This window comes from Micropterus salmoides, unplaced genomic scaffold, assembly GCF_014851395.1.
Source record: "Micropterus salmoides isolate LMB-PRFRI ecotype aquatic unplaced genomic scaffold, ASM1485139v1 Ms_hic_scaffold_22, whole genome shotgun sequence".
Taxonomy (NCBI): domain Eukaryota; kingdom Metazoa; phylum Chordata; class Actinopteri; order Centrarchiformes; family Centrarchidae; genus Micropterus; species Micropterus salmoides.
Window position 1 is genome coordinate 21,102,786 of NW_024041373.1, and position 144,179 is coordinate 21,246,964.

A 144,179-nucleotide genomic window follows, 5' to 3' on the forward strand; every position below is an offset into this window, starting at 1 on the left:
AGTGTTTCGGTTGTTTTATTAAAATTGTTTTAAATTCGCAAAACTATTATACACTTGTACTGTGCATGTCGCAGTATTGGCTTTGTGATAACTCCTAGTCTATTTTCCACCGCCACAGTTTTTTATTTTTCATTTTAGTTTTTAAATTTCGTTTTCAAACAAAAATGTAGTAGTGTGGATCTGGCCTGAGATGGCCTTATGGTTGGTTTAAAGTCAGGAATATAATTCTGGTGGAGAAAGGCTTAATTCCTTTTTATGTTTTCACCTTAAAGCTGTAAATTGAGTCTAAAGTAATGTGTAATTTGGGTGAAGTAGTACTGAGAACATTGCCTTGCTACCTGCCCAGGATGTTGCAGGGGTCCAGAATTACTTGCTCCGCCCCTGAATCAAGCTACAGACAGAACAGTGTCAAAGGAACACCTTTTTAATGGTAGTATACTTAGAATACGATATATGCTTTCGGTATTATTAAAAACGTGAAAAGTCGCGTTGCTTTGCGTCTGTGAAATAAAGAAAAATAGTTTGCATATCGCCGTGTACTTGACCCATCTGCTGCAGCCTTCAGCACTGCGTGAGGAGAAAAAAAGCTCCTTTGACGTCAGCCACGTTAGATTTCAGCAGTCCAAGATGGCGGAGGTGAGCGGGTTGAGGAGCAGAAATCACTTCGAGCCCAACTGCAAAAGCCGAGCTGTCGACGAAGGTAAACCGTTACGTGTTTTGTCGAGTAGATTTATGACAGGGACTCGAGTACGACGCTTAGAGGTCGGGGGTTAAAATTTAAAGTGTTTTTCGTCTCTGTCGTCTTCTTTTTCTGTGAGTGGCAAACTCGCTTTTCCGTTAGCGAGACGCTTCTGTTTTCAGTTGGCAGACCCGCGGTGTCCTGCCAAATGTGGCACCCCCTGCCAGAATATGTCCCCCCTAGTTCGCAAACAGGGTGTCAACACAGTCCAAACAGCGTGAAAGTTAGCTAGAGAGAGATACATTTTTATCAATATGTGTTTTCTCTTTGTTAAAACGTGTTTTCGCTCTGGAAACCTGCTGAAAAGCTGTGTTGTTCGAAAGTGACTGTGACCCGGATACAAAACCGTCCGTCGCCCCGCGCCGGTCCTCTGCGGGCCGTCACTTTCACCGGCGGCTTGTCCGTATTGTCTAGTCTGCCGGTAGTCGCACAGCCGCACTGTATTGGCTTCAGCCGCACCGTTTCTGAACTTTGAAACCGTCCACTTTAACCTACACCAGTTTTCTGTAACGGGGGATTCAGCCCAACTCACTAACTACACACAATAATACGTTAATCTCATCCCACTAATGACTCAGATATTTTTAAACAGCCTATTATTAAGTCTGTTCAGTTTGCCAGCAGACTTATCCACGTAATTGCAAGGCTAATTTTGTGCAGTGAATACAACTGGATACATAAGTGTATAAACATTTTACAGACAGAAAAGTAATTCTTCATAAGTAAACCATAGCCATTAACAGTGTTTACTGATTTTAAAAAGAACACATCACATACTGATTTGTCTTGCATTGAGGTTTATGCCGGTTCCTCACTTTGCCTTCAGTGTGGTGTCAGTGTTGCAGCTGTTATTTTTAATACCAGGATCAAGGTTTTCATTTGGAAGCCACCAAATACACAATATGTTACAAGCATGGATCCAAATCCGCATCTGTGTGGACTGTGCTGTTGTTTTAAAACACTATGTTGTGTCAACAGCTTTGGCAAGTGGGAGAAAGGCTATATAGAGCTGAAACAATTGATTAGTTCATCGACATTGGCAATGTCTTTGACAATTGATTAATCATTACTGTAGTTTTATCATCATAGTTGCTCAAATGTGAATATTTACTGCTTTTTGTTTGCTTTGGGTTGTGGACTGTTGGTCGGATGAAACAAGACATTTTGGGCTTTCAGAACTTTTGACAGGTCTGTTTTATCAAAACAGGCAGATAATGTTTAACTTATCTTAAAACAGAAAACTATATATTTTTTCTTTTGGTAATATGACAATAAATGGACAGATTTACTCCAGAGTGCACTCAGGTTTTGTCTGTTAATGGTACATTTCTACAAACATGTAGGAAGGCTCGTATGTGAGATATGGTCCGGACTACCTTACCATGATAACCCTTATGCCTACTTTGAAACAAGCCAGCTGACTCTGTGGCAACAACATTTACCAACTTCAGCTCCTCTTAATCTGCACTTTGTTCTCACAGACTCCCTATTAGTCTGCTTGCTGCAATTGAACATTTGCCCTCGTTGACTCTTGTCCAGGGAGGCCGTGTCAGGTTGTCTTTTTGGCACCAGTGTGCAGGGAAGTCGGTGTACCTGCATCTTAATGGGCTACAGCAGATTCCTTGTTTACTTTCATAAAATCTCCTTTTCCCTCTCTCTCTTGTTTTGACATATAAAGAACACATTTAGCCTGGTCGCTGAAACCATTTATAATGCATCAAATGCATGGCCTTGATGTCACAAGGTTGGAAGAGGGTGCTGAGGCTTAATAATCTGTTTTGCAACAGTAGAGAGAAGATGATTTCATGAGTTTTACCTGCTTTCTAAGCACTTAAATGCCAGTGCTCTCTCTCAAGATCAGAATGAAAATGTGAAATAGAAGAAGATATCGGCAAAAATTTTACACAATCTTACTTGAAGAATATTTGTGAGTGACTAACCTGCAGTAGTACCTGTATTTTCTTTGAATGACTCAACTTCACTCCCAAAGACACTAAATCTCTTGGAGGGAAAGAGCCAGGGAAATCTGCTCTTTTAAAGTATGAAACTTCCCATATTTAGACAGCTGGTTAAGTTAAGTGGACCGCTGTCTTATCAAAGTCTGCTTCAGATATAGTGCAGGAGTCCAGGGAAGGCAGAGCTGATTTGGGACATAGCACAGAGATGTAGGCTAGCCTGCATAGACGCGCACTATTCCTGCCATGCATAGTTAAAGATAGACCCATCAGAACTGAAGGGATGCAAAACACATGTGTGTGTGTGAGATGTACAAACTTGTCCCATCCCTGGGTAACTTTGTGTGTATGAGCAGGAAAACATGTAGGCCAGTTAACATCTGCTCAGTGCCGCCATCAGATAAGAAGTAATACAGCTAATTTTAGTTCTGCCCTCGTTTTCTGCAAGCTGAGGAGTAGGATAGTGCATTAGCCACTTTATCATGAAGTGTGAGTGTAGCAGTGAACGCACGTATCAGCGCAGCTAATGGTTTTCCACTTGCTGTTATGCTTCCTTGCATGCTTATTGTGTTTTGTCTCTCGCACACACATTCTGCCGCAATACAGACTCCTCACAGTACCAACAGAATAGTGTCTTTGTGCTGGTCCCCTCTATGGCCGCAGTCTGTGCCACTTCATCCTGCTGAGTGCAGCTCTGGACTTGAGGGGAACCTGCACGGCACCACAGACTGAGGAAATGTGCAGGGCTAATTTGTGTTCTGAGCAGATTACTGTAACTGCTCCGCGCTTACAGCAGCTCCTCAAACACTAGCACAGCATTGCTTTTGCCCTTTGGGAATTTGCCAGACCTGATCTTTGAATGTCCCATTTACAGATGTCCTCTTGAGCAAGAATGTCACTCAGTGTCCTCAAAACTAGTGGTCGACCAATATGGGTTTTTTCAATTGCCAATATTTACAGAGCAATATGTAATGGCAATATCAAAAAAAAAAGAAAAGTCATGTATAATTCCATTACTACATGCAGAATAAATTCTAATATAATTGTCTTAGCCAGTAACATGTTTTAAAAGGATTTTGTATTAATTAATGAAATAGAAAAAAAATTGGGTTCGGCCGTATATTTCAGAACGCGACTGGTGTTTAAGGGAGAGTGGGGGTATTTTGTCAGAAGTGACAGCTGCATTATTCTCTACAGTATAACAATATATATTTAACGCTAGCCAGTAATGCTATTAGATTAGATTAACCCATTAATCAGGCTGATATTTGACTAATATATCACCACTCAAAACTGCCCTCCCATCAGCTTGAAAGGGTCTCGAGTCCAATTCACGGCGTTCGTTTTATAGATGCTGAAGTCGATAGCAATTTTTTAAATCTGATTTGTTGTTTTGTTCTCCCCATGTCACTGGTTCCTTGGCTTCCTCAGCTTAGTGTTGATAGAGAACCTGTTATTGTTGATGAAAGTGCTCACTTGAAATTCATGTACTTGTGGGAAAAGGTGCGATCTCTGGCTGTCTTGTTTTCTAACTTATGTGAAATCTCATTTGGGTGCTCACTACCAATGGATATATGTGGTGTATCCAAGGTGTGTCTATGAAGCCGTGTTGGTTTGCAAAAAAATAATTTGTCTGGTGACAGACACTGTGGTGCCATAACTCAGTACGGTTGAATGGCTAATCAGTTGAAACATTTGGATGAGCAATGCTTGATACTTGTCCTACCTGTTCAGTGGACTGTATCGGGTATATACCCGAGGAATTTCCTCTTCCAGTACTTCAGGCAGTGTCATCTGAATCCTGCACCAGTGATTTCTATACCTGAAGGCAAAGGAAGGTACCTAGGGTTAACCGTGATAATGCTTCAGAGGTCAGTTTAGAAATCTGATTAAGATATAAAAGGTTCATGGCACTTTTTGGTTTTTATTACCAGCGAACTGTTTGGAGTTTTTTTTTGTTTGATGAAGAATAGGCCTAAATGCTAAATTCTTCCAGCTTCTGAAATGTAAATATTTTCTGGTTGATGATGATAAACCAAATATCTTTGTGTGTTGGACTGTTTGTGAGACAAAACAATACATTCCAAAGATGTCACATTGGCTTTAGGAAATTGTGACTGATAGTTTTACCAGTTTGTTACGTTTTCTAATAATATATAAAAAAAAATAATCTGCAGATGGATCAGTAATGGCAATAATCACTAGTTGCAGCCCTAGAACATAATGCTACCAAGACAAGCCACTCATCTGCATACCACAGTTCATGGTTCAACACATTTGCTCATACTGCAGGTGAACGCACTGTAGCAGGAAGGAAAGTGTCTTGCAGTTTTAGAGGAAATATACTTTATATTGAGGATAGACTTTCACAGAAACCTCAAAATGGCAGAGTAGAACAATGTAAAAATGCTGTCCTCCTAACTTCCTTTTCTTGTGTCCTTTTTGCTACCCCTTTGTGATTTCCAGTGCAAGGCTATTTTTGAGCTTGACCTAGATGTGTAGACTAGAGTGGATAACGGCATTTAGCTCAACACAAAATGCTAGAAACAATACTCATGTACATATTTAATTTTCTCTTTACCTCATCAGAACAATAGTCAGCCTGTCACGCAAACAAACACATGACAATGAAACCTATTCCTAGAACAGTGGTTTGGGGTCGGCCTACTTAACCCTGCCTTCACATTCTTCTCACTTTACGTCCATTGTGTGTACACAAACAAGCTGTTATCTCACCAGTGTAATTGTATCTGCATCTCTCTACTTACTCTAAAGGCTTGAGTGGCGTGGAGGATGTCCCCATTTATCGGCATAAGCAGAGGCCTCCTTTGGCCAGGCCTGAAGACCTGGAGGATGAATTTCTTCCCGTGAACATGGCCTCAAAGTCAGGCAAAAATGCCAGCCTCACCACCTCACCAGATGAAGAGACTCAGGAAGAAGAGGTATAAAGTTTATTTTCTGCCACATTCCTGTCTATTGACAAGCATGTTTAGCATTTCTAACTAAGCCATTGATTCTTTATCTTTTTTTCACCAGAATAATTATTTAATTTGTGACTATATACTATCCTTTAGGGACGACCGACTCCTCGGTGCAGACATGCTAGGCATTTGTGTTTTTGGAGGGGAAAAAAAGTTTTCTGCCATTTTGTGTAACTCGCTTGTGAATTCTAGCTGTGTCTTTGCTTCACGTCAGGCTCCTAAATGTGTTCGTGTCAAGTTATTTTCTGGCCTGTGCTTTCTTGGCTGATCTCAGCTTTGTAATTTTCAGTTCCCTCTCTCTCTTCCTCCATGAAACCTGCCTCATCACCACTGTAATTACTTAAATCCCTCTCAGTGCCAGGGAAAGCCCATATTGATTGCAAACTCTTGTCTTCAGGCTGTGATGGAGGAAGAAAAGGCCCGGCCCATCCAGATCGTACTGGCCAACGAGGAGGAGCACAGCTTTGAGCTGGACACTGCAGCGCTGGAGAAGATCCTGCTGCAGGATCATGTGAAGGACCTGAACGTGGTGGTCGTTTCTGTGGCCGGGGCCTTCCGCAAGGGCAAGTCCTTCCTGCTGGACTTCATGCTGCGCTACATGCACAGTCAGGTGAGATAAATAGTGTGTAGTTTTCACACTGTGTCTGGACATACAAGGGTTCATGTCCCAGTGGAGATGCGTTTAAAAGACTAGTTCAGGTACTTAACACGGGATGTTAAGTGTTCATTATGTGACGCTGCACATTGATTGGAACGTTTACGAGGACAATGTAATATTCAACCAAACTTTAATACCATGGGTGAACTGGGAACTTTTAAAGGTTTTTTTTTTTCTTAGAGTGTCAACTCTGTGTACAGTAAGGCTGCAACTAACAATTGTTTTCATGATTAATCCGCTGATTACTATAAAAGGTCACAAAATAGTGAAAAATGTCCACCACAGTTTCCCAAACCCAAAGGTGACATCTTCAAATATCTTATCACCTGTCCACAATCCAAAGATTTAAAACCTCGATTCAATTTACAGTCTCAGGAGACTAAGGAAACCAGAACATATTCAGATTAAGAGAAGCTGGAACCAGTGATTTTTACATTTCTTTCTTTAAAAAAGTCTATTCAGGGGCACCGGTGGGCTCATGTGTTAGTGCACGTGCACCATGTACAAGGCTAAAGTCCTTACGGCAGCGCCCGGGTCATGCCATCCCCTCTCTCTCCCACATTTCCTATCTCACTCTTCAGCTTCAAATGAAGACAGAAAGCCAAAAAACAAACTAATTGTTATTAGCACATTTGTTATTGACCAAGCAATAGATCAGCTAATGATTGTAGCTCTAGTGTATAGTTGCCGATTGCTTATTGCAGATGCAGACATCTTTTAAAAAACTGTTCACACCCGATTTATTACTAAATCCAACTGTTTCTAGATAAATACGCTACTTGATAAGAAGATAAGTTAATGTACATGTAAAATAAACTTTGGCTTTTGGCAACTTTTTCAAAACACTTGAAGTTATTTTATAGCTTGTGAATCCTTGAAAGTGTCCGTGTAAGATGTTCACCTCCTCAGTTTTGTTTTTATTAATGTCCACATGGAACAATCACCAATATTTTCACAAATGCATCGATAATTAGATTAGCTTGTCGTGATTATAAAAAGCACTCTGATGTAGTTGTTCTTATATGAATCATCCATTAGTCAAATCTGTGTGATAAATTTCGCATAACTTTTATTTCAGTCCAGATATGATAACACATTAATTTCCCAATGCTGATAAGTTGACCTGACCTCATACAGGTCTAATATGAAGTTCTTGTGCGCAGTGTCAGTGAGATCAGTAAAATAAATTGTTCACATTTTTACTAGGGCTGAAACAATTCATGATTAAATCAATTAATAAAATGCATTGACACAAATTCTTTGCATCAATGCTTTGTTTAATCCATGTAACTTTACAGCACACTGTTTCGCAGGGACATTCATTACTGTTGCACATCGCGCTTACGCTGTGAACACGACGTGATTATAATGGAGCTGTTTGCAAAGAGGAGGAAGAGAGAGAAAATAGTGGGGGACAAAGAAGCAAGTGTCCAAAGATTATTTCAAGCTAAAGAAAACAACAACTCTGTAATGTTACCGTCCATCCACCGTAAAAACGAAACTTATGTGGCCTCGGCACCTGAACAAAAGGCAGCTGGTGTTCTGCCAGTGGACCACAGACAAGGTAACAGTAACAGCAACTTTAGCATTTAACTGAAATCATGACTGATTGTTGAGTTGAAGCCAAAGTAAGCCGCAGACCTCAGCTGAAAATGTGCACACGTGTGTTTATTGTTCTCCTTTTTGGGCCGTGAGTTGTAACCTCACAGTCAAGAGTTAACTGGGTGCCGCGGAGCTGCACTTTTTAACTCACCTGCAGCTCTCTCTGTAGCTCAGACAATCCCTGCTACCTGCATGTGTTAATCTATGCTTTCACCCAGATTCTTTGTCTTTATAATTGTTACCTTTATAATAACAAACAGCTGTTTCGTGTGCAGGATCGCTCAATTCCCGTTTCATGTGTGTTTTCTTGACAAACGTGGTTTGGAGACCTGCGTCGGGTGACACAGCCACTGTCAGCTCCTGTAGTGTGTGTGTGTGTGTGTGTGTGTGTGTGTGTGTGTGTGTGCCCCTGCTGAAAGTGTGCTTACATGTGCTTAGTAAACGTATAACAGCTCATCCTTCCTCTGGGCCTTTAATATTGTGTAACATTTGCTGTCAGTAGAGAGTTTTAAACTAGATGAACAAGTACAGCAGATGAGATTACAACCAGCATCGACATGTCTACCAGTATGTGACGAACAAGTGCTTCCTGTTTGATCCCATACAGATCATGGGATATTAGCCAGATGAGCAAGACACGCACCAAAGTGCATGAATAAGACAGAGCGGTTTAACTGGTCTCCTGGGTAGGTGTATGTTAAAGAGTTGGGAAGCTCAAGTGTTAAATTTGGGTTTAATATACCTGATTTTTTTGTGTGATTACTGGCCTCTGAAATAATGTCTGAAAATGCGAATAACAAAGTGGTACATCACATACACGCACATCAACACAAACACACGCACACACATTTATGTCCACCCAACAACTGTGTGACTTGCACTGACACAAGTATCAATAACTAGTCCTTCAGACCTTTTGGGAGCAGCTGGTCACACAGAAGCATCCAGGATCCCCTTACATTCACTTACACATGCTCTCTCTTAACACACGCACGCGCGCTTTAACACACACACAGCAGGAAAGACGGAGGAATGTCAGCACCCTTTCTCACAGCTGTTTGGCAACATTAACATGGGCATTCATGCAAGTCTGATCAGATCTGCACATGTTCACATTTTTCCCTGAACACTGATACTGGTTCAGGCTGTGGTTCATTATATTCATTTAATTAATGTAAATGTAATTAATTAAAGATATATTATTGACTGGTTTGTTATACAGTTGTGTTTTCATTTATCCATATCAGATTGGACTGCAGGCATTTATAATGATCAAATTACATCATCTTGCTCTATCATTAGATCATGGTTAGGCACTCGGCACCAGTGTTGGGCAAGTTACTCAGAAATTGTAATATTACTAGTTACTTATTACTCCTTAAAGTAATATTATTACTTATTACTGGGTGATAAAAGTAACTAGTTACGTTACTAGTTACTTTCCAGTGTGTCCCACAGAATGAGGGGGGGTTGGTTCTGACTTTGGACAGTTTTGTGCAGCGGTGTTTAGGAGAGAGAGAAAGAGGGAGCGAGCGAGGAGGTGCCGCATGAATATATGCTCCTCGGTACAGCTCCTCAATCAAATAGGATTTTAAATATACCTAGTAAAAAAATTAGAAAATCAATATGTGGTGGTCAGCGTTGATGATGATGATGATGATGATCCAATTTATAGGCTAATTATGGTAAATACTGCTTTCACTACCACCCCGCCCTTCACCCCCAAACAAAGCAGTCTCTCCCGACTTTATTAACTAATATCATATTCAACAGCAGCAAGGAGTGTGTTTTTTACAAAGCATATAGCCTAGGCCTAACGTTTCTGAATGCCACTGGCTGAAATAAAAAAATTAGGAAAGTAAATCCCGACTGTTCTGCACATGTAGCCTATTTATAAAAGTCTATATAAGAGTATTCTGTATGTTTAATAAATGTTACGTTAACGCCACTCTCTCCTGACGAGTCCAAACATCAGTACCGGAGTTTCTTTCTGTAAGTTTCACGTTGCTGTGCTGCTTCAGCAGATTCTTCAATAAATCAGATGTAGAAATGTTCACGGTTGAAAGTTTATTGCTGGTTTACACTAGACGTCAATGTTCTTTGCTTCTTAGACTGTGACACAATAATGGCAGTAGCTACTTACAGCTGTGGAAAGAACGCCTCTCCCCCTCGTTCTCCTTTCTTCCTTTGGTTTTGGCTAACAGCGGACATGAACAACAGACTGTCCAGTGCCGCTGAGCTGCCGCACAGTCGTCAATTCACGTCAAGGATGGTGCGTTCAGTAACGCAGCGTTACTTGCCTTAGTAACTAGTAATAATATTACTGTTTCAGAAAGTTACACTACTAGTTAGTGGGAAAAGCAATATTATTACAGTAACGTGTTACTGCCCAACACTGCTCAGCACAGCTGTCATGTAGTAGTAGAATCAGTGTTCGTGCATACTTTGCCTTGCAAATGAGGTTTTAGCTTTTGAGGCTTCTTTATTTGTTTTATATTTGTGGTCAGTGGATCTCCTCACTTGTCTGCCTGAAGTACAAAGAAGGTCACAAGTTGTTGCTTTTACTTTGACATTTTTCTGTTCTTTTCTTTGTGCTTGGCTTTCAGTCTCATATTGAAGCCTTCTTTTCATGTTACTGTGAAAGCCACATTTCATGCAGTGTGTTCACACCAGTTACTGTGAAAACTATACAGTGTAAAAATGTGTTGAGAGTGAATGCTGCTGTGGATTAAACAACATATTGGCAAACAAGAAAGAACTCAGGAGTACAGACCTTCTTTACCAAGTTCTAATAATCATCCCAGTTACTCTCTCAGTCAACGGTGTACTGGTTAGTTACACAAGGCTAGTCAAAGTGAGGCCTGCTAGTAGTGTTAGATTGAAGACTTATTGGTCACCAATAAATGCAGATCCCATTTCACACCAGTTGGACACAGGGTTTGGAAATATTGTGGTTACAAACAGATTAATAACTTTTTTCTCTGGATTAAAATCCAGTAGAACACTACAGTACATTGTTTCTCCACAAATAAAGACAGCTCCACTTGTACAATGTTTCCTCCTGGTGGTGATATGAGCCAAATACTGCTGGACTTCAGGCCATTGACCTGTACCCCTTTTCACTCCGCCCTCTTTCTCTCGTACCATTATCTCCTCTGCCCCTCATCTGTCTTCTCAATCCATGTGGATATTTTTTTTTTCAACCAATGTACATCTCCTTTTCTGTTTCTCTTTCCTCTCATCTTACCCCCTCTCTGTGTCCTCCCTCTTTCCCTCTGCTGCAGAGTGAGTCGTGGATGGGAGGTGACGATGAGCCTCTGACAGGGTTCACCTGGAGAGGAGGCTGCGAGAGGGAGACCACAGGAATTCAGATCTGGAGCGAAGTCTTTGTGGTGGACAAGCCTGATGGCAGAAAGGTAGACGGTTATAAAACAAACCATACCCTTCAGTTCTTAGGAGCTTCATGAGAAAATGTTGTCACATGTGGTTGAAATGTCTTTTGGGAGAACCTTTTAAAATTTAAACGAAACACAAACACCAGATGTGTGTCTTGTCCCAACAGGTTGCTGTGCTCCTCGTTGACACTCAGGGAGCTTTTGACAGCCAGTCCACTATAAAGGACTGTGCTACTGTGTTCGCCCTCAGCACAATGACCAGCTCCGTACAGGTCAGACTTTAAGCATGTCTTGTTTGGTGGAAAATATGCTTTTTCTTTTCTCTCTGAAATGTCAAAATTCATGTTTCATTTTCAGGTGTACAATCTCTCCCAGAACATCCAGGAGGACGACCTGCAGCATCTGCAGGTTTGCGTAATTTCTTCTCCTCCCAGGAAAAAAGTACCACCAAAATCTGTAACAGTAATTTCTGTTTTCTGATCCTAATGTGCCTTTTCTCTCATATGCAGCTCTTCACAGAATATGGCCGGCTGGCAATGGAGGAGATCTACCTGAAACCTTTCCAGGTACTGTTCCTGTTGACTGTGTGTACTATTGAACTTGTCCATAAAATCCACCTATTCAGTTTAAAATTGGCTGCACAGCAAGTGATGTGTTTGCAATGAATCATTTTATGGGATTCACCCTTAACTGAAAACAGGATGGAAAAGTAAAACTTAATTTTGTTCCTTTATCATCAAAATCTAGCCCTTGTTATATCAGCTGTAAGTTTTCTTCCTAACAATAATGTGTCTGTAATGTTGGCGGTGTGTTTCAGTCCCTGATGTTCCTGATTCGGGACTGGTGTTATCCTTATGAAAACAACTATGGCCTGGAAGGAGGCAACAGCTTCCTGGAGAGAAGACTACAGGTGAGACTCATTTTTAAAAGTTGAAAATGCACATTTGTTTTGAGGATACAGGTTGCTGAGCAAAGGAACTGTTTTCCCTCACTATTTCTGTTGCACAACCACTGTTCCTGCCAGACACACCACACCTCTCTTTGAAAAGCACAGACACACTTAATGTCATTATCTGTTCAGGTCTAATTTGCTTAGTATGTCGAGTATGTGTATACACATTCAATCAAAGCACACTTTCACTGTGAGAGTACATTCTTGTCTGCTGACCCAGGTGAAACAGAACCAACATGAAGAGTTGCAGAACGTAAGGAAGCACATCCACTCCTGCTTCTCCAACATCGGCTGCTTCCTGCTGCCACATCCTGGCCTCAAGGTGGCCACCAACCCCTACTTTGACGGCAGACTGAAAGGTGAGGAAACCGGAACATGCACACGCATGCTGGACTGACATGACACGCTCTAGAGGACATTCACCTTGTGTGTTTCTGTGTTTCAGACATCGATGGGGAATTTAAGAGGGCGCTGGCCAAGCTGGTCCCTCTCCTCCTGGCCCCGGACCGACTGGTAGAGAAGGAGATCGGAGGCAACAAAGTGACCTGCAGAGATCTCCTGGAGTACTTCAAGGTCCTGCAGGATTTTAGTCCAGTGATTTTCACACTGAGAGACCACAGGTCGATAAACATAAAGCCTCAAATGATTCACTCTGCTGCCAAAAAAATAACAAACTTTAGAGTGAATAAAACAACACAAAATTGCTTTCTGTTTTTTGCCAGAGTAGACACAGATTTAGATGGATTAATCATGCACAGTGGCATCCCATAGGGAAAAAGACAAACGAAGTGAAGACATAAAGTAAAGCCAATGAGTTCAGTTTTTTTGCCACTCAATTTTGGTTTGCAAAGCTAGATTTAAATAGCTTGTTTCAGTGTTTGGTGGTATTGAATCCTGTTGCATGCTTCCAATATGTCCCCCAAAATGAGTGTTAAAAAAATTAGATGCTGGGCTGTTAATTTCTTGTTTTGCTGGCAGAATATTAACATTGTAGAGGAAACAGTGGTGTGATCATCTGTTTATTTTATGTTCCTGCAGGCTTACATAAAGATCTACCAAGGTGAGGAACTGCCTCACCCAAAGTCCATGCTGCAGGTTAGTTTCAAAACTGAGGGATCTTCTCAAGAAACAGGTCATGCTTTTTAGGTTTTAATTCACATCTTCTGTGGTAATAAAGGCTATCTCGAATGTCATTGTCTTTTCCTGTTTGTCAGGCGACCGCAGAAGCCAACAACTTGACCGCTGTGGCAGGAGCCAAAGACATGTACAGCAAGAACATGGAGCTGGTAAGGACATGTTTTTCATTCACACTCGGCATGAATCGTTATTGGTTCCGAAGGTTGTCAGGCCTCAGAGGGACCGCAGGGTGTAGTCATGGTCTAAATTCAATGTTTAAGGAAGCTAGCAGCACACTAACAGAATAGTTTGAATTACATTTCAATATGTAATAAAAATCCTGCACGTTGAATAGTGATTATCCAGTTGCATGCTACTGCAAAGTTTGAGCCCATCTTTGTCTTCCCTACAGTCCTTCTTCCTCTGTCACTTCATGTCTTTCCTTGTCAGGTCTGCGGTGGGGACAAGCCATACATCGCCCCGGCTGACCTGGAGCGCTTCCACGAGGAGTTTCGCGAGCATGCGGTTCATTCATTCCGCTCTGTGAAGAAAATGGGGGGCGATGAGTTCTGCCAGCGCTACCAGAACCAGCTGGAGTCAGAGCTGGATGAGGCCTACACCAACTTCTCCAAGCACAATGACGGAAAAAACATCTTCTACACCGCACGCACTCCCGCCACACTTTTTGCAGTCATGTTTGTCACCTACGTGGTGTCCGGGGTGACGGGCTTCATCGGCCTGAGCACCTTAGCAGCCCTGGCTAACCTGGTGATGGGTGTGGCGCTGCTGTCGCTCTGCGCCTGGGCATATGTGAAGTATTCTGGAGAGTTTCGGGAGATCGGAACGATGATAGATCTGGTGGCCGATACACTCTGGGAACAGGTGGGTTAACGATGTGAGAGGAGGGCGGAGTGTGTGTGAATGTGTGTGTGTTTGTCCACGTTAATCTACATGAGAGAGATTGCAGCAGGAAATAAACTGGTGATTGTCTGGTTGAAGACAGATTAACACTTTAAACAGTTAAATGGCTACATTTTTAATGGTGGTTGTTATGATTTAGGTATTAAGCTTGAGTTATATCTTTAAAATTACTGTTATTTAACAGTAGCATCTTTGGTGGTGGCTTTGAGAGCGATATAGTGACTGTTTCTGGTTAAACAAAAAGGTAACAGCAATCTGACCCTGTCAGTGGCAAAAATAAGCATTTCAGTGGACATACTTTGACGGGGCGCAATTGCCTACAAAGATTAAGTTGCAGCCCTTCGCTGCTGCCGACTGCAGCATGCTCGCTCAATACTGGACCAATTAAAAATAAAATGTCCCAATTAGTTGCACAGACACACAAATCTGGGAAAAGAGGTTGAAAAATTAAAAGATAGTTCAGTATCGGGCTTATGTGTTGGCCAGTAAGTAACAAACAAGAAATTGCAATACAGAAAAGCCATTGACATGTTTGAGGTAATATAGAAACAGTTTCTTTAAATTAGCGCTGAAACTAATGATAATTATCATTTTCAATTAGTATGTTGATTATTTCTGAAAATACCGAAGGTGTTGACTTCATCACTTCATCATCCAAAGCACAAACATTGTTTTCATTTCAGAAGCTGAAACCAGCCAGTCCTTCATGCTGGTCATATAATTAGAATATCATCAAAAAGTTGATTTATTACAGTAATTCCATTCAAAAAGTGAAACTTGGATATTATATTCATTCATTACACACAGACTGATATATTTCAAATGTTTATTTCATTTAATTGTGATGATTAAAACTGACAACTAATGAAAATCCCAAATTCAGTCTCTCCGAAAATTAGAATATTACTTAAGACCAATACAAAAAAAGGATTTTTAGAAATGTTGGCCAACTGAAAAGTATGAACAAGAAAAGTATGAGCATGTAAAGCACTCAATACTTAGTTGGGGCTCCTTTTGCCTGAATTACTGCAGCAATGCGGCGTGGCATGGAGTCGACCAGTCTGTGGCACTGCTCAGGTGTTATGAGAGCCCAGGTGCTCTGATAGTGGCCTTCAGCTCTTCTGCATTGTTGGGTCTGGCGTATCGCATCTTCCTCTTCACAATACCTCATAGATTTTCTATAGCAGGAAGCATGAAGTGCTCTAAAACTTTTTGTCTTTAGCCCAGGCGAGACGCTTCAGTCAATTAGCTGATTAGAGTGTGGCACCAGGTGTCTACAATATTGAACCTTTTTCACAATATTCAAATTTTCTGAGATACTGATTTGGGTGTTTTCATTAGTTGTCAGTTATCATCAAAATTAAAAGGAATGAACATTTGAAATATATCAGTCTGTGTGGAATGAATGTATAGATTATACAAGTTTAACTTTTTGAATGGAATTACTGAAATAAATCAACTTTTTGATGATATTCCAATTATATGACCAGCACCTGTAAGTTAAACACTTAATCAGGGAATTGCTTTCTGTCAGTGGAATGTTTCAGCCCTACATTACATAGCTTGTCCACCAGAGTGCACTGACGGTTTATTTTTCAACTTTAAATGTACCACTCAATACATATACAGTACTTCCTGGCTAATGGCAAAATTTAAGGGATACCAATCAAGAATGTTTGTTTTAAAACCAAATATCAGGCAATATGATGATCTTGGATTTTTATTTAATTTTTTGTAACTCCAGTAGAATAAAAAGTTACTGTCAATTTACTGAACCATATTTGTTATGCATACTGTGTAATGTTGGGGTAGTGATTTAACCAATAATGTGTGCTGGAAGTGTGTCTCTACATATTGTTTGTTTATTATTATATTTTTATGTTACTTTGGGGTTTTATACTGTTTTGAAAAAAGTATTTGTGTTACAGGACTGCAGAGGTAAACTTGAACTGACCTGAGGAATAGTTATATTTGTGAAAACTGGGGATTAGTATTGGTTAAGTTGGGGTTTAGGTTAAAGCCTTCTTAGTTTAAAGTGAGTGACCTTTTTTTTTTTTTTTTTTTTTTTTTTTAAATTACATTGTTGCCGTTGTTGCCTTTTTATTTCCAGGTGTTAAAAACCAAAAAACCAGAGAAAGAAGAATCCTCCCAACAGTTTTTATTTCCTTCTGTCCACTGCACGTTTATGATCGTTGTCTCGCCTTCACATCCCATCATTGATCTCACAAAGAACCGTTGTTTCAGTTCACCTTTCAGCGCTCCTTCCACACTGAAACTCTGTCAGCACCTTTTTATTTGCTCTCACTGTCTCTTCATTCCTCCCATCCATTGTTGGCCTGTAGACTACTCAGGAGAGCAAACAGGAAGTCAGATTGTGTGTTTCTTATTTTGAGTTTTCATGGATGTTTGATATTCACCGCAAGCGCAGCCGTCATGTCTCCTCTGACTTCTCCCTCCTTCCTCTGCTTTTGTCTCTCTTCCTCCCTCACCCACTTTACAGAAGACGGTCAGAAAGGTGAGAGGTGTTGCTTCCCATTCCTCTGAACTTGTGCCTGCCCCTCTCAACATCATGCTTTTCCTTTCATTTTACTTTCTCTTCCTGATACCAGTCTCCCTGTATTCTTTTCATTTGTATGGTTCAACATCTATCATGCTTTCTCAGTCTTTCATCTCTCCTTATTTCCTTTTTTAAACTTTTTGTTTTTCTCCAATATTTCTTCTGGATCATCTTCTTTTCCCCTCCGTCTGCTCCGGTGTCTACCTCGCCTGTCGGTCTTGTTCCTTGTTTAACTGTACTGTTCCTCCCTGCTGTCCTCTCAGGTGTTTTCCAAACTTTTGGAGCCTGTCAGGAGCCGCCTGGCTTGGCCCATCTCTCTCCTGCCTTCATTGCCATCAGGAGCAACACTGGGACTCGAAGCCCTGTCTCCTCTCAACAACAACATCTACAAGAAGACAAACTAGCTGCTTGACGACTGGCAGACTTACAGACTGTTAAATTTCCTTCTCTTTTTGAAACTTCTGCAGTTTGCTGGCTTCTTTATTGTTAATTTGTCAGTCTAATGGTGCTGGATTCTCATACTTAAACCACCGGATTCCTCTGACCTTCACTGAATGTATCTGAACACCTGCAGGCTGGGCCCATCTCAGGATCTCAAGGACTTGAAGCCTGCCCAAACGGTTTTTAATAATCTTGAATGGTTCATATATTTCTTTCAGTTAAAGACGTTGTGTTGTGAGTCTTGTTTTGTTTGTGGTCAGCATGTTGGAGACTACGTCCTGTTTTTCGTTCCTTTATTTTCCCTTAAACGTTTTTTTCTCCTAACCTACTTTCTTTCAGTTTCTTTGTCCCCTTTTATAGACGATTTTTCAGACGAGTCAAGTTGATTTGTTCTCACACAAAATCCTCTTCTTCTGTTTCTCCTCTCCTGCAGGTTTTGAAGCCATTAAGCGAACATTATATGGAAGACAACGTCAGACAGACGGTGGTTAACTCTATCAAAGCCAGCTTGACAGAACAGGGCTCGCAGAACACCAAGTTAAAGACTCACTGACGCTCTTCCTCCTCACCTCCCCCATCTTGTTCATCACCCTCCCGCCCATTCGCTCGATGTGCTCAATCCTAGAACTGTGGAACTAGTTCAACACCAAAGCTGTTTGCCCCCTAAAAACTGACCATCACATTGCTGCCCCGTCTTTATTCGCTGTCGTGGACCTGTAGGCCCGCTGTCTGCCCTGCTCTTCATCGCCTCCCAGTGCCTGAGAGCAGAAACTGCACATTCATGAGAGGACCGAGCGGAGAAGCCGGCGGCGTCCTCACTTGCCAAAACAGGACCTGAAGGACTGTCCTCTTCTCCAGTGTGCCATGCTGTGATAGGTGCACGTGGTGTAGTGCATACTGTAGGCCGACACACACTTGACACCTTTGCTGATAGCGGACTGCACTCGCTTCAGATTAGAGCTGTAATTCAGGGAAAACTGACAATGCTGTGGGCAGCGGTTGTCAACAGTGGACGCAAACTAAAGCCCTTTTCTGTGCATTTAATCATTTTGTCTTACAGGCCAGACAGTTCAGAGCTCAGTTTGCTTTCTCTTCAGCCTGTTGATTTAATGTTTCCTACAAGCACAAGTGACTAATCGACTCAGAAAACTAATCATGAGGTGATTGTCGTTTTTTTTCTCGTCATTTCAGCAAAGTCAGGAAACATATTTTATTGATGCTACCGAAGTGAAAGTAAATTGAAAACCCCTGTCATAGACGAGCTGGAGAGACTATTTTAACTGTCAAATTTCCAACCTGTCCCCTTCTACAAATCTGAACTGAACAGACGAGTGCAGAAAATCAAGCAGAAACTGTCTCTTCTTCTGACATGTAGTACTTCACCTGCCTGCCTCTGTTCATTCAGCTCTCCACACCAACTTTGGAAGGTGTGTGTGTGTTCACCAGGTTACATAATCAAACTCTGGGCTCAGGTTGCTTCTAGACACCACCTCTGCATGTCTCTCTGTGTCTCCCTTTAATATGTTGTGATTGTAATCCTGAAGAGTACTGTAGGAAGCCCCGAGCCTCTCAGCTGATGTTTGATCTGTTTTTAATTTAGAACTGACGTGTTTTATCTGGCCTAGCGTCTCGTAGCAGACCTGCCAGCATTTGGCCCTCTGCATGGTGTTAAGAGGTACTGTGTTGTAGCACTAAGGTAGCTTTCAGAGCCCAGGCCTCTGTAGTTGGGTAGCCAGGAAGGACTATCATTTTGAACCTTTTTCTCTTCCCCTGCCTTTCATTAAAGCCCTGTTTTCCCTTTGCATTTTTAGGAGCTACAGGCTGTAAGTTTTATTCATTTAAACATCATCTTTAACTCAAATGCCTATTACCCCTCTAAAGGAATATGACATTGTCATTCATAATTTTGCTTATTTGCTTTCTTGCTGAGAGTTAGAATGACATCCTTATATATGTCAGCTAAATATGAAGCTACTTAGCCGGTTAGCTTAGCATAGAGACTGGAGGCAAGGTGAAATGGTTCTGGTTTGTCCAAACTTTTAACATCTTCTACCAGCTCCTCCAAAGCTCACTAATTAACACGTATCTTGTCAAGTGTAAAAATAGTAAATAAAAACAAATTTTACACTTTATTTTTTGTACAAATTAAACAAATGTGTTTAATTAGTGAGCTTTAGCAGTGCAAGTAAGCAGTATTTTGGGGGTTTTTTTACGTTTTGTACAGAACCAGTCTAGCTCTTCGCCCCCGTTTCCAAGCTTTATGCTAAGCTAACCAGCTGTTGGCTGTTGCTTCATATTTAACTGACAGATCTGGGGGTGGATCTGTCTTATCTGTCCCCCTTCTCACTTGACTCTTATCCCTCTCTTCAGCGAAAGATGCTACAATCAGTCAAATGGTGAGTACCATTTACAATTTAAAAAGTGGTTACTTCACAATAAGAACCTGAACTAAATGGACTGAAGAAACTTTTTTCCTTTTGGTTTTTCTATCATTTACTTTTTTCAACAGCTGCACCACATCTGTCTGAGCTCTTTTGATTCCATCCACATTATTTCTCACCTCAAGCGCCATCTTGTACTGTAGTCTCTCTTTGTGTTCACATATTACAAACCCGGGCATGTATGTTGGATTAAATATTTAAATAAACTTTGTATACATTTTATAGTGAATCATTTGACAATTGCTGTTTTTTTTCCTTTTGATCAACTTAACAGTTTGTGGTTTGTTTAAGAATGATAAGTTGCTGCTTTAGGGTTTACACTAGCTTTCTCCTTTTTGTGAGGACGGACGTTAATAGAAACATGTCGTGTGAATACTTGGAATCTGATAGGACAATGTTTTGATTGTGATGAGTGGGTTGGAGACAGTCTGCCTTTTAAAGGCATCTCTGGTAATTTATTTTTGAATAAAATGTGTACCTTAAGAATAAAGCGTCAATTCAGTTCTTTTGGCTCCTTTTTGTATCTGTTCATTTTGGAAATTATTTGGTACAGATCTTATGTAGTCTGAACCAAATGGCCAAGAAGCAATCTCAGGTTTGGCTTCTCTGTTGCTTACATGCTGTTTTTTTCCTTCTTACACATAAGCACAGTTCTCAACACACACTCCAATTTTGTCATGTCTTTACAACACTCAACACTTTTCATGCATTGCGCACTCACTGCAAAAATCAAAAGCACAAAACAATGCAGCACATTTCTAGTAGTAGTTTCAGTTATGTGTTTTCTGCAGGATAATACTAAAGAACCTGCTCTGCGTAAGAAAACTGCATGTTTTACATCAGATTTTGTCTCATTTGTAGAATCAATTTAGCTTCTAATATATAATTGTTGTATTTGCATCTTTAGAAAAAGTCAGTTTTTCTTTTAATGTCTTTGATGTTTAATTCTAGCATCTTTTTAGGAGAATATAACTATAAGGATATGACCAGAAAAAAAGAAATGTTGTCATCCAGTAATTCAGCCCTGAGTAGTGTCTGCAGGGATTTACTTCAGGTTGCTTACAGCCGCAACCTCTAAATAAGGAGAGGGTAGCCTGAGAGGCACAACCAAGGGCAAAAAAAGAGTTAAAATGTGCCAGGTGGCTACAACTCCAATAAAAAATGACGTTACTCTGTAACCGCTGGATGTGTAAATAAGAAACTGTTCACTAACAACTTAGTCATAACTTAAAAGGCAATGTTGTGTGTCCACAAGTAGGAGTAAAAAGTCAGTTACTAAAAGGTTTACCTGACCTTGAGTGTATCAACCAAAAAGATCCCACACACTTGTCCTGACCGTTGTTTTAAACAGTCTCAGCTCTTCACCTGCAAAGGCAACGCCCACACATGACCCCACAGGGTGTCACAATTAGATCTTTACAATAAAGACTTTATAATACAGAAATGTTGACCAGAGAAGAGCTCTAATCAGCTAATTAACTGAAAACACCCGCAGCAGTTTCCTGTGCCTTTAGTCTCTCAGTCTGGTTCTGGTGTTAACAAAGAATGAAATCTTTTGACATGCACCTGTATGTGTTTTTTGAATCTCGCGTTTACTATGTTGATACCAGTGCTTCATTTTAGTGGGGAAATGTGAGGTTAGGTGAACAGGTATAGTCTGGGGAAAGTGTGTTAATGCAGTTGGTATATGGGGTTTATTTTAAGAAATGTATGTAAGGAATGGAGAATCTCAAAATGTGTTATAGTAGTTTGGTCTATTCTAAATAGTAGAGCTTTTTTGTGAGTGGAGTTAAGAGTTCAGTGGCTTTGATTCATTAAAAGGTGGAAAGGCTGCATTTTCCCGTGACTAACATAGAGGCATCTTCTTGTGTCCCTCTGAGCATTTAACTTCATTATTCAGTCACATGCAGCACAAGGACAAGATCAGCAGTTATCAGCTGAACCAGTTTATACTGTTCTTTAAAGTGAATTAAGTAAAGAGTGGTTTCTATCAGCAGAGGGCCTGAAGAAGTGTGTATGTGTGTCCAGATGTTTCATAGCACATAAATATTGACAAGATATTCCTCATTGGCCGGGGCCCTGTTTCAGAAAGCAGGTTCAACAAACTCTGAGTGTAAACCTGAACTCTGGGTTGACGAACTCTGAGCTGTCAAACTCCGGGTTTCCGTTTCAGAAATCAGATCCGATCAGAATAAGTTCAGTCAACTCTGAGTATGTTGAGCCTGATGGGAGCGCGTGGGTGGGGATGGAAAAAAGCCATAGTCAATGGAGCTCCGATACTACGATGGCAACGGGTAAATAAAGGCAGAGCCTCCATTTTAATCGGGTGGAGCTAGAAATATGAATGTTGCCAACGTGGACCATGATTGGCTCCAAAACGCAAGATCGATACGTTAACAATATTACATTGTATACAGCGTTGCTCATTCATTATTTACCAGACTTAATGAATGATAAAGTGCTGGAATTCTCCTCCAGCCTGTTATTCATTTTAAATAGCTACAGGCCTGTTTATTTAGCTGGAAACCAAATGATTTTTTGCAATATAAAATGTGTCTAGGTTCAAACTGACTGTGAAGTTTTAGACATCTATGTTCCATTAATAAAATCTTCCTCGTATTTTATGAAATGCTGTCAAAACAAATTCAGACTATCAACGGATAATGAAAAATTGAATGAAAAACTCACTTTTAAACTACATTTATTTGTTTCAGCTGCACCACAGTCATCCTCACTCAGAAATATTCACATCATATCCAGCTGATAACTACGATGGGAATGTTCAATCGGTGCGACTACAATATGAAAGGTTATTGTTCATTGATCATTTTTATACAGATTACTTTAAACAGTGATTACTGCAGCACTGTAGCGCACTGTAAGTGTTTTGCCCTAATGTCCACAGAGTCACTGTGTTATAAAGAAGGACAGTGTAGCTTATAGATTTTATTCTGTGCTGAAGATAAATTTACGATGTCCAACTCTCTGTCCATACATCGATGACAGATTGATCATAAAAGCGTCATGTTCAAGATCATGTTTGGGTGAAAAAAAAAAAAAAAAAACTACGAACCTATTTAAACGTGATTTCGATGTTTCTAAAGACGTAATTGTGTTCCAATATGTGCTTTGATATCGACAGTATAATTGAGGAAATGACACGGTGTGTGTGAGACATCCGCTTCAAGCTCCGCAGGAGGAATCAGGTTATCGAGCAGGTTAGGTTCACAGACCGGGGGTTACAGACCTAGAGTTTATCTGATCTCGCTCTCTGAAACCGAAAACCCAGAGTTTCCCTCATCTTGGGCTCAACTTATTCAGAGTTTTCACTAAACCCGCTTTCTGAAACAGGTCCCAGGTCATCTCTAACCTGACCAGCTGCTGAGATGTTGAGCAGCACGTTTCCAAAAATTACCAACAGGAGGAGCCAGATTCTTAAAAATACACAGTTTTATTTTTATCACAGAATGGTATTAAGCTGCAATACTAGTAACATTTTAATGGTCCGTGCCAGACTCCCATAACAACCAAAACACAAAGTATGGAACAACAGACCAACGTTATCCTAACAGGATGTTCGAGATGTATACAACTGGTGGTAATAATATTGTGTAAAGCAGACTTTTTTTGAAAGCATCAAAAGGCCACAAAAATGCAAAGAAATAAAAATATAACACTGTCAGGCATGAAGCCTTTTATCCTCCCCCCATTCATAACGATATAACTAACTTAAAAAATATACTAAAAACTACTTCAACTACAAAAACTTCTCTTTCATAAGAATACTTTCAATGAGAAACGTCACAGGCTCCAGAGAGCCAAAGAGTGAGATTTTAAAAAGTCTACTTATCTCAAGATGGCACATCTCACATCACTGACTGGCTGCATATATTTCTTTTTGCTGTGTTCAAAAATACACGTGTTTTTATCAGGAAGACGCAGTAACAGCAAAAACTTCACGAGTCTGGCTGAAAATCTAGATGGAAAATGTGACCTCTGTTTCTATTTGGTCGGTCAAACTGTAGTATGAGAGGATGTTTTCAGATAAACAAAAAAGACCCAAGCTGGTACAACTGAATCATCTGAAACTACTGGAGGCACAAATGGACAAACACTACTCTCTAAGACAATGAATATTCAGCAGTTAGTGGCCCAGATTAAAACCTCATCTTTATGATTTAGTCTGTCCTTACATCCTTTAAACAACATACTTTCTTATGAGGAAGCTTACACACACACACACACACACACACACACAAAGTACAGAGAGAGAGCGAAGCGGTTGACATGCAGTTTCATGGGTCATGATCTCCCTTCAAAGTTCATCATTTTCCCATGTTGTCTTCATGTATTTGGCTTGATCAGTTAAAAAGCTGCAACAGTCCAGAGTGAAGGGACGCTCAGGTTTCATGTTTGATGTGCAAACACCATAAAAACGAAGTCCACAAATTGATGGTTTAAAAATTTACCAGGTAATGTAGATGAGCCAAACACCAGCATCCAAGAGCCTCGTTTATAAAACAAAAAACAAAAAACGTGAGACTTTATTTACACACCATCATAATGTCATTTGATCTCTAAAAGAATGTGATTGTTTTAAAGAAAGTGAAATCTAATATTTTATGAACATAAATTATTATAATTTTGTGTAAAGGAACATATTATGAAAGAGGCTCTGTGACACTGTGTGGTCTTAATTAATCTGGGAAAACTTTAAACACACCTTGAAGAAGTCTACATAATATAACTGGTACACTTTTGGTTTTGATTTGCTAGTTGAGTTGCACTCTGTAAAATTAATCTCAGAGAAACAACCTTTTTGATCAATGGCGCTGATTGGAAAGTATCCCCAAGAAACAGGAGAAGCAAGCATACGTTTTACACACTGTGCTGCAGAGTTTGGAGGGAAAATATTGAGTAACATGTTTCAGCTTATATTGTGGCCGTGAGTGCTTGATGAGACGAATCTCTGCTGTACACTTCAGAAGACTGAGGTCCTCCAGTCTTCTAGTCTGCCGTCTCCTGTCAGATGATGGAGACGGAGATGGTTGTGGAGGATCTCCCATTAAATGTAAATATAGGGAGTGTTGGAGGGCGGGGTGGTCTAATCTACGTCTATTGAAGGGTCTACTGGGGATTTCAGATCATGGCCCGGAAAGCAAATGAGACTGCAGCGCCCAGCGCCAAGCCGAGGGACAAGAAGAAGGCCATGATGGCCCCTGCCGTCTCTGCCTCATGCTGTGGCACCTTCCTGTACAGAGACAACAGAGGGAAAAAATTCATTAGGAATGAGTTGTTCACCAATAAACACAACGGTGTCCGTGGTAAATTAATATACACTACCGTTCAAAAGTTTGGGGTCACATTGAAATGTCCTTATTTTTGAAGGAAAAGCACTGTACTTTTCAATGAAGATAACTTTAAACTAGTCTTAACTTTGAAGAAATACACTCTATACATTGCTAATGTGTTAAATGACTATTCTAGCTGCAAATGTCTGGTTTTTGGTGCAATATCTACATAGGTGTATAGAGGCCCATTTCCAGCAACTATCACTCCAGTGTTCTAATGGTACAATGTGTTTGCTCATTGGCTCAGAAGGCTAATTGATGATGAGAAAACCCTTGTGCAATCATGTTCACACATCTGAAAACAGTTTAGGTCGTTACAGAAGCTACAAAACTGACCTTCCTTTGAGCAGATTGAGTTTCTGGAGCATCACATTTGTGGGGTCAATTAAACGCTCAAAATGGCCAGAAAAACAGAACTTTCATCTGAAACTCGACAGTCTATTCTTGTTCTTAGAAATGAAGGCTATTCCATGCGAGACATTGCTAAGAAATTGAAGATTTCCTACAACGATGTGTACTACTCCCTTCAGAGGACAGCACAAACAGGCTCTAACCAGAGTAGAAAAAGAAGTGGGAGGCCGCGTTGCACAACTGAGCAAGAAGACAAGTACATTAGAGTCTCTAGTTTGAGAAACAGACGCCTCACAGGTCCCCAACTGGCATCTTCATTAAATAGTACCCGCAAAACACCAGTGTCAACATCTACAGTGAAGAGGCGGCTGCGGGATTCTGGGCTTCAGGGCAGAGTGGCAAAGAAAAAGCCATATCTGAGACTGGCCAATAAAAGAAAAAGATTAAGATGGGCAAAAGAACACAGACATTGGACAGAGGAAGACTGGAAAAAAGGTGTTGTGGACGGATGAATCCAAGTTTGAGGTGTTTGGATCACAAAGAAGAACGTTTGTGAGACGCAGAACAAATGAAAAGATGCTGGAAGAATGCCTGACGCCATCTGTTAAGCATGGTGGAGGTAATATGATGGTCTGGGGTTGCTTTGGTGCTGGTAAGGTGGGAGATTTGTACAGGGTAAAAGGGATTCTGAATAAGGAAGGCTATTACTCCATTTTGCAACGCCATGCCATACCCAGTGGACAGCGCTTGATTGGAGCCAATTTCATCCTACAACAGGACAATGACCCTAAACACACCTCCAAATTGTGCAAGAACTATTTAGAGCAGAAGCAGGCAGCTGGTAGTCTATCGGTAATGGAGTGGCCAGCGCAGTCACCAGATCTGAACCCCATTGAGCTGTTGTGGGAGCAGCTTGACCGTATGGTACGCAAGAAGTGCCCATCCAACCAATCCAACTTGTGGGAGCTGCTTCTGGAAGCGTGGGGTGCAATTTCTCCAGATTACCTCAACAAATTAACAGCTAGAATGCCAAAGGTCTGCAATGCTGTAATTGCTGCAAATGGAGGATTCTTTGACGAAAGCAAAGTTTGATGTAAAAAAGATCTTATTTCAAATACAAATCATTATTTCTAACCTTGTCAATGTCTCTTCTCATTGACTCCATTTTCTATTCACTTCACAACGTATGGTGGTGAATAAGTGTGACTTTTCAGGAAAACACAAAATTGTTTGGGTGACCCCAAACTTTTGAACGGTAGTGTGTGTGTGTATATATATATATATATATATATATATATATATGGCATCATTTAAAGGAATAGTTCAACATTATAGGAAATATTCTAATTCAGAACAGATTTAAAAAAAGGCTGTAATTGGTGAACATTGTTTTATGTCAGCTTGTGTTGGAATTTTAGCATTTGTTTTACATATTGTATACATGCTTTCTGTAGTTTATTTTGCTTTATGTTCAAGTCTTTGTGTGTTATCAGGGCAAGACAAACATTTTCCTGGGGACAACACAGTTAAAGTAAAAAGCTGACCACTCTCTGTCTATACGGCAAGTATCGCTCTGAGAGTAGGGCTGTACAAACAAGTTGATCATTCAATAATCAAATAAATTTTAAAAACATGTCTAATCAATAAATCAACATTTTATTCAATCATCCTGATGAAGCACATTAGAATAATGACAATAGTAGCATATCTTAAAATGAATCAAATTTCCACGTCACTGATGTGTTGTGATAATAATAACAATAAGAGGCATTAATTGGCCTACTTTACTTAAAACCTTAAATGTTTCTGACATTTATTTCAATATTGAGTACTATGCAGTATGATAATCAAATGTATTTCTGCATCCCAAGTAAAGGTAATACATAATAACCGAGTTAAATAACTTGGCAAGTTGGTAGGGAATTAAATATAAAAGTGTCACTTACAATCGATGCTGTAGCTGTAAACAGTAGCGGTCGAGCTTTCAGTGCAACGTAAACAAACAAAGCAGCATGTAACCTTTCAGACCCACCTCTCCGCTGTGCTATAAAACCCATTATTTTCAATGGCTTGTGCTGCACCACGGCAGTTTGCTGCTATGTCGACCAACACGTACCGCATCGCTTGGCGAGCTCGAGCGCTGTCAAGTAGTTGAACTTTTGCGCTGAACCCAGCTTCTAGCGCAGCACAAATCGCTTCTTGTCTGAAAGGGCCTTTATGGAAGAACGGAGTTCTCTAAAGACCTTCAGTCTCTGAACATTTAACGTTACATCCTGTTGCCTCCTCCTGTCTGTGTTGAGAAAACATTGCCAGGTGTAAAACACTAACATAACTTCAGGTGCTTAAAGACTATAACAATTAACAGCATTTCAGTTCTCATTCATAGCATTTGTTTCGATGTCTCACTATGGGACGCGCCTCCCCGCGTATTCCTCAGAAGCATTTATGTCAGTACGCCAATCCTGATTGGCTGTTGATCGTGGTGTCTGCGTCTAGTGGACCCACCTACCCTTAAATAGCTTACGCTACAACGCAACACCATTAAAAATAAGCACCTCTTCTCGCTTCGCCCCAGCAAGAAGGGCTGTCTGGTGAGACATCTCACTCATGCTACTCTGAGAACCGGGGTCACGCAAGTAACCTAAAGTTCTCATTCATAGCATTCGTTTCGATGTCTCACTATGGGATATGTAGACTCCCGAATTGCCAGACAAGCTTATCTCAACAACCACCGGCTCTCAGGAAGCAGCACTCTGTTCCAGCGTGGGCCCTGTGCTCAGCACTGCACGCGCCACACTCTGACCCGAGACATCCAGTTTATAAAACCGGGCAAAGGTGAGGGGCGAGGACCAGGTCGCCGCTGCACAAATGTCCTGGATAGGGACCCCCTTAAACAGGGCCCAGGATGCAGCAAGGCCACAAATTGAGTGAGCCCGTAGGCCAGAGTAATCGATCCCACAATCCAGTGGGAGAGCCGTTGCTTGGTAACAGGCTTGCCCATACAGGGGCTAGCCCAGGACACAAAGAGTTGGTCTTCTCCGAAACCCCCTAGTCCTGTCCATGTAAAAGTGCAGGGCTCGGACCGGACACAGCACATGCAGCCGCTCCAGGTGTTACCCCAGAAATATTATACTCCGTGCTGGGGACAGCATGCTCTTCTCGGTGTTTATTATAAAACCCAAATCTGTAAGATGTCTTATGAGTATGCGCATTTGCAACACTGACACCTGCTCCGACTGTGCCAAAATGAGCCAGTCGTCCAGATATGTAGCCAGACGGAAACCCTGCCGTCTCAACGGGGCCACAGCCACTTCGGACAATTTCCTCCTGTAGAATACGAGCTGACTCCCCCTGAGCCCGCGAGCATACAATGCCTGAGAAGCGAGGGGGGATGACAGCGAATTGAAGCCTGTAACCCCTTGATATCGTTCTCAGCACCCAGGCCGAAGTCGTGAGCGCCGCCCACCTTTCCCTCATCAGCGAGAGAGGGGTGCGGCGTCAATAATGGCGTTATGGGGCCATTTAGCGGCGGGGCGCGAGCGTGACTCCTGGTCGACACTGCGCATGCGCGAGGTGTTTGTGCACCGACGGAATCGGCAGCGTCCCGCGTCCTGAAGGGAGAGCTCTCCTCTCTGAACCGAACCGCTTATTGTTTTCCTGTTCATTGTTTTTAACTGGGCCCTTGACCTTAGGCCTGGATGCGGCAGCGGAACATGCTTTTTTGTTAATAAAGAGTGAGGGTGTGTGCTTGTGCGACTTAAAGGGAGGGCAGAACCTGCTGCCTCCGCTGCAAAGTCTCTCTTCTCCTCGACCGAGACAGTGCACGCCACAGCGGGGAGTTGGGGGGGGCGGGAAAGCCCCCGCATCACCCGCAACAGATGTGTTCCATCCCGAGGCAGGAAGAGCAGACCTGGTGTGTGTCCCTGCTCGAAATTTTATTCCCGCAGCGGCAGAGCCGAGCCCCGTCTCCTCTGGTGTTAGGGGGATTAGAGTCAATCTTCGTTAGCTGGAGTGCTAATTAAGAAGAACGTCGCATTAGCTAGTGTGCTGACACGTACCTTACCGTAAAACGGCTAGGCGGGTAATGTTCCAGTCTGTGGTGAGACCAAAGAGTCGAAGCCTGTCGAAGGCAGCTAGCGCCCGGCGACTGAGATGTCAGCTCTTATCTGTGGCCAGTTAAGTCAGCTAGCCCGTACGACAGATTGAGGTATGCTCCGAAGCGAGAAGAGGTGTTTGAATGGTGTCTGCATTGTAGCGTAAGCTATTTAAGGGTAGGTGGGTCCACTAGACGCAGACACCACGATCAACAGCCAATCAGGATTGGCGTAATGAGATAAATGCTTCTGAGGAATACGCGGGGAGGCGCATCCCATAGTGAGACATCTCACTCATGCTACTCTGAGAACCGGGGTTACGCAAGTAACCTAAAGTTATTAATAACACTGCACTCAATTTCTTTCTATCATTTTCAATAAAACTTAATGCGTATGGATGAGAGTTGATGACAATAACAGGTAAGTTTATTCCCCTCCTCAATAACAATTTCCCCTGGGGAATAAATTAAGTTAATATTCCTCTTATATTAACAATAATAAATATTTAAAATCATATTAATGCATAACAATCATGATCATCGTGAAACCCTGATGATTCCTCAGACTATTATTGTACCAACAAAATCTGTAATCGTCTTTAGTTAATGCTGGACAGTTTGTCATGGTTGTTTTTTTGTGGGTTTGTTTGGTACTTCCTGTTATTTTGGTAAACCCTTCCTCTTGTGTATTGGTGTATTTCACTTCCTGATTCTGTTTTTCATCTCTGGTTTGTTGCTCATTATCTTCCTCTCCTCTCGTTTCTGGTCCCTTCCCTTCCTGCTCTGGTATTTATCCACTAGTTTGTTTGTTTTATTCTTCCCTGATTGTTTCCACCTATGCTTCGTTTATAATCTCCCTCTTGTATTTAAGTCTGTGTCTTCAACAGCACATCAAAGCACTGTAGTAAGTATTTCGTGGGGTATGTTTTTTTGACCCACAGACTGTATGACCAATAATTGAAGGTCATTTCCACCACATCAGACATTTCTGGACACGTTTGAGTTTTGCCTTTGTGAATGCAAACTGGATCAGTTTTAAAAATTTAAACAATGTATCATCCTCCTATTTGTTCGATTCAGGAACCGGACCTTTAAGTTGAGAACCCGCCCTTAGTAAACTGTCTGACTGTTTTGCAGTGGGGTCCAAAATCCCTTGTTTCCCTGTGTCTGCACTTAGACAGATGTGACACAGTTAATATCTCTGATTCTTGTGCATCGACTTTTGATTTGTATTCTTTATTCCACACATTTCTCTTCGTTGTCAAAACCTGTACATAACTAGAGTAGCATTGTTAGAGTGGTCATGATCTTGTTATCTTATTCTTGAAAAGAAAACATAAACATGAAACGTCCACTGTGTCATCTGCAACACCAAGTATACCGGGCTTAATGCTCAATTCAGATTTCTTTCCCCAGCTCCGATTTTTTGTTTGTTTTTTGTTTTTGTTTGTTCACATCATTGCTTAAACGTAGTCCATATCAGACTCCAATGTGTACTGTCGATTTCTCGCAACTGCCCATCTAACTAACGTTATACTCCCTCTCTCTCCCTCTTTCTCTCTCTCTCGCTCTAGTGCATCCGCTCAGACAAATAGCATGCACATAACTCAGAGAGCTTGCAGTGCGGTGGATTTCAGGTGTAAGCTAAGGAATTTGTGGGCAGATGATAGCGAGGTAGAGGAAAAATGAGATCCACATGTTTAATTATGGCTTTTTGTGGAGCTTTTTCGTTCACCGCGGCTCCGTCTACAGCAGAACTGTGAAAACAGCTGCTCTAGAGTGACGTCTAAGTCGCATCAGTACCGACCTGAGTTTCCAGACCTAAAAAATCCAATCTGTATCCAAATCCAAACTGGAAAAGATCAGATTCCATGTGACTTGGCCTGTTCACACTGCTATAAAAAGATCTGGGTCACTTTGGCCTGCAGTCTGCACCTAGCCTTAGTTTACACAGTCCCACCGAGTATACCGTCTGTTTGTAGTTCTTACTTGGGTCCGAAGCACATGCAGAGACTGGCCAGGTATCCGTTGGAGAAGGAGAAGATGATCATGAAGATGATGTACAAGGCATCGTGTTCAAACACCACGGGGAGGTGGTGACGAGGCTGGACATTGCACAGCATGAAGAGAGGTATGAAGATGACTCGCAGACCCACCAGGACAGGAAGCCACAAACTGTCTTTACCCGGCTGGAAAGAAACACAAAACGTTAAGCACAGACAAGGAACTCGTAACTTCAATTGATAAAAACACTGTAACTAAGGATGGGCGATTATAAAACGATCACAAAAATATATAACAAATGTTCAATACAATTCATTTCAATCACAAACAAATCAGCACTTCATTTTTCTATTAAAATATTAATTTTGTTGAAGGAAAAGGACTGAAAAGATTTTATCATCATAATTGTTATGAATTGTCCAAACTACCTCAGATTTGTTAAGTGATCCACTGTTTGGTAAGTATTAAGAATAGTTTAAAAGCACTATTATATTATTACCAGAAGCAACAAAATCTGCCTTTAAACTTCAAAAGAAATAATAATTTAACATTTATCGTGATAATTATCGATCTCGAATGATATGACATTTTTGGCCATATCGCCCAGTCCTAACTGTAACACAGTTTTGGGTGTTTTTATTTCCCGATAACTCTGTAAATACACAGATCTAGAGTATTTATTTATGAATTTTGTGTTAGCTTTTTTTTCTCTTTTCTTCGCCAGTTAGTCGGAGGGTTTTGGAGACCGGGATGGGGATACAATCTGCAGTTGCGCAGCATGATGTAATTCATTCTAGATTTGCAGTGTTTCTCTTTTTAACACCGTAACACCTGTTTGCCTGTGTTTTAAAAACACTGTTTAAATTCCTCCGGAGACATTTATGAGCTGTAAACTACTACTCTGTCAAGTTGTCGCCTCAGAGGAAACCATCAGGATCCTGATCAGCGCTGCTTTATGATGATAAATAAACTCACATGGACCTGGAGCAGCTGACTACTGTTAACTGCACTAATACCAAGAAGCTGCATTCCAGTGCAGGTCAGGCGGGGTTAACTTGCTGTAGTTTGGACAGAATGAACTGATTCAATTTGATTATTTCTTCTGGATAGCTAATTATTTCTTCTACATTTTTGAATGAATTTGAATTGAATGCTGTTAAAGGAGCTAACAGAGAAACAATAAAAGACATTAGTATGATTATTGATGTTTTGATTAGTTTAAAGAAAACTGCCTGACACATTGATAAAACAATGGATAAAAACTATGAAGCTGGATTAGCTTTCCATTAAGCTTGTAGCAGAATACAATTTGGGACATGATAATAGACACGGTGCTCAATGTGGTGCGTCTGTGAAGGCTTCCCAGCAGTTCAATAACATCCAACTGTCATCATTCATCCAGATGTGTATGTAAGAGTGAGCATCACTCCTCTTTGACCACCAAAACAACTTCCTTTACACAGAGTACACGCACACACGCACTTTTATCCAAAACAAACCTCTGATCTCAGCAACAAAACTCACCTCCTTTATTTTCACCCCGAACTCTGAGCGACTGTTTTTTTCCATCATTCCACTCATGACTCTGTGATTAATTCCTGTGTAAACATTTTATGCAGCCAAAGGTGTCCATTAAAGTGTCGACAAGTGTGTCTGTTGTCCATGGCACTGCACGCCAGCCAGACAACAGCAGACCACGCTAAACATTTTGATGTGGTCATTTTAAATAGACCATATAAGGCAAAAGTGTTTATAGGGTCCTCGCTAGTCAAGCTGTAGCTACAAAGGCCACATCCACACTACTGCGTTTTCATATTAAAACCTTGACCTTTTGCTACGTTTGCACTTCCCGTCACGACTAAAACGGCAACTCCGAAGACCTAAAACAGAGAAGTTTGAAAACACTGCTGACCCCATTTTCGTTTGCAGACAGGCGAAAACAGAGGATTTTAAAAACCATTAAACAGACACAGAGATTTGGCTTCCTGATTGGATCTTATACGTCGTGCAAAGCAAAAACACGAATCTGCTGACACTGTTTTAGTTATGGTATTGTTATTAAAATATTTTACACTGTGTAAATAACACTAATACACTTGTCGACGTATTTACTATGCAACAACTCTCAGTTTGTTTTCTGCCGCTATAGTCGCTTTGTACTACTGCGTTACTTTTAGTAACAGTTCCACATCTCAGCTTCTCAGCTGATTTATTGCCTCAGTTAACACTTTCCTGATGAGTTTATGGTCTCAATCACTAGTTTCAAGTCTTCTTCAATACAACATGATGCTAATTTAGTAAATTATGGTCCCATTTAGAGGTAAATAGACCATAAAGCAGAGTATGCTTCAGGGTGGGATTATCTGTATCTTATCACAAGTCGTTACCATGGCGACCTGTGGCACTGTGTAAATTTAACCAGCACCGTTGAAAAAGCTAATTAGGAGTTGGCTTTCTCTGGTGAGTACATTTAGTTTTTAGACTGTTGTTCGCTAGACATAATTGTGCACACATGCCTGTTAGCTCCACCGTCTCGTCCAAATATGGTCACGTCCGGTGCCGCTGGTTGCAAAAAAATCAACATTGCTGCGCCCTACCGGCCAAACTTGAGAATGATCAGGATGATTGAATAAAATATTGATTTATTGATTAGATATGTTTTTGATATTTATTTTGGATAAATTGGTATTTTAATCGAGTAATAGGCAACTTTTTTTTTCTTTAGAATAAACCAAATTAGTTGTTAGATTAATTGACTTCAAAAATAATCGTTATGTACAGCCCTAAAAACCTCAGTTATTTGTGTTGTAGTTGTTGCTACTGACCCACATGCAGACGGCTGTCAGACTCCTGCCAGCCCAGTCCATCACGTTGAAGAGGAGGAAACATGACACGGGGATGAAGTACATGTCTGAGGAGGGATCAAACAGCAGTTAACAACAAGATGGCAGGTTATGATTGAGATCAGGTCAACGCTATGAAAACACCACCTACTAACCAATCAACGCCCCCATCTGTCAAAGATCCCACAGACTGTTTTATAGGCTACTTTAATGTTTGTGGATATGCATTTGTTTATTATAACTTTGAGTTGCATTTGTTTCTTACATTATAGAGACTGATCATTTACTGCCCACCTTTTGCTATTTGGGCGAGTTTTCATTAAATTTTGGGAACTTAAGCCATCGTTGAGATCCAGTCTTTATGGCACTATTTGAGCACTTTTTTATGGCGTGAATGAATTTTCGTTATGTTGCTTTATGAAGTTAACTTATAACAATGTTTGGAACATTTTTCAGTGTGTTGAATAAATGAATCAGATTTTTGAAGTGACAAGAAGTTCTTGTGAGTTGGAACAACCACTTACACTGAACAAAATTATAAATGCAACACTCTTATGTACACAAAAGGCCTCTTTCTCTCAAATATTGTTCATAAATCTGTCAGAATCTGTGTTAGTGAGCACTTCTCCTTTGCCGAGTTAATCCATCCACCTCACAGGTGTGGCATAAAGTCTTAGGCTGTATTCAAAACAGCCTACTATACTAGTAGTATGTACCGATTTGGCCCAAATGTAGTATGTAGTATGCAGTATGCAAACAAAAGCAAAATCTGTAGTATGCCAAAAATACCCGGATGGCTTACTGATTCGGGAAAAATCTCCAGTATGCCTCGGACCAGTCTATCCCACGTACTGTGGCCCATAATGCAAAGCGCTAGAACTTTAACAACAACCGGTCTGTTGTGTAGAGGACAACAGAACACTTTTTACAATTTTCAAATGCTGTTTCATCACTAAATCCACTTCTAACAACTTTGGAGGCGAGAAATCAACTGCGTAGATTTTAAATATCGGCGGTTTTAGGGAAATTGTTGGCGAATCGAGAATGTGCTCGAACATTTTCGGAGTTGAGAAGCTCCGCAAATGCGGTGGGGAAAGCTAATGAGCCAGCCCGCGGGGTTACGAGCCGGCCAGTCAGCTCCGGTCTGCTCACGGAGCCCCTGGTCCTCACGACAGCTCACAGTCACATAGAACTCTGCAGCCAACACAGCAAACGAGTCCAGCAACAACGTGAGAGGAAAGACCCGCAGCTGTCACAGTTTAACTGTTCGTACCGCTGTTCTTCTGTCATTACATTCTGAGTAATGTTGGAACGTTTTAACTTTAATCAAGAGACATCTGTCTTGTGATGGACAGGCTTGTGTAAGGTAGAAGCACTTTGATAAAAAAATAAACAACAATAGCGGTATGTAGGTCATTCACGCCATAATAACAAGAATACATCTAAGCAACACATTAATTTAATGAAATACGCAAATGTGATTATAGTCTTGTGTAATCTTGTCCTGCCATCACGATGGAGCAGCGATATTATAAGCCTGTTAACTTTCACACAGTCTGTGATTTTTTGCAGCTGTGTTGCTTTTAGCCTAGATTATGTGGTTCATTTCTTTGTGATATGTATTTTTGCAGTCACTCCGGGTCGTGTGAATCCAAGCTGACTGTGTTCCATGAGGTTTCTCCTCCTTCCCTGTAAACTTTTTTTAGATCCACATTACAAGTCTACAGGGAAGAGCAGATTTAATAAAGCACTTTGTGTGGAGTATCCATTGAAAGAGATACTGTATGTATCCAGCTGCTATGCTCCTAAAAAAACTTATTCCCAAACCAAGTTTGGGAATAAGTGTCTGAACGGGGACAAACACTTGTCAGTCATCCCTCTCAAATGTCAGTGTCTCACTCGCTACTGTAGCAGTGTAGCTTCGAACGCATGTTAAGATATGGAGACTCACCCCAGCTGCTTCCACCTTTCACTGACGACTGGACCTCGACTGTTACAGCTGGAAATGTTCCGATGGTGACGGTGAAGATGAAGCATACTGACAGAGCCATCACCCAGATCTAATTAGAGAGCACGAGATGGACATAATCATTATTATGTAACCAGTTTAATCTCTGTCATACAGTTAGAAATTGGTAAACAAAAAGTATATGTTACAATGTGAGAAAGTCATTTCACCTGTTTGAAAATGTTTAACACAGACACGCTGGCTTTGGCCTCATCCTCCATCACCACCGGTCGCATCTCTGCTGGACTTTCTGAGAAACAAACAGCTGTCTGTCATTATGTTGCTCACATGGAGTAAAGACCATCGTTACTACATTAGAGTTGGTTTACACACAAGATTTCAACTGTTATATAACATCGGGATCCCATTACACTCACACACTAGTAATTAACGTGTTTGTCACTTAAACACAAACTGAAACAAACACAGTGGGATTGGCATCCATCGTCAGTGTGTAGTAAAGAAAGCAAACCTTTTAGTCTAAAGGAGACATTAAGACGGAGGCGTGACTTGTTATGGTAGTGTTCACCACCACATATCATCATAGCTCATTTTCTGACCTTGTACCTTAATGGTCTTTTGGAGGTTTATGGGTTTGGAGTACATAAAAATATATAACAAAAAGGAGTACAACTCCAACAAATTCTTTTTATGTAAAATAGTGTTATTAAGTTATCTATGTGACTAACTTGTATTTATGTTGAGGATGATGGGTAAAAGAAGAACTTGAAATAGGAAATTAAAGTGGGGAAAGGCATCACCCCTCACTTTGTAACTGTAGAGGGAATCTTTGTCCGTGAGAGTCTGTGCAGTTTGGTTGTTGTCGAGCAACTTGACAAAAATATCTGCAGTGCCAGGGCTTTTACATTTCTCATACTGTGACAAATATCAATTCAAGTTTTAGCTCACTGATCTTTGGAAGCAATATGCTTTTTTGCAAGTTATAACCAACAACAAGGACACGTGTCCACAGCTCCCACTTCAATAATCATTTTATTGGAAACTGAAAGCTGAAAATCTGAGCAATCGGAGGGTTTTGCGTTTCCACCATGGATAGTCGGGAGGGAAAGCAGCCACTGCGTAAAAACCTTGGTTTGTTTTATTCAGTGCATCCCGAGTATTTGGAAATCGTTATGTACCTGCCCATCCTGCGTAAGACTGCAGTAATTACTTGGGACAGCATGCCTGAAAAACTGCTTTGGGAAACCCCAGCAGAAACCGCTACAATATGCTGGAATGACCCAGACGCGAGGAAATGCCAGCAGATCGTGCTTCATCCAGCCAGAGGGAACAATCACCAACCGTCCGCACCGCGCCCAGTTGCTCCGTGATCTCCTGTCCCTGTACGCCCCAACGCCCCATTCCCTCTCCAATACCTACAATGGGTTGTGTCGCTATTACGACCGGCACACTGTGAACAGCTGGTGATCGTTCCCCCAGGCTGGATGAATTTTACACGTGAACATGCACCACTGCAGCTGGCGGCTCTCCACGCAGCGCCACGCAACTTTCTAAATTCTTCCATCTCACAGAGAACAGAATTCAGGTCGAAACGAAATTTGCTTTATTGGCATGAATGTTAATACAACAGTACTGCCAAAGCTAAAGGAAAATACAAAAAAACAATGCAATTCATATACTTCATCGAATAAATAAAATAATTTTTTTTTATGTCTGTAATTGATACAGAATAATATTATCTAATATTGTTAATTTTTCTGCGTCGTCTTTCATTACAGCTGTGTTTCCTTCTCGCAAGAATAACAGCAGCCATCTCTGTGCAACACATGGCGGTTTGCACCTTCCTTTCAAATGTATTAAATACAGATGCTGTTGCACTCACATGAAATTGCTTTTAGGCTTCTTAGCTCACATTGTGTGTAGTACATCAATGTATTTGCATGTTACCCTCCCATTACTTTGCACAATAAAATTGAAACGCCCCAAACTGCATATTCATTAAGGCAAAAGTAGTAAATGAACAAAAGATGCTATCTTGCACTTTTGAAAGACGTCATTCTCCGTGTACACCGTTAATAGATCAGCTTACATGTTAATTTGCTGGTCATATCAAGTTTGCACATGTTTTTACTCACGCAAACCTTTAGTAAATCAGGCCATGTGTACCTTTTTTAAGCAAGTCCATCTTATTCTCCTCATCAGCAGATGGTCTGGATCCATTACTCTCTATGTAGTACTGGAAAAACTCCTTATGACAAAAAGAAAATCCACAATGAGCTAATTCCACTGAGCCAACAGAGCAAAGATACAGAATACAGGGAGAACAACGTGTTCCTCAAGATGCTATAAATTCCTCACAGAGTGAAGCACTTGGACTGAGATCAAAATATAAAAGACTGAACTTTGTACAGCTCCCATCTAAAAGCTGATAAAAAACACTAGAAAGAATGTAACTCTATAAAACAATGTTTAGTTCAGTGAATATTACACCTTACCATTCTGGGTAGTGTGAAGTAGGACATTATGGCCAGTAGAATAACAACACAGGCTGTGATGAAGTAGCCAAAAGCACTGTCCTGCAGGGCTGATCCACCTAAAGACATGCACAGAACACATAGAATCATTAGTGTTTTAGTATTGATTTAACTTTACAGTTTTTCTTGTGGGCTACAGCTTTTGGGGCGGTGGCGATGATGCAGTGGATAAGACACATGCCTTTGCTGTGAGATCTCCGGGTTCGACTCCCACTGCAACACATCCACAATGTGTCCCTGTGCAACCCCTAGTTGCTACCTCTGACACATATAGTAATTGTTTTGGATAAAAGAGTCAGCTAAATGAGTAAATGTAAATATCCTGCAACAATTCTTTCAGTCAGTCTTTTAAAATTCCAATGGTTGGAACTAATGATTATTAATTGACTAATTGTTTAGTCTATATATATACATATCAGAAAAATACCCATGGTGTGATGTATCAAGTTGCTTGTTTTCCCCAAATGACACCCAGAACCTAAACATACTTAGTTTAAAAAAGGCAAAAATTAGGAGCTGGAACTATTAAATTAAATTAGATAAATTACCTACATGATTCATTGATTATCAAAATAGTCGCCTGACTAACTGATTCATCAACTAATCATTTCAGCTCTAAATCATATTGTATTTGACACTGAACCACCAGCAGCAACTCAGGCACCAACAAGAGGACCTTATGGATATCTGCTCGTCAATACAACAAGCTATAGCCTCAAAATTAACCATGAGGTCGAATAAAATCTGAGTAAGTAAAGTAAGTATTTTGTGTATTCGTGTGAGAGGTCTCTGTATATACTGCTTGTTCTTACTGGCAACATTAACTGCCAAGTTTAAAAGCCAAGAAACTATATTTATACAAGCTAGATGTGATGTAACTGATAACATCTGCAATATGCGGATCTGAGTCATGTATTTAAGAGCACACACAGAAAGACAATTCTTAGAGGAACAACCCAGTGCCAAAAGGATATCCAATTCTTTGTCATAATTCTGTGAAGGAGATCAAATTCAAAGAGCGGCCAGAACAAGTTATTGTTAATCATTGAACATTTGGCCGACTTTTCACCCAAACAAAATGAGCACATTTAATATTGAACATTTGCGGGTGAATGTGACACACAAACCTCTCTGGCAATATTTCTTTAGTAGTTACATTGCAAATCGTGTAAGATATGTGAAGTGTTTTTGTTTTGTGCAACAAAACTTTCCACTTCAACTTTCCACTCCACGTCTCGCACCAGTGTTACCTCCTGCTAAGCTAATGTACAGCACAGGCAGGTGTGTTGTGTATTTTGACCACCGCCTGTGTACTAGTGCTTTGTGTGTGACATACTGGCTATTGCGCAGATCATGGAGAAAGCAGCAAAGGTGCCGGCCAGGCCCTGTCCACTCATGATGGGAGTGGTGTAGGAGGCAGGCAGAATCCCGGCCAGCCCAAACAGACTGCCCTGAAGAATCGCCCCAAACGCTAGGGGAGAGACACATAAAAGGATGTTTAAGACACAGAAAAGTGACAGAGAAAAAACACACTGTCCCACAGCAACAGGAAACTGAACCGCTGTCACAAACAGCGAGAGATTATATCGGTGACTGAGGTGACTTCGCAAAGACAGTACACATCCAGCCACAGCCTGTTCACCCTGCTGTCATCTGGCAAGAGATACCAGACTACAGAGTAGCTGTGCATATAATTTTTGTTTGTAATGTTTGCTTTTGTGAGTTGAATAAAAGAAAATACCATCTCATCTCGTTATACAACCCTGTGTAAATCTACCTTGTACCTATATAACTACTATTTTTCTTATCTCACTTTACACAAGGTTGGGGCCACTAAGGCTTTTTCATACAAACTTGCTTTACGATCGCTTACAGCAACTTTGGAACTTAATCAGCAGCAGAAATCTTGCAACGTGTCCACGAAGAGGAATGTGCCGCCGCTGACATCTAAGCTTTAAGGACCTCCCCTCTAAATCAAACAAGATGGGCTGTTCCTCATAAAGACCTGGGGGTCAGGACTGGCCCAAGGGGGATAAAGGTGGGGGTCAGTATATCCCTGCTGCTCAGTGAGTCATTGTAAACAAACTAACGGAGTGAGATTACAGACTGTGTAGTGAAGCTCAGTGTGGTGTGTGAGTGTGGGGGATTTCCCAACACAGCGGATGCAAATGATATTGATTAAAGAAGGAGAGGACATGTGGAAATAATCATTTGCATGAGTTCAATGTGGAAATGCTTTCTTTAAACCATTAATACAACAGCCTGGTAATGAATCCTACCTTCATTAAGGTGTTAATTCAACTTTATTGTCATGTTAGAGGCTGTAGATTTGAGTTTGACTTGAGTTTGAGTTACTGTGGAACTGCAATGTGTTATATACTAAAGCCTAGTTCACACTACACGATTTTAAGGCCGATTTGCCGAGAGGCGAGCACGTCAGGCTGTGATCAGGGGTAAATCAGCGATTGATCAGCGGTCGGCAGTCGTTATGTGTGAACTACTCAACGACGCATCAAAATGGCTCCCCCGACACATCACCGACGCCAGCCAGCCATATCTAGCATGCCAAATATCTGGAGGAGTCGGCCCACTCGACATCCACATCCAGCCAATGAGAGCAGGCAGCTGGCAGAGCAGCAGCTACTTTTTCACCGCAAAACACTCCAACTCACACCTCCAGCTCGCTCCATTCTTTCATCCGTATTCTTTGTCTTTTATAATTGCTATCTTTATAATCCCTTTTCACATTTCACGTGCGTTTTCTTGACAAAACATGGTTTGGAGACCAGCCGTCGGGCAACAGAGTCATTCACAGCTGGTGTAGTGTGTGACCCCGCGTCACCGATCAGCCACATCACCACAACGACGACGGCGATTGTCCGACACTGAAAGTCATGTAGTCTGTCCGAGCCTTGTGTTTCTAATCTACCATCATTGATATAAATGGGTTCAGTCTATCTGAGATCCAGTTTCTGAGGAATCACACAGTAAAAAACAACAGAAAAATTTAATGTAATGTATTTATTGATTTGCGTCCCAAGACAACGACGTCCAACGTTTCTACCAACAAAGTTTTTTTCTTGTAAGGCAATTTTTCCTCTAATCTGGATCCAGACCTCTGAATCGCCACCCTTAGATATTATTGTTTGTTCAGAGATACTGACAAAACAATGGCGCTAAGTGTGAATGAGACTGTTGCAGCAGTGCAAGTTGCTGTAAGTCGACTGCTTCACTACTGATGGTTGGTTAAGAACAAAAAAAAACACAAAATCAACTCCACACCAAACAAGAAATTGGCTAATATAAACGCATTCAGGCTGAATGAATGACGAGACAAAATAGAAAATCTGCTTAATTTCCCCCTGCAAACACCCAAAGTCTCACGCTTGTGGTGTCTCATTTAGGAGGGGCTGTTTTTTCTCTGCTGCTTGTGTCTTCTGTTTTTTTCCCTTTTAATCTTATATACTAAATTACTTAACTTTATACTGTTGCCTGACTGTTGATTAGTCTGACATAGGTTTGAGCTTCCTTTTTGAGTAGGCAGAGACCTTCCCTGCATTTAAACTGCACGATCGTGTAATTATGATTAGTTAAGTATTTAGAAACTCACAGTTGATGCAGACAATTTTGATCATAGTGAGAGTGAAGAAGGGCAGCGGGGCCATGTCCACTTTTACGAGCACCGCCGTCAGCAGGAAAACCACCAGGATGACGCCCAGGCTGCCAGAGATCCGGAGCTTCTGAGGAATCCTGAGACACATAGAGTGAAAACAATAGACAGAAATGAAATTTAAACTATTACATAGGTAGGGTAAACAAATATCAAACTACTTTTGTTCATCATTTAATAATAGAAGTGTTCAAAGAAAGAAAAAAGACAGCAGGAAGGTTTTTATGTTTTTAAATCAGACTGGGGAAATGAAAGAGGGGATATGGAAGGGTGGTGGTGGTGAAGTAAAATATTTTCCGATGATGCTAAGGGGGTCAAGCTCAGGTCTTTCCATCAGAAAATGGAAATGTAAGTGGAAAACAGAGTGTGTCAATTCACAATGAGTCATTCTTTGTTCATCTAAAAAGGAAAAATCTGGGGTCTTTTTGAGAGAGAAAACAAGACAGAAAATAAATAAAGTGATTGCATGGAGAAGATGCAGGGAGAGGTAAAGTACAAGATGCAGAGGAAGTAGAGAACATAAATAGCATTCCTGGGTGTGTTTGTGTTGAGTCAGCCAAGGTCGGGGTCCACCCCAGATCTCTCTAAATCCGACTTAAATTAAAGCAAACATACTGGAGGCATACAGACATATATTCACATAACGGGATCATGTTACCTATAGTGGCATGGGGTGACCAAAGGGTACAGATAATTAGGAGGGTTTGCAGGAAGAGAGGAAAAGTAAAGGTGGAGAATCTACCTTCATCCTTTGAATGTAATCTCCCATGTTACCAAATGTCTCTTTGTAATAAATAATCTAAAATTCGGTTGCTACAGCATTTACCTGTACAAGGTGTTTGGTGGATTCTGAACACCTTGTCTCAAAAGGACACCAAACCAACTAAAGAGGCTAATGATTACGGAAATCTACAGGGTCAGTTTTAAATGTTTCTTTGTGTGCGTCAGTGTGGAGCATACCTCTGGTGTAAGAAGGAGTTGAGGCAGGTGAAAATGAGCAGAGGCACCATGGCGCAGAGCGTCATTACATTGTTAAACTTTGACTCCAGCACACTTCGATTGTTCCCGCCCACCAAAGTCGCATTTGCCGTCAGATTGAAGGAGAGGTCCGTGAGTGGGTCCTTCAGCCGACTTGTGAAGTACTAAAAAAAAGGATGGAGGAATTTTATTGCAATGGTTATCAGCTCTCAACAGTTATATTAATGACTATGGAGTCACAGGTTTATGTCATGTTAATGGAATTTGATAGATTTAAGTGGCATATAGTTTGTTTCACAACCTAGAATTAATTTTTCTGGAGCATTTCAAGTAAATAAGCCAGGGTTTCATCTATGTACATTTTGCCCATTGATGAAAAAGATCCTAGTTGAAACAGTTTATGCCATCTACAGATTATAACTTGCAAAAACACCAATACTGAGAGGGGTTATATAAATTAGGGTGGACTAAATATTAGAAATACATCTCACCATGACATCTGAAATTTTAGCTTTCAAAACCACACAGTTGAATCAACACTTCTCTAAAAGAGCTTCAACAACAACTAGATGGTACAACCTCCATGAGCGTAGGATTACAGGACTGTATTAGACCGCATTCGTTTTAGCTAGGTGTAATTTATCAACTGGCAACTGCGACCTTCCACCTCTACATTTATACTCACTATAAATGTAGAGGTGGAAGGTCATTTGGATGAAATATTTTACGTGCTTTAATTATGCACAAATTAAATACACATTTAAGTTACTGAAGTTTCTTTAAAGTTTTCTTTAAAGAACATCTTATTTATCAAAGTAGCTTTCCAACTTTCCTTTGTCAAAACAAATAGGCACTCTAAGCTATTTTAAGCTTCAACCAAACTTCCCCCTAAGGGTGGGTCCAAATGAACTCCCCCAGGATAATGAAATTTAAATTCCACATTTTAAGTTAAGTTAACCCCTTAAATCTCAAGAAGAATGGTTGTGGATTAGAGAGGCTACACCACTGCCATGCATGTTCACCTGGTGGGAGGCAGGGCAGCCGTCCTGAGTGAAACCAGGTGGTTTGGGGAAGGAAAGATAAACAAACAATCTTTGTTTTCTCTAAGTTAGGTGACCTTCCCCTAAGTGGAGCCCAACATTTTAATTAACTCACAAATAGGGCTCTTCCTTTAACTTTCATCAGTCTGTTGTTCCAAGGATGTTGTCACATTCAGAAGATTGCCATTGTTCTAAAATGTTACTCACCATTGTTGCCGTCATGAAGAAATTCCACGGTAAGAGGGTTCCCAAGCCCAGGATGAAGAAAATGATCCATACTGCATTGTATCTGGTGGAAAAAAAGGAAGTTTGCATGAAAGTACATCAGTGAACTCATTCAACGTAATATCAACAAACAATTGAGAACAATTTATCCCCTGGATGTCATCCAAATCCAAAAAAAACCCCCAAGAGTTTGTCTTACTTGTCCCGAGGTGCGTTGATGGCCGTCATGTTTCTCGTTAGACTCCCAGAGACACGTGCTCAGTCAGGGCTTTATCAGGGTGGCACCAGGTCTGAAACACACAGATAACAAATACATCTTTCAATTATGGAGAACATTTTGTGTGCCAGCACCTACATGTTTATCATGAGCAGCCATATGTCTCTACTTTCTATATTTAGATATTTTAATGACCTAGTTAACGTGTGGGCCAACACAGCCGTTTAATAATTGGCTGCATAATGTCAACAAAAAAATACATTCAACCACTTACAACTGTTAGATTCAGCTGAGTCAGAAAGCCTCAAGCTTTATGACATAGAAACTACTCAGATTTCAAATTTATAGGCTGTGAACATGTTTTAGTCATTACAGAGTCAGATAAACCAGCCACAAGAAGATAGAGCTTCATGCAAGAACCACTTTCACAAACAGATTTGTTCTTAAGTGGCTTGCTTGTACGAGTGATTAAGAAGAACTTGCCGCATTCACCAATTATCTAATATTTTGATGTACTTCTGCAAATGGGGAACTTGTTAAAAGTCACAACTCCGCAGACAGACACACCGATTCCACTGCAGACGCTGTTAAAAATGTTTCGTTTATGGACCTCCAACAGCAGGACTTCAATCTCTGAACTCGTGAAGTTCTTCCTTTTACTCTTTGAAGTCATTTTCATGAATGAACACTTCCTGATATGTGGGGCAGCATGCAAAGCCTTATATGGTATTATTGGGGTGTTAATTATGCTAATTAGAAATTCTCATGAACACATGATCATTTACACACAGTAGGCATTCATCATGTATAAACAGGTCATTTACACAGTTATCTGATGTTAGCAGCATTTGCTGAAATCTGATGTGGCACACTCACAAAGTAATGTTCTTGAATGAGGCCCAGTGAGTGAGTAAACACTCAACCTCGCAATGTAATTCAAAGAAATCTTTCCTACAGCTGAGAAGTCACAAGACAAAATTCCCATGCATCGCCTCTCAAAGCATAACATTCCTCTTAGATGTGCTAAAATGTGAGAAAAAAACATGACCATTCTGCCATTATCTCTCTTACAAGCAAAACACAAACTAAAACCTGTTAGCGTACTTACAGAAAAGTTCAAGCAGGAACCAAAGACTCCTCTTTCCTCTGGTCAAAGCACCACTGACATAAAGGCCAAACAAACTCAGGATACTTTATTTTATACCATCCAGAGGTTTAGTAGGTTGACACCCCACTGTCGGCTGCCCATTGGACCTGCCCCTCTTTGCATATGAGTATCCATCCCTCCCGCTTCCCTCTACCTCCCCTTTCTCTTTAACCCATCCTACATATTTTTACACTTACATTCCATGCATGTTAACTTCTATCATTTCAAGTAAACGGCGCAAATGGAGCAAAAGTCAGATCTTTCCTCGACAAGAGAATTGAATAATCATCTGAGTTATAAGTGCTCTGAAAAGAAAAAGATGTAACAGCTAAGAAAGCGCGAAGGATTGTTTTTTAAATTATAATATTTCACAATGTTCTTCAGTCTCGTGTCTCTATATTCCCATTAGTTCCACTATGCGTATGATCCTATTTTTGAGTCTATTCTTCCATGTCTTCTTAATTTCTCCCTCCATTCCCCCCTAGTGCTTTCTACCTCCTACTAATTTCTCACATCATTTCATCCACTGTTCCTCTTCAGCACCTCTATCCCTATTATTTTCACGTCTGTTACTTCCCTGGGCCTTTATTGTGCAAATGATGTTTTCTCCAATGCTCTTCTAGTAACTCCCCTCCTCTTTCTATTTCATTCTGCTTTCATCTCCACTTTTAACTTATCTGACACTATCCGCGCTCTATCATCCCTCTTTTCAAGCATCTTTTCCTCTACATCTGATAGAAAACATGTGCTCAGATAGAGAATAACTTCCTCCTCCTTCTAAAAAACACAGAGCCAACTGGCATCAAATCAAGCCAAACAAAAAGAGGTTAGGTTAAGGTGGTCTCAGTGAATACATGTATCATGAGTACTTGCAACAGCTCTGAATAACATGCTTTGATGGATCGGTCACACATCCTAATAAGCTGATAAAAGTTTTAAAGGTACCTTGTGGAGTTTTTGACCACTAGAAGCGTTGGATAAATGTTTGAGTGGCTTCCCGTTTCTTTTGTTCTCATGTACGAGCAACGACCACATGTGACGTGATAATTGGTTTCACACTATTACACTGATCAACAGGTAGCAGTAATGAGGCAAGAAACGCAGCAACGTGTCAGCATAGCAGGCATTATCGAGTAGGCTCCATCACTCACTTTGCAAAAAACTATCTAAACCACCTTGTCCGCGCAGTCACTGCCACATGCATGCAGTCCTTGTGTGCTAGAGTTGAACAAGCCGAGAAATTCACGACTGAAGTTAAAAGTGAGTGAACAAACAGCGCCAGGAGATAAAACGCTGACACAACCAGCCTCGCAAAAGCCACTAAGACAACAGGTACGACAGAACTAACGACTATAAAGACAGATGAAATGGTTTACTCGTACTGTTTAATATCAGTAATACTCGCACTGTGATTTCAGTGTTATTATATATTTTTTTACTTGAATGCTTCAGTTTTAATTAATTACCTGTTTCCATTAATGTCATTAGTAAGCAATAATAAATATCCTATTAATAAGAGCGAGCAAGTACAATATTAGACTTTTACAAACACCGTTTTGAAGGATCGTCTAATTATGGTTAGAAAAAAACAGATAAACTATATAATATAATATCCTACAGCACAGTCCAAACTTTATCATAGCTGATGGTATTGCAGACACCACTATGAGTCGGTTTAAAAACACACTGGCTCAGCCATGTCCCAGATTCCTGTAAAGTATGCCTCTCTCAGCCTAACGTGTCATCAAAACGAGCCAGCTGGCACGCATTGCCGGTGCACACCAAACACAATCACACAGGCACTTTGTAGTCTGTAGAGTGGCACAAAACTCCAGTTTTGGCATCAGTCTGACACTTTAACTAGCTGGCCTCTCCGCAACATCCAACTCCAACTCCAGCACCCCAATGGAAAAACCAATGGAAAAAGATTTAACAGCAGAGACAGTAATTTACTGTTTCCTCCTCCAATGTCAAGATAAAAAAAAAAAAAAGAAAAGGCTGTGAACAGAAGCTCTAGTGTGCTTTTCATAGTCACAATTATGTGCAATATTTTGTTTTTATTTTATTAATACAACTTAAAACTTGGTCTGCTCATACCACACTGTCTATATAATAAATGTATTTATTTATTTTATTTACCTCACATACTGTTAATACTGTATAATTTGCTAAATTAATATTTCTTGCTTGAGGCTCATTAGACACTTTCCACAAGCATTTTCTGTTGGTCTGATCCAAGTGTTACGTGAAACCTCTATTTATCAGGTTTGCTTGTCATTCTGTTAACAGTTAATTACTTTTGTTTCCATTTTCCTTTTCTCTATACAAAGTATATCCAGAATATAGGATTTTGTCTCCTCTGTTTTAAAAAGGAGCAATGTCAGAATATCCAGGTGGGTAAACAAGTGAGCTAACACATAAAGCAGACACCTTTTGAGCAGGCATCAAAATTAACCTTATAATGCTTCATGTCCTGTTTAAGAGCAGCGATGCGCAAGACATAACCTGAACTCAGCAATGTGTGCTGAGGAGTTTTAACCTGCAGTGCGGAGCTTTTTGTCTCCCCCTTCTGTCAGTGACAACACTGTCGACACGTGCTTATGGATTATACAGTAGGCTCCACTAGGGCCCTATGAAATTCATTTTAATTTGTGCCGAAATCTGTGTTTTCCGTTTAAACCAAAACCAAATGAACATGTAGAAATTTTCAAATGTAGGCCTATGTGCAATTATTAATGGACACAATTCACAATGAATGTATTGTTGCTGTTACTGTGATTTGTCCCCTAATAGGTTATTACTTGATTACTGATCATTTCTTCTCACAGATCTTCTGCAGGACAGCCTCCGTATGCTGCTTGATGTAGCTTTTTATTTGTTATAACGAATATCTGACTCCGCCCACACAGCCAAGAAGTCTTCAAGGAGCTCGGGTCTTGCACATAGACTGTGTAAAAGGAGGTCATGCATCTCCCGATGTGGTTGCACTTTTGAGTTTGTTGAAGTGATGAACTCTAGCTAGCTGACTATGTGTGTGTGCATGTCTGTGCGTCAAACCCTGGGTGAAACACCGACACAGAAACACAGAGAGCAGAGGAGAGATGCAGGGTGCTCGTAAATGAAACCAAAACATGGCACTGCCAGAAAAACTACACTGCTATGTTTTTCTGTTTCTTTGGCTGTGTGCTGTGAAAAAGATTTATTCTTTAGTATTATTATTTTTAATTTATACATTTCTGCATTAAAAAGTGTGACCTAGACTAAAACTCCTGCTCTTCTTGATTTTACACCACCGACTGGTTGGTCAGAGCGCCTGCACAGTGTGTCCACAAGGAAGTGGACTTAACAAAATATACCTTGCACATGGGGGTAAATCTCGATAGAAAAGGACAGGAGTACATCGTTCTTGTCTCACCAGCATGCCTCTGCAACAGGGTCGCCTTTGTTCCCAGGCTGACATACAGGAAAGTGTAATGCCGGTCATATGATGAACAACCCTGTCCTCGAGGGCATTTCCCAGTGCTTATAGATGGCGAACACCCTTGTCCAAGTTATAACACATTATTTGCCCAGTATTAGCAAAGTAAATGTATAACAGGGAGGTATTTCTTTTATAAAAGGAATACTTCCCTGTTATCCATTTGCTAAATTTCTAATTCCTTTTGACACAGTCAGTGGTGACATATTCCACATTTATCTGGCATGCTCATTGCAAGAGCTGTTCCATGGATCTCCTAACGTTCAAATATATAGGATGTAATTTGGCAACACTGCAATAGTACAAAAATGTTCAAAACGTCAACCCCTGAATGCAGCATAGCTTAAACTATCACTAAAACTGGAGTTGCTGAACCCTGGTGTTCTGGATGTGAAGATCTGCTGGTTCCCATTCTAGCAATCTAATTAGAGGTTATTTCACAAATGGGACACAACCTGGATACAATTAACTGTGATTAAGTAGCTAGTAGCAAGAGGACCACTGAATTTTATTTCTCACATCAGTAGCTGCAAAATATTATCTACACAAAACAGTTTCAAAGGCCTTTAAAATGTCAATCTGCACTCATCACACCAAAACATACTGCACCAGTGTTCACATGCCACAACGGCCTGTTTTCTTAAAATCTGTAGTCTGAAAGTTAACTGAGGCTGGATGCACTGCTGCAGAGTAAACAACACGCAATTATTTCCTTGCATGGGACAAGCTTGCAACAAGCTTTTGGTGGACCTGGATCTGAATCAGCCTGACTTGACTCTTTAATTCTACTATTCTACTAACTACTCACCGATGATTCATTTGCTGTTCACAGCTGCGCATGACAACCAGGTTTCCAATTTCATGTCAACCGACACGCAGCCACACTGACGCATACATAAAATGCAGGTTGCTCAACAGCCCAGGCCGCGGGCCATCCAAGAATACATTACCATTACGTTGCAGTACATTGACTTTTACAGCCTTGATTCTCATTTGTTGTTATGTTTCCTCCTGCTCTCCTCTCAAGGACAAGAATTGAGAGAGAATTGATTCAAAATGTCACAACAACTCAGAGTCCAACAACAGACAGAATGGAAAAAGTACAGGAAACCCGAACGCCCGTTACCTAATCTTAAAAAGAAAGATTCTCTAAAATGTCACTGAGAAATTACCATGTCTTAAGATGTCTGGTGTCTGTTTTTGAATAATCGAGAGAATAATGAGCCACAGGATTAAAAATATCAAGCTGGATTTATGCCTCTCAGTTTCCTCTGGTGTAGTATAGTATACTACAAAGTTCAGCATTTTGATTTCACTTGTTAATGTCATAGTGCCAAAAACACAATATGGACTTAACATGCTCAACATTCTGAAGCCTGGTTATGCATTCATAACATACGTGTAGTAAGTATGTGTTCACATTATTTCACTAATTTTATGATACAGGACAACAGTGGGACAGTTTGCACTCGAAATGGCTTTTATTGGTCATAAAATCTTAATTTGTTGAGGTAAATATATCTGCTAACAATGTCCGATAATGGAGAGTTACTAGAGAACAGAGATAATGAATCATTACAGATGATTAGCTCATAGATATCTATCAATCGAAATGAATAGTTCCTGATTGACTGAATCAGCCAGTGAGTGGCACCAACTAGTAACAACTCATTAAGTACTCATTACTTAATTATTAAGTAACATCTTACCTCATGATTATGCCTACCTGACCATTATTTAGGGTTAGGGTTAGGGTTCTGCCCCCAGTTTGTCAATTTACAGATATTTATAAACTAATCCATTATGTAATATTTAGTGGCCAAATAAAAAATTAACAGATTAAACAACTACCTGAACTAAAACTTGTTTCAGTGAACACTGGCTGTGAACCGAAGGACCCTGACAGGTAGCCAAATATATAGTCACATCAACACATGGACAGAGTGGATTTGGGGTATTCAGGGTCAAACCAAGCAGACTCAGCAGGCCTAGGTAACAACAGACCGATGAAAATTAACTCCAACAAACCTCAGATAACATTGACTGGACCTTTTATTTCTGGGAAGCTGGGGTCAGAAAGTCACTCAAAACACAAAATTCAGCTTTGCGCCTGTTGCTGTTCTCAGTCAGGTCTCCGCAAGATTGTTTATCACCAAGAGATGAAGCTGAAACTTCACTAGTTTCAAACTCCTACTTGTCTTTTAAATCAAGGCTTTAAATGTTTCTGTTTGCCACTGACTTTCCCAAGGTCATTTTAAGATATTACATTTTTATACTCTACCTTAAATCTTTTATATCGACTGTATTTCTACTGTTTTCTTTAAATTATTTACTTTATTCTTTTTATAAATGGTCTTATTTTCTGTTTTATTTGTTTCGTATGTTCGTACCTTTTTATGCTATGTGTAAAGCACTTTTAATTGCCTGAATGTGCTATACAAAAACTTGCCTTGCCTAATCTAACTCTGTTATATATTATAATATTTCAGCCTTTTCTTTCTTCCCAAAGAGACTGCCATGCTTTGCAGGAGTGGGGTGTAATCAAGATAATGCAAATACGAGCAGAAAAACATTGGCACGGAGACAGGAAAGGAAACTTTCGTGAGACACTAAAAGTGTAAATTCTGGGGGGAAAACTCTGGAAAGTAAAATAAATCTCATCTGACACAAAAGTCTTAAAAGGTCTCCAAATCCATTGTGTTCTCTCTGACCCGCCCCTTTACGCACCAAATACTTTCCCGCCACTCAGAGAGGGCAGGAACAAAGCCCATCTCCAGTTGCCTGTCCTTTTAGTTGGTTCAAGCCCTCTGACTGATAACAGTCAGTGCTGATGGGTTTAAATGAGTAAGAATAGGGGGGCCAAGGCGCCCACACTCTCTTTGTTGAGTCAGTTTATCCTAATCTCACTTTTACACAATGAGTTGCCACCAGCCAAAAGTGGGAAATTATTTTTTCTGCCCAGCACAGGAAATAATACATTACATAGCACTGGTCAACTTAGGCAAACAGATGCTCATCTATCTGCACCCAGTGGTGAGTGTATGCTGCTGTCCCATCAGCTGTTCGGTGACAAACAAAGCCCCCATTCTGGTGTGCTCTTCTCCCTGCTTCAGGGTCAGCAGAGTCGCAAATAGCACAGACACGTGTGGCATGGAGACAAGCCAGGAAAGTCTCACTCATAGCCAGAGAGATCCCTCCTCATCTAGAGGAGTTATAGTAATCACGTAATACATTTTAGAAGAACATTACAAAACTATTCCCTAAAAGCATTAACATTCCATGCAACAGTACAGTCAAAAACACTAAACTAAGTATCATCATGTAACTGAAGTCACTACTGATTAACACATTTAAAATAACTGGAATAATACTACTGCTGTGAATTACTGTATGCTTGTGACCTACATACAGACTTTATATATAGTTTCTCCTTACAGCGGTTAGTGCTTGCTCTTAAAACCAAACCTCAGTGTTGCCTCATCGCTGATATGCTTAAAGCTTTCAACTCTAACTTTTTCTAATGTCACCTACTCCAGTATCTCCCCACGTGTTCACACGGAACATTTCATTAAGGCTGCCAGTCACACACGTGCTCACGCAGACAGCAGAAGGCATCAGACTTAAAAGATCTATGGTGTAAAACAGAAAAAGACAAAATCTGGCCAAAAAGTGCCCCATTTGGGACTCTGAGCTAATGTTAGTCTATGTGCTGAGAATTATTATTATAGTCAGGTAGCAGAAACTGATAAAATTAAACAAACTGAAGCCGGAGGAAAAGAATGAAATACCGGTAGTTTCAGCATCTATTTGCCCATGAAAAAACAGTTTAGTCAACATCTTCTCCGTCAGACATCTAACTCTACAACACTGCCGCTAACTATAACTGCCAGTTATCTTAGCTTCCGTTAACTTAGTTAACTCTAACTAACTTAACGCTGCCCGGCTGAAGAGACCATGCTTGGAGTTGGCGCTAAATTTAATTTCCAGCTCAACAAAGGAGGCATGTCGGTGTCCAGCATCAACACACTGGTGGTACCCTTGTCTTTTTTTTTTTTGTCTCCCAGGAACAGTTGAAGACATCAAAATCTACATCTGCATCCTACAACCAAGAAAAGGCAGATTTTCCTACTGAAACGAGTAAGTTAACATTTCTGGTTCTTTCATCAACCCGCCTTTAACTGTCACTTTTAAATTCAAATTCGAACAGTCGCCATTCTTCAGAGTTAACGGCCATAAACGGCTGTTGGTAACATTAACTTGGTTAGTTAACTGTCTCAGTGAACCACGCGCAGATGTCCTACCTTGTCATCGCAGTCTGAAGGCTTGTTGTGTCTGAACGTTAACGTCTCGGGTCTGAGTCACCCCGCCTGTTACATTCACGTGCTCACTGTAAAAGTTACAGAGCTGCCGCAGAAGTGAACGGACCTCTTACCGTGCAGTCATTTCAACACATTTTGGGACATGAAATAAAATAACAATGGCTCGCGTAACAAAATTAAGAATCTTGTACTGACATTCAAAAATCTTGTAGTGAGTAATCGATTGAATTTTGGTGTTATCTTTCATCATATTGCAGTATGCCATCTTATTCAAAAACTAAAATGCAGTATTAACTAAAACAGTAAGAAACATCCTTTTAGTATTAATGATTGCATTTAAACCCATGAATACAGTATGTAGTATCCTTTGGGTAATTTTTAAGTAATTCAACTGTAATTGTAGAATTTTCAATCGTCCCTGAAGCCACCAGTCTCGTCATTAGAGGCGGGTTAAATTCATAGTATTTTTATGTGGGTTGACAGTAAAATGCCACTTGTAGGCGCAGCAGTCTGCCAACTATTTAACTTTTTCAGAACCATCTTTAATGATTAACGATACTCTCTCTTTCTTTTCTGTGCTGGTGTGGTCTACCAGTCACTAACTGGCAATGGTCTAGAGATATAATCATTAGACTATATATCTTTTGTATTTTTAAAATTTGAGCTGTTAGAGGCCTCCCAAAAACCAGAAAATGCAGTGACAGAGGTGAGCGATATGTATTACAGCCTCTATTTGTAATTGTATACTATGATATTGACATATATTGATATATATATAAATAAAATAACTATACAGAAATGTTTTTTGCAAATTCAACACCCGACAAATCATGGTATTTCATCACATTAATGAAAAAATGATTGCAATATTTTCACAAAGCTTTCCTGATCATAGATTTCCAACATTATCCACAATGGCCTAATTGACCCAGAGATATTAAAGACAACTTTATGATATGGCAAAATATCTGATGGGAAGCAACTTTATATCGTTTCCTGGTAATTATCACATTGCTTTATCCTGTGTGGCGATAATTATGGTCACTGAAAGTTATTAATACTTTTGTTTGGAAGATACATTTGCTGGTTGTTCAACTCGCTTTGTTTCTGTCGGAAAAGAAGACTGCTGGAATTAATTTCCTGTTTTGAGTTGAATTGCAACTTGGCTGAAGGTCAGAGCTGACAGAGCTTTAACAGTCTGAGGTATTTAGTCAAGGACAAAACACCACACGTAAATAATAGAAAAGACAGAGTGAGCCTGGGGGAGGTTGCATTCTCGTTACTGTGTTTTCCATGTACAAAAAGCAATTACAAATTTTGAATTAGTGTGCTTTAAATGAGATGGAACAAATTACTTACTTTCTAGGAAACGTGAAGTTAATTGATACTATTATGGAAAACAATGTCCTGCTGTAAATCTGTCTGACAAAAGACGTTATGGTGCTCTCTTTTATTGCTCTTAGAGTGCAGGTTGCTTTCTGAAATATCTGCGAGAACTCACACCAATATATAACTTCATCATAACACTTGGGCCTGTCTGAAGCGCCGCACTGAGAAGTTGTTTACTGTTGTTTTTTTGTGCGTCTGGAGCGTTGGTGTCTGCTGTTTGCTCATATAGTCGTGGTAGGTACACAGTCATCCACACCCTGTCTCCCCCCTGGCTAAAAAAAGCCTGCTGCGGTTATGGACAGAAACCATCTGTGAAGGAGCGCAAGTCTGGCTGTTTCCTCACTGCAACAAATCCAAAGAGGAGGAGCTGAGCCACAGAGGACTGAGGGACTACTGTCTCTCTGCTGGTGTGAAGGCACAAAACACTTCATTTCCATCAATGGCCATTCAAATGTCTTTATTCCCTTTAGTTGAATATGTCTTTCTATTCTCTGTGGTCCTCTGAGCCTCAGGAATGTTTACTGGCTTGCACATTGGCAAAGTTTTGTCAGCAGCTTCTCAGGGAACTCTGCCTCAACTGGGTTTTTCCACGGAGGAAGGGAGAACGACGAAAAGAGTGAAGCCAAGTGGTGCAAAAGAAAAAAGAGACATGTCTACGAGACACCTCCTTCATCAGGCAAACACTGAGCATCCAAGCAGAAATGAGAAATTTTAACGGAAATGTAAGAAAGATGACTGCAGATGATAAAGCGCAAAGCAAAACTGCCAACAGTGAAAACAGTCTCAACTGTAGCTCAACAGGTGCCTACAGGTGTGATTGAGGTTTTTGCCACTAACTGAGCGGCACCTGTGTGATATCTGCCAATAAACAGTGGAGAAATTTTTTAGCCTGCAAAAGCTGAACAATAAGCCAAATAAACCTGATAAGACAACAGCATTTATCCATGGTATGCTCATCCGTGTTGTTGCATGGATGTAGGAGTTTCTGTTGTCAGACACAAATCTTATGTTATCAACTCCTTCACTTCCTGCTGACCCCAGACAGTTCCCTCTCATGCCATTTTTAGAACACAGGTTTATGAGCAAATAAACATCATACATGTCTAATTCGAGAAATCCTGTGAAGTCTGTGGCACGAGAGTCGAGCTCAGGGAGAGGAGGAGGGCATGACGTGAATGGGCTGGAAGTGGCTTTCTGACCACATACTGAGATATAAGAGGACAGCGGTAGAAAAAGGAATTCCAATGGATGGCCTCTCCAACCCCTAAATGGCTCTGGAGACGAGTGATTGCGATTAAGAATTTAGATGCCTGGCTCCGTTTTGGACGATTAAGGTTTGAACTGAAGTGACGAAGACGGGCAAACAAAGAAAAAACTCCTCAGGGAGGTCTGTGAGTGAAATCCCTCCTCATCTTTACTTTAGTAGCCCCATTCAAATTCCCAACAGAGTGTGAGTTGTCTGAAAGGGTCTCACGCTAGTATGAAATCCCTGTCGCGATGGGTGATCCGCAAATCTGCTGCTGAAGAGACAATACATTCCTCTCAATCCAATGGTGCATTTAGGAACAAGAGCTAAATTTGAGACAATCCATTATCTTTAGTTGAAGTCCAGCCACTTCCAAAAAATTCTGCACTTGTTGCTGACATTCCTCTCTGTACCCATAAAACCCATTTATCAATTATTTGGTATGTGCTAAATGTTGACAAAGGCTTAGATTTTGGATGCAAACTTATCTAAAAAATGAAGCAAACTTGCCAAATACATTTTAGATTTAGTAGCCTATAAGTTGTAGCTGGAATGTTGTGTTTCCCCACCTATCAGTAACATCATTATTTATTTTCAAAAGCAAAGTAGGTGTTCACATCAATTATTTTAGCCAAGAGTGAGTTCTTAATCTTCTTCCAATGAATGCTTTATTAAATTTAGGATTTAAACAAGATAAACAGTTCAGATTCTGTTGTGCATGTGAGGAGGAGGATTGTGTTAATGTGCATTCCTTTCGTTTCTACATTCCTGTGCTGTTATGTGTGAATTTAACTTGTGTAGTGATGGTTTTGTCCTGATGACAGGGTTGGTGTTAAAGGTTAAATCCACACTGACTTACATGCAAGCTGCAATCTTCGGGTCTGAAAAGTGAAGCAAATGCAAGAGCCTTAAACCTGCATTATTTCTGATGGCCAGCAGAGGGGAACTCCACTGGTTCTCCACTATTTCTCACTTAATTTATTACCTCACTTTCCCAAAGAGCGTATGGTCTCAATCGCAAGCTTCAAGTCTTCTTCAATACAGCACGATGTTCATTTTGTAAATTATGGTTCCATTTAGAGGGAAAAAGATGGCATGGCTACCTTGTGATTGACAAGTTGCTATTACAGCGACCTGTCGGGCATTGCGATGCATATCCCTCCCTAGCTCCGCCGTCTCATCCAAATATGGTCACTTCTGGTTCCAAAAAAACAAGATGGTGACAGCCAGTATGCCAAACCAATATGCCAAACTCGAGGCTTCAAAACGGCATTCCACAAACCAATGGGTGACGTCACGGTGGCTACATCCACTTATTTTATATAGTCCAAGCTCACAAGGGCAAAAAACTGCTGCTGTCTATTAAAGGGGTTGAAACTTTGGCCACTCCCCAATCTGTAATGTCACAACAGTTGTCACACCCTTGTATGTGCAGGACAAAGAAAAAAACGATATAACTTTAAATATGGACTTATTTAATTGGTTAATATTTCATGGATTTGTTTAAATGTTTCATGGACAATTTTGTATTGTATGAATGTTAGATTTCTATATTTAGCAAGGCCTAAAAATTACTTAAATGCAAAGACAGTGGACGCTTTAATTGATTTCCTGCATTAATTCAATGGTTTATGCTAGTGTTCCGGTTTGCAATAAGTTCTTTGTAATATTTCCATCAAATCCTCCATCGTCCATCCATTCATTCATCTACATGCTTGGCTACTACTAATAAACTGTTGGAATGCCTTTATTAGATCATGTGTTTAAATAAGTACGACACCTCTGATGTTCCGTGAACCAACGTCACCACCATCACTGTAGTTTTTTCAATTGTTCAAGAAATCTATTTATAAGACTTTATAAAACCTCTTTGTATGCATCTGACACTGAGTTAGCGGTGACAGGTTTATCTGTGATTGCCACCATTAGCACTGCAGCCACATACACTTAACTGATGAACCGCATGATGCCACAGGATTACGCTGAATTATTACCAAAATAAGTCTCACCTCTCTCTGCCATTTCTCTCTTTTTCTTTTTTTTCTCTCTCTCTTTTCAGGGAGTTTGTTAAATGATTGTTTAAATAATATTATTAACATTTTATCCTAACAGAGATGCTACTCACCAAAGTAGGGCAGCATGTAGCCCTGTTCTGCGGGTCTCGATCAACAGCTTACATTAATGCTAAGGCAGTAATATTGTTGGACGCTGTGCCTCACGTTTAACTGTGAATTTCAAGCATCTTAAAATCTTTTGTTACACATTTAAAATGGCGAATGAAATGCTATTTAATTAGAAGAGAGTAGCTTTGATACCCTGATTAAATTGGGCTTTAGGAGTGCACTTTAGGTTTAAAAAAAGCTTTTGTTGCATTTTGTTATGGTGAACTAAAAAGAAGCTGCACTAAACAATTTGACTTGGTTATTTGGGTATTACTTTGAGCAATAACACATTCATCTTGTGGCCCTGAAAGAGTTTACAAATATTTTTTAATACACTGTAATTACTATATCGTTTCTCAGTTGTTCAGATAAGCTGCTGCAAAATAACTTTTTGACAAACAAAATAGTGGCAATGCATGATCATTATGGGACTGTGTAATGTAATCCAATACCACAGCCCTGCACAAACGTCTTTCTTCTCCTCTTTTAACCTTGTCTTGCCCCAATATATTTGCTAAGAATTTCTGCCTTTCACACACATACATATATAATGTGGCAAATGTGGCAACATTTTACTCGTTGTTATGCTGTTGTTTATCATGTACGCATGTGTTGTGTTCAGGGGTTACGAGTGTGTGTACCATTCAGTTCAAGTGAGAGCATGTATGTGTGGGATCGTGCGTTTACGTGAATGCATGTGTGTGTGCACGCAATCAGATATGTTTTCTTGTATGTGTGCATGTATGGTCCAGGGTAAATGACATCACCTGTTAAATCAATTCAGGAACTGAATTCCCTGCTGACAGTCTCAGCTGTTAAAAAACTTCTGGTCCTTGCGCTCTTTGTTTAGAATTTTGTTTCTTGGTCAATCTTTTAAAAGATCATCCTCATCCTGGCCCATCCATTTATCTTATCAGAGGCTGTCAGCCATCCTGTTGGCCTGTCGTGATAAGGAAAATAATCAAACCGAGGTAACTGAGGGCAAGGTTCTATTTTTTTAAGATCTTGGAGTATTGCCATTACCTCGTTTTCTATGCCGTGGTTATGTCCATGTAACATCCTGTTTGCCCAGTTAAAACCCATTACTCAATTGTTCTCTCTCTATTGCTGCGTGTGACGGCACCAGTTCTGTTTTTCAGTCTGATACCAGCCCACTAAACCTCGACTGGTTGGAGCCCTCTCCTTTTGTTTGCTTGACAATTTGGAAAATGGAAGCCATCTGTTGAAGCCATCAGATCCACAAATACATAGGTAAGTTTATTGTTGAAGGAAACATATAGAAAAAAATTGTAAGAGTAATACAATAATATTTTTACAATTCTTCCAGATATTAGGGGTTAATTATCCTGTGGAAGGTGGCCTTTCCGACAAGTACCAGCTCTTTTTATGTGCAGTATACTCCAGCGAAAATTTGTTATCAAACCTTATTCTGTTCCTGAAGTTCACAGGTTTTTTTAATTTTTTTTTACAGGCTGAGATTTCATATGCTGTCACCAGATCCCTCAGCTGCATGTGGACCGCATAGCGCTGTGACAACCATATGATTAAGTGCGATGCATCTGCCACATACATGTTTACTATTAAATATTTTTTAATTCTTATACAAAACGTTTAAAGTCATTGCATTTCAGACACGGCTGTGCACTGTGAACCCTCACATGCACCCGCAACAGGGTGTCTCTTAAAGGTTGGAGTATCCGATTCTGGAGAAACACCATGACAAATACCATGATATAGAATGAACAACAATACAGCAAGTAATAGAACTAACGTTTGCTAAGTTGTAGGTTAGCAAACTGTCGCTACAGTTGCTGCTGCGAAGCTAACATGCAGAGAGGACAGGACGGTTTCCCAGAGCCAGCACACCAGCTTCAGACAGCGATGCTCACAACTGTCCTGCTACTATAGCTAACAGCATGTCTTGGCAAACTAGAAAGTAAGCTGAATGTCCGTGGGCAAGATATTTAACGTTACATGACACATAAATCATGACTGGAATAGTATTGTGTGGCTCGGTCCAAGCCACTATGTTTGATTTATTTTCAGCGCACACAGAACAGACAGCTAGCGAATCATGAGGTGATATTTGCTGAATCTGACAAAACATATTATGTGTATGTCATTTTCAACCAGCACAAAGACACTCGTGCACTTCGTAAGTATGGGGGATGATGTGATGCATTACATTACAGTACATTTACTCATTTGGCAGACACTTACATTTGAGGAACAACAAAGCATCAAATACAGCGTGAGAACTACAACTGACAATACATCCTAGTAAGAGCACTAATAAATACAAGTAAGAGCTAATAGCACATATCGCATCAATGGGGTAAATACCTAGGGAAAGAAGTGAGAGTTAACCAAAAAGTGCAATCAATACAAGAGAATTGTGAGAGGATAGAAGAAGAAGCGCACAAGAAGTGCATGTTAGAGGTAAGGAGATAGAGGTGTTATAAGAGAACGTGTTCTCGGAAGAGATGAGTTTTCAAGAGCTTCTTGAAGTTAGAGAGGGACGCCCCTGCTCTGATGGCGTGTGGTAGCTCGTTCCACCATCGTGGTGTCACAGATGAGAACAGCCGGGACTGAGATTGCTTTGTGTGAAGGGATGGCAGAGCCAGGTGACGTTTGATGGAGGAGCACAGTGGCCGAGAAGGAATGTAAACTTGTATTATGGAGTTTAGGTAGAAGGGTGCAGACCCAGTAGTAGCTCTGTATGCAAGCTTTAGTGACTCGAATTTGATTCAGGAGGCCATGGGGAGCCAGTAGAGGTCACTCAGTAATGGAGTGACATGCGTCCTTTTGGGCTGATCAAAAACCAGACGCGCTGCTGCGTTCTGAGACATTTGTAGGGGTTTCACCGTACAGGCTGGAAGGGCATTGCAATAGTCAAGGTGAGAGATAACCATGGCCTGTACCAGAAGTTGGGTGGCATATTTAGTTAGGTAGGGCCTGATTTTCCTTACGTTGTATAGAGCAAAGCGGCACGACTGAAAGACAGCAGCAACATGGTCTGAAAAGGACAGCTGGTCATCAATCATGACACCCAGGTTTCTCACCACCCTGGTTGGAGTGATGGTTGAGGCGTCAATTTGTAGTTTGATGTTATGGTGGATAGACTGCTTGGCTGGAATGACCAAGAGTTCCGTCTTAGAGAGGTTTAGTTGAAAGTGGCAAGCCTTCAACCATGCGGATATGTCTGAGAGACAGTCCGAGATCCACTCTGAGACTCTGGGGTCGTCAGGCGGGAAGGATAGGTAGAGCTGCGTATCGTCTGCGTAGCATACACAGCACATCAGATGGTGTTAACAGTATCAATGGTTGGTAGCGGTAATCTGCAGCAAAAGGTAGCAATGTGGGAGTAAAAGAAGAAAGAAAGTAATGCATGTATGTCTGTGTATCTTCTGCAACATATTTACCTTGCATCATCTAGACTGTGAAATAAAGACTGTTAATTATAGATAATGTTTTAAATTATATGCTAAACAAAGCAGAGACTGTGGTTGTCTAGAAAATAAAAAAGTCTAGTCAGGTTGAGTAATGTTTTCAGAATCAACAAAACCACAAACCACAAAATGGGTGAGTTAATGTGTGCTTGTGCATGTGTGTTCTTCAAAGATGCATCCAAATTTACACACAGTTTACGGGCTCAAAAGTAATCCTCCCTGGGATACACAGTAGCTTAGCCAACCTATTCTTCCTTCAAAATCTTGGCGGTGCAGACTTGAACCAAAGAGGAGAAACAGACACATACCATGACTGAAAAATTAAGTTTTATAAAATGAGTGGAGGATGTTTTCATGTCAGCAGTCTTTGTTTCCTCTTTTCTGTCTTTCATTCTGTGTCTGACTCCAAATCTTCCATTTTGATACTTTTCAATGTGCTTTTAAGCTCACATTGTTTAATCAACTCAGTGTCTGTGTGTGGTCTTGGCTCCTTCTCACACAACACATATCAGTATCAAAATCATCGCTGACCATTGTTTTCTTTTTTTGGAAAACCCTTCCAAAGGCTTAGTCAGAAGCATGCAGTCTAAGCTGGCCAAAAGGCTGAGGTCTTGGATTAACTAATGTCATTCTCGTGAGTTGGCAACATTTTTAAGCAACACCACAAACCATTGTCAACGACTGCAATATTGGTCAGAAATATCGCAATTATATACCTCCCCCTATCTTAAAGCCTGATCTTGACAGCATCTTACTCAGCAGCAAACTTCTCCAATTCACACTGAGATCACATGCCACCCTCACATAACCACGTGTGACAGTAAAGCCACACATGCAACAATATCTTCCCGACACAGATGACGCCAAACAAGACAGGCTCCAACTCAGCATCACCACGAACAATCCTAGACAGGAGCCTAATTATTTTGTGCCAAAAATGTGACCACAGCTCCAGCCCGGGGAATTAGGTTACATGATTTATGTAAATGCAAATGACCAGCACCAGTGCAGGAAATTGTGTGAACTTTATGTGTCGAGCTCGACGGTGAGACAGTTGGTCAGGGTGGTGGAAGATGAGAGAGTTCACATCCCATCACAGGTTTAGCTTACTGTTAATTGTGACCACAATCTTTCTCTAAACCTTAATCACACCATACGCCATTCGCACGTATTGTAGAAAGCAAGAATTTTGTCACTTGTGCTTTGTTGACATTGGCATACCGTTTAAAAACCTGTTTTCTTTTCTGAAAACCCCTTTCCTTTGCTGGACTTGCCTATTTAATGAAGCTGACATTACATATGTTATTAGCCCCCTCATTAGGGATTTGGGAGGGGAAGTGCTGCGTGTCCACACCAAGAGCATCTGGAAATCCATTTTATTTCACAGAACAAAAGTAATGCATCACTTTCTATAGTGATTTTCTGTTATGTCTGAATAATGTCTTCAGTTCAAAATCATGTTTATAAGCAATTTTCATGAAATTCTGGAAAAGCCATTAAGTCTCTGGGTGACTTAATGTGTCTTTTGAACTGCTGGAGAACAGAACATTAGGCTTACAACTTTTGGCAGTGAACATAAAAAAAAAAACTAATTACACAGAAGGTAAAGCAGGGTTTTGTAGAATCGTTCAATATTGACCGTCTGTCAATGTTGCAAGCTCTCACTCTGGGTGCGTCAGGACCAAATGGCAGTGACCCAGAACCTACGTATTCCCACAGAGACGCTCAATAGATACACAGTAACACGATTGTATGTCTCCTACAAAATACATGCAGACAGAATTAACAGACCTCTCCATTATCTGTGAAAGTGTAAAACTGTTACTATCAGAGACTCTTTATTTCAACACTTTTTTGGATTGTACTATATTCTGTTCCTCAGTAAAAAGCTTTAAGTTTACTTCATTGTGTGTATGCAGTGTACACAGTGCCTGAAAACCATGAAGCCACTAGCAGAAATGACGATGTTCCAAAGTTATTTGAAAGTTTAAAATGGCAAACATATGTTTGATTATTCCAAGGAGTTTCTTTTAGTCTTCTTGCAGAAACATTAAATCAAAACCACATTTCACATCTCTTATTGTGAAATGTACTGTATTCATTTTTCCAGTGTGATGAAAAGAAATCTGTGTGAAATGTGTTGTTAAAAGCCAAACTGACCCCAATTCGCCTCCTCTAAACTCAACAAACTGTGTGTGTGTGTGTGTGTGTGTGTGTGTGTGTGTATATAAGATATTTTATAAAAACAAACCTAAGCTTATTTACTTAATGGAAAGTTAATGAGACCACATTCCAATGTGTTTAAACTAAACTGACCTGTAGCAAGAATTATTTTCTGAACAAATATGCTCCAAGTATTTTAGCTTTTTTTTTTAAATCAGCATTTTCTTTCAGACAATTATAGGAGCTCTCTCAATTCAACCATCCCTTTCTTCATCTACCTTCCCTCCATCTTTTAGGCCTCAGGCTGGTTTACGTGAGACAACATGCAGACAAACTAAACATCTGCACAGACCACACACACACACTCAATACAACTAAATAGCTCTGAAACAATAAGTTGACCAACTGAAGAATCAATCTAAAACTGTTTTTGTAACTGATAAATTGGTTATTAGTAGATCAGTCATTAATCGCAGCATCTCTATTTGCACAGCTGTGCTTTGAGCTAAATGATAACATCGTCATGTTAACATGTTCACAATGTTTAGCAGGTAATGTACAGCTTCTACAACTTGTAGCCTGCGACCTCACTTACTAGACTTCCTTCTATGCACTTGTAAAGACCACGACTGAATCATGGATGTCACATTGGATTATTGTCATTATCGATTAAACGATCCTTTATTTTTTAATAATTGTTTAAAGAGGAATTCTACTGATTTTTGCACATAAAGGCCAGTTTACTACTAACTCGGAGTCGTTCTCAGCCTGTAAAAACAATTGGAGGGGTTTTGCCATGTCTGAGAAAACACACCCAGATGATGTCATAGTGATGTCATTAAGGTTTGGGCTTAAAACCTCAAACGTATAACCGAATGCCTAAACACAAACTGGAGGCTTGGAGACTGAAAGATGTGGATGTTCACCAGGCAGGAAGGACCCAACAAAGATGCTACTATTAATTGCATTATGGGAAATGTAGGCCAGTATAGGGGAGTAAAAGTCAGGATATTTCAGCCTCAGCTTTTACAACAGTTTTTTTTTATCTGTCTCCTCCCACTTTATGGATGTGCAGATTAAATTGCTGAAGCACTCTCTTATTGTTTAGTTTATAAAATGGCAGACAAGCTTGTCATGCAGTTGCTTATTTTGTTCAAACAAAAGTTCAAATCCAAATGGCTTCAGTATATAATGACATAAGATAGAGAAAAGATCTAAATCGTTACCCTGGAGAAGCATGGTAGATAAACAGTTAACAAGTAATTATTATTAAGACTATCTAATCTCCTGATACTAAACTATTTGATTATCAATTAATGTTTCCACACTTGGCAACCTGGGAGTCTTGAACCTGAGCATCTTGAACTTTTCTTCTCTAACGCTGCTCGCTGCATATGAAGACTGACATCAACAGAAACACCTTATCACTGTGAGAATAGCAGCTTTCTCAAAGCCCCAGGACCGCTGATAAGCAAGCAGTTTCAAAAGTTATCAAACACACTCCAACAACATTGTATCAAGCACACTGAGAATTTGAAATTGTGTGTGTGCATGTGTGCAGTGAAAACATATAGCACCAAGTGTTTACATTATACAGTAGTGTTTTTTTTTTTTTAGCTCAATGGGGTTTATTCTCAGAGCTCTTTCATGCTGTCCCCAGCTGTGGAGTGTGTGTGTGTGTGAGGTGGATCTATATTCTCACACTGTCACCTGCTGTGATGCCTCAACTCATACTGTGTACATGTCTCAACCTCTGGCCCAGAGAGGCTCAGCTTTCAACTTCCTCCGCAGCTATCACAACATGCATGCTGGATTATTAACAGAGAGAGATATTCCAGCTCTTAAAATAGTCCAATAAGGCAGCAGCATACATGCAAGTGTGATATCACATATCAAGTGTAGCTATCAGCAAATGCCCTTAGTCACTGGGGTACTTTCAGCATTGTGCGCTGTTGGAAAGGTGATGCGCACTGCGACTTTGTGACCATTTCACCTTGTCGACGTATCTGGTGGAGCTACAGCATCGGCTCTTAACTAAACAGCTGCATTAATCGAGTTGTCGAGGAAAGAGTAGCCTATCAACGTCCTCTTTGTGGACATCCTTTCCACCCTCCCCCCAAATCAACCCCCCCCCCCTTCAGTATTTTTGGCAGGCTGTGTCAACAGTCTCAACACTGTCCTGTACTTTCTAATGCCGACGAATGAGAAACACAGACTTACCCTCACACAACCGGCCTGCGATGCGCTCACATCTGAGCAGCACGTCGGTTCGTTGGCAACAACGTTCATGCATTCATACGTCTGTTTTTCTCTCGTCTCTTTCAGTAGCAAAACTCAACTCAACGCTCCGCATTCACCACAGCTGGCACAGAGAGGCGAGCGGCGGGGGGTGAGGCAGGGGGGGGGGGGGGGGGGTTCTGACTGGTCCAGATTCGACAAATAGCAGACCAGCTGGTTACTTTGGATTTTTACAAATAAGCCGCCAGATTATAATCCTGTTAAAACGTGCGTCAGAGTCCAAAGCCAGATACTGGGTCAGAGAGGGAGGACATAGCTCGTCCAAAGGTCTTTGTTCATGCAGCAGTATGATGCTCAGTGACTCTGTAACACCACCAATACTAATTTCAGATGAACTGGCAATAGAGCCTGAGTACAGCAGGAGATGTAACACAACAGGGGCATAGCTATATGGGCCCTAATGCACCAAAGGGGACTCTGTTATAAACATCTGCCACCAGCCACTCATTCATTTATTGATCAGCTATCAAGCAATTGGAACTATAAAGCAGTCAGAGGAACATATAAATGGCATTTCTTAATGTGTTTTGCCAGACATATTTTGAGTGGAAACGTAATGAAATTGGACCGAAATTTGTCTGGCAATGTTTGTTTTGGGTATTTTTAGATTACATTACACATTGTTTGCGGAATTTGTTTTCTGCAGAATGCAAGGTGTAGGGCAATGGTCAGCGTGGGCAGTTTGTGTACAAAGTTCAGCACTTAAATACAGGTGACCGGGGATTTGCAACCTGATTCACACCTGTGGTTTAGGCCACAAAAACACTTTGCCTGAAGTTAGGTCAACATAGCAGTGTGAGTTAAATGTTAATAAAGAAAACACAATGTGTCTCACTGCTTGAGCCACTGACTTAAACACCATGATCTGGGCTATTTCTTCAACCCATTTTCTGTGTTAGTTGTGTTGGGTTCAAATTATGGGTTATTTTTTCAGAGAGTAACCATTTTCTGGGTTATAGGGCAAATAATTTGACCCAATTCCTGGGTTGTTTGGGTTTCTGTGTTATTTTTCAAAGAGTAACCCATGTTCTGGGTTATAGGTTTGACTTTCTCTCTCTCAAATTCAAATTCAAATTAGATTTATTAACATGAATGTATAGCAACCACCCTGCAGTTGTTCTGGAAAACAGTCGTTTGAAATAACCGTCGCTTTGCGTTCGATCCGTTTTGGCCTGTGCTTCTTCGGTGCAACTTTGTCATGTATTGAAGGTCAGCGAGTATTTTCAGTGTTGATGTTGAAAATTGGAGTGAAAAGTGGAGTGAAAATTCCCATGGCTAAGTTACTATGTTGAGACTAGCATTAGCCGTGGTAAATCTGTGGTTGCCATGTACATCTAAATAGTTTAAAGTCCATGTAAAGTCACACATGACATGACACAACCAATGTTTGAAGACTTTAAGCTTTAAGTTCAATCCAGTTATTGAATGTTGTCCAATGTTTGAGAGTTTTTTATTTTTCTATTTTTTATATAGAGTTTAATTTAATGCAATAAAAATTTAAAAGTGGTTGAAGTGTGTAATATTGTCACAGTCATCCCTAATCACATCTTCCTTTGTTCTGTTTTCCAGCCACTCATCTGTTTCCATGGTTTCATTGATTTAGTTCATCTACATCACCTGTGTTTAGTTAATTAATGACAGAATAAGCAGTGCCACTGACTCAAGGAAATTATTTTCCACTTTTAAAGCGCTACTAAATCCTCTTCCACCTCCACCACCCACAAACTTGTCTGCTTATACCTTTGCTGCCTTCTTCACAGGCAAAGTGGAGGCTATAACTAGCCAATTCTTTGAAACACTCAAACTCAACCATTGTAGCAGTCCTACTACATCTTTTCCTCTGCCCTTCCAGGTCAGTGGTTGTTCACTCTCCTCGTTTACTCCTCTCACAGAGAGCGAAGTATCAGAACTCTTGACCCGTAGCCGTCCAACTACATGCCCACTGAACCCGATTCCTGCGAATCTCCTCCAAGCCACATCTCCTACTGTGGTCCCAACAATCACTCATGTGATAAATACTTCTCTGGCTTCAGGAACCTTCCCGACCACTTTCAAAAGGGCTCGGGTTACACCCTTGCTCAAAAAACCCTCACTTGACCCAACTCAAGTTGAGAACTATCGACCAGTGTCTCTTCTACCTTTTTTATCCAAAACATTTGAACGGGCAGTATTCAAACAGGTCTCAGAATTCCTCTCAGGGAATGACCTCCTAGATCCATATCAATCTGGTTTTAAGAATGCCCACTCTACTGAAACGGCTCTTCTGTCTGTAACAGAAGCCCTAAGGTCAGCTAAAGCTGCAGCCCAATCCTCGGTTCTTATCCTGCTTGACCTATCAGCTGCCTTTGACACAGTCAACCACAGGATCCTGCTATCCGCTCTCTCAGCAATGGGCATCTTAAGTAAAGCACTCCTGTGGTTCGAATCCTACCTCTCGGGTCGTTCCTACAATGTTTTGTGGCAAGGACAATTATCCTCCTCCCACTGCCTCTCCACAGGGGTGCCCCAAGGCTCAGTGCTTGGGCCCCTTCTCTTCTCAATTTACACCACCAAACTGGGGCCGATCATTCGCTCACACGGCTTCTCTTACCACTGCTACTCAGACGACAAGCAACTCTACCTATCCTTCCCGCCAGGCGATCCCACTGTTTCGGCGCGGATCACGGACTGTCTATCAGATATATCAGCATGGATGAAGGCTTGCCACCTTCAACTAAACCTCTCTAAGACTGAACTCTTGGTCATTCCAGCCAAGGAATCTATCCACCATAACATCAAACTACAAATTGACTCCAACCATCACTCCAACCAAGGATGATGAGAAACTTGGGTGTCATGATTGATGACCAGCTGTCCTTTTCAGACCATCAAACCATTCTGTGAAGGCTTGCACTTCCTGGCTTTTGATTTTGACCCAGGTGTCGTCCACATATCTGTACCAGTGGCTCGGTGCTATTCCTCTGAAGGAGTTGAGGGCTTTATTCTCCACTTCTTCCATGTAGATGTTGGCCACAATCGGGGATACCGGTGAGCCCATGGCACAGCCATGCTTCTTTCTGTAGAATCCACCGTTGTACTGGAAATAGGTGGTGTTTAGACAGAGGTCGAGTAATTTGCAGATTTGGTCAGGGCTGAGGCTAGTTCTGTTGTCCAGGGTGTTGTCTTGTGTTAGCCGTTTCCTAACGGTTTCTACTGCCTCTATGGTGGGGATGCAGGTGAACAAAGAAGTCACGTCATAGGATACCATGGTTTCATCTGGATCCAGTTTTAGTCCTCGAACTTTGTTTACAAAGTCAATAGAGTTTTGGATGTGGTGAGGCATGTTTCCCACCAATGGAGCTAAGATGGTGGAAATGTGTTTGGCAATGTTGTAGGTGACCGAGTTAATGCTGCTGATAATCGGCCTGAGTGGGGCTCCTTCTTTGTGTATCTTGGGTAGCCTTCACAGAACACATCAACTCTGTGGACAGTAACATCAGGTTCACACGAGAAGATGTTCACAACAACAGTTTGGCCTTCCTGGACTGCGCTGTACACATTGAAGAGGACAGGAGCCTGCAGATTGGTGTTTACAGAAAACCCACATACACAGACCAATACCTACTCTTCGATTCACACCACCCACTGGAGCACAAGCTAGGGGTCATGAGAACACTGCACCACAGAGCGGAAAACATACCAACAAGCGCCCAAGCCAGAGAGAAGGAACAGAACCACCTGAAGGGGGCACTTACAGCCTGTGGATACCCTAAATGGACTTTTGTGAAGACAGCCACAAAATCCAAGAAGAACAAAACTACAGGGGAGGAGGAAAAGAAGGTCAAACGCAACAACATTGTGATTCCATACGTGTCTGGAGTATCAGAGAAACTCAGGAGGATTTTTAACAAACATAACATCCCTGTGTTTTTTAAACCCAAGAACACACTAAGACAGATGCTGGTACACCCCAAAGACCGCACACCCAAACACAAGAAAAGCAATCTAGTGTATGCGGTCCAATGCAGTGAGGAATGCACAGACCTGTATATTGGGGAGACTAAACAACCACTACACAAACGCATGGCTCAACACAGAAGGGCCAACTCCTCAGGTCAAGACTCTGCAGTCTACTTACATCTGAAGGACAGAGGACACTCGTTTGAGGACCACCAGGTGCACATTTTAGACAGAGAAGATGGATGGTTTGAAAGAGGTGTCAAGGAAGCCATCTACACCAGGGTTGAGAAACCGTCATTGAACAGGGGAGGGGGTCTACGCCACCACTTATCCCCCACTTACAATGCTGTCCTTTCATCACTTCCCAGGAAACTCAACAAACGTAACCTATTGGCCTCAGGTGAAGATACGAACGATGGTCGTTCAGTCTTGGCCACAGGTAGTCTCAACGACTGTAACGACTGTCGTCACAGCAACAAGGAACACTAACGAACCAGCGGTATCGATGACCCGGGCCAACGACCCCACTGAGGTTAAATAGCTGAGTTTCCCTGCCAGTCAGTCAGAACTGAAGAAGTCCTTTGGATAAGGGACGAAACGTCTTCCAGTAGCTTCAACCAAGTCCAGTTGCCCTTCATTTTAACCTTCGTTGGATAACTATGACCTGGATGACTGAGAATCTTCATAGACATTTTTCAGACCATGTTGCTACTGTCTCTTGGTCATGCCGCTTTGCTCTATACAACATAAAATAGAATAGAATAAAATCAGGCCCTACCTCACTCAGTACGCCACCCAGCTTCTGGTACAGGTGAGGTTATCTCTCGCATCGACTATTACATTGCCCTCCTAGCAGGTCTTCCAGCTTGTGCGGTGAAACCCTTACAAATGTCTCGGAACGCAGCAGCGCGTCTGGTTTTTGTCACCTCCACTGGCCCCCCGTGGCCTCCAGAATCAAATTCAAGTCACTTATGCTTGCATACAGAGTGACTACTGGGTCTGCACCATCTACCTAAACTCCATAATACAAACTTACGTTCCTTCTCGGCCGCTACGCTCCTCCAACGAACGCCGCCTGGCTCTGCCATCCCTTCACACAAAGCAATCCCAGTCCCGGCTGTTCTCATCTGTCACACCACGATGGTGGAACGAGCTACCACACACCATCAGAGCAGGGACGTCCCTCTCTAACTTCAAGAAGTTCTTGAAAACTCATCTCTTCCGAGAACACTTCCTCTTATAACACCTCTAACTCCTAACCTCTAACATGCACTTCCTGTGCTCTTCTTCTTCTATCCCCTACAATGATCTTGTGTTGATTGCACTTTTTGTTTTGATTGCATTTTTTGTTAACTCTTACTTCCTTCCCTAGGTATTTACCCCATTGATGTGATATGTACTGTGAGCTCTTACTAGTATGTATTGTCAGTTGTAGATCTGTAGTTGATGCTCTGTTGATGCTTGTATGTTGTTCCTCAAATGTAAGTCGCTTTGGATGAAAGCGTCTGCCAAATGAGTAAATGTAAATGTAATTACCATCATCATCAACTGTTCCACCTGTGTTCTGTTAATCAATGTTCACCTGTGTTAGTATTTAGTTCCTTCAGTTTAATCAGTCTTTGGCCGTTCTACTTTGTAGTCTTGTTTAGTGTGTGTACATTGTGCCTGTCTGTGAACTTTGGACTCCTCCTCTTCTTCTTCTGCCTGCACCACACCGTGACAGATATAATGTAAAACAAAGTTTTATTTTCTGAAATAAGGCATACTGGCATAGTAACCCAAGTTAGGTTAATTTTGACCCAATTCCTGGGTTAAAAAGGGACCAACTAGTTTTAGTGTAGTTTGTGACAGCGGGTCACACACTACACGAGCTGACAGCGGCTCTGTCACCCGATGCTGGTCTCCAAACCACATTTTGTCAAGAAAACACACGTGAAATGTGAAACAGGAAATGACGCGAACCTACAGACGAAAGCTGTTGTATGTTATTATAAAGATAGCAGTTATAAAGACAAAAAATATGGGTGAAAGAATGGATAAGCACATGCAGGTAGCAGAGATTGTCTGAGCTACAGAGAGAGCTGGAAGTGAGTAAAAAGTGTTTTGCAGTGAAAAGAATAGTAGTAGCTGCCTGCTCTGCCAGCTGCCTGCTCTCATTGGCTGGATGTGGATGTTGAGTCGGCCGACTCCTCCAGATATTTGACATGCTAGATATCTGGCAGACATCGGCGATGTGTCGGGGAGCCGTTTTGATGCATCGTTGTGTAGTTCACACATAACGAGTGGTGACCGCCAATCAGCCGCTGATTTACCCCCGATCACAGCCTGACAGTCACCGAGCCTCCCGGCAAATCGGGCTAAAAATCGTGTAGTGTGGACTAGGCTTACATCATGTCAACTTTATTACACACGGGACTTGAACCTCAGTCTCCTGAGTGAGAGTCCTTAGATTACTTGGCACATCTGTTTAACAGATATGCTCTGTATAAACAATTAGCAAGTTGGCAGATGTGTTAGTTTAAAAATGCAGGCCTGTTTGTAGTTGTGAATTAGTGGTATGGAGACAGGGTTGTTCAGAGACCACAGAAACTGACTAATAGCAGACAAAAATGCATCAAAACAAGGCTCAATTTGTGAAACACACGTCCATAACTGTGTTTTTGACACCCACAATTGGTCATATATATAGTATCTACAACCTGGTTTTCTAAACAATGGTTCAGTAAATAATAATCAGAGTGAGATGACTAACAATATTTACTGTGAACCTAACATGTTCATATAGAGTGCAGGCCAGTAAAGAGTTGTTCCCCTGATGTCCACGAGTGAAGTCTGGTGATGAAGAGACTGCAGGTGGATGATTGAATCTAATTATCTGAGGAGAATCTGATGATCATGGTAGTAATGAGAGAGGAAGTATCACAGTCTGTCTTCCGTTCCTCCTCTTCAGCCACTTTCCCGGTTCCCCAGGCCCTTACACTGTTGTTTTCCATCTCTGCACAAGATACCCTTGAACTTTTCATCCTTTCCACATTCTCTGAGGGGCATTTTCTCTTGTTTGGTGATTGTTTCAGAGGAGCTACCCAATCAGCAGCGAGGTGTACATAAACTCCGCTATTAAAAAGGTAGCGCGCTTGCATACCCAACAGGGTGTTCAAGGCAGTGCCGTTTCCGTTTAAATAAACGCTTTGTTATGTTTTGTCTGGGCTGATTGTGGTCCAGTTCTCACTTCTCTTATCAGCCCTGCAGTTACAGAAATCTTTTAGGTTTTGCTAATAATTTAAACGTTGTTTCATTTCCCCTCAGTCTCTCTAAATGGACCAGCAAATCAATGGAAAAAACTTCTGTTACTGGGAAAATATCACCATCTAGCCAAAAGGTCCACCCAAACATTGCCATAGGGGGTTGTTGTCTTGTGTGTCTGTTTCATTCATTCGTGTCACATCAGTGAGCAAAATTAATACTAATTATTAATATCAGTGAGGTGTGGTGGTACTTCGGCACCAGTCTTGAAGGGCTGCTTAAAGTTTTACATGCCACCAGATGTCACTGTATTGGCTGAATAAAGGCTTTTCTAATATTCAGATCAAAATATTGAAGACAATATTTATTTGTGGGGATCCTATATGTATGTGTGTTGTCAGATTTTGCCTCCTAGGTAGCAGGAGTGAAAATTAGTTATCCTCAATATTTCTTGCATTCTATTTTCACAATGATAAAGACAGATGGAGAAAAATGAAATACAAAATAGGATTTAGCTTTTTTTTAAGGGCAACTATAATGTTTTATTTATTCATTTTCGTTAATTTTCGCAAACAGCTTAAAAAATAGTACATAGAGCTGATGTAAATGGGGGGGAAAAAATCTCCCAGGGAAGCATACATTTGACCTTTGCCTGCCTCTCCATCCCGTAAGCCTTTGTTCCTCCTCCCCTCTATGTAGGCAGTCAATACTGAACTGCATCATCACTGACTCAGGCGTCAATTTTGCATCCTACCCCCGTTTTCCTGTTACCCTGCTTATACCACCCGTGACAGGAAGTAAGTCGGGCAATGCTCATTATGTTTGTAACACACTAACATTTAAACATCAGCATCAACCAACCGATTGTTTTGCAGAATACATGGAGAAAGTTAATTTGTCACCAACAATTGAATAGACTTCGTTCTCCTATATGAGACATGTGAGAGAAATGCAATATTTCACAAGCTTGCATCCCAATGTAAACAAGGTAACAGATGTGAGGTATTACTTGATCCAGGGTATGTGAGAAAACAACTGTGTTGGAAATCTCCCCACAGCAGCAGCATCAGTCATTCTCTCTGCTTTTAATAGCAGAGTTCCGCGACGCATGAAAGGTCCAGCCTGTGATTTATATATACTAGGATTAGCAATAGAAAGTAAACAGTAAGGAAATTATATCATCTGGTCTTCCTCAAGGTTTTCCACAACACAAACTGCCTTTGAATTAACACCATGGACCTAAAACATCTACTCTATGAATGCAATTACATGCACTGCAAAGTAAAAACACATATCTGGATTAGTATTTGAGTATCAATCCAATAAACTCAATCCATTTCATCAGTATTTGAGGATCTATCCAATAAACACAAGACATTGAATAACTGTTCCTGCACTTTGACCGACAGTGTGTCCTCCCAACTCCAACAATTAAAATATACTGTATGTGAAAATAACTGTAATAAAGTTCAGCTTCACCGATAACTTATTTCTCTTTCCCAATGCCCTGGATGTCCAGATGTTTGCTGTCCTCTTCCAAACTGAACCCACCCCACTGAAGATTATCCTGTCAGATCTTCCCCATCATCCAAAAACTCCACTGGATCACCTCCATCCGCAACTGGGCGTAGATTTGAATTCCTTTAAAATACTTTGGGCTCACTTGGTGCTGTGCAGAGGTGTGTGAGGGAGTTACTCAATGACCCAGTTATGCAACTTAGGGTCAATGGAATTCCTGTTAGCTATGTACCAGCGAAATTCCTTGCAACAGCTTGTCGGTGCAAAATGTCACTTTTCACACAGCCTTGCACACACATGAACACACACATATAGAAACTGCCAATCCTGATCACATGTGTTAATCTATGAGACACAGCCTGACCCACATAAATAAAATCCCTCCAGTTCCCTTTAGTAAGTTTTACATAATTTTACTTCACAGAAGATTAACCGCTTGCCCTCTTTTTTCCCGAGTAAACTCTGGGGCAATTTTCTCAAATAGCCATAGTCTGGTCAAAAACTGCTGCAAGTACATACAGACGAATATATAGTACAGTAGTCTAAGACATGGCTAACATGTGGGAAACTGTTCTCCAGTATCCAGGGGTCTTGGCTGGTGATCCTGTGTCTTTAGGGGGGTTTATGTAACCAGATTAGGGTAGTTGGTTTTAGTCCTGAGGGTCACTGAGGCCTGAGTAGCTCTTTAGCTTTCCAATCTAAAATCCTAATCGCCCCGAAGCAGCTTCCCAAACACAGAGATTCCTGAATGAGCTCCTGTTCTGTGTGAGGTTGTGAGGCTACCTGGGAGAGATCCAAGTTGATTTTTGTAGGCCTTTATGGTCCTTTGATGGCACCAAAAAGTCACGGATGAATGGCTCAAAAACCGGGTGACTGTGTGAATGTAATTTTGTGGCTGCTTTTCTACAAAAATAAGAAGTAATTAGCAGCTAAAATAAAATCTTTGAACAACACTGGAGCTGAGGGGTTCAGAGCCTTGGACAAGATCTGCAGAGCCGGTGGTTATAAATTGTGACAGTCTTCACTGGGATGCCCTTTAACTGAATTTGCACTATTATAAGTGTCAGTGACTTACAAACACTTTCTAACAGCTTAGTTCTCTGATAAAAACGTTAAACACATTAAAAGGGCAAAATATCTTGTTTTGTTTAATAATTTAGTAAGAAGTAGATCTGTAGTAGTTTGTACACACTCTGAGGAGCCCTCACTGACTTGCTGAATATATGGATTAACAAATGCTTCCACACTGCCACCTACTGGTAAACTATATTCCTCTCAGACCAGATAGGCAGATGTAAATGTTAATTCAAGTAGTTGTCAACAACTGTAACTCCTCACATGTGGAGATTGATGTATAAACAGATGATGAATGACAATATAGTAAAACACAGTTATATAAGTTGTTGTAGCTCCCCCACTGTCACTGACTCTTGTGCCCCCCACCACCACAACTCACAACTTTGAACTGGTTACATTGCACTAATTCTTTTTTGCTCATATTGTGAATTTTTGCACATTCCTTTAGTTAATTATCCTGTTTTTTTGTATTATTGTATTAGTTTGTATACTTGTACATTTTTGATCTCTTTACTTTTTCTATATTTATGTGAACCAACGTAAACACCAACACACACCAACGCAAATTCCTTGCATGAATGTGAAAATGTACATGGCAATAAACCTGATTCTTATATCAATTCTTATAATAAATTCTGATTCCCCTTCGAGGGAACTCGAACTGTGTCGGTGACGACACTATGGGAACGCCTCTGGGCGTGGCAGGGCTGAACTATGAATGAAACTACTCCAATCCTATTGGTGTTACTAGAACGGTAGTGTGTGACGGCGTAACCGGAGTATATAAGGGTATATAAGCACGCCGGCACACAGGACACATTAGCTTCTTTCTATTCAGCAGGCACTCTGGCTATGTTTGGAAGCTCCATCATCCTACCTGAAGTCGAGACGAAGCAGATCATGTAGAAGCGATTCCGACAGTGTGTCTTTCCCTGTCAGCGCTTCATCACGGATACCCATGGGATGTGCGTTTCATGCCTGGGGATGTCGCACGCCCAGGCAGCTCTCAAGGGGCCTGTGACCATTGCGAGGCCCTGCCCCTGAGGGTGCTGAGGTCTCGAGCGGCTCTCCTTCTAGAGGATGGTCATATGCGCTCCCCCTGTGGCACAGGCGTCGTGGCGGCTCCGATCCTGGGGATCACAACGCGAGATCGCCGAGGGTGCCGGAACGGCTGAGGCCTTTTTCCGGTCCTCGTCCGTGGAATCCTCCTCCCCTCGTCCCCGATCGGGAGCCCGTTTCTCGGTTTCTCCCACTCGAGGGGTGAGTCCGGAGAGGCTTGCACGATCTGGCTCTGAGGAGCTAGATGTGCTTAGCATGGAGAATTACTTTGGGGAAACAGAATGTCATCAGCCCTCGCCAGGATACGAGGAGTTGTTAGAAGTGGTGACGCGGGCTGTGGCCAAGCTGCACATTGATTGGCCACAGGCGGTGCAGCAGACGAGCGGTTTCTGCAACACCGAGCACCACCCCCGCGTCGGCCCTTACCATTTTTTCCGGAAACCCTTCTCTGCATGGCTGTCTACGTCCCCCCGGCTGGATTAAAGCAACGTGACTGAGATCAGACAGCACGGCTACAGAGCGATGCCACAAGTGGAGGAGGCGCTGGCTAGCTACCTCTCTCCAGACCTCGCCTCAACGCCGCCGCTCCCCACCAAGCCATGTTGGATGACATCCGATTTGGTGGGCAAGGCCTACAGGACAGCGGGTCAAGCTGGTGCTACCCTGCACACGATGGCTGTCTTGCAGACTTAGCTCTCCATGTGACCAAGGAAACGGCCTGTTCCATCTGCCGATCCATGGCGGCTTTGGTGGCTACGGCGCACCATCTGTGGCTCAACCTCTCTGGCATCCAGGGGAAGGAGAGGGCTTTTCTCCTGGATGCGCCCCTCTCGCCTACTGGCCTGTTTGGCGAAGCAGTGGATGCTGTCGTCAACAGGTTCCAGCACGCCAAAACTCAGGGGGAGGCGTTTGAGCGATATCTCCCCCGCCGGTCAGACTCCAGGACCACGACAGCTCAGGAAAGGCGGACGCAGCCTTCGTCCAGCACCTACCACCGCAGCCAGAAGCAGAGCGTCGCTTCACGGGATCCCCCTCAACCAACCTGGGACGCAAGACGGCCTCTTCAGGCCCGGGGGAAGAGGTCCTGAGACTTCGAGTAGGATCTGCGTTCCCTGAACCAATCTCTGAGGAGATTCAGGTTCAGGATGCTTACCATCCCCGCCATCATCAGTCACATCCAGTCCGAGGATTGGTTTGTCACAATAGATCTGCAAGACGCTTATTTCCACATCTCCATCCGTCCCTCTCACAGGAAGTTCCTGAGGTTCGCCTTGGGGTGCACGGCTTACCAGTATCGGGTTCTTCCATTCGGCCTAGCACTATCTCCCCGCACGTTCACCAAATGCATGGATACAGCTCTGGCCCCGTTGAGGCTCTAGGGCATCCGCATACTGAACTACATCGACAACTGGCTCGTCCTGGCCCAGTCTCGAGAGTTAGTGGTTCGGCATCAAGATGTCGTCCTCGCCCACCTTCAGCGTTTGGGGCTGCGGCTCAACGCGAAGAAGAGCATGCTGACGCCCGCCCAACGGACTACGTTCCTAGGGGTGGTGTGGGACTCAACGACGATGCGGGCCCACCTGTCTCCCGCACGTGTCGAGTCCATTTTGTCCACAGTGACCGGAGTGCAGTTAGGCCGCGCCATCACTGTAAAACACTTTCAGAGGGTGTTGGGTCTCCTGGCAGCAGCGTCCAGTATAATACCTTCCGGGCTACTGCACATGAGAGTGCCCTGCAGTGGTGGCTAAAATCCAAGGGATTCTCCCCGAGGGGAAATCCGCTCCGTCTGATACGGGTTACGAGCGGGTGCCTTCGTTCCCTGTCTGTATGGAGGAAATCTTGGTTCCTGTCCCAAGGTCCCGTGTTGGGAGCAATCTGTCGCTGAACAATTATTTCGACAGACGCCTCACTCACGGGATGGGGCGCAGTCACGGCCGCTTCGCGAGAGGCTCCTGAGAGGAGCATCATTTCTCTTGGCACATAAATTGCCTGGAAATGTTGGCGGTTTTCAGAGCTCTGAGGAGTTTTCTGCCCGCCCTCCGCGGTCGCCACACCCTTGTCAGAACCGACAATACGGCAGTGGTGGCCTATTTGAATCACCAGGGGGGTCTGCGCTCGCACCCATTATGCAAACTGGCACATCAGATCCTCCTGTGGTCCCAGCAGAGACTGCTGTCCCTCAGAGCAATGCACATCCCTGGAACCCAGAATCAAGGAGCAGACCTGCTGTCAAGACAGGGGTTGAGGCCCGGGGAATGGAGACTCCACCCCAAGGTGGTGGATTATTATTATGCGAAGAATTCGGCCCCATAGACGTGGACTTGTTTGCGTCCCGAGAGACGGCGCACTGTCCCCTGTGGTTCTCCCTCTCGCCGGTCCGCCAGGACGGCATCAGTCTACTACTAGTAGCCCCGTTTTGGCCGGCACGAGTGTGGTTCTCAGATTTAATATCGCTCCTCGAGGGCCCGCCCTGGCAGGTCCCTCTGAGGAGAGACCTGCTGTCTCAGGCGGAGGGCCAGATCTTTCACCCGCACCCCACCCTGTGGCAGCTATGGGTCTGGCCCCTGGGGGGCGCAGTTCCTAGAGGCGGGCCTGACGACAGGAGCAGTCGAGACGCTGCTCAGCTCCAGAGCCCCGTCCACGAGAAGGATGTACGGCCTAAAGTGGAATGTGTTCACCACCTGGTGCAGAGAACGGGCGGTGGACCCAGTTACCTGCTCGGTAATTGTGATAGTGGAGTTCTCGGCTGAGGCCAAGCACCTGACCCTTAAGATGACCTTTCTCCTCGCTATCACCTCTCTGTTGAGGGTGGGGGATCTCCAGGCACTTTCGGTGTCTCCCCGATGCCTGGAGTTTGCCCCGGGGAGGGTCAGGGCCATCCTGCACCCTTGTCCAGGCTATGTCCCTAAAGTTCAGGTACTCTGTCATTCTGTGGGAAACACTGATTACTGTTTACATACAATAATTGGGATTCATGTTGATAAATACGGGTGGGCAGGAGGGTGAGTGTGAGCATTCTCAATGTGACAACCCTTTCCATTATTTGGTGACTGTTACCCTATCTGCCTTTTTACTACCTTGATTATGAAGATTATATTCCACTGTATTGTCCGCCTTTCGATGGCCTGCATTAAAACAACATGAGTCACAGTGTCAGAGATGCGCTTTTTGTAGCCCATCTTCAGAACATTGTAGTTTCGTCACGGCAGTAACATCCGCCGTCGCACAATAACGTTGCTTAGAAAAGAGCAGTCGCATTCTCTTAGACGTGCTTTTTTCCAAAGTCCTTATGAATTCTCCTTCACATCTTTCCTTGACCTCATGACGTTTTTTTCATCGAGATCAAGGAAAGGTGGTTAGGAAAGGAGATTTTTTTGACAGCCCAAGCCTCCCAAGTCCCGCCATAAGGCTCCGGTCTGCTCACCTGACTTCCACCCACCAACTAAATGATGGTCCCATTTAGATGAAAATAGACTGGAAAATCCCGGGAGGCTTTAGGGAGCGGGGCTACCTTGGGATTGACATGTGTCTACGTGTGACCCAAATATGGTACCCCATGGATGTTCAGTCTGTGTTCAGGACAGAGCTGACACACTGTACTTTAACTGCCAGAATATTTTCCTCCTCTGAGATTCACTGTCACTTTCTGTCACTCGGACAATCAAACACTCTAATACCTCCAGATTAAAGGAGCTGCTCTGATTAAAAAAAAATATATATATATATATATATATATATAAAATTAGTAGATTTCCCTCAGAGTATAAGTTGTGCACAATTACATTTATTGAGTAAAGAATTAGTGGAATTTAATTTTAAGCATCAGGGAATCAATGTAATTTTAGTATACCGAAATTAAATGTTTTTTAAAAATGTATTATATTTAAGTTGAGGTTTACTGAAATATTGTTACCACTGCTTAAAAAGTTTGAGGTAATCACTTTCCACAAATATAGAGGATTCTGAACACATTTGGGTTGACAGTGTATTCAGAAACATATAGGATGTGACAGTATATCTCACAATCCATGTTTGCTGGGATTGGTTGATCTCTAATGTCCATGCAAACTAGCCATGATCAGTCACCCTGTAATTGGTTTGTTGTTCATATCGCACAAGTATGGTACATTTGAACAGAAAATCTACCAGTCTATTTCTGCATTCTCCTCACTTCTCTTAAAGTTGACACAGTTCAATAGTAAATGAAATATATATTTTATTAAAATGGTAAATCATGCAGTTAAGCAAGGCTAAACAGAGTAAAGTACAAAAACAGACGTTATACATTATAAGCAACACATTTGTCATGTATCAAATTCAATCAATTACAGTAAAATACTTTTTCATAATGTCATGATATCATCAAACTTTGTCATACTAGGATCTAACCATTTATTTAACATTAAAGCAAGGAGAATTGCAGAAAAATATAAACCGAATTATTATAAATCAATTAATTCCAGAAATACACTTTATTTAAAACTCAGGTAAATCACGTTTGTTATTAAAAACTGTTGGTAATTTAGCATCCTCAATCATTTATCAATTATTTATCATCCTTATTACATTCTTAAAACATCATTCATTACTTGTTCATACATTTCACACCCTCTAGAGCTGATTTCATCATAACCAAAAAAATCCCATTATGGTATCTGCTAGAAGAAGGCTCACTTCCTTTGAGTCTTCAGATGCAGGCTCCTGTGGTTAGGCAGCAATATGCTATGTGTTACTTTCTTGTCATACTTTCCATCACGTCATATTGTCATATTTTCCATCATGTCTCCAGGTGTCAAAGGTCATCCTCTGTCATTCTAAATATTTTGAAACAAATAACGGTACATAAAGCATTTGCAGATTTCCAATAATTCAGAGTGCATTTAAAAATCATGAACAGTATGATTAGCAATACTTGTAATTACTGTAATAATTACGCTCAAGAAATACACTTTGTCATATGTTGACTGGCTAGAGCAAAGAGTAAGCGCAAAAGTTAAAATACATTCCTACTGTCAGTCCTGACGCATACTCTCACAAAACATCATGAGTACACAACATTATTATAATGGTGATTAAGCAGTGTATTCAGCAACTTTATTTCAAGCAATATTATCCTTAAATGGTAAAAATAAAGAGATAAAAGAGAATAATCATAACATGATTTCTCGTTATATTCTGTCAAAGTGAAACATTTAAACACATTTCCCTGCCAATTCTATCAAATACAACTTTATATTCCAACTTTGTGACACATACTCATCTTTGCAGCATATTTAAACATTAGGATACTGATACTTTTAACTATTTCATATTGCGGATACACAACACAGTCTTATAGAAGACGTAATAACTGTTGACAAATACTGTACATTAATAAACACTGCGTACGACTACATTACAATGTGTGAAACTATTTATCAAATACTTATATAGTGCTTGTAAATGCTAAATAGGGGGTTAAAGTAAAGTGTTACCTTGACTTTTAGCTTATCTCACTCATCTCATGGTTGAGCAGGTAAAATTTTGCAAAAAACCCCACTTGTGTTCTCACTTAAACTCATACCTACTGCCTGCCTGCCTACTACATTTTTGAAGTTGTTTCTGCCCAGAAGTTCATGATTGTGTAGTCACTGTTGTGGAAATTATATTTCTGGTGAGGGGTTGAGCAAATAATTAAGTTACAACCAACCGTTGTCTTTGAAGAATTTATTTAACAAAAAAGAATAAACAGAGAAGTACTTAAGCACATATACAGCTGGCCCAGAGACCTGCTGCCTAGGGGGACTTCGGGCGTCTGGCCCGGGGTAAAGGGATGCATCATCATTTACATCATTAATATGGTATTCATTTTAGTTTCAATGTGTTTACTTAATCTGTTACTCACCCAGTGTGTGTGTTTGGCTGGATCCTGTCACTAGCGTCCGTCCCGCCCCCTCCAGCTCAGTCCATTTGTTTTCTTTTTTTTTCTTGTCACTGTGTTTTTAGAAATTGTGCAAAATCTCTTTTCCAATGTCTTTTGCCCATAGCTTCGCCCTCTCCCCCTGTACTGTCCGTATCCTCGTATCAGGATGGCTTGATACAGCACCAATCATTTTCTTTTGACAGTTGTCTTCGTGTTGATCTTCTGTATGTTAAGCATGTTTTTTCGTGCTGTCTGTCTTCAATGATGTGATGTGCTGTGAAATACAACTCTTCCTTACTCCAGCAGCAGTTTCTGGACTAATCAAACTCAAATTTTTAGGGTCTCGTTTCAGACCACTGTAGTCCTAAGGTGAGGGTCATGCGGACTAGAAGAGTCCTACGTGATTCAGTCTGTTCTTGCTGTTTACCTGCTGGCCTGCATCATGCGGGCAGAACTTAGTCCAGTGGTAATTCTGGACTGTGCATTGTCATTTGTCGTACTCAGCATACTTCAAACTGCTTTCCTTCTTGTCTGGCTGGAATGACGTATGATGGTGATTAAGAAAGCTGGTCACGTGAGCCGTGGCTTCAACAATGTCCTAAATGTCAATATTCCTCTCTTTCCTGTTATTTCTTTCTCTGGGAATCTGGAGGGAGAGCAAATGTCTGACTTTTACTGGAGCGGAACACATTTCCTTCTGTGCACCAGCAGTGGATGTATAATTTTTTGGTTTCTCATCTCTCTGTTGCTGCCCGGTCAGATTTTAGCAGCAGCTTCACCCATGGCATACTCTTCTTTACTGAGGTGGATCTGGGACTGGAGCATACTGGAGGAGGAGGAGCGGAATCCAGGACTGGATCAGCTGGAATGGGTTTAGTGACTTGTGTATCAGTTGATTTGTTCTTGTGATTTCTTTTAATAATAATAATAATCAGTTTAATCAGATCCTTACTGAATCTATTCTGTTCTATTTTTCAGTTCTGAGCTTTCCTTGGCCTCAATTCTTGTTTTCATTTAGCCTACCCATTTGAATTGCACAATTTTCTCTTTACTTTTCTTTACTCTGGACAGGGCTGCACGCTCTATTGCATTTCTACTCTTTTCTCTCCAAACATGTCTTTAGCTGGTTCAATAGTTTTAGACTAAAGCTTCCATTTTGCAGGAAGCCCATTTCAACCCACTTATCAAATTGTCCCATTGATGTCTGATATTTTAGTCATCAATCTCATAACCGCTGAAGGTAAGCTGGGAGTGGATTCAGACTCAGTCCTCGCTTTACTCTGACACTTGCCATAGTCTACTCTCTCTAGCTAGTCTGTACTCGGGTCCATAGCAATATTTGGGTCCACTGAGTTTGGTTAAGTCTGAGGCTACGCGCTGCAAACCTAACTTATCAGCTGGAAACCCCAAAAACCCTCGGACACCATAGAGAAAACCAGGACACGTCTGTCCACGAGCCATTTTGATCCAGTCCCACTCTGCACCCCCTTGTCAGTTTACAAGCAGATAAAGGGTCCTGCAAATCACTTCCTTCACTATGTTCAATCTCACTCTTTATCTTTAACAAATTATCTACTCATTTCTCAGTGTAAGTTCTTTTCCTTTTCTTTCTGGAGCGGAGCGAAGATCAGGGCTCTGCTGAACACAGTCCGAATACCTCATCTGTCCCACATTGGCAGAGCAAATACTTGAGTTACAACCAACCGTTGTCTTTGAAGAATTTATTTAACAAAAGAGAATAAACAGAAGTACTTAAACACATATACAGCTGGTCCAGAGACCTGCCGCTTAGTGCAGCTTCAGGCGTCTGGCCCCAAGCAAAGGGATGCATCATCATTTACACAGTCTAGGTTTCTGTTTTGAGAGATCCTCTCCCAGCCTTGAACGCACATTCCAGGAGAGGAACAGCAAGGAACAACAATCTCACAGCTCTTACCTAAACCCCAGTAAATGTGGACGGACTAACATAAGGAGTATAGGAGGAAAGGTTAAGGATAAAAAAACAATACATATACATTGGGGAGAACAAGTATTTCAAAAGAAACAAACAAACACCAGTTCAGGCCCATATAGATAAGAAAAAATAACTAACAAAAAGAATAAAATAACCATAAACGAATGACCCTCGGGGTTACAGTAGTGTGCGGTATGAGCAGTCAAGAAAATCCCTGTAGCATGATATTAGAGACACCAGGTTCTACATACTTCAAATAGGGTTCCCACACTTTATAAAAATGGTCTGTTTTTGGAATGTAATATACATGTAAGGTATTCTAATGGCACTAAATCAAACACCACTCTTTGCCAGCCTTTAACAGTTGGTATTTTTTCATTAATCCACTGCAATAAGATATGCTTCCTTGCTGCATAAGTGAGAATACAGTACAACCTCTTATGTTTTGATGTTAAGCGTCGGCTTGGGAGGCCCAATATGAGAGACAAAGGGTCCATCTCCAGTTCTAAATCCAATATCTTTTCTATTTCGGATAATACATTAGACCAATACATTTGCAGTTTCAAACATGATCAAAAACAGTGAGTTAGGGTACCAATTTCTGTCCTGCATTTAAGGCACATGGGTGAGATGGCAGGGTCGAAGTGATGCCTGCGGTTGGGGGACATGTGCACTCTATGTTTAATCTTTAACTGTATTGCTTTGGCACGATTGCAGTCTGAAATTGATTTAGCATATCTCCAGACCTCTCTCCACTTGTCATCATCAATTGTGACATTTAGCTCCCCTCCCATGTGCCCCTAAGCCTCTGTAAACCAGGGGGTGTGAGACAAATAGCTTTATAAAATAGGCTCACAGATATCTCTCCATCTGAAGAAGTCATGTCTAGGGACAGCATATTTCTCAACCATTTGATCAAATGTGATAACCACATTATCTGAGAGCAAGTCCCTCAGTCTATGAACACTCTTATCCCCCCACCGTTTAAAACCAATATCAAACATCCCAGGCTGGAAATCAGGATTATTCACAATAGGGGTGAAAATAGATGTGGACTTCGACCTTCCCTCAAGTCGACACACCAATTGCCAGGCCCTAAGTGTATTAAGCGTAACTGGATTATTACAACTCAGTCTGACATTTAAGTTTCTTAAAAAACAATAAGTCCCTTAGCGGGCACTTTGAAAGGGAAGCCTCAACTCCCAACCAAATACAATTTGGGTTATTTACGACCCAGTCTTAAATATACCTCATGTGAGTACACAGCTGATATATTCTAACATTTGGTAAGTCTAGACCCCCTACAGAACCTGGAAGCTGCAATGTAGCCATCTTAAATTTTAGTCTGCGCTTGTTCCATATAAAGGAGCTTAGCCAGCCATTCAAGTCCTTCATCACCCTATTTGAAAATATGATCGGAATCATATATTCATTTTAACCAAGGAAATACGCCCTAGCCAGGAGACAGGCAAAGAAGTCCATCGCTCCAAATCTTGCCTCACCTTCTCAAACGGGAACAACATTTGCTTTATACATTTGCCCAATCAATAATGTCCAGTAGGGCTGGTATTGACGTCTCTGGACTGGAAATAAATATCAAAACATGATCCGCATACAGACTAATCTTGTGCTCATAATCAGCCAGCAAGCCCTGTACAGCAGCTGTCACCCTGATGGCTTCCGGCAATGGTTCGATGGCAGTGGCAAACAGGAGTGGTGACAAGGGGCAGCCTTGTCTTGTTCCTCTATACAGTGGAAAGCTGTCCGACCTAAGCTGTCCGCCAGAGGACTATCATACAGAATTTTGACCCACCTAATGAAATTATCCCCGAGACCGAATTTATGTAAAGTGTGTAGCAAACCTAGATTTAGTTATGCATTTTAATAAATTTATGAGAATTAATACCCAATTATGAATTTTAATAACCATATTCCTCGTTTCAGGGTACCACCGGAGTTGTTATAATCCTAGAGTTTCCGGACCTCTAGGTAGCTTTTAATAATTATACAATTATTACTAGTGATCAGTTAGTTAATAATCGCTCAATTATCTTAAATCAATCAGTCAGTCTCATATCTAAAGGGTCAATTCTCTTGGCAGGGACGTAGAAATAGGCAACACACACAGTTCTTGATTATAATACAGTGAATTTATTCTCTAACTAATGTGATATAAAAGGGTAAATGAGCCTGGAGGTTCGATTGTGGGAAGCATTTGACTCATACGGCATATGAGAACTAATGAAAGTAAGCTATGAATTTAGGAGTTAAAAGGAAATATTAACATTTCGGTACATCTCTGTTGTGTTAGGTCTTACGGCTTGTCGACGGCCTGCTTTGGCCTGTTGGACAGGTCCCACGCTAGCTGCCTGATCCTGGCTTTTTGCTAGGGATTCTCCGGGGTTCTCCGTGTCTGACTGAAGAAAACGCTGTCCTCCGTCTGGCAATTCGGCTGTTTTCAGGTTTCCTTCGTTGCCACATGGCTTGGTCTGACCTCGGTGAAGTTGGCTCGATGAAAAAGCTTAAAATGGAACTTGGTCGTTCCTGAATCAGTCCAGTGTAACTTAACGGACTGATAACTTTAACAAAACAAAAGAAAAAAAGAAAATAAAACAAACTGAGGGGCAGATCGATGTCGCGGCACTTCGCGTGTGTAGCTTCAAGCGAACAAAAGCCTGTTTCGCTGGCCGACTGTTAGGCGTTGCCTGGCGAAGCACGCCAGATGCGTGCCGAAGCGTCCAGAGAGCCGAGAGCCGAGAAGAGAAGCGGGGAAGAGAGAGAACGACATCGCGTGTCACTCTTTTGTTGCCTGGGGCGTGGTTCCCCAGAGGGCGTTTCAGGTTTCCCAAGGGACTGCCTTTCTAAACTTAATGTCTAAAAGAAAAGAAATCTATTTGCGCGTATTATAATCAAATATTTTCCACAATCGAACCTCAATGGTTGAACAGTTGTACTGTTCTAAGTTAAGCATTTGGTAACGGGAAACAATTGTCACATTATTGGTCAGGATATTTATATATTTAATGGTATTTCCAACGATGGTATGTAAATACTTATTTCGTCCACTTGGGGGAGCTCAGGTTACATGAAGAAAGCTTAGATTGATCCAAGATCATCTCTCTTTAGGAACCGAATAGGAATATTGTTGATTCATCCTTAAATTCTAGCTGGCGATTAAGAGTATAGTAAAACATTTCTTTATCATCATTTCTGAAGGAATTTAGTATTATGAACAAGCATTGATTACATTAGATGAGGGAGTGTCTTGTTGAAAATGAAAACACTGCAAAAGTAACTTATTTAGATTCTTTTCAGCACTAATATCAACAACAGATAGCAACAACATGTTAACATAACTACTCAAATAGAGGCAAACGTAATCAAGTAACTAAAGATTTAATTAAACTTAATTAAATGCTTTGAGTCTTTGGAGACTCCAGTCTTTGGTCATCCAAAGTTTGGCTTTCTGGGTTATGTCACAAATTGGGTGAGACAGGGGTGTCCCTTTGATGGGGCAATGAAACACAGAGCAAGGAGAGTTGCCACGGTTACACGTGTGTGGGGGGGGGCAGTTTTGATAGGCTGTTCAGGGAAATGCTAATCGCTGGTTCGTGTCCCTTTGTCAGTTTAACAGTCAGGCCCCGCGTTATCAGCTTCGTAGATCAAAAAGTTGCCAGTTTTACGATCAACTGCCCAGGCATAGCACTTAAAGAAAGCAACTTTGACCCCCCCTTCTTCTCTGGGAGAGGAGAGAGGAATTTGTAGTAGCTCCAAATTTATTCAATATAAAATATACAAATCCACACCGTTGTTCACTACAAGTGTGAAATAGATAAGCCCATTCCACCTAGTCAAAGGCTTTCTCATCATCCAGAGAGAGCACCAGACCATCAACATCCCTTTGCTGAAAAGCCTGAATAACATTGAGAAGGCGCCTGACATTGGTATGGGAGCTCCGACCTTTTATAAAACCTGTTTGATCTCCTTTAATAATTTTGGGCAGGAAGTCTTCAAGTCGGGTAGCTATAGGATCTTTTGAAAGTATCTTCTGGTCCACATTAAGAAGTGCTATTGGTCTATATCTCTGCACATTTCCCCTTTTTCAGAATAAGATAAATATTTGCTTCTCTTAGAGTCTGAGGTAATCTATTATGCAAGAAAGAATGATTAAACATATCAAGTAGTGGGCCTGTTAATAAATAAACTCACTACAAAATCCATCAGGTCCAGGGGCTTTTCCGTTCTGTAAAGATTTTATGGCAGTCAATACTTCCTCTCTGGAAATGGGGGCGTTAAGATTGGCTTGTTGCTCTGCCAATATACACTCACCTAAAGGATTATTAGGAACACCATACTAATACTGTGTTTGACCCCCTTTCGCCTTCAGAACTGCCTTAATTCTACGTGGCATTGATTCAACAAGGTGCTGAAAGCATTCTTTAGAAATGTTGGCCCATATTGATAGGATAGCATCTTGCAGTTGATGGAGATTTGTGAGATGCACATCCAGGGCACGAAGCTCCCGTTACACCACACCCCAAAGATGCTCTATTGGGTTGAGATCTGGTGACTGTGGGGGCGATTTTAGTACAGTGAACTCATTGTCATGTCAGGTAGGCCGTGGCATTTAAACGATGCCCAATTGACACTAAGGGGCCTAAAGTGTGCCAAGAAAACATCCCCCACACCATTACACCACCACCACCAGCCTGCACAGTGGTAACAAGACATGATGGATCCATGTTCTCATTCTGTTTACGCCAAATTCTGACTCTACCATCTGAATGTCTCAACAGAAATCAAGACTCATCAGACCAGGCAACATTTTTCCAGTCTTCAACTGTCCAATTTTGGTGAGCTCTTGCAAATTGTAGCCTCTTTTTCCTATTTGTAGTGGAGATGAGTGGTACCCGGTGGGGTCTTCTGCTGTTGTAGCCCATCCGCCTCAAGGTTGTGCGTGTTGTGGCTTCACAAATGCTTTGCTGCATACCTCGGTTGTAACGAGTGGTTATTTCAGTCAAAGTTGCTCTTCTATCAGCTTGAATCAGTCGGCCCATTCTCCTCTGACCTCTAGCATCAACAAGGCATTTTCGCCCACAGGACTGCAGCATACTGGATGTTTTTCCCTTTTCACACCATTCTTTGTAAACCCTAGAAAAAGTTGTGCGTGAAAATCCCACTAACTGAGCAGATTGTGAAATACTCACCAACAACCATGCCACGCTCAAAATTGCTTAAATCACCTTTCTTTCCCATTCTGACATTCAGTTTGGAGTTCAGGAGATTGTCTTGACCAGGACCACACCCCTAAATGCATTGAAGCAACTGCCATGTGATTGGTTGATTAGATAATTGCATTAATGAGAAATTGAACAGGTGTTCCTAATAATCCTTTAGGTGAGTGTAGTAGGCAGACTGAGCTGAGAAAAGAAATCTTCCATTAAGTCCAGTGCATCATCCGGTTGTTCAGATGCATACAGTAGACAATAAAATTCCTTGAAGGTGTCATTTATGGACTTTGTCATATATGCGATTATCCTGAGCATCACGAATGGCTGCAATGGATTGTGATTTTCTTTTAACAAGGTATGCCAAATATTTTCTAGGTTTATTCCCATGCTCATAAAGTCTTTGTCTAGTAAACTTAAGTTTGGTCTCTTCATCCTGCGTAAGGAGGTTATCTAAGGTTGATCCTACTGCAGATATTTCTCGCAATAAAGCCGTAGTTAGAGAATCAACAGAGTCTTTCCCTTGTTTTAAGCTCATTCATTAAGAAATCTTGCTTCCTCATTTTCTGCCGCCGCTTATTGGCTGAGAGGGAAATAAAAACCCCTCTGGCATATGCCTTAATAGTTTCCCACAGGAGGGAAGGTTCATCTGTTGACTGAGAGTTAACAGAAAGAAAATATTTAAACTCAAGTATTAAACAAGTATTGAAATAGGATACAAAAGTATGGACTTTTAACATAGTTGTATTCAGTCTCCAGTGTTTTACTCTATTCCCCATATCCCATGGGGTGCTGAGAAAAAAGTGTACCCTTTATCCAGGGGATGAATTTTCCTCCATACATCAACAAACCCTAAATCTTCACATATAGAAGTGAGTGATTTAGCTTGTGAAGAAAGGTGAAGCTCTGTGGGGGGAGTCTGTCAATGAGGGGATTCAGTATACAATTAAAATCTCCACCCACTATGGAAATACCTGAGCAAAGCTCTGAAAAATCCAAGAATACTTTAGTTATAAAGTAGAGCAGGGGGGTAATAAATATTCAGTACGGAAATAATAGTACCTTGTAAGATCCCCTTGATTATAACATATCTACCATTTTTGTCTTTCACACACCATTATCGAAAAGGGAAGATTCTTCCTCACAGGGATTGCCACTCCTCTACTTCTTGAAGTGAATGAGAAGAAAAATACCTGCTCAATCCCAACCTGCCGTAATTTCAGGTGTTCTACATCATCCAAATGTGTTTCTTGTAAAAGTGCAATATCAAAGTGTTCTCTTTTCAGAAAGGTGAGTATTTTCCTTCTTTTAATAGGACTATGGACCCCTCTTACATTCCATGTACACAAGCGTAGCTTATTACCTGCCATACCGATCAAGCCGACCCTCTATAGATACATAACTCACAAAGAGCAAAAACCTGAAACTGCATAGCATAAAACAAACAGTCGCTGAGCTGGGCGAACAAATCTGAACAGGAACTATTATACAAAAAGCACAAATACAATGGGGGCTGTCCCTGCCACCTAATTTGCAGGGCATTCTAAACCTCTTCCACCCTGCTCTCTCTGCACAAGCCTCATTTAAAAAAAAAAGAAATAGATCTGTCACTAACAGACAAATGAAGCTGCACCCTATCTCCTTACAGTCCTCTGACAGACTGGGCATGGCGATGAGGCTTCGGAGGTGTTCGGTTTTATACCTCCGTTGACAAAATGGCTGTACTTCCTGGGATTACTCCACCCCCTGAAAGCTTCAGCCAATACAAACCTTTGGTTTGGTTTAAAGTTTAGAGTTCACAGGTAGGTGTGAATTAACTGACTAGGGCCATTTGGGCTTTCCATTGTTCTCTGACCCCCTTTAAGACGAGTAGGTTGTGATTGCTCCATATCTGCATATATGTATGTGCGTGTAACGTTGTATGTTTATGTAACGTTATATGGGTCGATTCTGTTCATGCAGTTACGGCCGCCGTGAGCAAGTTTAGGTTTTTGTTTATTCTATGGGTGAGTGCCAAGGGAAAACAGAACAAACCCTGCCTTTCTGCAACTGCACCAGCAGACACGAGAGGTATTTCCTTTCAGCGCTGAACTTTCTTAGTTCCTGAATACAGACTTCACTCGCTGGACGAGCAACTCTGTTTTCTTCTTTCTTTTTACCTCTATTATTCTATATGTTACCAACACAATTTTGGATCCCTAAAGAATCTGTTATACACAAGCTAACGTTTCGTGCCTGCAGAAGAAGACTGATAAACTCTGTGTTATACCTTCTCAAACTACGTCGACTTCACTGGTTATTGTTGCTGCCGGTGAAGAATCAGCTGAAGCTACCGGCATCGTCGGAACCGAGCCGAGAGAAACTCCGCCGGATTTCCCAAAAGGACTGAAGCATCTGCTCGCTATCAAAGCGACACGCAAGAGGCTTTAGTATGTCTGGGCAGCAGATAGTTATTAACTTTGTTATTGTAGCTTACTTGTAAAAGCTTCATGTGGTGAATTTCTGTTAAGAAATTCTAAGTGATATTTAGGCCGCCGTGTTTATTGCTGTGTGTTTTCCGTGCTACACACGTTGTATCTGGTACCACCCGCTGGGCCGCGACTGCTTTGTTCCTATTACTGTGTGAAAACGTATCAGTATTTTTATCAAGCCAACACTGTTGCTGAATGCAAGTTCACTACCATCCCTGTCATTGATTAAATTGTAGCAGAGTGTTTGCAACAGTAATAAGGATTTTTGGTGTTTGTTTCTGTTTGAGAACAGATACAATTGCACATTCTATCTAATCCAAAGCAGCAAGCGCTGCTGAAAGAATCATTCACTGCTGGTGGCTATAAGATAGTTTGTGGTATGTATATAGCTTTGCTCTGTGCCTTTCTCTCCTTCTGCTTACAAACCCCACATGCACACACCACGTGATCTCTGAACCTAACCAGACCTGTGACCCACAGTAGGCTAGCATCAGAGAGAGAGAGAGAGTGTGTGTGTGTGTGTGTGTGTATGTGTGATATATGTGTGATATATATATATATATATATATATCACACATACACTCTCAAAAAATAAAAATTTTTATTCAATTAAAATTTTTTTTTTAGTTCAGGGGAGTGACTTTTCAGCCATCTTGAAATCACATGGTTTGAAACGCCATCTTGATTCCAAAATCCGCTGGCCTCAAGCACAGCTGGATCTGGCACCACCCACGTGGTCGGATCCACCCCCCTCTCTTAGTCTCTCCCCCTCCTTTGTCTCTCACACACACGCTTGCTGGATTTTTTTTTTTTTTTTTAGAAGTTACTTTATTTCATTTTTGCTTAGAATAGTTAATAGTGATTTACTTGCTAAAGTTATTGATCTATGCTTGAGTTGAATAAATCCTATTATAATTTTAATAAGTCGTTGCCTGTGATTATGTGTATAATGGTGTAGTAACAGTTGGTTGCCACGGCCAGTGTACGGATTCACCCTTCTGTTTGCCATCTATAGGTGGACAAACCCTCTTTTAGACAGATTAGATTTGGTTATTGGTCCCTGATTCCGGGGTGGTGCCCCGTATTTATTAATAATTTTGAATATTAATAATTTTATTATTTCTAGAATATCTTTGATATTCAGCTAATAACCAAACCTGACCATATGTTGAAAACCCTAAACACATGCAAGATCTCACCTCATGGGGCATCAGTGATCATGAGGAAGGTGAGGGATCAGCCCAGAACTACACGGCAGGACCTGGTCAATGACCTGAAGAGAGCTGGGACCACAGTCTCAAAGAAAACCATTAGTAACACACTACGCTGCCATGGATTAAAATCCTGCAGGGCATGTAAGGTTCCCCTGCTCAAGCCAGCGCATGAAGTTTGCCAATGACCATCTGGATGATCCAGAGGAGGACTGGGATAAGGTCATGTGGTCTGAGACAAAAATAGAGCTTTATGGTGTAAACTCCACTCGTCGTGTTTGGAGGAAGAAAAAGGATGAGTACAACCGCAAGAGCACCATCCCAAACGTGAAGCATGGAGGTGGAAACATCATTCTTTGGGGATGCTTTTCTGCAAAGGGGACAGGACGACTGCGCCGTATTGAGGGGAGGATGGATGGGGCCATGTATTGTGAGATCTTGGCCAACAACCTCCTTCCCTCAGTATGAGCATTGAAGATGGGTCGTGGCTGGGTCTTCCAGCATGACAACGACCCGAAACACACAGCCAGGGCAACTAAGGAGTGGCTCCGTAAGAAGCATATCAAGGTCCTGGAGTGGCCTAGCCAGTCTCCAGACCTGAACCCAATAGAAAATCTTTGGAGGGAGCTGAAAGTCCGTATTGCCCAGCAACAGCCCCGAAACCTGAAGGATCTGGAGAAGGTCTGTATGGAGGAGTGGGCCAAAATCCCTGCTGCAGTGTGTGCAAACCTGATCAAGAACTACAGGAAACGTATGATCTCTGTAATTGCAAACAAAGGTTTCTGTACCAAATATTAAGTTCTGCTTTTCTGATGTAACATACTTATATCATGCAATAAAATGCAAATTAATTAGTTAAATCATACAATGTGATTTTCTGGATTTTTGTTTTAGATTCCGTCTCACAGTTGAAGTGTACCTATGATAAAATTAGACCTCTACATGCTTTGTAAGTAGGAAAACCTGGAAAATCAGCAGTGTATCTCCCCACTGTATCTAAGACATAACAATAATAGTAATGATGATAATAGAATATAGATAAAAGATTAAATGTAAGGGGACACAATTTTCTGCCATAACCACCGTGATTCCTGTCCCACTGGCAGGCTTATTATATCAGCACTTAAATGCACTGCGGGTGATCCAATCCCAAACAGACAGCTCTAAATACAGATGTGAATTAACCCAAAATGTAGATTTCATCACTGTCAGTCACACCGAGGGACGCATGTGATGAATGCAAATATTTCTGACCACACTGAAGTACTACACGCTCAACTTAAATTGAAAACGGCTGTTAAATAACCAAATGTCTAAACAGGATGATTAGCTAATGCCAAACAATGAAAACAATAAAATAAAATGCAGTAACCTGGTGGATATAAAAGCTCAAACTAATTTTTAAAAATTCATTTTACGGTAACAATCAGTCAAGTGTGTGTGTAAAACTCTTAAGACCAAATTTTATATGGTAATAACATGTTAGGTTATGAGTTTGTCTAATTGTCATGTAGTCCTTCTGCTTCCAATTGGAAAACAAAACCATACACCTTTTAGCTTGTGAATAAATAACATTCGTGTTTGCCAAATAAGGCCTACTGTTAAAATGAGATCAACACATTTTTATTATTTAGTTTTATATTTGTGTGGTTGTTTTCAATGATGGAACTTAATCGCAAATGAATCAAATACTCTGCTTTATTGCAAAGTAAGCAGTACATATTTTTATACCCCATCAAAACAACTGGAACCCCTGTAATGCCATCAAACCATATTCACATTCATTCAACGTTCAGATTATAACAAAAATATCTTAATTTGAAAGTGAGCCTTTAGCTTAGCTAGCTTCAATTCCTACTCAGCAGCTGGAGATTTAAGCTAACTGACTGTTCAAAATCCCTGTGATATTATGCCGGGGTGGGTGTGCAAATAAACACAGAAATCAAATACTATTACAATTTAATATTGCCATGTAAAATAAAAGCATTTTAATTTTGCACAAACCCCACAGTACCTTGGAACATTTTTGAAGGAGACTTTCAATGATTAAGAAGAGATGAACACCAACATCTTAAACGCAACGTCTATGTTGAATGCACAGGTATACAATCAGCAGCAACTTCAATGGGCCTACATCTTAATCCAAGTGTAAAGACGCACACAACTACCCACCCCCCAATACAAGATATGAACCATCTGTTATACTGCATGTACCCAAGGTTGTTAAAACTTCAAAATCATTCATTCACTCTTAGCATTGTTTATGAGTTTCCTCGGTTATCTCAATGTGTAAAATTATGTGGATGAACGCATACAGGATGTTTATTCATCATAGTCTGCTGCAAACGTAACTGCAACAAACACTTTTGTCGTCATGTTGTATTACCTGAATGATTGCCATGAAGTAAAATTGGACACGTGCTTTGACCACTGGAGAAGAGCCCTTCACCCTTGAGTTCTCTCCCAGTTGCTGGATCCAGTGTTCAATCTCTTCTATTCTCATCTGTCCCCACCAGCTCAGCTCTCTATCCTTTGGTTGGATATGCTTGCTCCTGTTATATAGCTCGTCTCTCCTGCTCACTCTTCATCATTTCACTCTAATACTGTTGTCTGACTCTTCTTCTCGTAGCATTCACTATAGGTTACCCATGCCCGTGCGTAAAAGCCTTGTGTAACCGCCAGCCTGCTTCGACAAAGTAGCTTCCAATAACTCTTGGATAGCTGTTAGTGAAGGCTGCTCTTAGCCATGTAACCCTACATCTGTCTATTCACGCACTAATACATTTTCCATAGGGCCTTAGAGCTCAGTTGAGTTTGTATGAATCTACTGGATCTACATGCCGGATGAAATTAAGCCGTTGTGAAAAATACTGCCTTGGGCTGAAGCATCGTCTCTGGCGAGCTTGAGAGTTGACTGGGTTGACGAGAGAAGGAAGGATCCTTCAGTCGTCTTTCCACTGGTTATCCATGATGTTTTCCAGGGCCTTTCATTTAACTAACTCTAAAGTCGATGGCAGGTTGTTCTTGGTTAATTAATTACTTAAAATTACTGTATACAGCAAGACTGAGCTAAACCAGTAAAGCACACAGGTTTAACATCATTCAAAATCATATTTCTCAAAATACTGACCCTTCTATAGAAAAAAGTACATCCATCTCAAGATCTGCATTTATCAGACTGCAAAAAAGTGAAATTTTGTATATAAGTAAAAAAAAAAAAAAGTAAAAACTACTTGCCAACTTATGAATAATTCTAGTGCTTTTTCTGATGAAAACCAGCTGCAGAATTTGTTTCCATTTTCAGCCATTTTAATAGAGATTTTTAGGATTTTACACAAATAAATTGAATGAAAACATCCCTTAGTAAGATGTAAAGTAAGTTTTTTTTTCTTTAAAAGAATAAACAAAATGGCAGATGTCTCTGATAGGCTATTTATGTTATCACTTGAGAGCTGCTAAGTGGTACCACTGGTTTACACTTTCAAAGTTGGCTAATTTTTAAGTGTTGTTCTTAGAAGTTTGATAAATATATAACCCCATTTCCAAAAAAAGTAGGCACGCTGTGTAAAATTTAAATAGAAACAAAATGTGATGTGCAAAACATTGAAACCCCCCATTAAATTGAAAATAGCACAAAGACAACTTATGTTAAACTGAGAAATTTGATGTTGAGTTTTTGCACCCAGCGGCACCGGACGTGACCATATTTGGACGAGACGGTGGAGCTAACGGCCGTGTGTGAAGCTAGCTAGCTGCATCTGTAATTCACGTTAACTGTCAACAGGGCTGACAATGTCTTAAAACTAAGTGTACTCACCAGAGAAAGTAAACAGCCAACTCCTAATACTCTTTCAACGGCCGTGGGCATGAGTCACTCTAGCCTGATTGACAGGTCGCCATGGTAACGACTTGTCAACCATAGATAATCTCGCCCTGAAGTAGACTCTGCTTTATGGTGTAATTTCCTCTAAATGGGACCATAATTTACTAAATGTGTATCATGTTGTATTGAAGACTGGAGTCACGACCGGAAGCTTCCCGCTTGAATGTGCCAAACATTTTCAATGGGTGATAAGTCGAGACTGCAGGCCTGTAGGTCTAACCACCTGACTCTTACTACGGAGCCAGGCTGTTGTAATAAGTGCAGAATGTATTTTGGCATTGTCTTACTGAAATAAGCATGGCCATCCTTGAAAAAAGACCCTGAAGTTGTCTACTTGGCAGCATGTTACTCCAAAATGTTGCCTTCACAAACGAGGTTACCCATACCATGTGCACTAATGCACACCCATATGACCACAGACGCTAGCGTTTACACTGTGCACATATAAGCCGGATGGTCCCGGTACTCTTTTGCCCGGAGGACGTCTTAAATGAGCTTGGGCCCGCAGACGACGTACGGCTTTTCTGGATCTGGTTTATTTAAGGTTTCCTCTGATCTTTGGAAGTGTTCTTCAGCTCATGCAGTAATGCCCACTACAGAATTGTGTCTGTTTTTGATGCAGTCTGAGGGCCCGAAGATCACGGCCATCCAATATTGGTTTGTTCCTTGCGTACAGAGATTTATTCTGATTTTTTTTTTTATCTTTTAATGATATTATTGACTGCAGATAATGAAATCTCCAGATTCTTTACAATTTTATGTTAAGAAACATTTTTCTTAAATTTACCAGCGGAGTCTTTCAGAGTGGTGAACCCCTCCACATCTTTACTTAAGACTGGGTATAAAAAGAGCATCCCAATCACGTTACTAACTTACTAACCAGTTGACCTAATGAATTGCAAGATGTTCCACCAGGTGTTTTGCTTTTAGCATTTCACAACTTTTCCAGTCTTTTGTTGCCACTGACTGAACTGCTTTGAAGTGTGTTGCTGGCATCAAATTCTAAATGGGCGTATAATTCTCAAACAATTTTTTTCAGTCTCAACATTTGATGAAGTTGGCTATTTTCAGTTAAACATGGAGTTTCAATGTTTTGCACATCACATTTTGTTTCAATTTACATTTCACACAGCGTAACTTTTTTGGAAGCAGGGTTGTATAATATGCACCTAGATGGATGAAAGTCAACATTTCTGAGCATGAGTCCCTAAGTGGTATTTTAGGTGTGCACTCTGTAGAAACCCTCTGCCGCAGACTTCACACCGGTGCGGCCTCTCGCCTGTGTGGCTTCTCATGTGCTTCCTTAGATGTCCACTGTGGGTGAAACATTTACAACAATAAGAGCAGCAGAAAGGCTTCTCGCCCGTGTGAATCCTCATATGGATCTTTAAATCTCCTTTCCGGCTGCACTCTTTGCCACAAACATTACAGCGATGCAGTTTAACGCCGGTGTGGCTGCTCATGTGTTCATTCAGAGCGGACACACTGTTGCAGTGTTTACCACACACGTGACAACATTTTGAGCCCTTGTGTGATTGAAGGTGCACATTGAGACTTTCGGTGGACTCTAAGGTCTGTCCACACACAGCACAGAGGACATCTGCGTCCTTTGAATGCATGCGAAAAGCATGATTTATCAAGTGATGATTGGAGGAAAAGGATTTATCGCACAAATGGCAACAATTGTCAGATACACCTGAATTCAAGTGAGATTTTCTGGAAGCAATGAAGGAACTCTGACTTTGGTCTGTCTGTGTTCGGTTAGATGTAAATCTTGCAGCAGGTCTCTCATTTTCCCTACCATCTTGGACCCTTTCATTCTGGATCAGAGTTTGTGAAGACGGAGTTGCGGTGAAAGGTAGTATGAACCGCAGAGCTTTCGTTTCCTGCAGCGCCTGACACTGCTCCTCACTTTCACCATTTTGAGGTGGCAAAGGCGGTTTCGTCTCCCCCTGCTCATTTTCCTTCCAGACAGATGAATGAGGTAGATATGAGACGTCAGCCTCCTTAAACTCTTGAACCTGCTGCTGCTGCTGCTGGTCGGCCCAGAGTTCGTGATGTTCCTCTTTAATGTGTCGAGGCTCTAGGTCCCTGTGACAGACGCTGAGGCTGGGCTCCAGCTCGCAGTGCTGCTGCTCGGGGGGACTTTCCTCTTTACAGGTGGATGACTGAGAAAAGTCTGGAAAAAAAGAGAATAAAGATTTTAAAACTTCAGCATTATCATATTCTTATTTCTGCGTTTTATCTGTTGTGGATGCTGCCAGCTAGAAGTTGGCAGTATTAACAATATCTCAATTAGGCCTGCAACTAATGAATATTATCATTAATCAGCTGATTATTTTCTCCATTAATCAAATGTCTATATAATGTCTGAATGTGATGTCGTCCATCAAGTTAATAATAAATGTTCTTATAATATCATTGGGTAGTACAAACACAACTGTGCTGTTCTGGTTAGTTTATTAGTACTTAGTAGTTTAAAAAAATTAAATAGGTTGAGTTCTTAGGCTCTGTGTTAAACACATTACTTTGGTTCTGGTTACTTATGATGGGTTTTTATCTTTCCTCTTTTTCATCAGTGTATTCGGTTTCTAGAACATATTCAATCAATTCAAAAAACAGTGTTGGACAAAGTACACAAATCCTGAGATACTCTTGCTAAACATTACTACACTAAAAGTAAAAGTGCAAAAGTAAAAAGTACCATTAGTACTGTTGTCGCAGCTACTGGTTGATAGAGCAGACTAGCAGACAGCAAGACCAGGCAGACCAATCTGTGCACCGCCTGGATTGACTACAAGAAAGCCTATGACTCAATGCCACATACATGGATACTGGAATGCTTGGAAATGTACAAGAGCAACAGGACACTAATAGCCTTCATCAAGAACTCAATGGGGCTATGAAAAACAAGTCTGGAAGCCAACTCAAAGCCAACTGCACAAGTCACCATCAAGTGCAGCAAATACCAAGGCGATGCACTATCACAGCTGCTGTTCTGTATTGGCCTGAACCCCTTCAGCTCCGAAGTGGAACAACCATCAGTCACCTCCTCTACATGGATGACATCAAGCTGTGTGCTAGAAATGAGCAAGACATCGACTCACTGATCCACACTACCAGGATCTACAGCAACGACATTGGAATGTCGTTTGGACTGGACAAGTGTGGTCGCATTGTTTCAACAAGAGGGAAGATGATCAGAACCGAGGGGATTGAACTACCAGAAGGCCACATTGCAGATGTTCAGGACAGCTACAAAAATACTTTGGAGGGCCGTAGGCTAACGGAAACCATGAAGAGGCAGCAAGGAAGTCCGCCACAGCCAAATACCTACAGAGAGTGAGGCAGGTCATGAAAAGTCAGCTGAATGGGGGGAAAAACAAGATCCGAGCCATTAACACATATGCCCTGCCAGTCATCAGATACCCTGCTGGTATAATAAACTGGCCAAAGGAGGAGATAGAGGCTACTGACATCAAGACGAGAAAGCATGGAGGGTTTCACCCCAAATCCAGCACCCTGAGACTGTACACCAAGCGTAGCGAGGGAGGCTGAGGGCTAGTGAGTGTCAAGACCACTGTCCAGGATGAAATGACGAAGATCCAGGAGTACATCAAGAAGATGGCCCCCCCAAAGATGAAGGGCTTAATATACTTCAAGTATTAAAAGTGTAAGTACTCACTGCAGAAAGCAAAAACGTCCTGAGACTGTTTACATTAAATTATGACACATTAATGTAAAAGCAGGATTTTACTGCTGTAAATTGTTGAGGGGAGCTCATTTTTAACTATGTGCAACTAATGATTATTTTCATTATGGATTAATCTGCTGATTATATTCTTCAGTAATCCATTTGCTAAATTCTAAAACAATTGCCCAGAGCCCAAAGTGAAACCTTCACAATGATTGCTTTGTCTAATCAATAGTACAAAGCTCAAAATTATTAGAAATAAATTAAAATAATCAAAAGGAAACGCAGCAAGTCTTCACATTTGCCAAGCTGGAACCTTGAAATGTTTTTACAAGAAAAATGTCTTAAACAACAACAAACATTTTCTTTTAACAAAACATATTTTATTAAGGTCTTAATGTTTTGTGTCTTTTGTAGTAACTAGTGACTAAAGCTGTCAGATAACTATAGTGAAGTAAAAAGCACAATATCTCCCTCTGAGATGTAACAGTGTAGAAGTAGAAAGTGGCACAAAAAGAAAATACTTAAAGAACAAGTACCTCAAATTTGTACAGTACTAGAGTAAATGTACTTAATTACTGTCTCTCTACTGTTAACTAGAGAGTTAGCACAATTTATCAATTAGCAGCCTTGTTGAGTCAGGAAAAACACAAATACAATTGTAAAAGTAAAAACGTTAAGTAACGTTACAGAAAATAAACATACTTATGCCACTTTAGGCTAATTATTGTTGTCCAGTCTGACACTGACAGACGATATAAATAATCAATACACAGACCTGTTTTCTGGTTTGACACGACCTCCAGCAGCAGACCTCGGAGACGTTCATTCTCCTGCTTTGAGCTGGAAGCTTCTTCCTCATATGTTGCTATTGTTCTTTCAAAAACCTGAAATATTTCCTCGGCAGCAGCTGTCAGTCGCTCGTTTACGAAAGCCCTGAGGAGCAGCCGACTAGACATTTTAAGATAACTGTTATATGAAGGTGAATGGCCCCCGAGAGCAGCTTTACTAGGGGACAACTGGAAGACGACTTTAACGGGTGGAAGCTGGAGTAGCTCAGTACAGCTGCTGCTGCTGCTGCTGCTTCTTCAATGTTTATTGGCGGTTGGCAAACAAGTTTAAAGATGCATTACAGCCACCTACTGGACTGGAGTGTGGAACAAGAGACCATTCAGGAAGAAACCATATAAAAACCCTTTAAATACTTTTATCAGTACATTTACTAACTTCTGTAAACTACAATTTTGAGATGCTTATACTTTGCTTGAGTATTTCCACTTTACTTTATACTTAATACTACTCCACTCCCAGACGCAAATATTGTACTTTTTAATTTACATTTGTCTGACAGGAAAGCCTATCCTGATTTCATCTGAGCTGCCTGTTTTACCTTAAGGTTTTTATTTTAGTTATATAAAGTTGCTATTTGAGTTTTATGCCAATAGTAAGTCGTTTTACTTATTTGTGATTTCCATTTTTATTTTTTGCTCATGTATTTTATCTTCTATGGTGGTGTTTTGTACCCTTTGCTGTGTGACTGAAGAATTAAGCATTCATTTATGGGTTAATGAATTTCTCTTACTCCTTGAGACAACCTTAAACATCTACAGCAGTAAAATGCAACATACATATTAATGCATCAGTTTTAACCTAAAAGCATTATATATGATTGTGAAAAACTGAGGGGGGGGGGGACATTTTTCTGCTCAAAGTTGACCAAAGTTGTTTTTAAAAAATGGCATGTAAGCAGTTTTGCCTGCACTGATACATTAAAATATCTTGATTCAGTTTACTCGTCAAAAGCAGCAACATTCAAGATCACATTCTGATCATGACCCAGTTCAGTCACATCTCCAGACTACACACAGTACAGCACGCAGCCAAAATGAGCCTGGGAAATGCAGGGCAAAGAAAGAATCACAGCTGTTAGACAACAACAAATAACACCAGTTAAGAATCAAACAATAAGAACAGTGACATACCCTGCTGCCAGCTGCCTGATATACAAACTGAGGAAATGATAACAGGATTTATGGGGGATGAAGGGAGCAAATAAAACAGTGATGCAAAAGCAAACAGGAAATCCCCATACTCCCATTTCCTTTGGCAATTCTGTGAAAACCAGACGACAAGTGAACAAACAAACTTGGTACTTGCAGGTGCTGCAATCTGTGGTGCTGTGGACTTATAGTGAACCGTATTTCTCTGACTAATGTAATGGGAATTTCATGAGAACTGTCTCCAAACACTGTCATGTAACTAATCTCAATAGGGGCCTCCTCGCTCTAGGGTATGGGGTCAATGGAAGGTAAATGTGGGTGCTTTATGATATGTCCGGGGGGGTCATGACTTTAAGTGGTTCACCACATGTATCTGAACATGATAGTCTTACGTTGAGCGTCCCCTAGGGAACACTAAAGACATCATGTTCCCTTGATGAGATAGTGCTCCGACCCTGAGATTAGGTTAAAAGCTGCATGTGCTGAGACACTGCAGCTCACTCGGATGATACTCTGATGCGTGAGTGTCCCAGTGAATTCCTTCTGCAGAAGACTTGAATAAAATTCACAGAAAGACAAGTGTTTGCCTGAGCTGTTTATTCGAATACACTCATTTCCACCACACTATAAAACAAGGTCAGTGTGAAAGACCTGTAGGAATGACATGAAGTTGTTGTTAATAGAAAGGCCTTTTTAAGAAGAGCCTGAGTCGTGACCCGTGCCCACTGCTCCCAGTGCTCCCACTCATTGTTTCAACAATGTTTCAGAAAATCAGTGGAGTCTATTGTTTTATGTTGCTTTTTGTTTTATAAGGAGTCATCATTAAGGAAAGAGGTGTGACTGTGTTAAGCTGGCTCAAGTTGCAGCGCCGCATGAATAATGCTCCGTAATGTGAGCAGGAGGACACTTGCATGCATTTGTCATCACCACCAGAGAGAGCCAAATCATTCAAGATACAACACCCGTAATACAGTCCAGCTGAGAGCCTCTGTAAGTGTATTTTGATCAAATGTTTGCTGCCCACCGATTTATAAATTTATATATTTGTTTAATTACAAATCCTCCCCCCCGTAATATTTTTGCAAAACACAAATTTGGAGAAATGCACGTGTAAATAACTGCCACATTGTTTTGTTTTTCTTTTACATGTAGTCCTATAATTCTTTTATAACTTGCATATCAGTAAATTCAATATTTATATATTTTTAAATGTATCAACTGTATGTTTATGTCTATGTCTAGCACATACTCACCATAGCAAGTTCCTCGTACCTGTAAAATACTACTTAATAAATTAATTTCTGATTCTGAATGTTACTTTTGGTACTTTAAATATAGTTTTATGCTAATACTTATGTACTTTTACTTAAGTAAAATTTTGAAGTAGTAGTAGAGTTATAAAGTAGTAAAATACTACTTGGCAATAAAGTAATTTCTGATTATGTTGAATGCATGACTTTTACGTGTAATAGAGTATTTCTAAAGTACTTCTTCCACCACCTCCTCTTGATGGCTCTTGATGGCCGCCAGAGTAGTGGGAGTGTCTTCTGAGATTTTGGGAGACAGTTATTTCATTTCATCCTAATTAACTCTTGAATGAGGGATAAAGCTGCAGCTTCGTGGCTCCTTCAGGTGTTGTCTGTTTTCATGCTTGTGTGTGGTGACTGTATTTTCAGACACTTGTACGCATGTGCGAGGTGTGTTACTTCCTAGAGTCCTACGTTGCCGTGGAGGGATCTTCAGTCCTCCCTGCTATCTTTGGTGCAGCAGCAGCAGCGCGGCGAGGAAGGGCGCACAAGTGTTAGTCAGCCAGCAGAAATGTCGGAAAGTGGGAGCCAGGAACCCTCTGGGGCCCCGAACGGCAGCGACAACCCGTCGAAACGACCGCCTGTCGGCAACAAAGTGACCGTGGTGCTCGGGGCTCAATGGGGCGACGAGGGGAAAGGAAAAGTTGTGGATCTGCTGGCACAAGACGCGGATATGGTGTGCAGATGTCAGGTTGGTTACCCCCTCCATGCTGCATTCACTTGTTATCCCTCCGCTTCCCGGTTTAAGCTAACCGGAAATCTCTCCGGTAACAGTTACCAGTTAGCAGCTCTCGAGCTAAAACAAGTTAGGCGTTAGTTCGAGGCAAGCTAACGACAGTTTGCTAGCTAACCAGCATCTCAGTCAGTGTTTTGCTAATGTCACCTTGAATTCCTGCTAGCTGCGTAGCTTCTCAGACACCTGCTGGGATGAATTGTGTCCTGTCGTGTGCACATGACAAGATAGCTGAAGGTACCTGTGGCTAACTCAAAGTGATGAGGTGCATCACTTCAGACCGGGTCACCATTAAAGACAGTAAACCTCACTAACAGGAGCCTCTAATGTTGGCAGCAGGTAACGTTAGATTCACTCTGGCTTTTGACATGATCATAATAATATAATGTTAATATTAAACTATTATCATTGCAATGGATTGATCGTGATGGTTTAAATGTTGTCTTTTTCTTGATCTTGAATGCTGCATTAGCTACATTAAAGTTATAAAATGCGTGAACTAGCTTGTCTGTTATAATCACAGTGCTAAATATCATTAATTTACACCACCAAATAAGTTTAAATAATACAGGGAAACAGCAAAATGTCACCACCACAACACTGGGGGTAACTTTAATATATTGTGAAATTAGAGTTTTCAGGGTCGACCAGTACTGCTCAATTCAGCCAATTTGTGCAGCCAGTACATACACCACAACATAATTTCAGACAGGCTGGGAGGAGACAAAAAACAACAATTACATTAATGACAGACCGATTAATTGGGCTGATACCTGCACTCACAAGGCCGATAAATCAACCTACATGACAGCAAATCTAATCTAAAACCATTACTGGCTAGGGTTAAATATATATTGTTATAGTGTATAGAATCACTAGAGAGAGTCACTTTTAACAAACTGTACCCCAATCTACAGCATAACCCAATGTGTTTATTTATTTCATTAATTAATACAGAATCCATCTAAAACAACACATTACTGGTTAAGATAACCATGTATATTTGATTGATATTTGGTTTGATTGTACTCTGCATGGAATAATGGAATTAAACATGACTTTTCTTTATTTTGATATCGGCATTATATATATCGTCTGCCCAGCTCTCTAAATATCGGCATCGGGCATTGAAAAACCCATATTGTCGACCACTAGATTACATACTTGTGTTAATAACATTTACTTAACTGTCAGGACGTACAAACAGTACATGTCGCTTTCTCGCCAAAGAAAATCTGACATCAGGGTTTGAGGGGTGTGTTACGTGTGTAGTGACAATCTGTTGGTGAAATATGCATAAAGAAATGTGATTGCTATTTAACATCTGTGTTGCAGCACATGACATGATTGTTGTTATTTTATCACATCAAGCTGTAATTTTAGTGAAATCCATGCGACCCCTCCACTTACTCTTTATCTGGACTTCATGAGCACGTTTGCTCCTGGCGATTTGTGTTGAGTTTGCTTGCTCTGTTTTCCTCAGTAAAAAAACTAGTGGATTGGAGACTTTGAAATGTTTATTTGCCCACTGTTAACTGGGAAGGTTCCTGTCCCTGACCGCCCTGAACAGGAGTAGGTGAGACAGTGAGTGAAAGCAGCAAGAGGAGGACAGAGCCCCTGGCTCCAGTGTTGAAAAAGCGTCTGCTGTGATGGCCTAGAGCCACGTACTTAAACAACATCTACTTCTGAAGCCCCGCCAGCCTGTGGAAGACTGGTCATATTTGGTCTCCTGGTCTCTGATGAACTGTGTAATAACTGTATGTTTTGGCAGTTGAGATCATAGACTGTGTGAGTTCAGTTTGGGTGTGTGTTAGCACAACAATGTTCAGTGCTTCCTATTTCTGTTGAATACGCTTCAAACTAGGACAGAACCCTGATTATGTTGGTCTGAGATCACAATTGTTTAATCCGATTATTCATCAGCTTCATCACATCATGCATTTATTGAACTAAAATTGAATGTTTCATTTAAAGGGGAAAAAAACTAATTGCATTGCCCCAAAAATTACAAATGTGCCTGTGGAATAAGAAATAGTTATCCAAGATTATTAACTTTGACAACAATGTACATGGAATGGAGCAGGTGACAGATGAACAAGTTTACAACAACCCGTTACGTAACGCTGAAATTCAGCCATGGTGTTTTGCCAGGAGGTCCGGTGACTTAAAACCAACAGTGATTAAGAAAAGCATAACTAAGTGTAAACTGCCATAGGCTTAAGCTAATAATTGGGACGGGTAACAGCAGTTATAACCCCCGGTCATCTCAGCTCGAGTTGAGCTAACATGCCAAAGCCTGGCTGAGAGGGTGCTCGGGGATTTAGGTAAGGGCTGGAGCCACTTCTGTAAAGGAAAGGGTTGCGCTGGATTTATAACAAGACAAAACGAGAGCATCAGAATGCGACACACTAATCGTTTAATCTTGTTTTCATAATCTTTAGAAGCCAAAATCGTAATTGAAAATAAAATGACATTAATTGCGCAGCCCCATGTTAAACCCTTGCAGCTCTCAGTAGTTTGTGTTGGTGCTTTGCCTGCTACAGTCTTACTATTGCAATGTTTTTCATCGTTCAACCTGTATCACAAATGAGGTTTTCTATATTTAATGTTACTGTATTCATAATACATATAGGTCTATAGGAAGCCACCAGTTTCCATTTATTTGTTTATGGGATAAAAATCTAACTTAAAGGTTTGAAACTTGCTTGAGAAACATAATCCATCACAGTTCAGTTTTATTTTTTTTTCAGAGTCTCATTGGTGTTGCAAGTTGCGTTTATTGGGCAGTTCACAACATAGAAACAGTTTAAAGTTGCTGGCTGGAATCGAACGGTGGCCGTCACAATTATGCTGTATACGCATTAACCACTCTGCATTGAAGGCATCAGTCTGGGGAGTTGAGCATTTTAAGTTTAGTTGCCGCCCTACTTAACACCATGTTCCCTAGACAACTCAATAATGCAAACAATCTCGCTAATCTCTGAACTGCTCGTTCTAACTGTGTGGAGTTCAGAGGACTATTAGTTGTCTCTGTTGATAACACATTGACATAACAAGGATTCTCCCGAGTCGTTGCCGTGGTCCTGCAGTCCTGCCAAGACAGTAGAGACGTGTAAAAATAAACCGCTCTCTGGCAGTGGTCCTGCACAGTCTCCCTCCATACATTATGGTATGTGTGTGTGTGTGTGTTAAGTGCTGTGTTGATCTTTTCATAAAATAAGCTTTGCCAGCAGTCCTGCTCGGTGTTCTTTACAGTCCAGATCAAGAAGTCACAGTTGGGGTTACAAGAAAAGAAAGAAGGGTGTGTAGCTGACTGGGTGAGATAGGAGAGTCATCATTGTGCAATATCATATGTCTGTTGCATGCTTTACTAACTAAATGGTGCAGATATTTGCTCCTTGGCTTAAAGACTCCAGTATACTCAATTGAAAGTTGTATTAAGCTGCACGGGTTGAATCACAAGACAAAGTTAAAACAAACTGTGTCACAAAAGTCACAGCCAATAGTTCATGGGGAGGAAGCACTGGTACTATTTTCACTACAACATGAAACAGAACAGAAGATAATCTGTTTGTTCTAGTTACTTATTTCTAGCTGCAGATGTGAAGTATGAATGTGTGCCAGCTGATTTGAGTGAGTACTCTTAATAAACAAAAAAACCTTCTCATTTTTTTATCATGTTTATTGAGCCATCCCTTGCATTGACAAAGTAAAACAATCACAAAATAAAAGGTTGTTTCATTTATTACTGCTTGAGCCCAATTAGCTCAGTGTCTTTACTAGTGTTGAAATCAATGTGATGTTAACATGAATATTTTAGAGCTCAGTCGATTCGATCACTGAGCCGTCTTCGCATAGCAAAACTGCAAAACATTCTCTGGCTTCAGCTTCTGAAATGTGATGATTTGCTGCTTTTTTGTCACATACATGTTTGTCAATTTAATATATTTTTGATATGTCACTGTGGGGACGTATAACAGGCATTTTTCATAATCATCAGGCAAATTTAGAGTCAAAACAATAAATTAATTGATCGGCAGCCAAAGATCGAAGCAAAGTTGGTGAACTTTGATAATGCTGAATTATATTTGTATTTTATTGTAAATGTTGCTCTGAGGTTTACTCATGTAATTAATTCAAATAATTAGATAACTGTACTTATAGCTGATTATGCCCTCCCTTTGCTTGGAGATATGAAGCATATCTGAGATAGCTCTGAAACAAGGTCAACAAGTTAAACGGATGGCATTTCTTGTAACTCCCTGAGAAACCTAGTCATGTTTACACTGTGAATTTCATTCAGTATTGTGTATTTGTTTGCCGGGAGACACTTCAGCTGGAGGCAACTATAGATGTTTAGTGAAACCAGGGCTTCGTTTGTCAAACAGACTGTTGTCTTGTTAAGAGAGACAATTGCCTTGTTAGCTCTTTCACTGGACATTTCGGTAATAGAGGATGTGTGTGTGCAAGATGTTTCAAGAATTAAAAGAGTCAGATACAGAAGTAAAACCTGGCTAGCAGAAATATTGTCGCAGCTACAGATCAATGTACCGGAGAAGGATATAACACAAGTACCTTCAGTTTGAAGTTAAACTTAAAGAAGGGCAGGCAGTTGCCAACATCAGGGCTTAGTTTCTGTGCTCACCATGGCACCCTGCTGCTCAGAGACAGCGGTAAACAAAACACATGTTTGACACAAGACAGTGAACAGACAGTTTACAAATATCTGATCATCATCTTTGACACAGGAAAAACCTGTGCTGTAGTTATTTTACACGTTACTGCATAATCAGACTTCATATAAATCTGTCTGCTAAATAGAGCTGGAATGATTAGTTCGATTGACAAATCGTTAATCAGCAACTATTTTCTAGGGCTGAAAGGATTAATTCGATTACTAAAATCTTCGTTTAATCCATAAAACTATATAGCACGCTGTTTCGCATGGACATTTGTTACCTATCGCACTTACGCTGTGTGAAAACGACGTGATCATGATGGCACTGTTTGTAAAGTTGAGGAAGAGAGAGAAAACAACTTATGTCGCCTAATGTTACCGCAATAGCACGATGGCACCTGATCAGAAAGCACCCGGTGTTCTGCTGCCGGACCACAGACAAGGTAATAATAACTTTAGCATTTAACTGAAATCAAGATTGATTGTTGAGTTGGAGGCTAGCCAAAGTAAGCCGCAGACCTCAGCTGTAAATTTGCCGTGAGTTTGGGTTGTAACGTCACACTCATGAGTTAACTGGGTGTCGGGGAGCTGCACCTTAGTATAACTTGTATAGTATACACTCGGGGGGTTGTGTGTGTTGTGTTGGTTGGTTGTTGGTCTGTTTGCTGTATGACGCACTGAATTTCCGAAAAGGACTAATATCCATCATCTATCAGCGTACACAGCTTATCCCATTACTGGTGGGGGGGGCGCCGCCGCCAAGCAAAAGTACTTCTTAAACAAATCATCAATGAAATAATCAGTAGAAGATTCAAGTACTAAAATCATCGTTAGCAGCAACCCTACAATTTTCATTATCAAATCATTTTCTTTTTTAATTATTTAACCTGTTTTTTAAATTGTTGGTGGGACTAAATGAGACACTTGACGTCACGTGATATTTTCACTATTTTACACACACAACATTTTGAGGAAATAATTTATTATGAAAATCGTTAGTTGCAGGCCTTGTGCAAAACAAGTCACATTTCTACTTTTGTTTTTACACGTAAAATTCAGTATGTGTAATGATGTAACAGGTCGTGTTTATTACAAGCGATGCTGGTATAGTTTTCACTTTGCGTGTGTTTGCGTGCCATTGTGGCAAAATGTGGTCACGAAACATCACGTATGTAGTTGAGATTGAAGGCAGAGTTTGAAAATGTTTGTGGACTGAGCAAGGGCAGCAGAAGTAAGGTGGTAGGAAGCAGGGAAGGGGGTCTTTGCACCGCTACTTTACGTCCCTGGCAAAACTAACATGTTGAATGCAAGCGGCAACCTCCAGGGCTGAAGAAGCTCCAAAAGTGAGTTATTTCTGGCCTTTATTTATTTATTCTGAAAGAGGTGTTAGAGAACCATCAGCCTGTCGTCCAGATTTCACACCTAACCCTTCAGGTCTTCAGGTTTTTCTAACACTTTTGTTTCTGTGAATGTCAAGTCAGGTTTATTTATAGTGCCCAATATCACAAATCACAGAAGTTGTGTCCAGGGCTTTACAATCTACACAGCAAACAACACCTTCTATCCTTAGACCGTCGATTCACTGAGCTCAGGTAGTGTCAGGTGAACGCTACCAGTGGAACAACTTCCCCGACACCAATCTGTTAGATCAAATTGACAGTGGTAAATCAGTGTTGTCATAGTGATGCACAAACCAGGTGAGTATCAAGTTACTCGTGATAGGAGGCCGATCATGGGACTGAACTGTACGAGAACCAGATTTAGGTGCTGTGGGGGATGGGAGGGATCGTAAAAGTATCTAAAAAGGACCGGCATCTGTGCCCCCCCCCCATCTGTTCCCCCTCTCCACCTCCAGGGTACTGCTGTGGCCAGGAATAACCCCATGTGGTCGAACCACATGCTGGGCCTGAATTTTTTTATTTATTTTTTTATATCCGCAGGGTACACCATTAGGAATACATCCTAGTCACAGGACGGACTGAGTTGAATTGGCAACTCAGTGACGCAAGCTGTAGGGGCATGACTGGATCTGAAGCAAATAAAAAAAAAAAAACTTTCTTAAAACACATTAATGAATCCATTTGTCCCTTCCTGTCTTGTAAAGCGTAAAGCAGGTCAGATTGTGACGTTTGTTCTAGGACTCACTGTTCGCCTTCTGGGCTCAACTTTTGCATTTTTATCTCCATTGTCAGCTATGGTAAATCATGCATAGGCCTGTATGCAGAGTCTAGATTAAACACCCGGCGGGCACATATTGTCTGCGTTAAAACACGGCCTTTAATCCTGGCCCATTTGAGGACTTTGTTCCTCTTCATCAACCGTTCAGAGTGGTTGAGCATCAAGCAGTCGATTGGCTGGCTACTACACAGAAGTGTCAACTTGTCTTGTGTTTTTCTGCTACCCCAGTGGTTAACAAGCTTTATTTCAAGTGAGTATTAACCTGTCATGATTGTTAATTGCATATGTCTTGTTTAATGCTGTGTTTTGACAACTTGTTTTAACCCGATGAAAAGTAATCCTGTCAGGTCAAGTTATTTAGGACTCTACCAGGTATTATATGCATTTAATAGAAGTGCATAATGTTCTAACATGTAATTTGTTTTATTAATTTAAATAAATAAATAAAATAAATAATAATTATTAAATCATAATTTGTCTCCCAGTTTGAGCCACTTGTTTACTAGCTAAGTGAAACTGGGCCTCATGCATGAAGAGAATTTGACCGATTTTCTCTTGGGTAAAGGCAAAACTCATGTGTGTTCCAGACCTGTCATGCGAGTCAAATACAGATCAGCCTGCCTTCAGATAAAAGATCTTTGGTTTCTAAAAAAGAGATGGAGATGCTTGTTCCTGCTTTTACGGTTGGATTTTTGAATGTACTTGTACTGTACACTTGTTCTACAAATCTTCTATGCAGCTGCAAGACTATTGACTAAAACCAGCAGGAGATTGCACACTACTCCTGTGCTTAAGGCCCTTTTAAATTTTTTATCGTTGCTTACAGAGCCTTGCATGGTCAAGATCCCTCTTACATCCAGGAGCTATTGCATGTACACACCTCTGGACGCTCTGTGAGGTCTTCAGGCCAAGACCTTTGAACTATTCCCAAAACACGTTTTTAAGACAAGAGGTCATCATGCTTTCTGCGTAGTGGCTCCAAGGCCTTGAAAGCCTGGGATTCTGTGGAAACTTTTAGAAAACACCTAAAGAAACACCTTTTTAGGTGAGCTTTTAATTTGCAATATGTTTTTTCTTTCCCCAAACTTTTTAAGGTATTATATGCTATATGTACAGTTGTTTTTATTGTATTTGTTTTTAGTTTATATTTTAACTGTAAAGCACTTTGTGACCTCTCGTCTGTGAAAGGTGCTTTATAAATAATCTTTACTTATTTATTTATTTATTTATTTACTTACTTACTTACTACGGGGCAAAAGCAACAACAAACTATTTGACCTAACATCATAATAATTTAAATCTGAATGAATTTGGAGATTAATTTTGACACAGACACTAAAAAGCAAAATTAATATTCTGTTAACCGTCATGCCAATTTAATGACCCTGTCCATTATCATCCTCTGCTGCACCGACAGTGCAGCACCATGTACTGAAGGCTATAAACTTCTCTCCTCTAACATCCCTGTGACTGTCTAAGGGACCGCCTCTCGTATTACTCATGGACCGCTTTGCTTTTGAAAGATGTTTTTAGCATCTAACTTTGTCAGACTTTTTATCTCAGTCACAGTGCAGCTCCACTCCGAGACCTGGTTTATTTGTTATTGTTTATTTATTATAATTTAGTTTACACCACAATACTGACGCTGTTTCTTTTTATCTGCTGGTGCAGGACTGGATGCTCCGCGCGCTAGCTTGTTATAAGGTTGCAAAAGAACATGTTATTCCTCCAGCTAGATGTTTGTTTTTGGATCTAGGTGTAGGGCACAGCAAGTTCTGATGGGATGTGGTTTTGGGTGTAGGTACTGGAACATTTTTTTACCTAATTTTTAATCCATAGAAGCAACAATCCATTTTACTTGTCCTTTTGGTGACGCATGTGTCAGTAGGTTTACACTTGAGTGAGATCTTCACTTGAGATCTGAGTGCATAGTGAGCAGGAGTCTCTAAGCAGCATCGCACATACTAACAGGCAGTGGTATGATGCTTGTTGCGACTTGCCAAACTATTCAGCCTGTCTCCCTGATCAGCCAAACAAAGTTGCAGAGCCTCCATTAGTCTCATGCCTCTCTGTCTTTCTGTTTGCCCCTCCTCATCGGCCTCTTTCTCTGCAGGGCGGCAACAACGCGGGACACACAGTGGTGGTCGACTCAGTGGAGTACGACTTTCACCTCCTCCCCAGCGGCATCATCAACCCCAAGGCCACCGCCTTCATTGGTGGGTAATGCACACAGATGCAAACACTTTCACACTCACATTTGTGGGAGTTACACATTCACTGAAGCACACACACATACACACTTTCCAAGGTCATCTTTCGTAGCAATTTTCCTGATGAATTGATTGAGACTACTTTTAGCCTGGCGCTCGTCACTGCCAGAGCAACGGCCTCCATTTTGACGACTGCTACAACGAGCGTGATTAGCTTGACTCAGAGCCAGACTGCATCACATCCACTCATCTGCAGTAACTTCATTAGCTAATGGTCTCTTACTCTTTCTTTCTTCTTTGCACTTTTAACACGTACGGCTGTATGGTCTGTCAATACTGAATCACATTTCTGCTTTTTTCTTAGTTCTTGTCCCACCTTTTATGATCTTAAGTTTTTTGTTTTATTGCACAGTAGATTTATTTATCATTTTATAACACAGAGTTGTATAACAAGATGGAGTATTACTTCATCTGTTTCTATTTAATATTTAAGGCAAAATAGGACCAATATTACAACAAAATGTTTGCATGTATAGCAGTGTATTTTTTGTTTGCTTCCTTCCTTTTTTCGCTCCACCTTTTATCACAAGGAGCTTTTTTTTAACCTTTAACCTCAGCAGTAGACATTATGTACAGCATAGTCATAACAATACATTTAATTTAGCGGAAGCTTTTATCCCAAAGTGTCCAACAGTACTGTAAGTGTATACTTGGACGCTGTCACCTCTCTGAGGGCACCTACTCTCAGCTAGTTCATGCTCTGCATGTTGAGCTATCCTCTGCGGACGTGGTCAGATTTTCCGGCTCTGAAGTTGAGATCACTTTTTGTCGTGCTGTAGAAGGTGTTAATTATTTTTAAAAGGGCAGCAGACTGGTCTGTCATTCATGTTTAGCATTTCCTTCTTTCTACTGTCCATTGAAAGCTGCCAAAGGATTGTTTCACAGTAAATGCAGAACAAATTTTAGCAACTTTAGCATCTCTTCCTTGATAGTGCTGTTTTTTTTTGTTTGTGGATATTTATAGCCATGCTAGTGACATGGTATAAGGGTGGCATGTTGGCTTTGGTCCAGACTGAAATAGCTCAGCTAGTGTTGGATAGATTGCCAACATTTTGTCTAGACACTCGTGGTCTCCCGAAGATGAATCCTAATGACTTTTGATCACCTGACTCATTCATCTTCCTCTAGCGCCACCTTGAGGTTCACATTTGTAGTTTTGAGTGAAATGTCTTGACAACTATTTGAAGGATTGCCATAATATTTGGTGCAGACATTCATGTTCCCCTCTCGATGAATAGTAATGATAAAATGGACAATGAGTCATTCAGGTTGTCGGGAACAACAGCTGTCTGAATTCACTCAGGAGTCAGTGCACTGGTTTCAGATTCAGTTTTTATAAAGCCATTAATAACTTGCCGCAGGTCTGACCAGTGTTTTGTTAATATAGAGTAAAAAGAATACAAAATAACCTAATACAAAGCTATTAATGAGATCAGACCTTGAGCTCTAGTCAGTTATTTTGACAGTTGCTTGTTATTTTGCAAAGAATACCTAGCTAAGCATTTAGTATTATTTGTGTTACTTGGCAGTGCTAATAGATTTTCAAACAGTGAGACGAACAAACATTTCTAATTTGTACTCACACTGTTTATTAATTTAGTTTCATTGTCCCATTCTCTGCTTTGTGAATAAAAGTACATTCAGAGCCTCCAGCCCTGGGAGCAATGTTTTTAGGTCTTTCCTGTTTTTGACCTGGAAATGGTAATATCTTTATCTCTCAAGTTAATTCCTACAGTGTCACTGAAGTAGTGTTTGTTGGTTTTGTTTTTTTTTGCCTTTTCCACATTTCTTACATTTAATTTGGTCAAAGTAATTACATCTCCTCCTCCAGTTAATGCAACCCAATTAAAAAGATAAATGGGACCAGTTGTTTGAATACTCTTGTGAACAGGCATCGTTTGAACCAGCTCTGTTTGACAGATCCCTTAACATCACAGTTGGCCTTCCTTCACAATTTCAGACATTGACTTGATGTAGCAGATTTTTGTCAGACTTTCTTTGGTCATCACAACAACTAATAAGCTGTTGTGTTATTGGAACGACGACCAAAGATTTTACTTTTCCCCTGTAAATGTAAACTTTCATCTCAAACAGCCCAAACTTGTGCGGTGTAAAGAGCCGTAGGTTCCAGTTGTCCAATGGTGTAAATGTTTGCAACAGAGGGACTCCTTCCCATCACTGTCTATTCAATCACAGAATTACGAGGTTGCACCTGGTGGATTCTCGGGTGTGTGCATATTAGAGAGCATCTGTTCAGAGCGCGGCTCTGCTCCTCTGTAGTGCCTGTAGGTACCAAATCCGTGCTGCCTGCTGGATCCCTATCTGCACATGCTCAGAAGTGGTCCTTTCTGTCAAAGAAGGTTACCACAAATGTGCCTTTTCATAATTACTTGTGTGTTGTTGTCTGTTCTCTTTCAGAAAGGCTGTTGTTTAATCATAGTATTTGATTCAATTCAATTTTAATTCAATTTTATTTATATAGCGCCAAATCACAACAACAGTTTTCTCACAGCGCTTTTCATAAAAGAGCAGGTCTAGACCGTACTCTATGATGCTATTTACAGAAGCCCAACAGTTCCCACCGAGAGCAAGCACTAGGCGACAGAGGCAAGGAAAAACTTCCTTTTAAGAGGCAGAAACCTCGAGCAGAAGCATGGCTCAGGGTGGGCGGCCATCTGCCTCGACCAGTTGGGGTGAGGGAGAGAGAGAGAGCCAGAGAGAGAGGGCAGTATGTGTATTGATGCAAAAGATACCCTACAGTGTATGTTTGAGACGCCCCCAGGCGTGTCTGTATGAGACGCCCTGTCTAGACTGGAAGTGCTAGTAGTTAGGTAGCTCGCTATGTTAGTATAAAAGGCGTTGACAGCTTTCCAAAGCCCCTTACCCTTAGCCTAACCATCACAGGGGTGTGTGCTTAAACCTAACTCAGCGATTGTATGCATGTCGACTGATGTGTGCCGATGTGCTAGCAGCTAGGGTTAGCCTCCTTTTTGACATAGACATGTTGTCATTATTAGAAATTAAAAATGTACTGTTGAATAAGGTTTTTCATCTCTTAAATATATTCCTATTACATCATAGTGAACAGTTTAATCTCCTGTGATTAAAAACATTTTGTTATCTTGATTTGAAAGATTTAGTTGGATCATTTTGAATAGGCTGATTTGCAGTAACCTTCTTTGACTGACAGAACCACTTTTGCGCATGTGCGAACGGATCTGGCAGGTGGTATGGATTTGGCACTGACAGTGCCTCCGCTGCCTCACATGGATGGCAAGCTAGTAGGTGAGTCCGCAGATTTGTTGTCGTAGAGTGAAACAGCGGCTTTGCCTTCGATGGTGAGGAACCACAAATACTCTTTGCTTGCTAGTGTCCCATATTTTGTAGCAAACACACATTTGGAGCTTAGCTTAATAGTTCAATAGGGCATTCAATAGGTCAAACTGAGCGTCCTGTGCTGGATCACATGGATGAACAAATGTTTGAATTTTCAATAAAATGTTACAGCCCTAGTTTACATGCATAAAACATTTTTTGTCTTTTGCGTGCTGTGTTTTATTTTATTCTGTATGTAACTTACCATGGATTTACAATTTGATGTGTCTTCTATCTAGCAGTGCTACAGCTTCACAATTTACAGGGGTAACAGATCATGTTGTTACCTTGTGTTCAGACCTCAGTGTAACAAACTATTATTCTATAAAGGCCTCATTAAACAAATGATATTTCATATAGTAATATCTTATTCAGCACAGGAGTGCTAAGTGGCCTGCTACAGCATCCATCAACCTGTTATTATAAATGTAGAATATAATAGAACAGGCAAGAAATCAGTTATATGTATTTATTTTATCATTTAAATATGAGGGTGGTGATGGAGCAGTGGATAAGACACATGCCTTTGGTGAGAGACCTGGGTTCAGTTCAGTTCTCCATTGTGACACATCCACCATTGTATCCCTGAGCCAAGACATTTAACCCCTAGTTGCTCCAAAGGTGTGCGAACTCTTACATACTTAGCCATTGTAAGTCGCTTTGGATAAAAGTGTCAGCTAAATGAATATAAATGTAAATTTTAATTGGGTAACACATTGAATACAAAAATAGAAATTTTGAATGGATTAGCTTAGACTTTTACTGGTATTATTGATACTTTTACTAAAGTATGGGGTACTTCTTCCACCTAAACATCCTGAAACAGGATCTAAGGATCAAAAACTGTTAATTTTTTTTTCTCCAGGCAATGGTGTAGTGATCCACCTTCCAGGCCTGTTTGAAGAGGCAGAAAAGAACGAACGCAAAGGAAAAGGTGGGCGACGTACAGTTGTTTTAAACACATACATTATATAATAGGAACTAACAGAACAAACTTGTGTACTTTTTAATGTGTCAAGACTCAAAGCTTACTTGTGTGTATAGGTTTAAAAGACTGGGAGAAAAGGTTGATCATCTCGGACAGAGCGCATATTGGTAAGTCCTCCCAGTTCTGCCCCGGGGCATTAAACTATGTGTGAATGTATGTGGGTGTGTGAGCCCTGCTTTCTCTGAGGTGTGTGAGAGTGTGTGTCCCCTCTCTCCCTCCTCCGCAGTGTTTGACTTCCACCAAGCGGTTGATGGCGTTCAGGAACAGCAGAGACAAGAGCAAGCAGGCAAGAAGTAAGAAACATGTTGCTTAAAGATGATGGCTGCACACACACACACACACACACACACACACACACACACACACAGACACACAGACAGACAGACAGACAGACAGACAGTTCATTGGACTTATCTTATGAGTCACCGCCAACATCAAGTAGAACATACAGTGTCATGAGCAAATATTCACTCCCTGCATTCCTCAGCTTTGGTTGTTTGCATTATGCATTTCATGTTAGCAGTGAGCCATAGTCTTTTCTCATGTGAACTTTAGGAAGGTCTGTGTCATCCATCTGGATGATTTTAGAGATTATTCATCATTGTTGACACAGAGCCATGCTACAACAACACTGCTCTACATATTATACACTAATAGGCCATTCAGACAGATCGCGACTGCCGCACTGCTGCGCCATGAAACCCATTATGTTCAATGGCTTGCGCCACACCAGGTCGGTGTGTTATTGCGTCAAGCAAAGCCAAAGCACGGTGAAGCGCACAGCTTGGCAACCTCGCACGCATGCCGTGGTCAAAGTTCAAAATAGTTTTAACTTTTGCACTGAACCCAGCGGTTTTGCGTTGAATCCTGCGACCAGCACAGACTAATAAAGTTATTTTTGTACCTGAACATTGAAAATTGTATGTTCTGCTGTAAACTTTGATGTTTTAAAGTGCACTAAGTAGCATCAGCAGCAGTTTTGTTTGCACTCTTAACTGGTCAATACTTTCCAAATTTACAGCAGTTATAATTATGGCTGCACAAGTAATCGGATATTGATTGCGATTACGATTTTAATTTCCCACAATTAAATAAACATGATCGACGGTGATATCGCCGTTTAAATTGCATGCTCCGCTCATGGAAAACTCTGCTGCATATCAAATGAAGCGCTTCCTTAACTTGCAGCCAAGGGGCCAATTTTTCTGCGCGCACCCTCCTGCTGCTACTGTCCAGAATAGACAGCAAAGTCCACAAGTCACGGCCCTCCTAGTCAATGCTTGGAAGTCAATCACACGCAGCATGTCCAAGAAGCGAGCCAGAAGCAGCTCACAGCTCCTCAAAGAATACACAAGTCTATCAAGCTGCCCAGAGCACATCGAACTGGGCAAGAAGTCAATTCCAGTCAATTTTCAAAATAAAACACCCTGCAGATACTCCCAATCATAAATCAACAAAAACACAGTTAAATCAGACCAAGAACCATTTATCTACATTGCCTACTTAATCATAGAAGAATCACAAAAAAGTAAGCACTGTTTATCAAATCAACAAAATCTAAACATGTCAGCAAGATCAAGCAGGCAAAACGCTCTGATTCTGAAATGCTCCCTGTAGGATAAGCAGCCGTGCAGACAACCAAATACAACCAGGTCGCAGAGAGCCGTTGCTGGAAAGCAGAGTAGGAGCCATAGGTAGAAGCACATAAAGGACAAAATAACAACAAGCCAAGAATGTGCTCAGCTCCTGAAATGCGTCTGAGACGCTTCCAGTGGAAGTTGACGCTGTGCAGAGGACGGGACAAGTCCGTGGGGCAGCAGTAGCCGGACTCAGTGGACTTTCCGGGTGAAATGTTATTTATATTTTGCTTCTAGTAGATGATGAAACAGTCTTACTGTGATGATTGATCTGTGAAAGATTTGCACATAATCAGAAATTCAGTACATCATGGATGTGAAAACAGTTGCCTGTTTATTTTATTTTTTTATTTGAAAGTGCAATAAAAATATATTGTCCTTAAAATCAATGAATAATTGTGATCTCAACATGGATCAAAATAATTGTGATTATCATTTTGGCCATAATCGTGCAGCTCTAGTTATAATTGATAGTTTTATAATAACACAAATCAAATGACAAGGTGAAAGGGGTCCCTCGCAATGAGGAACCTAAAAAGAATTATCATCTGAATTTGCAGCTCCCCTCGGCTCATCGCTCTCATAGCGTAATTTTTTTTTCTGCAGCAGTTGTCTGTTTTCAGTCAGACATTTCCTTCAGGAGTTGGTGGAGACCAAACACAGAGCTAAAAGAGAGTCAATATTGGGCTTACATTCACCAGGTGGCCAAAAACACAGCTCCAAATACGTGCTAATGTTGCTCGAAATAATCAGCTGTTTTCTAACAAGTTTACCATATCAACTTAAAGCGTGATGATGTGTTAATGTTGTGTTCACAACTTGTTTCCACTGCCCCCATTTATTGCAGGTTTAAAATAATAATAAATAAAATTCTCCAGAAGTACCAAATTTCAGCATTTAAGTGTGAAAGTGACAGGTGTTAATCTGACACTAAACACACTAAACACTGTTCTTTATGATTCAATTGGTGGTTTAAAGCAAATCCAGACTGATGATGTTAAACAACAAAATACATCGAGTGGCTAGTCTATGGCCATTTTTCTTTTTTTATTGATTTGTATAGTTGATGCATCACTCACAATACTCATTCTTATATCATAGTAGCTATAGACGCATCTACACAAACAAAAACAGGTGTTATAAATGCCTTAATGACAGGATACCACAGCTCTTAGCCACTGAGATCTGACATAAAGACATAATTGATCCATTCCATCTTTGTCTTAAGGTCAGTGTCCTATCTGGTAAGAAAACATGAATGTACATTTTAAAGGTGTTCATTAATCCATCTGTTCTGTCAGATGGTATTTTAAAGTTTCCACATTTCAAATTTTAAATAATGTGTTATGCAGTCCTTAGTTTTTTAAATCACAATTTTAAATATAAACAGCAACAGACAGTGGTGGAAGTAAAGCTTTGAGTTACTTTACTTGACTATTTCCTTTTTTGCTCTATACGTCTGGACCACGATATGAACCAAACCGTGGATCAAAAATTGAGGTCTGAACCGAACCGTGGATTTGGTGTATCATCACACCCCTTATTGTCAATATAACATTTAAGTAAAGGATCTGAGTACTACTTCCACCACTGGCAGCAACTCTCAAACACGTGGGCTTTTCAGTCACTGAGTGCACATGGTGTTTGGGTACTGAATGTTTTACATAGGCTGCTGCTGGTGATGAAACTCAATAATGATAGAGGATCTTTCCATTCTGTAGTTTGCATGTAGGGTAAGCACATTTTACTGTGGCAGGCCTTCCTTTTAATAGACTGAGTTACAAGAAGCGCATATTGAGTGTCATATGTACATGGGTAACTAGTTCAATGTGTTATTGGAGTAATCCTTCTCTGATACTCATTCAAGTGGCCGTACTGATACATCAGTATTAAGATATTTAGCGACTCAAGTCTATAGAAATACAGAAAATGGCCGAATAATGGTGTTGAACATCTGCTGTTTGTCACTTGAGTATCTGCATTGGACAATTCAAATAAGGTTTTGCTGTCATTTGTTTACTAATTTGCACCCAGATTTGTGATGTGAGAGAGTTTCTCCAATCCGGGGTCTGGAGACGTTTCACAATAATTAGATGGATGACATGATGAGCGTTGAAACTGTTAAAATCCATGTTGTAAATTGAGATAACATACTAATGCTCCTTCTGTGCTTTTTATTTTATTTTTTTTCCCTTCCCTGTCGTGGCCCCACCTAGCCTCGGGACAACAAAGAAGGGGATTGGTCCGGTGTACTCGGCCAAGGCAGCACGTAGCGGTCTCAGGATATGTGACCTGTTGGCTGACTTCACCCAGTTCTCTGAAAGGTCTGTGCCAATAGTATGAGATTATGTCTGTGTCTGGGGTTTTGATGAAATCTGTATGTAAGATAATATGCTCAGTGTGTGAACAATCACCGAAGACCATTGGGCGATGAGTTAAGATTAGTAATTAATTCAAGTCTGTGAATAATTTAATTGTTTGCTTCATGCCTTACTGTCCCTTCCCCTCGCTGAAACCTTTCCTTGAATCAAAGAACTCAGAAACCCAACCGCAAATCCTCAGCTTCAGTTTCATAGCCTGTTCCAACCATTCCAGGAAATCAGAAACTTTACCTGCATTTTGACTAAAAGAATCCACGTCTAAGCTGTCGTTCAGACTGAAACAGGCCTGCGTTGAAGCATTGCAAAGGGCTGCGTTGGTGGGGTACAGGGTACATCCAGTTTGACTAACATATCAGTGAGTTTGAAAGCTTATAAGACGTCAAACACTCCACAGCGGTTTATAATATTCTTGAAACAGGAGTTTACACCTCTGGATAGTTATCAAGGCGGCATTTATTTTATCTTTTGTCGCAACGATTGCAAGGTAAACAGTAGTAAATACTTTCACGTTATAAAGTAATCCACCAGGAGCTTGCATGTACTTGATTGGCCAGATGACTTCATGTTGCAATCCAGACAAACTTGAGCCTGATTCTGCTTTGGACTGGCCTTGATCAAATGAATGAGGCGGCTGGATTTTTTCACCAGGCTTGATGTCGGTCTGAACACGGCCTAAATGTCGTTCCTGGGGTGTAGTTCCTGCTCCCAAAGCAAATAATGCCTGCACAAGGGATAATAGTTCCTGGGGCAACAGAAAGCATCAGGGTGTAACTTCACAGACAGGTCAAACCAAACACCACTTATAGCGTTATAGCTTTTTACATTATTGGTCTAGTTGGTGGTGGAAACTCAAACAGGAATGCTCAAAAGGACTATTTGGTTCCAGAGTTGAGTTCCTGGGGCTCCTTCGTGTCTGGGAATGGTGGTTGATCAATAAGCAATGGATTTCTAATGCACAGAAAAAATGGACAGAAATATTGTTTGTGAGTCTTCCGTGTTTATAATCTCATTGCAGCGTGATGTAGAATCGTATCGTCACAGTCCAGCCGGAAATTAATCAAAACTTATCAATGTTGTTAATTGAATTGTTGGGTCTCTGTGAATATTATTACAAAGAGTATGGTCTAGACCTTCTCTGTATCAACAGTGCACTGAGATAACTTCTGTTGAATCTGAAATGGTGCTATATAAATAAATCTGAATTACAGGTATACGGTATTGGCCCAGCAGTACAAGGCCATGTACCCCACACTGGAGATTGACATAGAGGGAGAGCTGGTCAAATTAAAGGTAATGAAAATGAAATGGAAAACTATCTCTAGAAATTGACCTCTTTGCAGTAACAGTTTGTATGTATATGTATGATTTTCAGGACTATGTGGAGCGGATCAAGCCTATGGTGAGGGACGGGGTGCACTACATGTACGAGGCTCTTCATGGTCCTCCTAAGAAGATCCTAGTGGAAGGAGCGAACGCAGCGCTACTGGACATAGATTTTGGTCAGTATATCGCTGTGTGCATGTGTGCGTGCGCATGTGCACCGACATTAAGCACGCCTTACTCTTAACTTGTTTGGTTCTGTATATTTTCCAATGACCCTTTTGAAAATAAGCCAACGTCTTTGTGCTAACCTGTACTCTGAGAGTAAATGTCATTTCTAATTGGCGAGCGCTGTTGAGTCCATTTACAGTGACCCAGTGATGTTGCCCGGAAACACTTAAGCTTTGTGATGCTCTTTACAAAAGCCTGCTTGGAGCTCAGACTAGGGGTGATGGTAAGTTTACTAACTGCTACTAAAGTGCTCTGGCATCCAGGCTTGACGTGCACGCTCACAGTTGAACCCACTTAATGCCACCTGACTGTGCATGAGCACGAAGGCATCCTATATCAGCAGTCTGCCAGTCAGTCAATCAGAATGACAGAGTAATCATTAAATCCAGAAACATTCTCAAAAGGTTGATGTCTGAAAACATGAACATATATTTTTCCTATTAGATAATGACACCACAGACTCAACATAACAATTGTGTAGATGTTTTAGTATCTCCCTGTAACAGAGCAGACCTGTCATTATTGAGAGCAGTGACGGCACTGAGCTGATTAAATCACAGGCAAGGTTCAACGCTGGTTATTATCAAAACACCATGCTTGTAATAACTGGTGTTATCAGGGCACAGTGTCCTGCACACTGATAGGCAAACTGCCTCTCTCTCTGTCTGGCTACATTTATACTTGTTAAACGTTGTGGCAAATGTCACAGTAGCGTCTGGTTGTATCTTTATCTGTGTACTTTTATGATAAGCTTATGTGTTCGTAGAACTATTATCAAGACTTATGTGGGAGCTTGCTGGGCACTTGACACATGACTGCTGATGGGTACACTGGCTGCTGTTAAAAACCTGTTCTTCACTTAACACACAACCTCATTTACATGTATTATAATAGTTGAAGCAAAATTGCGACACACTGTTTTTTGAATATGTGAGGTGGAGTTGTTTTAGTGTTCATGTCAAGTGATTGTCCCCTCAAGGACATCCTGCTGGGCGGCCAGAGCAATAAAAGTGCTTTTAAGTGTTTGTTGGATTGAAGTTCTTCCTTTTCAGGCAATTTAATTATCAAGAAGCCATTTAGCCTCAAGCTCACAGCTACGTATTTGAGACCATTTCACTGAAGTTATTTGACTAAACAGATGTAGTGTCAAGTGATTGAAGGAGGAAGCATATTAAGCTGATGATACACGGGGCAATTTTTTGAGCAATGTTGCTGGGCAATCTTGCTAGTGGCAAGTCCGACTATGTTTTGAACAGCTGGCGGCGGTGCGTGGCGGGTGGTGGGGGAAGGGGATTACGGTAGTAATCTTTACTCATTAACATTGCTCAGTGCCATTGCTCTAAAAGTTGCTCCGTGTATCATCAGTGTTCTCAGGACAGGTGGACTAGTCAGCCAACTGAATCAGTACAGTAGCTTAAGGCAAGGCAAATTTATTTGTATAGCACATTTCAACAAGGTAATTCAAAGTGCTTTACATAAAACATAAAAGCAACAGGGAAATATAAAAAAGATTAAAATAGAAAATAAAAACAGGCAGGTCTCCCAACTTTGCTTATTTTACTCCTTTGATTCCCCATCTCCCACTCTATCCCCCCTTTAGTTACCAAGGGACTCTAACCCTTTAACACTTAGGGACTCTAACCCTTCTTTAGAAGATTCTTTAGAGTCGTCACTGTAAATCCAGATTAAACAAGCATATCCGCTATGTCAACACAGTGTCTCGTCCGGAAACAGCTCTCACCCTCGCCTTGCCATGCCCACACCACTGTAGGTGAAATTAATTTAGAGATGAATGAATAAAAAAACTCATTAAATGTGATGTGCTACCTTTCTCTAGACAAGGGGTTACTACTATGCGGCGTTGCAAGAGAGTCGCTGGGGGGCTGCAGAGGGATAGATGTATGGTGGTTTTAAAGTATCTTAATTGTCTTAATTGGATTGCTCACTGAAATGACAGCAACATCCCCCAAACAAACTGTAGTTCCAAAACTCCATGTCTCATCTACATGGAGATGCTGGGGTGCCTACAGTTTCAGACTCTACAAACCCCTGCTCTAATCTTCCCACATGTTTTTTTCCGTTGCATGTTTGTTCGACCTGTATCAACGGTGTAAATGAAAAGTATGATCAGTCTTCACTCCTGGTCTCATTGCAGGGACGTACCCGTTTGTGACATCGTCCAACTGCACGGTGGGCGGGGTGTGTACGGGTCTAGGCATGCCGCCTCAGAACGTCGGGGAGGTTTACGGGGTTGTCAAGGCGTACACCACCAGAGTGGGCATCGGCGCTTTCCCCTCTGAGCAGAGCAACGTAAGAGGATACACACAGTAACTTGTACCACCCATCCAACATGACATAAAATATGAAGTCCTTTAAATCATGTTTTTAAAAAAAGTTAAAAAGATGGATAGTTTGTCACAGGAAAATCATTTGGTTTACAACTAAGTTTAAAGGTGTACATCTTTCAACTCAGGTGACCTAAAGTATGTTGACACACAAAGTATTATTAAGTAATTAAAAACATCTGGAGGAAAAACCCTGTTCATTCACATGTCAACATTTTCATTCGCTTTGCCTACGTGGTCAAAACATGGTGTAATGACTTGATATGTACAGTATACACCAGAAGGACTGCAAGTAGCTTTGTTTTCAAACAGCACCACCCAGAAAAGGTTTTGCTACACTGCCACCAATAACCAGCTGTAGTAAACTTAATTGTTGCAGGTCTATAGATCTGCCTGTGACACCTGCTCATGACTAAAAATGAAGACTATAATGTGTATATTGTGCATTGAACATTTACAAAAACGCAGTTCACAAGTCAGATAGCAGAAGACTCATGAGACTGTCTGTGCACATCTTGTTGTCTTTAGGAGATCGGAGAGCGACTTCAGACTCGGGGGAAAGAGGTGGGCGTGACCACAGGCAGGAAGAGACGATGTGGGTGGCTGGATCTAGTGCTCATCAAATATGCACACATGATTAATGGCTTCACCGCGTGAGTTCAGTGTGTATGTGTGTGTTTGTATTGATTTGCTTTGTTTTGTGTGTGCGTATTGGAGGTTCCCTGAAGTGTTGATGTCTCCAATGGGTTGAAAATGTTTCTGCAATATTTTTTGCTTTTGCAGTACATATTGCTAAATGTTTTAAAGGTACAGAATTTCACCAGATGTGTGCAGCTTCTGTATCTAAATTTAAGGGTTTCTCTTGCTTCACAACATGATATTAGGATTGGTACTAAGTTTGTTAACAGAGCGAACTGCGTATTCAGGAAGAGTCTCTGCACAGTTATAACTGTCCTGTCCCCTTTGCCCCCCCCCCCTAGTTTAGCACTCACCAAGCTGGACATACTTGACGTGTTCGCTGAGATCAAAGTGGGCGTAGCCTACAAAGTTGCCGACCAAACTATACCTCATTTTCCAGGTGAGCCTGTGTGTGAATGAGTACTTCCTGTGTAAGTGTTCAAATAAATGTCAGCACATATTAAGAGAATAATTGAAGGCTCTTCTTTTTGGTCCTCCTTTTTATTTTTTTGATCAGGATACAGGCAGATAGGATAGTGGTATTAGTATAACACAGTGTCAGGCAAACAAATGTGTCATAACTAAAAGCTGGCACCTTTATTTTTCCCAGATGATGTGCCATTTTAACTAGCAAAGGTGCATTTGGACACTTCTTAAATCTACTTGCACTATGCACTTGAGACCGTGCTCTATAGATTGTTTAAATAGGACCCATTAAGTCTATTGAACTGATGTTATCGGTGAAAAAGTGAAGTCAGTGCATCTCAGCAATCAGTGGATATTGTCTAATCTCTCCTTGGCCTGTCTCCAGCTTTTCCTCTTCTTCCAGGGTGTACAAGATTTTTACAGAGCTCCATTTCAGATGAAACATATATTGATCTGTTGTCATAGCGGTTGGATTGCAGTCTCCTGTAATGCTAATGGTGTGATATTACCCCCAAACAACCTCTTGTTTCATTGATTCTGCGTCAGCCAATCAGGAGGTGCTGCAGCGTGTGGAGGTCCAGTATGAGACGCTGCCGGGCTGGGAAAGTGACACCTCGGCTGTGAGAAGCTTTAAAGAGCTGCCTGAGAACGCCCAGAAATATGTCCACTTCATTGAGGAGCATGTGGGAGTGCCTGGTATGACCCCACATAATACCATTATTATTATTTAATATAACTTCTCAAAGTGCTCACTTTTAATTCCATTGCTGTTTTTACCCTGTTTTCAGTGTTGACTATAAAGGAGCTTCTACTCAGTAAACCTGGAGGTGTCTAAATTAGGGTTGTGACTAATAATTATTTTCATTACTGATTCGTCTGCTGACAATTTTCTTGATTAATCGAGTAATCATTCAGTCTATAAAATTGCATCCTAATTTCCCATAGCCCAAATAGCTTGTTTTGTCCAGCTAACAGTCCAAAACCCAAAGATATCCAGTTTACTCTCACATAAGGCAAAGAAAAGCAGCAAATCCGCACATTTGAGAAGCTAGAGAATAGTATTTCTGCTTGAAAAAGACTTGGACAGCTAATCAATTATTCAAATAGTTGCAGATTAATTTTCTTATGTTCAGCCAATTGTTTGAGTAATTGTTTCCTCTCAAGTCTTATTAACATTTTAAATGGTAGACTGGCAAAGATAATGTTGTACGTTTCCCATTTAGAGCATTTTATGAAAAGAGGCCCCTTTCAAACACATCCTGAATTTATACCTGTCCTCAGTCAGAATTGCCGTATAAAACAATTCACAGATGATGCTGTATACACAAATATACAACTGTCATCCACTCACAACATTTGGTTTTTCCACCCTGCAGAATCAGGATCACATGATTATCTGACCTGCACAACTTTGTTAGTGTCATCCTCCTTTTTTTTATTTATTAGCTTAGTTCCCTGATAGGTCAGCAGTGTCGTCAATAAGTTGAGAGTGGACGGTGCCCTCTGCTGGACCACAAGGAAAACTACCTAAAACAGGCTGTTACAGACAGTAATGTGTATAATTTAAATTCAAATAGGTTGTTACTGATCAAATATTACTTAATTAATTTTAATAGTTTAACAAAATATTTCCATGTTTTCTTACATTTAAATTACACAAATCATTAAGGCTGACCCCGAATAATCGAAGATTCGATGCTTCGATGGGCTGATTCGACTGTCAATCTCACAGTCGAAGCTTTGCAGCAAAATAAGGATCATACCATTTTGGCGATATGGGGTTGCTCAACGCCACTTTTCTACCAATAAGTTAATATACAGCCTATTACACTATTAATTTAAAATATATAATTTTGTAAACATGTAAAAAGAAAAAAAGTTTTAATAAATGTTTTTAAAGTGCAAGAGTAAATCCAAAAGTACCGTGTGTGTGTGTGACCTTTGTGGCAGATCTCACCGGTTGTCTGCACCTTGCGGGACATTCGGATGATTTATCACCATTGATGAACCACACAAAGACTATTATATCATTTTTAAATAGTACTTGAAATAGACCGCGACATCCTTGCAGTTGTCGGCCGTACGGCATGCATGCAAAACTCTGCACAAGACGGGTGAATGGCAGGCGATCAGAGCGGTCAAGTCCAACTAAAACTGAAATGAAAAGTAGCCTCTATAAGTTGTTTCCATCGCTAAACATTTGTAAAATGTACACACAAAGCAGTCTGCATGTCTCGTCACTGAACCAACACACACCAAAAAGCGTCTTCTATCACTATTGCAGTTAAAACAAGTAAGCCATGCTTTCAGTATAAGGTTTGGGTAAAGGAGAAATTTGATTACTGACCTGCTGCATGTAAACAACATTCTCTGATTACCTGAGCATCCTGGTTTCTCTGAGTACATGTAAACTGTACTGACAGACCTGAGACCTGTAGCAACAGATACGGACAGCCTCGACTATAAAGAGAAATTAACACAAACCCCTGCCTCTCTGTTTCCTCAGTCAAGTGGATCGGAGTTGGCAAGTCCCGGGAGTCTATGATCCAGCTGTTCTAGACGAATGGTGGAGAAAACGCAAGCAAAGAGGACACGCAGCAGCTGACTCAACTGTACCCTTCTTTCCTTTCCCCCCTACACACACACAGCCTACCTACCTGTCTCAGCTCTCCAACAGAGACTCGACCGTCATGTCTGTTCTTAATGTTTTACCACTGTATCATCGGACCTATGTCACAGACCGGACCTCTCTGGATCACACTCCCAACAGACGGATCGCCGTGTATGAATGGTTCCCAGCGTCTCCATGTGGATTTTTAACAGTTTTAAATTTTAGAATAACAACTCCACACGCCACCTCCCTCTTTAATTTGTTCCCGTTTTATTTATCGTAGCCATTCATTTCAGACATGCAACACACTCGGCAACACCAGCTGCCATCAGGTCTGAAAGAGGACACGAGGGAACTGACTGAACACACAAACACACACACACTGACGCAGACACGGGATCACTGCCTGGATGAACTGCCCAGTCGTTTGGTTGGTCAAATATTTTAAGTGTATTTTTGTTCATCTATGCTGTGTTTTAAATGCGCTGTGCCAGTCCGATGAACGTCAGTTTTAACCTCTGCACTTTAGATGCTTTGGACTATATCTGCGTTATGTTTTAGTCCCGCCAGGTTTACAGAACATCCTGACATGATAAAGGGATCCTTTAATATTTGTATTTTTGGCTTCAGACAGATGTTTGGAGTAAAGACCTCCTATATTGCCTTGTCATTCAACCAAAAAATGTGCTTTTAAATTTCCAGTAGCTAGCGACGGCTTCATCTGAATGCTGTTAATGAAATGTTGGTGCACATCTGGCCGTAATGTGAGAAGGTTCATGTTTTTCGGTCTACTTTTAGCAGGTGAGTTTTACGTGAATCAGAACAGTAAATCTGGTGTAATAAATGACAATAACTTGTGTAGGCCAGCATCTTTTCCCTCACATCCTAGTGATTGTGTATCGTATTATTGCCATTGATTTACAGAAAAGATTGATAAAGTCATCATAAGGCAGTTGTTCATCTCTTTTTTTGTGCAGTGTTCTACTATTGTTATAACACACGTCTTTAAAAACCAGGAAGATGAGGCTTAAATTCGTTTGTCTTGGTTTGCATTTTGCTGTCAGAAAGAGAAACTGGTACTCTTCACTGTTTCACCAATGAAATGTTACCATCCAAATAAAATAATCACAGCTACTTCAGGGTTTGATGCAACAGCTGGAAAAATGATGTCTGATGTTGCATTCAGGAAAATCTCCCTTTACTCCGACTTGGTATGTTCATACGTTGTTCCAAGATGGACTGCTAGCCTTGTAGTCGCATCATCTAAATGGCCTTAATTAGCTACTTTAACAGTGGTATAGTAGTGGGAGTGGTTTGTTACCAAGTGAAACCAGATGCATATAAACTGTATAGCTCTTCACTGAATTAATTGTATTAGTGCTATTGGATTTTATGTAGATACATCTGCTGGTGTTGGCAATACCGACTTGGAATTACAACCAGGAGGCTAATGCGTGTTTTTCTGACTCAGTTGCTGAAAATTAAGGTCTTGATATTTGCATTATGTTAAAGAGGTACCCCAGTGATTAATGGTGCGTCAGAGCTGGGAATGACGTCACACAGATTTTAGTCGGAAAACCAAGACTGATGCCTCTGGCCGTTGTTAGCAAAACCAGTTGACAACACATGCGGCATTTTGCACATACAAACACCAGAGCAACATGTCTACAGATATAAGTTGGACAGGACTGTATTTAATGACACACAAATAAGACAGAAGTGCAATAAACAGTAAATTAAAACATCTTTCGCTAGTGTTGATTCCGGGGGCAGCCATCTTGGATTTTGAGGTCGGGGTTGGTGAGGTTCTCCCAACTTTCCGAGCCGGAAATCCAACTGAAGGGGGCGTTCCTGACATCGAACTCAGAAATTCAGACTTCCTATGTCAAATGAAACACAGCAGTAGTAGTTTTTTTTTTTTTTTAAATAGTCAAAACTGATACAGCAGGGCTCAGGATATTCTGACTTTTAGTCCCTAGTATGGAGTCAACCCACTAAAATGCTGGATCCTACATCTTTAATAATGCAACTCAGTGACATTCATTATGCCACATTCACAACATGTGGGAACAATGGTAAAGAGGGGAAAGATTACAGTGTTAACGGATTGTGAGTGCTCACGTCATCCAACTAATCAAGATGGTATTGACAATATAACACCATATGCATTAAATTTAGGATTAAATATATCAATGGACTTTTGCTGATGTGAGTTGTCCATGTTTGGTTTTGGGCATTTCAAGTTTGGTTTTAGTCCCAGTTTCCCAGTTGTAATTACCACTTGGATGTTAACATGAACATTATTTACAAGCAGGACATGACATGCGTATTATAACTTCAATCTGACATGAATGTAGCATTTGACCAGACTTTGGAAATCTACCCCAGAGCCACAGAAGCCATAAAACTGTTCACCGACTCCTGAACTTTGTGTAAAATTGACAGAATACTCCTTTAATAAACCCCTAAGGGCTTGTTTAATTAATTGTCACAGATATTTCATAGACCAAGTTTTCATAACAATGTGTCACAAAAGTGTAATGTCCACTTTAAAAACATATTGTGGTAAGTGTGAATGCACCAATAGATTCTTAATATATTATATTTCCACATCACTGAATTAAGAATTATTTGAATGTGTTTTTGTTTTTTAGAAATTCGCCTTGTTTTTACAGTGGGAGCATGAGTTACGCTTACTCATTTTGGAGGTTGTTTTTTGTTTCAAAACACAATTAAGTATAAACCTGATGACATGAATGGGTTTCATTCTGGAAATTTAGCCTTGTATTTTAAAAGAAGGTGTGAATCAAGTCAATGTTTCTGGGAAGCATTTAGTCAATTGATATGTCATTTTGGAATAAAACCTGTCTATTTGTCAATTACGTATATTAATAATCCACCTCTTCTCGGGTGACCCAAACGTGTTCACTGAGTCTGAAACATTTTTCTCAGGACATTAATTAAAAGGGGAATTTGTTTTTAAAATGTATTAACTCTTCATACTGGTGTTGGCTTGAGATTGTTTGCAGCTGCGGAAACAAGTGGGACTCCAAACTGATTTATGAAACTCAACAAAACCCTGTAGTCTCAACAACTCCTAAACTTAAGAGTTGTTTTCTGAACTCTTGAAAAGCAGTTTAGCATTTGTTAGAAACATTGATACAGTGTCTCTCCTGTTTGCCCGTCATGGTGGTTACCCATCTCTTTCTGCTCTACTGAACTGTGTATCTGTATCTCCTTGTTCCTTTTTTGCTGTGATATTTATCCTTTACATGCTCACACTGCCAACTTCCACTGAATCCTCAGTGTCCATTTCTGTCTTACCTGCTTTCTGTCCTCCTTTCTTTCCCTTTATTCTGAACATTTATTTCCTCCTTCCTTCACTGTTTAGCCCATTGAGTTTGATTTAGGGCAGACCTAACTTGGCATCTGGTTAATACTAAATGAATGTTTTAGGCTACATACGCACAATATACACACAAAAACCCTTGTTCTGGTTTTCCTCTTCATATGCATTTTTCCTCTTTTATTTCAGGTAAAGTAATTTTCAGGTTGGAAAATGTATCCTGACATGGTATTTGGTGTTTGTGCAAACGCTGGGATCTCCACTAGAATTTAAAATAAAGTACTGTGGGTTTGAACAATGTTTGGATGACCCTGTGTGCCACCGGTATTTGGTCAAAGTGTTGCTATAGTGATGCAAGGTAGAGGCAGCCAGCTGCTTTAGCGTGGATCTAAGTTACTGCTGTTTGCTTCGTAGTGTTCAGTTTAGATACTCAGTTACAAAGCTCCTTCACCATCTCAGTCGCTGTAACTAACGTGACCGACATAATATACAGTAATGCAACAAAACGGTGCAGGACAACACCACAGTGGAAGACCCATTCACTACAGTAATGTTACTTACTGCGGTCTCACTGGTATAAAGTGTGGCAACAATTTCAGTTAAAATATTCAGTCTAGCTCACCAACCATTTTGTTATCCAATACATGCAGCTGTGCTCACATTGCTGAGCCTCCGGTGAAAGATACACAAATAGTTATTGATAAGAGGCAGGCGAGCTAATGGCGATGTATCACGTCGGCTAAATGCAGTAAATGTAACGTTATCATGTGACCAGCATGAATTGTTCAACCTCAAGCTGATAAAAAATATTACTGTAACGTTGCAGTGGGAGTTTGCATGAGTTTCTAGTTGTGTGAAGCTCATGAGCGGATTTGCTCGTTCATTACTGGTTGCAATCTAAAAACCGCACCGCTAGTGGCCACTGGAAAATACATGATGTTCCTTTAATGCTGTTACATTTGGCCCTGATACTACACAGCAACTTCAAATAATGTCTTATTTCACAGCCTGCCCTTTTCACAACTTTAACCAGAAGCTAATTATCTTATGATCATTTACACCAAGTAAAGGTAAAATGGTTTAACTAATTTAAACCCATTGAAAACCGCCTCAAAGTATGTACACACTAGTATTTATGTCTGTCACAGGAAGAACCAGAGATGTTAAGGTGAGACGGGAAGTGTGAACGCCTGTCAACAAACAGGAATACATTATACAGTTGTGTTAATGAAATCGCTTCATTTGTTTGTCAAATATGAGAGCTGATTAAATCAAGTCAGGTCCACAAACAACATCTGTGCTCAACGGCATGTTTAAAGCTAAAGAGTTTATATTTGATGTGTCAAATAAATGAGGCCTGTTTGTGCTTCAGCTTCATGATTTGTATAATCTACTGGTGAAACTGGCTGACTGGGTGAATTTTAACGATTATACTCTCAATGTACAATAACACACAGTGGTCGTACATAAGCAGTTCTTCTATGTTGGTTCTTGGCGTGTGTTTGATTATATTTTCCACACAAATGTCTACAGTTTAATGAATATTAATTTGGTATTAAAAGCCAGCAATTACTGTTCTGTCTGAAGTACTGCTGAGATGGTCCCAGTTTGGAAGGAAACCGTCCAAACAGAAACACTTTGGTATTACTTTGTGCTTAATGAAGTATTTTGTTAGAGCCTGGTTGAGATATTTAAGGTCTCATACAGTCAGAAATTCTGCTTTTGTTTCAGATCAAATTCAGTTCTGTGTGAGGTCGTGTTGACAGGTTAGGAACTTTCAGTCAAAAATAAAATAAAGAAGTGAAACAAATCTGGCTGATTTATTTGAGTTTGCAACTTAGTTAACGTTACTTTAGTCCTATAACTTTACTGTGGAGACAGTCAAGCTCTGCCTTCATATAAGTTCACAAGCGGTTTCTGAACGCAGTGTTTGTAATAAGATGTAGGGTTCCTCAAAAAGTAAAAACATTCATAATGTAGAACAGTATAGAGGCTAGTTTCACTGACAGGTTAAATATAATAATATAATATATTTCAAGTCAGATCAGTTGGAACTGTGTAATTATTATATTTGTATGGTAAGTATTCTTTACAAATGTTGAACCTATGCAACCAATTCTACTGTGAGCTTGAGAGATACACGCCACAACTGATTGCCCTATACAGGCAGAAGGCCAAGAGAGCAGAGGCCCTGCAGAGATCCTCAGGATTTATGACCTTCAGGTGAGTTTAAGATTACCTTTACCATAGAAACAATGTTGATCACATAATGGTCAGTCAATACAGATTGGGACCTCTGTACTATAATAGTGAAATTTGATTATGATATTGTCTTGTGATGACTAGGAGGATAGCGCCATCTACTTTCAATTGTCATTTCTCGTTTGCATTCATTTTTGTAAGTTTTCCGGTCATGATCACTTTAAAAGCCATTTACAGGCTTATTTTTAAATTCTTGGGCTAGCCTGAACACATAACCCAAGAAAGAAAATCCTCAATTTCACTCAGATTTTATGTCCTGAGCATGACTTATTTTTCTATCCGTCCAAGAGACCAACTCCATCCATGATTGGTCGCCATACGGTCTACTGACCATTGCAGAGACACAAACAGAGAGAGATGTACTATAGGCCTTCTCCACAAGCAGCTCACCTGCGGTTGTTACCACAGAATCGTGGGTGAAAAAGTTAAAAACGCGAGCTGCGTTTTTTGGGCAGTAAAACATACGGCTGACAATGAAAGTTGAAAGTGGACAGATAGCAGCCTGTATGTGTCTGTCGCTGTATGATATGGCAATAAAGAAACTGAAAAGGGCTGTGCAAGCCGGTGTGTGTGCAGCGTTGTGCGGGACAGAACTATAGGTGCTTGTGCGAATCTTCACATCCCAAAATTGAAAACTGAATACTAACCCAATGAAGGAATAGTCGAATATTTGGGTCCAGCCTTACTGCACTGGCTTCCGAATCTCTTCTATTGTCATGTTTAAGGTTCTCGTTAGCTTCTATTTCTCACCCATTGCTGGAGTCACTGTTTGTTTTGACTTGTCTTTTAGTAGTATCTGAAAACATTGCTAAACTAAGATGTGTAAAGTGAAAAGCTTACTGTTGGCTTTTAGCATCCCCTTCCTAGGCATGGCCAGATTGTTAGAAATTAGGGACAAATCCACTCTTCTCCTTTCATGAAAAAATGTTTCCCAAACCTCCCAAGACCTGGGCTTTGATTCTGTGTGTATTTATAGTAGTAGCATTGTCTTTGAACAGGGCATACATTTAGAAAAAAATGAGTATGTGTACCCAATGTGTAACAAAAAAGAAACAGACATCAGAACATGGCTGGCAAGTGACCCTAGAGGGCACAGACATGTGCCCACTAATGAGGACAATAGGTCTAAGTTGAGCAGAATGAATTATATGGTGCTTGGATCTCAAATCCTAAATTTCCCATATGAGGACACAGGATTTTCGGAGGCTAAGTTTAGTTGAAGCTAAATAAGGGTTAAGCAGTCTAGTAAAAAAAAAAAGATTTGGATATTGTTGTTATGTCATTGTGTAGGTTTACTGTTGGAAGGAAGTATCCCACTGCTGCAGCTCAGCAAGTAAACACACAAAGACTAACTTCTAAAACTACTTACGATGTTTTGTGGCTTGTCTAAGTCAGACTGTCTCATAAAATAAAATGATAGTCTCATAACTGTTTCTAATGAACTTTAGAATTTTGTCATCATTCTCTTACAGCTGAGTCAGATTAAGAAAGTGTTATAGAGTCAGCATAGACAGGAGGAATCATAACAGCCACCAGTAACTCTTAACATTTGACAAAGCCTGTTACTGTATATAATAAGTTACACCTCAACTACACCATCTGTAAAATACTGCTTGATTGATGCATCAGTATTTTAAATCTAATAATGTGATATATAATATATCATAACATTTTAATGCAGAACTAAATACTTTTAAGTATGTTTTGCAGAAATATATCTTTACTTCTACTCTAGTTGGAGTATTTTTACATTATGATATTGGTACTTTTACTTAAGTAAAGGATCTTGCTAATTCTTCTTCCTCTGATTATTATCCAACATTGTGTCTACAGCGCTGGCTTTACTCTGCAATGTGAATATCAATCAAAGAGACGTTATCCATACATCAAAAAGACTGGAGCCAATTAAATTAACCTGTATGAAATTTGATATATATTCCTACAAAGATATTATAAATCCTTTCATTTTTCATGTATCTGTTATTTGCTGTAGTAAAATATTGAAAGGTTAAATGTGTTTCAGAATTGGGGTCAATATTCATTTGATTTGATATGCATCTAATCTCACATGAATACAGAGACTAGCTTTCTTCATGAGCACTAGAGGGAGGCATTTGACTGTAAATGACTGTGAATGCTAAACACTTGTTAATGAATTAACAACCTGAATGAGAATTGTACTGGCCTCGGGAAACTTTAATCGAAGTTACCATGAAGTCAGCGACACGGAGAGGCTACAGGTGGTTTTAAATACAGGATTAATCGACTGAAAGTCAAACAAACCATACACATCCAAAATCCAGTGGTAGAAAGTATATTTACTATATATGTATATAAGTACATTTTTTATTCTATGCTGCTTTATACTTCTACTGCCCTAAAATACAGAGGAAAATGTACTTTTTTAATTCAGATTAATAATACCAATTATAATCAACAAATAAATGGTTTTTATAGGTATAGGTAAGAGAAGACTTCATCTATCCCTGTTGGTAATGTGAGCTGCCCAGCAGTGTATAAAGTAATTAAAATGAGCTCCACTTTTAACAGCTGCAGCATAAATGTGATGTACACATTAATGCATCAACAGCCTGTACTCTGTACTCGCCATTCTGCATGATGAGTAGTTTTTTTACACTGTGGTATTGCTTCTTAAAAGTAAAATATCTGAGTACTTCTTTGACCTCTGCTAATATCTCTCTCCTCTCTCTTAGTGTTTCCTATTAATACTCTGTGACCACAGGTTGGCTTTAACCACAGGCTCACCTGCAGCTCATTTCCCTGCTTTCACCAGGCTTCCTCTCCATATTTGACTGCATCTGAATATACCAGCAAACCTCTAAAAACCCACAAACACTCACACACTCAGAGTTCACCCAGATGCGTCTAGCTTTCAGAACAGTATCATTGCAAAAACATTCTTGCCTGATTTTCCGTAAACTGGACAGTCATTGCCTGGTGTACAAACTCCACAGCTGTCCCGAGTGAGGTCATCCTATTGAATAAATTGTGTCACCTTGAAGTACACAAAAAAAAACAACACACACAGTGGCAGCTGGCATGAAGCCTAGTCTCCCTCACTATTGTGTGACTACGTTGATGAGAAGCTGGACGTCGTCACAGCGGGGCGAAGGGCACCACTGCCCCTCAATTTGGGTCGGGGCTGCGCTAATTTTGCGACCAGTTGTCCCTCCCTCTTTACCCCTGATCATCCATCACCTCCTCCCCCACTTCTTGTACAACTCATTCAATCCTCTCTGCCCTCCGAGCTCAACCTCTATACCCCGCCACCAACCCCTTCATCCTTTCTATGCACTGCTCCCCTCCTCCCTCCCTCATTTGAATCCCACAGTGAGGCCTCTTTGTCCAATGGCTGCCGCTGCAAAGGCAGACAGAGTAAATGGACAAGCAAATGAGTTTTCTCCTTCAGCCAACTGTGGTGTTAGGACACACTCACAAAACGCACACACACACGCTCTGATGCACCCACTTACATGCACCCGCACACAAACATACACTCACCCATCGCATGCACCCATTCAGAAAGACATTTTCATTAACTGAACATCTCTCCTTTGTGCGTCCATGACCTTTGACCTGGAAACAAAGGCCTCTTTATGAAAGGGAAATGCCATGACATACAGCAGACTTCGCATATATCATCCCGTCCATCATGTCCTCCATCAGTCTCTGAGCTCTAAACGTATAGTAAAATCTTATTTATTTAAACCTTATTATTATTATATAACTTATTATTTGAGTTTTTTTTTTTTTGGGAGGGGGGCATTTGGGTCCTACACAGTAAGCTGTAATCATATTGTCACCTTATACAGGCATATTAGCAAATAATGACCCCATTTACACACCCAGCAGACATGGAGACACATTCGCATTCATTCAGAGTCATGTGTGCAGCCACCTGATGAATGTCCAATACTTGTATTTCCAGCTCTTCTTTTGACCTCCTGAGAGGAAATATCTGTCTCTTTTGCTGTTAAATGCTCCACTATGTTCACTGGCTACATGTAGTCGCTAACTGCCGCAGCCGGAAACCACGATGAGAGCGATGAGAATGAGCCAAAACAGCTCAAAAACAATGAGCTGAAAGGCACTTTAAAATAATCAGTGGAGCTTAGGGGAATTGTTTGTAGGTATGTCACTATGAGGGACACATTTCATACTACACATTTCATTTTATTCATTGTTAATATAAAAATATTGATTACTGCAGCTTTAATGGATACATTAAATGGATGTAGAAAATAACAATTAACGCAAGATCAGCGTCGATAGACACAAGGTGGCAAAAAAATAATTTAGGGGTTGTACCAGAACAGGTTTACATGGTTTAATTTTCAAAAAACACCATATTTTTGTCATACTGCACATTGCTGCCGCTCCTCTTTTCACCCTGTGTGTTGAAGGCTTTGTTTTAGCTATGGAGTGATACAACTTGTCTCTAAATGATCTTTGTGCGCAGTTCCTAGTTAAGGACTACTAGCCAATCAGAAACAGAGAAGGGCCGGTCAGTGAGAAGCCGGTAAACACGGCTTCTGTTCAGCTGTACATCCCCTTACCAGCTTAGCAACATAGACTGGAGCAAGAGTTTCAGAGTGGTGAGTTATTAATCTGTAACAAATGTATCTTTCATCCATAAAGTTTTAACTGAGCTCTGTCTCTACATCACAGTAACAACTTTATGTCCATTGACTTCCTGGAGGGTAGCTAGTGTTTGGAAGGGAGAGGAGAGGTGTGTGCTGCGGCTCAGTGGTTTTCCACCAACGTTTTTGAGGGCGTGTCGGACTAGCCGCTTGGCGAGCGTTATATGACGCGTATTTAGCTTTCATCCATGTGTCGTCACAAGGATGAAAGGGAAACAGCTGGACTATAAATGAGCTGTTTTCAGGCAGTTTAGAGCAGAGCTTTCTGTGGGAGATGGGAACTCACTTTGGATGGACTTTGGGCTTTTTCACTTTGCAAACCTGTTACAGGCACAAAAAAGATACATAACTCAATAAAGGAGAGGGGAAAAGCCAAAACGCATAATACAACCTCTTTAATAACATAAATACCAATCTAAAACTTGAGACAACATTTAAATGTGTACCCCAAAATATCAGCACTGGTAGGCTGTGATAATGTTCTTAATCTTGAAGTGTCAAACTATTCCTTTATGTAGCAGAGATTGCTTATTTCATGCTGTCTGGGGTTAAGGTGCAAATATGCACTTGATGGGTTTACCCACAGCTCCGGATGTCTGCTCTCTGTCTATATTAAGGTGGTCTGATTTGTGTGCAAAGGTCAACAGCTAGTAGTGTTTATGTCACACATGTTTTAGTTGGGCCACGTTTTCCCACATTCTCACATTTAAAAAGGACGTTCTGCCTTAAAAGTAAAAGCTTAGCATTATAAATATTATCTTTTTTCTGGAGCTTGGAACATTTTGCTCCTTTGGTGTGGTCATAACTCCACTGCACAGAAGCCACAAAGAAAAGAAAAAAACTCTGGCAAACAAAGAAAAGATTAAAGGTCAGGTCAATGTCATGCTAAATTCAGCGCACTTCATCTCCTATGTTTCAGTGAGCACCACCAGTATCGTTAAAGTAACCTACATATTCATGAGAGTGATTTAAGGGTGTTTGACAGCTCGGCACCACTTCTACAGTGCTCTTGAGCAACACAGAAAACCTTAACCTGCTCTGCTCTTTCACTGACCCGTGACTCTAACCCCTCTGTGGAATGCGTGGCTGTAAAAAGCCTGTAAAGTTGTTTTTACTCAGAATCTCTCTTGATCCTCCTTCACCTGCTTCAGTTCTTCTCTCCTCCTCTTTCCAGCCCCTCCCTCCCTCCTGCCCCTGAACTGTGGCCGCTCTGTAAAAGAGCCCAAACGCAGCAGATGTGTGACGGCCGACACTGTTAACAGCTGTCAGCTCTTATGTCAGCTCCTGTTTAGTGTCTAATCCCACACACCAACCTACGGTATAAATGCTCCAAACAGTTGTGGCCCAAACTTAAAGGGTGAAATCCAACCTGCCAGAAGTGAAAGGCAAATGTATTTTTGTTTGTTTATTTATTTATTTACATGTATTTGTTAATTTTTTGGAAAGGAAAAATCACAAATTCTCCTTGATTTCTAGGAAACAACATGAACATTAGCATCCTAATCTTCAATTTGCTTGTTTGGGAAACATTTCAAATAAGACAGTAAGTGAGCAATAATTAAGTAGTTAATGGTCACTGTGAAAAGGCAAACGTTCCAGCCTGACAATAATATGAATTACCAACTGATTTGGTGATGCTCTCTATAATGGTGGCTAAAGGACGTCCAAGAAGGAAAGATTACCCAAAAATGAAATATTCTATTATTCCTCCTTAAACTAAAATATGTGTTAGTATAATAACTGATCTGCATTGATTTATCATCAGTTTTTGTGAAAAGTGTATTCGTTCTAGTTCCCAAGATTCCTACTGTATGTAGTAGATGTATTTGCACCTTGGCAGTGGTGGACAGTAACTAGTACCCTTACTCAAGTACTGTACTTAAGTACAATTTATACATATACTCCACTACAAATCAGAAGGGAAATACTGTACATTTTACTCGACTATTTGTTTGATATCTTTAATTACTAGTTGATTTATAGATTCAGATTAATAATACAAAATATAATCAATGAATACATTATAATGTGTTATGATGGATAAATATTATTGATCCTTTGGTGAAATTCACAAGTTACCCGGCATTAATTCCCTGAAAGAGCAGCGAATGGGCGGGTGAGTGGAAGTGAGAATGAAGGCGTAATTAAAACTTCTCTCTGAAGCGCTCTTTCTTTATTTTTCACACAACTACTTGCATCACTTTTCATGGGTACACCACGCGTCTTGCCACTCTCTCACTCCACCTTCGATTGTGGTCATTTGTAAACAGGTATAAACGCTTTTGTCTTTAGACGTGTTCGGACTCTTTTTTGTTTCAAGCCTGAACTCTACTTTATCTAACCTCATTGTTTCTTTCTGGCATCCATCCCCTGCTCAGCATCTGGCTGCGGTCCAAGGCCTTGCTGCTTATCTCTGGCAGCCCCAACCCTAGCCTGTTGCCCCTACTGCTTCCCCTTCCCTCAGCTGAAAACTCACTCACTGTCTGGCCTTTACCTTGGCCCAAACCCCAGCCTGTAAGCTTCGTCCCCAGCCCGGATCTAGACTCCAACCTCGGGTCCCAGCCTCTGGCCCAGAGCTTTTACCTTCTCCCCAACCCAGCTGCTGTCGCCTTCCCAGCCGTCCAGCCCAGCATGAGAAGCCTAGCAGCTGTTGATCAATGGGCAGCCGGGGCCAACGCCTGCCTGTCCCCTCCCCTGACCTCCTACCCTTACACATACATACATACATACATGCATACACACACACACACACACACACACACACACACACACACACACACACAGATGCACGCATATGCTCCCTAGGGAGGCAACAGATGGGGGTCAGCCAGAGGAAAGGGGTGTGGTGGGCTAAAAAGGCCTGGGTTAGGTGTGTGTTTGTCTGTGTCC

General features: G+C 40.9%; 4 protein-coding genes across 7 annotated transcripts; 2 read left to right on the forward strand and 2 right to left on the reverse strand.

Moving 5' to 3' along the window:
* Window positions 1-458: 458 nt before the first annotated feature.
* On the forward strand, window positions 459-20,262 carry LOC119917334 (atlastin-2-like). Of its 2 annotated transcripts, XM_038737625.1 has the most exons (15): window positions 459-700; window positions 5,470-5,636; window positions 6,073-6,285; window positions 11,220-11,351; window positions 11,498-11,602; window positions 11,688-11,738; window positions 11,840-11,896; window positions 12,148-12,240; window positions 12,503-12,641; window positions 12,728-12,855; window positions 13,321-13,377; window positions 13,497-13,568; window positions 13,849-14,280; window positions 16,820-16,834; window positions 17,140-17,711. In XM_038737625.1, the coding sequence occupies exons 1-15, from the start codon at window positions 628-630 to the stop codon at window positions 17,278-17,280; spliced, it is 1,875 nt and encodes a 624-aa protein (XP_038593553.1). In that variant the 5' UTR covers window positions 459-627; the 3' UTR covers window positions 17,281-17,711. The 2 variants fall into 2 exon arrangements, with proteins under 2 accessions (XP_038593553.1, XP_038593552.1); XM_038737624.1 differs by lacking the exons at window positions 16,820-16,834; window positions 17,140-17,711 and adding an exon at window positions 17,751-20,262 and having other exon boundaries at window positions 469-700.
* A 2,928-nt stretch (window positions 20,263-23,190) lies between these two features.
* Window positions 23,191-66,743, reverse strand: LOC119917335 (equilibrative nucleoside transporter 1-like). Of its 3 annotated transcripts, none has more exons than XM_038737627.1 (13): window positions 66,607-66,743; window positions 45,016-45,106; window positions 44,799-44,880; window positions 43,534-43,715; window positions 42,514-42,653; window positions 40,240-40,374; window positions 38,865-38,962; window positions 38,536-38,617; window positions 36,579-36,658; window positions 36,352-36,460; window positions 34,383-34,468; window positions 31,543-31,742; window positions 23,191-25,009 (listed from the first exon to the last, which is right to left on the reverse strand). In XM_038737627.1, exons 2-13 carry the CDS (start codon window positions 45,042-45,044, stop codon window positions 24,898-24,900), a joined length of 1,335 nt encoding a protein of 444 aa, XP_038593555.1. In that variant the 5' UTR covers window positions 45,045-45,106; window positions 66,607-66,743; the 3' UTR covers window positions 23,191-24,897. The 3 variants fall into 3 exon arrangements, with proteins under 3 accessions (XP_038593555.1, XP_038593556.1, XP_038593554.1); XM_038737628.1 differs by lacking the exon at window positions 66,607-66,743 and adding an exon at window positions 53,960-53,993; XM_038737626.1 differs by lacking the exon at window positions 66,607-66,743 and adding an exon at window positions 46,142-46,273.
* A 31,719-nt stretch (window positions 66,744-98,462) lies between these two features.
* LOC119916832 (zinc finger protein 37 homolog) lies at window positions 98,463-102,934 on the reverse strand. The gene is made up of 2 exons (XM_038736796.1): window positions 102,642-102,934; window positions 98,463-100,348 (listed from the first exon to the last, which is right to left on the reverse strand). The coding sequence occupies exons 1-2, from the start codon at window positions 102,820-102,822 to the stop codon at window positions 99,354-99,356; spliced, it is 1,176 nt and encodes a 391-aa protein (XP_038592724.1). The 5' UTR covers window positions 102,823-102,934; the 3' UTR covers window positions 98,463-99,353.
* A 2,638-nt stretch (window positions 102,935-105,572) lies between these two features.
* LOC119916831 (adenylosuccinate synthetase isozyme 2) lies at window positions 105,573-133,900 on the forward strand. The gene is made up of 13 exons (XM_038736795.1): window positions 105,573-105,861; window positions 114,873-114,975; window positions 119,270-119,338; window positions 119,449-119,499; window positions 119,619-119,685; window positions 123,246-123,353; window positions 124,619-124,700; window positions 124,783-124,909; window positions 127,117-127,271; window positions 127,835-127,959; window positions 128,287-128,384; window positions 128,957-129,106; window positions 130,917-133,900. The coding sequence occupies exons 1-13, from the start codon at window positions 105,682-105,684 to the stop codon at window positions 130,967-130,969; spliced, it is 1,368 nt and encodes a 455-aa protein (XP_038592723.1). The 5' UTR covers window positions 105,573-105,681; the 3' UTR covers window positions 130,970-133,900.
* The last annotated feature ends 10,279 nt before the right edge of the window (window positions 133,901-144,179 follow it).

Coding starts and splice junctions, on each gene's coding strand:
- LOC119917334 (XM_038737625.1), top strand. CDS start 628: ATGGCGGAGGTGAGCGGGTTGAGGAGCAGAAATCACTTCGAGCCCAAC. Junction 701..5,469: donor AAGCCGAGCTGTCGACGAAG/GTAAACCGTTAC, acceptor CTTACTCTAAAG/GCTTGAGTGGCGTGGAGGAT. Junction 5,637..6,072: donor AAGAGACTCAGGAAGAAGAG/GTATAAAGTTTA, acceptor TCTTGTCTTCAG/GCTGTGATGGAGGAAGAAAA.
- LOC119917335 (XM_038737627.1), bottom strand. CDS start 45,044: ATGACGGCCATCAACGCACCTCGGGACAA. Junction 44,881..45,015: donor ATCAACGCACCTCGGGACAA/GTAAGACAAACT, acceptor TTTTTCCACCAG/ATACAATGCAGTATGGATCA. Junction 36,461..36,578: donor TGTTAAACATTTTCAAACAG/GTGAAATGACTT, acceptor CTCTCTAATTAG/ATCTGGGTGATGGCTCTGTC.
- LOC119916832 (XM_038736796.1), bottom strand. CDS start 102,822: ATGTCTAGTCGGCTGCTCCTCAGGGCTTTCGTAAACGAGCGACTGACA. Junction 100,349..102,641: donor CGTGTCAAACCAGAAAACAG/GTCTGTGTATTG, acceptor CTTTTTTTCCAG/ACTTTTCTCAGTCATCCACC.
- LOC119916831 (XM_038736795.1), top strand. CDS start 105,682: ATGTCGGAAAGTGGGAGCCAGGAACCCTCTGGGGCCCCGAACGGCAGC. Junction 124,701..124,782: donor GAGAGCTGGTCAAATTAAAG/GTAATGAAAATG, acceptor TATGATTTTCAG/GACTATGTGGAGCGGATCAA. Junction 129,107..130,916: donor GGAGCATGTGGGAGTGCCTG/GTATGACCCCAC, acceptor CTGTTTCCTCAG/TCAAGTGGATCGGAGTTGGC.